We start from the raw sequence: 142,293 nt of genomic DNA on the forward strand, positions 1-142,293 counted from the left end.
TCTGTGCGCGTGGCGCTCCCGTACGCGCGCGCACGGGTGGCGCTTCCGCATCCAGTGCGTTCGCTGCCAACGGGAGCTCCTCCAATGGGGTGGGAGCTAGGTGGAGCCTTGGGGAGATGCTACATTTGTGCTACATGCTAGTTTTCCAAGATTGCCGACCCGAGCTTTAACTGAAGAAATATCCACCGCAATAGATAAGAAACAATTTTTTGTAAGTGTTTTTGTTGACCTCAAAATGGCTTTTGATACTGTTGATCATGCCATACTTCTTAAAAAACTGAGCAAATACGGTATTAGAGGGGTGGCCCATAAATGGATTTCAAGTTACTTAGACAGTAGAAAGCAGTTTGTGCAGATCTATAACTCAAAATCCAAATTGCAGTATATTATGTGCAGAGTTGGGGTCCATTACTCAAAAAAGTAAAGTTACCCGTTACTAGTTACTTTTGAAAAAAGTAATGCCTTACACTACTTGATTACTCCATAGAAATAGTAACGAAGTTACACTACTCGTCACTGCATAGTGCTCCGTGGAGCTGTGCTCCGGTATATCCCTCCGCGGAGCGCTGCCATGCGCAGGTCTGTGTGTATCAAAACGGTTTTTTTTTTAACGGATTGAAAAGAAAACACGTCTTTTAAAATGTTTTATAACCATTCGGATTTACTTCACGTGCTGACACGCCGTCCCCTGGACCACTGGAAGGAGGATTTTGTCCACTTTCGTAGTCCGGCTCTGATTGACCTCCAGCTAAGCTTCGAGCTAAGCTACTGCGATGCTAACAGCTGGGAACCAGAGACACAGGGATTTATGAGCTTGTCTAACTTTGTCAATGACAGGGAAAGAGTGTGGGTCCCTAATCTTCAGAGTTATTCATTTAAAAGGGGCATTTACATTAGGAGGGAGTGCAGTGTTGTCAGTGGGACACACATTTATATAAGGCAACCAATTTTACTTTGACGGTTCCATCAGCCCTGACCCGGAAGAGATAGCAGTCGTTGCTCGTATGGCCGCCGTTCCATCTACTGGTGGTAATAAAAAAACTCCGCTTAAATAATAACATTTTCTTTGCTTTATTTGCAGTCATTGTAAAAGTAACGATCGTAGCGTTTCATTTGTAACGCTAGTTTAACTACCAATCTAGAAGGAGTAGTGCCGTTACACTACTCGTTCCCATCAAAAGTAATTTAGCTACTTGTAACGCTCGTTACTTGTCGTTACATACCCAACTCTGATTATGTGTGGAGTACCTCAGGGATTGGTCCTTGGGCCTAAACTTTTCACTTTGTACATCAATGATTGTGTTTCTGTGTCCAAATTGCTCAAATGTTTTCTGTTTGCAGATGATACAACATTATTTCATTGTGGGGAAGATTTAACACAGGTGTTAAAGGTGCATTAAGGAGTTTTTCAACTTTAAAAATACTTATTTTCCACCATAAATGTGTTACACATTTTTAATGATGTGTACAATGTGCCCTGACATATTCATTACCAGTACCTCTAACAGTGCTACATTGTCACTTGAAAGTCACAGTGCCGGTCCGGCTCCAGCATTTTTTGGGGAGAATTTGAAAGGAATGACGTAATGCGCGCTCCGCCTGGCCTGATGGAGTTAGGTTTCATTTTGTCCACCATTACTCCGCCAGATGCTTAGTGAGCAACAACTGAGCAGGATCTTCCAGAAAGTCAGAACAGACTGGCTTCTAGCACTGCCACAGCTCCACACAGACTCCACCAGGCAGAAGAAACTTACATTTTACTCGAGCGCTACTAAAAGAGCGAGGAAGGAGTTCCTCTCTTCTGTGCACGCGAGCCACAGGGACGAGTGTTTCACTAAGCTGCATTACGCCCGAGGCCTGCAGGGGGCGCTGTTTCGCATAAAACATGCAAACTCAATAAGGCACCTTTAAATGTGGTTAAAGAAGAATTTAAAAGAATAAAAACATGGTTTGATGTAAATGAATTATCACTGAAACTTGAAAAAACAAACTTTATGATATTTAGTACCAGAGGGAGAAACACTGGCGCTTCAATTACCATAGATGGTATTAAAATCAATAGAGTAAGGGAAACCAAGTTTCTGGGTGTTATTCTGGATGAAAATTTGCGTTGGAAATCACATATCCAGTGTACAAAGGCAAAAATATTGAAATCAATAGCTATGCTACACAAAGTCAAAGATTCACTAGATAACAAAGCACTGTACAATTTATATAACACCATGATCGTTCCACATCTGACCTACTGCATTGAAGTATGGGGAAATGCCTGCAAAACATGTATTCAATCAGTTTTCACATTACAGAAAAGAACCATAAGAATAATCAGCAGAAAACGATATAGAGATCCAACTAATCCATTATTCCTTCAATTAAAATTGCTGAAATTCCAAGACTTAGTAGATTACAGTATTTTACAAATCGTGCTTGAAGCTCACACAAATACACTGCCAGTTGTGGCATGGAACGTTGTGTGTCTGTAAAAGGAATGAGTTTATGGAACAATCTGGAGAAAGAAATCAAAGAATCTAGGTCAAGCACCACCTTTAAAAGATTAATTAAATCCATTATGTTCAAGAAATATAATGAAACATACTAGTTACATTTGATTGTCATTCTTCTTTCTGTTATTGTTGTGAAAAGCACTAACTTCATTGTAATTGAAGAAATAATGGTACGTCACTGTGTTGGCCAGCAGCCATTTTATTTTATTGTATTTTTTGTGTGTGTGTGTGTGTGTGTGTGTGTGTGTGTGCGCGCGCGCATTTGTGTATGTATGTACGTATATATTTTCTTGTATCTTTGTTGTTGTTCTTAATTGTACTTTTTTGTAATTGATTTTGGGGATAATGGGGCAGACATCATACGACTTGTCTTCTGCTCCCTTTCGTTCTTGTTTGGTGACTGTCTGTATGAAACCTTTTTATTTTACAACTGAATGAAATAAAACAAACAAACAAACAAACAAACAAACAGACTGATGCAGCAGCATCCATGGCTGAGAGGTTGTTCTTACAGTGGATCTTACTGGTGCACTGACTGAGTTTGAGCTGACTGTAAAGAACAACGCCCAGCCTGTTAGCGAAGCCGTGGCCGGATGAATGAAGTGAGCCAGCCGCGCTGTCGTACTCATCTAAGAAGCTTTGTTCAGCAAATACAATCATCAGTGTTGTTTTTATTCATAGACAGAAAATTAATTTCCATCCAAGAATGAATGTCACTGAGACAGTAGGGCCTGAACAGAGGCTGGACGGTCTGTTTTTACTGACAGGCAGGGACGGCTGGTATCAATGGGTAGCAGGGCTGAGCCCTCCCAGCACAGAAAGACAGCTAACACAAAAAAGATGAGAAAATTATTTTTTAAATAACTTACAACAGATATTTTTAAGTTTAGATAAAACCAAAGGAAGCAGCAGCACCAATCAGTCAAAATGAAAAAGTAGAATCTCTCTAAATGGGCTGGTTTCTTACAGCCCAGCAGATACATTCATTTGGTTCTTGTCAGTGATTGACAGGTGTCATGTCCCGCCCCCCGTGGTTTACTGAGCATTTCGGGCTAGCTTCAGTTAGCCCACAGCCGCTGACTCTTGACCAACAGCAGAGAGTTAACGCAGCGGGGCTGCTGTTGGTGCCAGGGTTGGGAAGGAGGGAGAAAAACTTCAGCTATGGCGGCGTCAGCATGAACCAGGTGGACGATTTGCTCTGATTGATGCTCTTTGCCACGCTGTCTATCCAGACGGACTTCATCCAAAAGTTACCCAACTTCAACGACATGGTGATTAACCTGTTTGCATCCCAGAAAGGCGTCGATGTGAGCTTCTTTTCAGATAAGGTCGGTCCATGTCGACCTGTTAAAGGACTGAGGAGCCTTGTTTTTCCTGCGTGAAGCGCGTCTGGCTACATGTCACCAAGCAGCTGTAACAAGACAGCTGCAGCAGGCTGTCTGTGGCCAGTCGTTGAAGTTGGGTTGGAACACGTCTGTGGTGTGTAAATGTAAGAGAGAGAGAGAGAGAGAGAGAGAGAGAGAGAGAGAGAGAGAGAGAGAGACCGCACTAAAAAAGTATAGTGTACCTGTAATTGATGTACCGGTGTATCACAGGTGATGTTGCTTTTGCAGCTCTGTTCACTATTTAATCGCTATTATGTAAGCATTTGTTAGCCCTCCCAACAAATTTCACCACCAGCCGCCACTGCTGATAGGTATATCTGGACGTCATCTGCAAAGCAACAAAATGAAATATCAGGCATCTGGAATATGGACACAAGGCCCCCCACTGCTCAGAGGGGCCGTGGCCGAGCTGGATGGAAAAGCTCATGGTCATGGAGGTCAGCGCTGACCGACCGGCAGTGTGACCTGACCTACGGGCCGAGGAGGCCACTTCCTGGAGAACAGGCTCCCCTCAGGGTTCTGCAGGCTCCCTCCTGCTCGGAGGGAGGTTTTCCTCTGCTCAGTCTCTCGACCTGCTCATGAGGAGCTGCTGTGTTTGAGACGACAGAGTTGTTCTGTAGAACTGAAGAGAAATGAAGATGTGATGCTCAGTATAGCCACATGGTGGAAGCACTGTGTCACCCACAGAGAACCATGCAGGTGTGTGTGTGTGTGTGTGTGTGTGTGTGTGTGTGTGTGTGTGTGTGTGTGTGTGGTCACTGATGTCAGAGTGCAGAGGTAGGATCTGTTGGAGCAGTGAGGCCGTTTGAGTCGTTTAGCTCCAGAGCAGCAGAAAACACACACTTCCTGCTGTGTTGGTCGCCTTCTGAGTGTCAGTCCACACTCAGGACGCGGCTGCAGCGTGTGGAGGCCAATTCAGTACAAGCTGAAAGATGTGGAAGTGTTTGTTGATAGAGGGCTCAGTAAATACAGTCATTTCAAACACTATTATTGTAATCAGTCACTCAGTCCTTGTTCCATTTGTTACTGCTGCCGTTGTGCTAATCAGGACCCATTAGTCATGAATTAGCAGTGTGTGTGTGTGTGTGAGGGTGTGTGTTGTCTTCCTCTCTGTTCACAGCAGCATGCAGGCTCTCCTCTTATTGGCTGCGGCCGCTGTGTGTGTTTGAGACGTCGTCTCCCTGCACACACTCGGCCCTGCTGCTCTCTGCTCTGTGGCTGGCAGTGGATGCTGGTCATGTGATTTTCTAATACCCAGGGATTTTCTGGCAGGCAGGCAGGCTGTGTTCCGCCTCCCTCCTCAGTGCGAGCGCAGGCCGCCTCTCCTCGTCTGCCTCAGTCGGTGACTCTCCTGCAGGATCTATTGTTAGCAGACGCTGACGCTGGTCATGGCGTGTTAGAAGACGGCCCTGCCTCCGACGCTGGAATACCTGCTCCGTGAAGGACCACGTCTCCCCCGCTGTCCGGTAGGAAACGTCTCCATCGTCCACATGTTACTGCCAGCATGCTGACCAGGGCTGGTCCTCCACAATAAACAGAGGGGCGTGTGTGTGTGTGTGTGTGTGTGTGTGTGTGTGTGTGCTTCACCCCCTGCCCTCAGCTCTCCTCTCACTCTGCTTTTCTAATTCTTTAACTCAAACGTCAACAGTTCATCATCACTGCTGGAACAAAAAGATTTTAGGCATTTTTAATTTTTCTTCTTGAAAATGTCCAAAGTGATGAGTTTATTTTTGAAGAGCAGAGTCTCCATCAAAAGCACTGAACAGTGATGAAGATGAGCGGTGAACACAGTGACGAAGATGGTATCACCATTGATTATCAGCTGGCAGCTTCCAGTGTTACCATGGTAACCGCTGTAATGAACAGACAGATTAATCCAAAATGTCTCATTTTGAAGCTGAACCGATACTTATTGAAAAATGGCGGATGGCACACTACGACCACATGTGACCGTAAAACAACCCCGGACGACCACACTGCCAACACATCCTGTCCCTGCCTCAGGTCCAGCTGAGCCTCAGAGCCGGACCTGGCTTCTGGTGGATTCAGCAGTCTGAGCTGAGGAAGTTCTTCTCCTGGAAGGAGCGTGTGAGGAGATGACGAAGACGTTCACCTGAACTGAACTCATTCTGAGGTTGGATTGAATTGGCGAGATGATTCTAAAGGAGGCACCATGCTCAATATGTCCTTGGTCTCCTGGTCTGTCATGCTTAAGCATGGCGCTGTAATAAAATGCTCAGTGAGTTTATAAGAAGTTTGATCGTACCAGAGTCTGTTTTTAACGGCATTGATTGAAATGTACAGCGTCTCTTTATACGGGGGCTGTTAAACCAAACCCAGCCGCAGTAACGTTTTAGAAAGCCTGAAAATGTTTCATCTGAAGTAACTGCTGCCGCTGCTGCTGAGTTCTGTGTTTTTGTCAGAGTCAGGGAGGAAACACAGCAGGAAAGACTGCCGTATTGTGGCGTGTCATCAGCATACAGACACTGAGAACAATGAAAAACCTGCATGAATTCTTCACTGTCCACATGGAGAACCGTCATCAATGGATTAATGCTGAAACTGATCTTATTTTACTAGGTAGTGTTAGTCTTGCTTCATTTATTTATGTGGACCTGGATTAAAACGAGCCCGACACCTCGGTCAAATGTAAAATTATTAAAGACTCAGTTTGGTGAATTTTAACATGCAGTAGCTTATCATGTACTGAGGACCTGCAGAGGATCATGCAGGGGCGTGCAGGACCAAACACCAGTGAGAGCAGTGCCTGGGGTTGCCATTTGGCAGACTGCCGCTGAACGCCACATGGCAGCGTTAAGCTAATCCCAGTCAATTCCCGGCCAATCCTCCCTGAGAGCGGCAGAGCTGATCAGAGGTGAAGCGGGATGAGGAGGCTGCGATTCAGACTTCAGCTGCTCTCTGATCAGAGCCCGTCCCCGCTCGGCGTTTATGATGGTGTGACGATCCGCAAATACCGAGAAACACAAGAAGAAGAAGGAGAAACAAACATCTCTGGTCCTCGTGTTCAGTATGCTGCCGTCACGGCTCATCCTGCCTCATTATATGATGAGAAAATAGTGTGACAAAGAACACACACACACACACACACACACACACACACACACACACACACACACACACACACACACACACACACACCATTTGCAACCATGGCAACACCTATAATGACCGTCAGCCTCTGTGGGGAGAGTGTGGTGGAGAGGGGACAAAGGACAGTGTGGAGGAGGGGAGTGGAGACATGAAAGGAATTACAGCAGGAATACGGCAGACGGAGGACGTTGGCTGATCGTTTCCTGTTGTACATTCAGCGACTGTATCTCTGCATCATGACCCTGCGCTGAACTGTTGTCATGCAGGTTTTTTTGCTCTGCTGAATATCATACCACGACTCTGGTTCCGAGGGGATGGGGAGAAAACGACAGCTGCAGTCACTCACTGATTGTTCTGACAGTATTCGATGTTGATACAGTTCATATCTGCTGAGGATGGATACACTGTCATGCTGCACCGGGAGACCCTGCACTCCGGGACATTTTTTTAATTCCCCCAACACCAAGCACACCTTCTGTTACCTCCTTCAGACAGAACCCAGCTCTTCTTCTGCTGTCTCCTTCAGACAGAACCCAGCTCTTCTTCTGCTTTTCTTCAGACAGAACCCAGCTCTTCTTCTGCTGTCTCCTTCAGGCAGAACCCAGCTCTTCTTCTGCTTTTCTTCAGACAGAACCCAGCTCTTCTTCTGCTTTTCTTCAGACAGAACCCAGCTCTTCTTCTGCTGTCTCCTTCAGGCAGAACCCAGCTCTTCTTCTGCTTTTCTTCAGACAGAACCCAGCTCTTCTTCTGCTGTCTCCTTCAGACAGAACCCAGCTCTTCTTCTGCTTTTCTTCAGACAGAACCCAGCTCTTCTTCTGCTGTCTCCTTCAGGCAGAACCCAGCTCTTCTTCTGCTTTTCTTCAGACAGAACCCAGCTCTTCATCTGCTGTCCTTCAGACAGAACCCAGCTCTTCTTCTGCTGTCTCCTTCAGACAGAACCCAGCTCTTCATCTGCTGTCCTTCAGACAGAACCCAGCTCTTCTTCTGCTGTCCTTCAGACAGAACCCAGCTCTTCTTCTGCTGTCTCCTTCAGACAGAACCCAGCTCTTCTTCTGCTGTCCTTCAGACAGAACCCAGCTCTTCTTCTGCTGTCTCCTTCAGACAGAACCCAGCTCTTCATCTGCTGTCCTTCAGACAGAACCCAGCTCTTTTTCTGCTGTCTCCTTCAGACAGAACCCAGCTCTTCTTCTGCTGTCTCCTTCAGACAGAACCCAGCTCTTCTTCCAGAGTTTCCTTCAGGCAGAACCCAGCTCTTCTTCTGCTGTCTCCTTCAGACAGAACCCAGCTCTTCTTCTGCTGTCTCCTTCAGGCAGAATCCAGCTCTTCTTCTGCTGTCTCCTTCAGGCAGAATCCAGCTCTTCTTCTGCTGTCTCCTTCAGACAGAACCCAGCTCTTCTTCTGCTGTCTCCTTCAGACAGAACCCAGCTCTTCTTCTGCTGTCTCCTTCAGGCAGAATCCAGCTCTTCTTCTGCTGTCTCCTTCAGGCAGAATCCAGCTCTTCTTCTGCTGTCCTTCAGACAGAACCCAGCTATTCTTCCAGAATTCCTTCAGGCAGAACCCAGCTCTTCTTCTGCTGTCTCCTTCAGGCAGAATCCAGCTCTTCTTCTGCTGTCTCCTTCAGGCAGAATCCAGCTCTTCTTCTGCTGTCCTTCAGGCAGAACCAAGCTCTTCTTCCAGAGTTTCCTTCAGGCAGAACCCAGCTCTTCTTCTGCTGTCCTTCAGACAGAACCCAGCTCTTCTTCTGCTGTCTCCTTCAGGCAGAATCCAGCTCTTCTTCTGCTGTCCTTCAGACAGAACCCAGCTCTTCTTCCAGAATTCCTTCAGGCAGAACCCAGCTCTTCTTCTGCTGTCTCCTTCAGGCAGAATCCAGCTCTTCTTCTGCTGTCTCCTTCAGGCAGAATCCAGCTCTTCTTCTGCTGTCCTTCAGGCAGAACCAAGCTCTTCTTCCAGAGTTTCCTTCAGGCAGAACCCAGCTCTTCATCTGCTGTCCTTCAGGCAGAACCCAGCTCTTCTTCCAGAGTTTCCTTCAGGCAGAATCCAGCTCTTCTTCTGCTGTCCTTCAGACAGAACCCAGCTCTTCTTCTGCTGTCTCCTTCAGGCAGAATCCAGCTCTTCTTCTGCTGTCTCCTTCAGGCAGAATCCAGCTCTTCTTCTGCTGTCCTTCAGGCAGAACCCAGCTCTTCTTCCAGAATTCCTTCAGGCAGAACCAAGCTCTTCTTCCAGAGTTTCCTTCAGGCAGAACCCAGCTCTTCATCTGCTGTCCTTCAGGCAGAACCCAGCTCTTCTTCCAGAGTTTCCTTCAGGCAGAATCCAGCTCTTCTTCTGCTGTCCTTCAGACAGAACCCAGCTCTTCTTCTGCTGTCTCCTTCAGGCAGAATCCAGCTCTTCTTCTGCTGTCTCCTTCAGACAGAACCCAGCTCTTCTTCTGCTGTCCTTCAGGCAGAACCCAGCTCTTCATCTGCTGTCCTTCAGGCAGAACCCAGCTCTTCTTCCAGCAGGTCTCCACAGTAGCGCAGTACCAGCCTCCGTCCTGACACACTGATGGCAGCGCTCAGTCTTTCTGGCTTGTCTCTCTGCACTGTGATTGTTTCCAAAACATTTGACTTTCTCTTGGACCAAAAGCTGAGAAACCAAGCTGTTTCCAGCAGGTCGTTCTCCAGGATGACCTGTTCACACGGGATTAGAATTACCTGTGGACCTCTGGTAATTAGTGAATTACCCCCCGACGTCTGTGTGTCCTGCAGTGCGCTGGCCTGGGACGGGTGAACTCTGTGTGTTACTCAAAGTAATTGGCGTCACAGCCAGTTCTGATGTGAAGTCTGTGGACGTTTCACCGGTGGCATCCCAGGTAAACGGAGCCCTAAAAATGCTTCACAATAGTTTATAGCTTTTCTCCTTTTTGCCGTGATCACCAGTGATTTGGGACATGTCCACCTTGGATGTGTCCATTTCTTAAAGATGCATTTCAGGACAAGTTCTGTTCAAAATATTGTTGTATTACAATTTTTATTATACAGAAATGACTAATTTCTCCCCTCCATTTTATTTCCCCTGCCAGAGCAGAACGTTTACTTCTGTGTTTCTTGGTGATTTTGCACATTTCTGGTATAAAGGTCTAATACACGATTTTCTCGAAAAGACGAAGCCCCACGTCTGTTACTCACTTTTTGAACAACGCCATGCGCCAGACCATCCGCCCGGCTCTCCTGCTTCTCCCAGGAAACGCGGAAGTGTACGAGCGCGATCTCCTCTTCTCCGGCGTGCACGGCTCTGTTTACAGTTTCTGCGATCCCCCTCGCTCATAAATAAAGCTTTTTTTTCCGAAACAGCTACAGTTTCGTTATGTCAGACTCGCCGTCGGTCAGTACTAGCTCAGAAGCTCACCGTCTACATAAACACTCTGAATGCGCAAAAGGGAGAAGCTGATTGGGCGCAAGCACGTAGAACCGCCTTACGAAAGCAGCTCGTCAGAATGATTGACAAACAGACCCACCAATTATTTAGGTGATCCACCCGGAAATCAAAATTGTGTATTATACCTTTAAGGTTATGATACACATAAATGAAAAACGATCTGTGATGTCTCTTGGAAGACCACTCACTTGGTTACTAACTTGATTGTATGCATATGTGTGTGTATAGGTTACCTATTGTTTAAATATGATGCTCAACATTCCCCGGGGAAAACTCAGAAATAGAAAAACTACTCAAAATATACTCTAAAACTAAATGATAATGAAGCAACCATTATGTTTCTTTTTTCTGCATGTAATCTGTAATAAAAGAGCAGATAAATAGGTTGGGGAGTCAAAAAAAATGACGCAACAGTGCAGGAATTCTGCATTAGGAGGCTAAATATTAGACTTCCAAGATATAAGACAGACAGTTTTTGATTTACATGCATCATAACTCTGAACCAGAAATGAGCTCAGGCCACCTCTGTCTGTGGTCCAGTCACCCACAGCTGCAGTGCGTGAAGTGGAAAAGTATTTAATCGTGTCCTTTCAGGGCTTCTGTGGTGATGAGCCCAAAGACTCAACAATTCTGTACAATACTAATGTACAACACAACAATTTGACAGGATTTTGTCCTTTTACAAGTAGACGTGTCCATCTGGGATCTGGGATGTGTCCATTCGGGACTGAACCGCTGCCGGTTATGTACGTCTTCCACCTCTCTACCTGAAATAATTTCCACTGTATCCTCTGTTTTTCAGCCAGGAAACACGGAGGTAAAGACGTGCATTAAAAAACCCGACTAAAGCTCCCTCCGGTCACTGAGGCGCTGGTCTGGACAGTGTTTACACATCTTTACATCTCATCATGCCTGCTGTGTTGTCTGTCAGTGAGGATTTGAGGCTTTTGTTTGGGAACAGTCACAATATAAACATGTGTCTGAACATGTTCTGACCGACACACTGAAGTCATGTCAGCAGGCAGTGATCAGTCTGCAGTGTGTTCGCCGTTACTCATCAGACCTGCTGAGTCACTGCATCCACTCTGTGTGTGTGTGTGTGTGTGTGTGTGTCTGTGTGTGTGTGTGTGTGTGTGTGTGTGTGTGTGTGTGTTACATAAGGGCTGCTGTTTGATCCCGAGCCCGTCCTGGCCCATGGGGAGCAGTGTAATCCTCTGCAGCAGATATTAGTTTGTTGCTGCTCCTGATTTGCTGAAGTGAGCAGAGTTCCTGACACCACTCTCCTCATTCACCCAACCAGCAGCTCCTGGATGGTTTAAAGGAGCAGAGCTCCACTTTAGGCTCATCGGGGTTTTAGGTCAGCCGCTTTACTTCCATATGTCTAAAACTCAAGACTTTCTCTGTGGAGTTTGCATGTTCTCCCTGTGTTGATGGGTTTTTCCTCGAGACTGTGTCATCCCCATGCCTGCGGTGAGTCAGAGAGGTGATCAGAGCCCTCACACACACTTCAGATGGGTTGTATTCCTGCCGCTGCTTCACTGAATGGAGGTTGTGAATCACCCCGCTCCTGCTGGACGGCCCTGAGTCTCTGCTGTACGTCTTTATTCTCAGTCTTTCACTGTTCTTACTGTCATGGTTCTAATTCACTACACCTACAAAAGAACAGAAATATACATTCACTTCCAAAATGTGTGTTTTTTAAACCAAAGTACTCATGGGTTCCCCTCCACTGACTTCTCTAAGGAGAGGAGGCTTCCTGCTGTCTCCTGCTGTCTTCTGCTGTCTCCTGCTGTCCCCTGCTGCCTGCTGCTGTCCCCTGCTGTCCCCTGCTGTCTTCTGCTGTCTCCTGCTGTCCTCTGCTGTCCCCTGCTGTCTCCTGCTGTCTTCTGCTGTCTCCTGCTGTCCCCTGCTGCCTGCTGCTGTCCCCTGCTGTCCCCTGCTGTCTCCTGCTGTCCCCTGCTGCCCGCTGCTGTCCCCTGCTGTCCCCTGCTGTCCCCTCACTGTGAGACGCTCTCTGCTGGACTTCATTTCGTTAGCGTTGACGTGTTCCTGAACTTCACTGTGAAGCGATGGCAGTGAAGAGCAGTTGAGCAGCCATGAATCAGAACATGCGCGCTGAGAGGCTGGCACTGGATCCACTTCACTCTCATTAAATCCCCTGCAAAATAAATCCTGTGGCTTGGCTGCAGCCCGCCCGGGCTGGGGGTTAAATTTAGACGACCTCTGACCTTGTCACAGTTGATAGAAGTGTGGCGATGCAGATTTAGTCTGCAGCTTTTCACACTGCTCAAGGAAACAGTCAGTGGGGTGACTGGACAGAAGAATGATCTCTGGTTCATGTCTGTGCTTCAGGCGAAACGTGCTGAGTCCACCGACTGCGGCCCAGTAGATCCTCGCCGGGCGGCGAGCGGCTGAAACACGCTCTGCGCCGTCAGCGGTGCTGACTGCTCCTCCAGGGGGTCCGGGCTTCATTTACCTGCCGGAGAGGCAGGACGGCCAAACTGTCGAACAAAGTGAGGATGACAAACCTTCAGGGTGTTCCGCGGTTTGTAAACATGAATTTTCTGCTGATTTCCAACTTCAGTGAAACAAGTCTGTCTGGATGAAACAGGCTTCGTCCTTTGTCCTCAGTTTGCTCCACAAATCCCGTTCATGTCAGTGAGTAGCAGATTGAAATATTGCTGTTTTGTTTATGTGTTGTACTGAGAGCTCCCTGCTGCCAGCTGCTGAGAGGTGCTATAATCAGGCAGGTGAGGTTCACAGCTGGACAGATGGACGGCTGTGGGCCAGAGCTCAGAAGAGGGACATCTAGTGGTGGACATCAGTCCCACTCTGGAGCTGGAAAGTCCTCCGATCCGTCCAGAGAGACGATGATGGAGCGCAGTGATTACAGGGTGGAGGCTCAGGCTGCAGCTATTCCTGGGACTGAGACACACCCTCAACATATCAGCATGGGTCAACACACACACACACACACACACACACACACACACACACACACACGCACACACACCCTGCTGGGTGGTTGGAGGGACTGTGTCACTTTGCTAACATGGATTTCTCTATTGCCTTAAACTTAGTTCTGGGTTGATGGAGACTCATATCAATAACAACCTGTTGGAACCTGCTGTGATCCATAACAAACAAAGGTTTCCACGCTGAGTTACTCCAACTTGAACAGAGCTGGACCTGTAGCAGAGCTCCAGCCGTCTGATCTCTGAAATGACAGCAATACAAGGCCAGAAGTGAAGGAGGAGGAGGAGGAGGAGGATCAGTGTCTCCTCCACCCAGTGGACATGTCCAACACCCCCACTGTGACGCAGGGACGCGGAGCGGGTTCAGACGTTCTGCACAGCTGGGTTCTCACAGAATAGAATGGAGTAGAATAGAATAGAATACACTTTTTTTTATCTCATCATGGAGAAATTTACCATTACAGAGGCTGATAGAACACACATTAATAGTAGTAGTAGTAATAGCTAGTAATAGTAATAGATAAAGTAATAGTTAATAGAATAAGAATAAGTAATAGTGCAAATCTTAATAAAAATAATAGTAGAATAATTACAGTAATAACAGAAATCTAGACGAACGAAAGATCTAACTACAACATAAATCTAAAATGTAACAGAGGCTATAATATATATAAATATGTAGGCCTACATGTTTTAGTGCACAGAATGAGTGGTATATAAAGCGACCATGATTGATTATGGAGATTATAAAGTGACCATTATTACAGGATATTATACTGTCCAGGGTTATTGCAATATTCTACACTGTAGAATTGTCAGCTGAGCTGACAGCGGTGGACATGAAGGACCTGCTCTGTCCTGCATTGAGGACATCTCAGTCTGCTGAGCTCGTCTACCGTCCACTGCAGTGGCTCAGACCTGCTGTCCATCAAGGATGTGAGCTCAGCCAACATCCTCCTCTCAGCCACGTCCTCCACAGAGTCCAGAGGACAGCCCAGGACACAGCTGGTCCTCCTGACCAGAGGACAGCCCAGGACACAGCTGGTCCTCCTGACCAGAGGACAGCCCAGGACACAGCTGGTCCTCCTGACCAGAGGACAGCCCAGGACACAGCTGGTCCTCCTGACCAGAGGACAGCCCAGGACACAGCTGGTGCTCCTGTCCGTGTTGTGGGTGAAGTCCGAGGTGTAGGTGGTGAGAGGACGGTGTCCTGCGGCGCCCCCGTGCTGCAGACCACCACCTCTGACTCACAGCACCACCTGCTGTCGTCCCAGAGAGGAGCTCTGCAGGGAAGGACACCTTTCGCTCTGTCCCCTGTCCTCAGTGTGTCCCACCCCCAGGTGCTTTCAGCTCATCTGAAGTGGTTCTAGACTTCAGTTCTCCGAAGGACATGTGATATTCCCCTCCTCTTTCTCCTCACTCCTCCCTCTTTGATGAGATGTTCATCCAGCTGGGAGAGAGTGAGGAAAGGCCGCTGAGCCTGAGACGAGGAAACCGTCCTGCTACCTGGACAGCAGTCCAGTCTGGTCTTCACACCCCGCCCGGCTGGACGACAGCAGGAGGGAGGAAGGACTGTTCCTCTGCTTCTCGTGGTTTCAGGTTTCTCTTTGTTTTTCACTTCTCTGCTCACATGACTGAAAACGCTCCTTTCTCTCCCACTCCTTCATATTTCTGCAGCACCGAGAGACGTTCTGCTGGCCGCTCTGTCCTCCGGTCCAGCATGTGGAGACGAGCATTCTGCTAACAGGAAGAGAAAAGGTGAGCACTGTGTGTGTGTGTGTGTGTGTGTGTGTGTGTGTGTGTGTGTGTGTGTGTGTGTGTGTGTGTGTGTGTGTTCTGCTGTGACTTTAGTTTTTCTGTCTTGTCTTACGACTGATGGGAAACTGATGCTATGAATAACATGAAACAGGAAAGAAGTTTCTCTAGAATCTGCAGCCTTCATGATCAAAAGAGACGTTTAAATACACCTCAGACGTCTGAAAAACTCTGCCACTTTCACTAAAACTGTTGTTTTGTTGATTTGAAGACATTTGAGATCTTCAGCTGAGAACTGTTAGAAGCAGTTTCAGTTTCAGTTGTTGCTTCTTGAAGGAGGGAATCCCCGAACATGTTTCAACTGATTTCTCTTTATCATCACGTTGCTTTGTCCGAGGTCATTTCAGACGTGTCAGCCTTTCAGCAGCTCTATATTTTTCTTGACGTAGGTCTTCTCCAGAATCCTCATGTCCCCCAGTGACTCATCTGAGAACTCTGAGGCTCCGGTGGGGGGGGGGGGGGTGCTCTCGTGTCGTCCCCCAGCACCACCACACACTGTCTGACTGCAGGAGTCCTGCTTTTCAGAGCCTGCAGTCAAATGTCATAATGTAGAGAAATGATCCTTTCAGGTTGTTCTAGTTGTCACTGATGCATTTAGATTTAACTGCAGTTTTGTAGTGAGTAGATTCTGTCATGCTGGTTGATCATCAGCTCATATTTTGTCTTGGAATAAAGAGAAATGCAGTGATCCGAGTGCTGCCTGTGCATACTGTCCCATGCGCTGGATACTCTCTCTCTGTGGCAGCAGGGTCGCTTCAGTCCCCATGAAGTGTCTGAACTCTTCATATTTTTGAGGAATAACTGTCTACTCCTCCATGGTGAAGGATGCTGCTCCGCAGGGTTTGTGATTGGTCAGATGGTGCAAACTCCGCCTCTTTCATGTGAACACACATTGATCAAATTGTGAATCACTGAGTTGATAACCTGCTTCACAGAGCTGTGGGACGAGGAGTGTGAATGTGGGTTTGTGAATCCAGAAAACAGAGAGACGTCCCGGGTCTGTTCTTGGTAGTCCAGGCCTCTGCTGGGATCAGTTCTCATCTGAGGTTTAGCATAAAGCACGATGGAATCAAAGGACCAAACTGTGCTGCAGGATCCCAGGAAGAAGCTAGAAGTTTCTGAAAACTCCAGCTGAAACAGAATTGCCAGATTTGATTAAAAAAAATAAAAAAAATTTATTGGCTCCTTTTTGCATCACTTCTTTGCTTTTAACCCATCCCATTTTGAGGAGTGATGAGCGGAGCTTCAGGGAGTTGGTAAGGGGTCAAGGGTCAAGCTGAGTGACCCTGTGTGTTTACCCACCAGCGTTGGGATTCAAACGTGCAGTCATCTCATGGCTGGCATGTCGGTCATCTCAACCTGCAGCTCAGCTGATCGACGTTCACTTGTTTGCTGTTTGAATGTAAAAGTTTCTCAGCTTGTGACATTTTCTGAGTGTGATCACAGTGTGATTTCACTGATCTCAGTGTGATTTCACTGATCTCTGTGATTTCACTGTTCTCAGCATGATTTTGTGTGATCTCATGTAATTTTGCTGTGATTTCAGTGTGATTTCAATGTGATCTCAGTGTGATCTCATTAATCTCTGGGATTTCACTGGTCTCAATATGATCTCAGTGTGATCTCAGTGGGATTTTGCTAAGATTTCACTGATTTAAGAGTGATTTCACGGATCTCAGAGTGATCTCAGTGTGATCACAATGTAATTTCAGTGATCTCATGGGGGGTTTGCTGTGATCTCAGTGTGATCTCACTATTCTTTGTGTGATTTTACTGATCTCATTGGGATTTTAGTGTGATCTCAGTGTGATATTGGTGTGATCTCAGTGTGATTGTGGTGTGATCGCAGTGTGATTTCACTGTGATTTTAGTTTGATCTCTGTGATATCAGTATGATTGTGGTGTGATCTCAGTGTAATTTTGGTGTGATCTCAGTGTGATTGTGGTGTGATCTCAGTGTGATTTCACTGCGATTTTAGTGTGATCTCTGTGTGATTTTTGTGTGATCTCAGCGTGATTGTGGTGTGATGTCAGTGTGATTTTGGTATGAACTCAGAGTGATTTTGCTGTAATCACAGTGTGATTTTGGTGTGATCCCAGTGTGATTGTGATGTGATTTCAATGTGATTTTAGGGTGATCTCTGTGATATCAGTATGATTGTGGTGTGATCTCAGTGTGATTTTGGTGTGATCTCAGTATGATTGTGGTGTGATTTTGCTGTGATCTCAGTGTGATTGTGATGTGATCTCAGTGTGATTTCAGCGTGATTTTAGTGTGATCTCTATGATTTTTGTGTGATCTCAGTATGATTGTGGTGTCATGTCAGTGTGATTTCGGTGTGATCTCAGTGATTTTGCTGTAATTTGAGTGTGATTTTGGCGTGATCCCAGTGTGATTGTGGTGTGATTTCAGTGTGATTTCACTGTGATATTAGTGTGATCTCTGTGATCTCAGTGTGATTTTGGTGTGATCTCAGTGTGATTTCACTGTGATTTTGGTGTGATCCCAGTGTGATTTTGGTGTAATCTCAGGGTGATTTTGGTGTGATCTCAGTGTGATTGTGGTGTGATTTCATTGTGATTTCAATGTGATCTCTGTGTGATTTCACTGATCTCATTGGGATTTCAGTGTGATCTCAGTATGATTGTGGTGTGATCTCAGTATGATTGTGGTGTGATCTCAGTGTGATTGTGGTGTGATGTCAGAGTGATTTTGGTGTGAACTCAGAGTGATTTTGCTGTAATCTCAGTGTGATTTTGGTGTGATCTCAGTATGATTTTAGTGTGATTTCAGTGTGATTTCAATGTGATCTTTGTGTGATTTCACTGATCTCATTGGGAATTTAGTGTGATCTCTGTGTGATTTTGGTGTGATATCAGTGTGTTTTTGATGTGATCTCAGTATGATTGTGGTGTGATGTCAGTGTGATTTTGGTGTGAACTCAGAGTGATTTTGCTGTAATCTCAGTGTGACTTTGTTGTGATCCTAGTGTTATTGTGTTGCGATTTCAGTGTGATTTTGGTGTGATCCCAGTGTGATTGTGGTGTGATTTCAGTGTGATTTCGCTGTGATTTCAATGTGATCTTTGTGTGATTTCACTGATCTCATTGGGAATTTAGTGTGATCTCTGTGTGATTTTGGTGTGACATCAGTGTGATTTTGGTGTGATCTCAGTATGATTGTGGTGTGATCGCAGTGTGATTTTCGTGTGATCTCAGTGTGATTGTGGTGTGATCTCAGTATGATTGTGGTGTGATCTCTGTGTGATTTTGGTGTAATCTCAGTGTGATTTTGGTGTGACCTCAGTGTGATTGTGGTGTGATTTCATTGTGATTTCAATGTGATCTGTGTGTGGTTTCGCTGTGATTTTAGTGTGATTTCAATCTGATCTCAGTGTGATTTTGATGTGATCTCAGTATGATTGTGGTGTGAACTCAGAGTGATCTTGCTGTAATCTCAGTGTGATTTTGTTATGATCCCAGTGTGATTGTGGTGTGATTTCAGTGTGATTTCGCTGTGATTTCAATGTGATCTTTGTGTGATTTCACTGATCTCATTGGGAATTTAGTGTGATCTCTGTGTGATTTTGGTGTGTTATCAGTGTGATTTTGGTGTGATCTCAGTATGATTGTGGTGTGATCTCAGTGTGATTGTGGTGTGATCTCAGTGTGATTTCACTGTGATTTTAGTTTGATCTCTGTGTGTGATTGTGGTGTGGTCCCACTGTGATTGTAGTATGATTTCAATGTGATTTCGCTGTGATTTTAGTGTGATTTCAATGTGATCTCTGTGTGATTTCACTGATCTCATTGGGAATTTAGTGTGATCTCTGTGTGATTTTGGTGTTATATCAGTGTGATTTTGGTGTGATCTCAGTATGATTGTGGTGTGATCGCAGTGTGATTTTTGTGTGATCTCAGTGTGATTTTTGTGTGATTGTGGTGTGATCTCAGTGTGATTTCACTGTGATTTTAGTGTGATCTGTCTGTGTGATTGTGGTGTGATCTCAGTGTGATTTTGGTGTGGTCTCAGTATGATTTTGGTGTGATCTCAGTGTGATTTTGGTATGGTCTCAGTATGATTTTGGTGTGATCTCAGTGTGTTTTCGGTGTAGTCTCAGTATGATTGTGGTGTGATCTCAGTGTGACGTGTCTCTGACCTCACAGTTATATGCAGTTGTCACTGGTCATGATGACAACAGACAGGATAATGGTCAACTGCAGGAAGGATCCATGATGTTAATCATGTCAATACAATACAATACAATACAATAGAAATACTTCATTGATCCCAGAGGGAAGTTCCTGGAAAAGGTCAAGGTCAATATGACGTCACAGATCTTGACTTGATTTTAAAGTGTAGTGTTTAGTCTGAGAATAGTTGATTTCTGTGACCTGATATGTATTTTTTTTCAAGACTTTTTTGATTTCTACTCTGTTCTGAATGTACGTAGCTAAGTAACTAATTTATCTGTCCAGGAGCAGACTAACTGTAGCTTAAGTAATATCAGAACATGTGTACATTTGTTCCTTTGTTGTTGTTGAGTATGTTAAAATGGACTTATAGATAAAATTTGGAAATGTTGTTGATTTCGATGAGAATGAGAAAGTCTTTTAGAGTGCGTTTGTCCATAAGTGAGCTGAATGCTCTTCTGGTGTGTGACTGACAGCTTTTTAAATCGCTCCGGACACTCTCTGAAGTCCTATTGACAGAGCGCTCAGCAGTATGACTCCACACTGAGACTCGGTCTGATGCAGAAGTGGCGATCAGGCTGGGAGACGGATGGGACAGACAGATGGAGAGTGAGATATCCAGAGAGAGCCTCCACCCGTCAGGGCGAGGGGTAGAATACGCTGAGGGTTGCATTTCTCAGCAGGAAGGAGGGAGGGAGAGCGAAGGAGATAAAAAGAAAGAGGAGAGGGAGCATAAACCAGGTTAAACAGGCAGAGAGAAAGGCATGTCAGCACCGTGCAGCGCTCCTCACCCCCATCCCAGCAGCTTCAGCCCCCCGCCTTCATTCGTCCGTCCGATCGTCCGCTGGCTGCCGGTAAATGAGCGATCCGGTGGAGGATGCTGAAGTTCCGCGTGGACAGGAGAGTTAGGTAGGTGGAGAGCGGAGGAGGAAGTGACATGAGGGCTGGGTTACAGACGAGGACGGCGAGAGTAGGAGGAGGAGGAGGAGATTCTGATGGTGGCGTCGACTGCAGAAGCTTGGAGGTCAGAGATGACTGCAATGCAGTGCCAGCAGGAAGCTCAAGTCCTGCTGATCACTGTATGTTAGTGCGTTCTGGGTGTGTCACTGTGTGTGAGGGTTTACATCTGTTTACATGACTGTGCCATTGTGTGTGTGTGTGTGTGTGTGTGTGTGTGTGTGTGTGTGTGTGTGTGTGTGTGTGTGTGTGTGTGTGTGTGTGTGTTTGTGTGTGTGTGGACTGCCACTGTTCTCTGAATGGGAAACGATGCTGAGTCGATGATGTTTATCTGGGCTGTCGCCGCTCAGTGTGATGGATGCTGTAGCTCAGCGTTCCTTGAGGCTTCCTGCAGTCGCTGTGCTGCTGTGTTGTGGTAACATGTCTCTGTTGGCTGAATTTAGGCTCAGTGTGAAGCTTTATTGGATGGAACAGCTTATAAGGACTACGTAACTCCACTGGATTTTTGGTATTAAGATCATTAACTTTTCAAACTGGAAGTGCTGTGAAAAAGAGATTGAACGCGGGTCATCCACATTCATGAAACTATAACTGAAGGACGTGAAGCTGATGTGGATGTTTCTGTTAGACTGAAGTGTTATTGGAGTGTTGGTAAGTTTGACCACGATCACAAATCTACAACCTGTGACTCTACATCTTCTCTATAGTGACTCTACAGCTCCTCTACAGTGAGTTTACTGATCAAATTCTATCTGGATAAAGGGATGAATTAGCTTCTCAGTAATTGTGCAGCTGTGGCTCATTGGTAGAGTGGTCGTCTCTTAATTGGAAGATTGCAGGTTTGATTCCCATCTCCCCCTGCTCACGTATCAAAGTGTCCTTGAGCAAGACACTGAATGCTGAAGTGCTCCCGGTGGATTTATTGAGCCTCCTGCAGGTATGGAAGTGTTTGACAGTGTGGAGGGCTGTGGTGGAAATGTGCTGTATCGGTGAAATCTGTTTTCCGTTCATCTTACTTTTGTCAAACTGTGCGTTGTGGTTTGGAATTTTTAGTTTACAGTCCCACAGTTTAGTGAGCGAACCATGAATATTCCCAGATATAGAACAATTTCAGAGTAAAATAACTGATTTGACAAACTGACATGTTTCACTTCAAATATGTTGGCTAAGGGGAATGAAACAATTTAAAGTTCCACTAAAAAGTATCCTAAACAGCAAAAACCAACAAAGCAAAACACAGCTGGCCAAAGCACACAGAATGTACAGAAGGCTCGATGGTTCATGGTTTGGAGGCTCCAGTGTTTATTTTCTTGACCATTAGTAGTTTCTGACTGAAGGCTGTGAGTGACCACATATTGAACACACCCTGAGTGAACCATAAAGTGGGAACTAACTCAGCTCAGGTTTTATATTTGAGATTCCTCAATGTTTCCCCCTCTGGCTGCGTCGACAGCGCTGCAGCCCACCTGACACTGAGCCTCATCAGGTCGTCACCTCAAAGGTGCTTTACTAGCTTCTAATTTGTATTTTTAAAACAGTATACATCCAGAAACATAAAACAAAATCAGTCTGACACGATAAGCTGTTCTGAGTGTATCCTGTTATATGTTCCTCTGGTCATTTTGTCTCAGCTGTTGAATCTCATGTCTTCATCTTTGAAATACCGCTACTCCTTATTAAGGTTGCTGTTTGTTTTCCCACCGATGAGGCAAACCATGAAGTTTCTGTTGACGTCATCCTGTGAACCTGAGTCCTCCGTCGGTGTGCTCCGTCCTGAGCTGAAGAAGCCTCGGTCCAGATGGAGCTCACCTGATCAGTGTGTTCGTTCATGGTGAAGACAGAGACGAGAGAGAGCAGACAGCACTGCAGCAGATCAGGCTTCACGCCGATCAGGAGCTGCTGATGTTTTCACTGCAGCATTTCTTCAGTCCACTGGAACTCCTCCGAGACGCCAACTACGCCCAGATCACCGCTCTGAGCCTGGAAGGATGGAAGCTGCTTCCTCAAGCCTCTTTACTTATGTCCGTCTCTCTGTTTATCTATACAAACATGAACAAATATTAATCCATTTATTGATTCATCTGCCAAAATCAGTTTGGATCAGAAGTGGTTACTTCCTCTAATAAATACCGAGATGAGATTAAAATGCTATTATGAACTGTTTATTCAGATCAATATCTTTAATCAAGTCTGACTACTGGTTAAGAGTGTTTATTATTGTCGATAATTCCAGAGAGTTTTCTCTCATCATGATGTTGTGTGATAATGAATCCAAAGCCGTTTTAAACTGAGTCAGACAGTATAAAGTGTGGAAACAGGATGAACACAGACTCAGACTCTTGACAGAGTCCAGTGATAAAACCAGCTCAGCTTTCTATCTGAACTGAATAATGATGCATCTGTTTCTGAATATTTCAAATGATTTGTTGTCTTCTGACAGCTGCATGTGCGTCCTGGGTAGTGTCCAGAGTTGTCCTGGCCGGTTGGTTGTGCTGATTTCATGATGAAGGTACGAAGCAGCAGCAGCTCAGACCCCCTGCTGTGAGGTCCTGCTGACCAGCAGCATTCACACTGGAATAACTTACTGCGTTTCCTGCAAAGCTGCTGAAAACCCTCAGCTCTGTTACAGTAGAGTCACGGCTGTGTTGACCTTTGACTTCAGTCACGGAGGTTGAGTGCTTCAGTGTTCTTCTTTTAAATGTCACTTCTTAAAGTGTTGCTGAATGGTGTCGGTGGTTTTAGGTGGTGAAAGTCTCTGTCCTTCTCCCTGTTTACTGGCCTCTCAAACTCTATTATCTGTAATGGCGTTATTCTCGCAGGCTGTTTCAGGATTGTTTGAGCAGGTTTAGTGATGTGTGAAGGTTATTCGGGGGATTTTCAGTTCTTTTTGGTAGGATTACTTTATTAGAGAGACTGAAGCTTGAAGTTTAAAAACATTTCTTTACTAATGCTGATTTAAATTCCCTCCTTATCACAAACGTCAGCATGAAAACTCAAGATTCTGATCAGTGACGGTGACACAGTCACCATTTACCAGCCGGTTCCTGAACCTCTCAAACTGAAAACGTGTTCCTCTGTGGGCGCTGCTGGACTCGGCGGCGTGGTCTGGGCCCGCGGCCGGGACCAGGAGCCCTGCCAGTGGTCGGGGTGTATCTCCTGTGGTTACGACACTGTGCTGACGGCCGTTACATAAATCCACGTCCTCGTTGTCCTCTGGGTTTGTTTTCAGTCAACATGAAGCCGGCGGACCAGCAGGAGCAGCACTGAGCTCAGTCCAGCTGGAGGAGCCCGCACCAGCTCAGCCGTCCATCCAGTGAGTCCCAACACACACACACACACACTACACACACACACACACACACACACACACACACACACACACACACACACACACACACACTACACACACACACACACTACACACACTACACACACACACACACACACACACACACTACACACACCCACACACTACACACACTATACACCCACACACACACACACACTACACACACACACACTACACACACATCCACACACACCCACACACACACACACACACACACACACATCTACACACATTCACACACACACACTACACACACTACACACACACCCACACACACCCACACACACACACACACACACTACACACACACACACACCCACACACACACACACACACACACACTACACACACTACACACACACACACACTATACACACACACACACACTACACACACTACACACACACACACACTATACACACACATCTACACACATCCACACACATCTACACACATCCACACACACCCACACACACCCACACACATCCACACACATCCACACACATCTACACACATCTATACACATCTACACACATCCACACACACCCACACACACCCACACACATCCACACCACACACACATCCACACACATCCACACACACCCACACACACCCACACACATCTACACACATCCACACACATCCACACACATCCACACACATCCACACACATCTACACACATCCACACACATCCACACACATCTACACACCTCGACACACATTGACACACATGCATGTACGCACACATCCACACACATCTACACACATCGACACACATCTACACACATCCACACACACCCACACACATCTACACACCTCGACACACATTGACACACATGCATGTACGCACACATCCACACACATCTACACACATCCACACACATCTACACACATCCACACACACCCACACACATCTACACACCTCGACACACATTGACACACATGCATGTACGCACACATCCACACACATCTACACACATCGACACACATCCACACACATCCACACACATCCACACACACCCACACACACCCACACACACCCACACACATCCACACACATCTACACACATCTACACACATCTAGACACATCTACACACATCCACACACATCCACACACACCCACACACATCCACACACATCTACACACATCTACACACATCTAGACACATCTACACACATCCACACACATCCACACACACCCACACACATCTACACACATCTACACACATCTAGACACATCTACACACATCCACACACATCCACACACACCCACACACATCCACACACATCTACACACATCTACACACATCTAGACACATCTACACACATCCACACACATCCACACACACCCACACACATCCACACACATCTACACACATCTACACACATCTAGACACATCTACACACATCCACACACATCCACACACACCCACACACATCTACACACATCCACACACATCCACACACATCTACACACATCCACACACATCCACACACACCCACACACATCTACACACCTCAACACACATTGACACACATGCATGCACGCACACATCCACACACACGCAGCTGGAGCAGATCAACTGCAGTCCAGTTGTCAGTATCTGTGAATGATGCTCTCCATCCGTCTGCAGAATAAGTCTAAAGGTCTTGTTTTAGTTCTGAGAGCAAAAAGAACAGGAATGTGAGGTTATACGTGGCGAAAGGTTTAAAACTCTGAAGATCTTAAAATGTGCCAAAGTTCAGTTTGTCATGTAACGCTGTGGCAGCACATCCAGTGGCGTTTGTAGGGAAATGTTATAGGGGGTACGTTGTGTGATGTAACATGACTTACTGCATCTTTAAGAATCAAATCAAATCCTCTGGGGACCTCCAGTGTTTAGGATTAACTGGTCTTCCTCTTATCTGGCCACCGACTTCCTTCAGCGTCCAAACTTTCTGCTGCAGCAGATGTTGAGACCCTGCGCTGTAGCTGTAGCTGTCCTGGTGAACACCGCTTAACAACATGGAGTTACAGCAGAGTTCAGCTGAGAGCTGAGTCACAGCAGACACTCAGCTTACTGTAGAGTTACACTGGAGTCACAGTAGAGCTACAGTAGAGTTGTAATAGAGTTACTACAGTTAATTCCCCAAATGCCTCCACTGGGGTCCTGATATGTCGCTGGGGGGGCGGGGCTACAACCCCAATCGCCACTTACCAGGAGTCAGTGGACGGCCAGTCAGCACTGCACTGCAGCAGATCAGCCTGTCACCACTGTCTGTGTTCGAGCAGCTGGAAGTCGTGCAGCTGTTCAGGTGTTGGTCGATGTTACAGGTGGAAATGAAGACATAAATAACAACAACAACAAAAGAAGAACGCTTTCATCAAGGAAACGGTGGTGACAACAATCACTGCAAATTCATCAGAGCCATCGATCAGCAGAAGCTCACACACACACACACACACACACACACACACACACACACACACACACACACACACACACACACACACTCTAGAATATGTTCCCAAGATGCTGAGTCCTTCATAACTGACTTGAGTTTCACTGCCTAGAGATTGTAATCCTTATAATGCAGCTCCAAACCCTGTGCTGACGCCTCTCTGAAGTCTTTCCTCTGCTGTGCAGACGCTGCCACATAGATATGAATGGAAAAGTGAAAACTGCTGACGAGAAGAGCCTCAACTCCAAACGCACCACCATGGTTTCAGATCTGTCTCCAGCAGCACAGTCCTTCTCTCGGGTGAGCACACACACCCACACACACCCACACACACACACATACACACACGGTTGTGATGATGACTGTATGTGTCCCTGCAGACGTCTCGTACTCCCAGGAAGGCCGCCACGTTTGGGAAGCGCTCCAACTCCATGCGCAGGAATCCCAAAGCGGAGGTTGTGAAACAAGGATGGCTGCACAAGCAGGTAGGAGCTCCTCTCCGTGCAAACAGCGCAGCAGTGTGGACAACAGCAGAACAGCACCGACGGCAGCGCTCACACGGAGTGGCGGGCGGCCTGAGAGGACGGTCCGTAGAGGAGAAGACACCGAGAGAACTGTCCAAGGAGCAGGAGCTGAAGACACCTGCTCACAGCCTCACATTAGAGATGACATCCAGATTAAACCGGCAGCTTCACAGGATTAGCTCCGCTCTGTAGAGACTGAGGGACGTGGGGTGTTGTGAGGTGATTAATGGTGTGTGTGTGTGTGTGTGTGTGTGTGTGTGTGTGTGTGTGTGTGTGTGTGTGTGTGTGTGTGTGTGTGTGCGTGCAGGCCAGCAGTGGCGTGAAGCAGTGGAACAGGCGGTGGTTCGTCCTGGCTGACAGATGTCTCTTCTACTACAAAGGTTTGTTTCTTTCTGAATGTCAGTTTAAAGCGATACTTCAACATTTTGCCAAATTGGCCCATTTAGCGCAATTCCTTAGTCATTTCGAACAGCATACTTACTTTTTTTGTGAGGGCGAGCTGTTGTTTATCCAGAGGTGAGTCGGGGAAGGTTTTCGGGACGGACACAATGGAGGTGAATGGTATTTTTGTTCGCCCTCGTCAAACTCATCAAATACACAATCCAACAACCCCAAAACACTTTGGGGGACACGTTATAATCCACATATTCACTACGCTGTGAAACACCAACAAATAATAGTGTAGCGTTACGACACTGAAGCAAATACTGGGAACTTCTTTTTCTTTTGAAATCACTACGCCCAGACGCCATGTTTAGTAAGTAGTTCCGTCTTAGCAATCTTCACATAAACAACTCAATCTGGTAATTTTGCATTAATATTCCACAGCGTAGTGAATGTGTGGATTATAACGTGTCCACCAAAGTGTTTTGGGGTTGTTGGATTGTGTATTTGATGAGTTTGACGAGGGGGAACAAAAATACCATCCACTTCCATTGTGTCCGTCCCGAAAACCTTCCCCGACTCACCTCTGAATAAACAACAGCTCGCCTCACAGAAACAGTAAGTATGCTGTTCAAAATGACTAAGGAATTGCGCTAAATGGGCCAATTTGCCAAAATGTTGAAGTATCCCTTTAAGGAATGTTCTGGGTGAATGACAGTATTTGTATTTCTGTTAAACTTCATATAGCCTCGCTGTTTGAGGGCTCTGCAGTGCACCGGCTTCACGCCGCCTCTGATGGCAGCAGTTTCACAGATCAGTCCTCTGATCAGTCTGTTCTTCAGCTGGGGAAACATTTCCTATTGTTCCTTCAGTAGGATTTCTAGAGAACAAGGGTCTCGGTTCTCCTACTTAGAGATGTGGAACCAGCTCGGGCTGAGCGTTCAGTCTGATGGACTGTTGGCTTGTTGTGCTTTTTCAAGCCGTCCTCCTCCTCTTCCTCTTCCTCTTCCTCTTCCTCTTCCTCTTCCTCTTCCTCTTACTCCTTCTTCACCCCTGCATGCTACTGCGAGTGAGAGAGAGTCCTATCAGAGTCTGAACGATGTTCTGCTGTGTTCTGTAGTCAGTTTGATGAAGGTTCTTCCTCTGAGGGTCTCCAGGTGGCGCTGTGGTTCACAAACATTTTCACTGTAGAGTTCAGTGTCCTGAATGTCCTCATCACTGAGTCCAGCGGCTGGCCGCTTCCTAAATCTAAACAGCTACGTACATAAAAGGGGTGTGTGTGTGTGTGTGTGTGTGTGTGTGTGTGTGTGTGTGTGTGTGTGTGTGTGTGTGTGTGTGTGTGTGTGTGTGTGTGTAGCAGTGCTGCTGCCAGACACTTGTTTTTCTGGTGCTATGGGGGGATCTCCATCTTTCAGTGATGGTGTTAGAGAATTTATGGAGTTTATTTTCCACTGTAACACCAACATGTGTACACTGCACCGTGCATGTATAGCAACCGTGCACGTATAGCAACCGTGCACGTACAGTGAAAGCTCTGTGATTCAGCTGTAATGTCACATTAACAAACACTGCATAGAGATAATGAGAGGCAGTCTCCATTTAGATCCCAGCCACCTGATAGGAGATAAACACACACTTCCCCTTCGACGTCATCATGAAAACACATGAAGAGCGAAGGTAAAGAGAGAGTTAGAGTATTGAAAGAGTGGAGGTGAAGTTGCGCTGGTTTCACTGGCTTGAGGTTTGAAGCAGCGGCGTTGCCCTCCGTTTTCTCCGACCGTCACACAGGTGGTTCAGCACCACCACGAGTGGACAGCTCCCAAGTCTCACTCCGGGTGATTGGGGCTCAGGGTCAACATACTGGGTACTGTGGGGTACTGTGGGGTACTGTGGGGTACTGTGGGGTGCTATAGGGTGCTATGGGGCTATCGCAGGGCAGCTCCAGAACCCAGTCAGGTCATACAGTGACCAGCAGAGTCCACCGCTCACCTGTCAAGGAAAGGCAAAACAAAATCACAATTTTTTTTCACTGAAAACTCAGTTTGGGTTTGAGGGACTCCTCCTGGACCGATGCTCTTTCACTGCGCTGCGGTGTCTCACGCTCACCCTCTGATCAGGCAGCGTTTGGCCCGGCTGACCGTGACCCCTTGAGCCTGGTAGCACTCTCTGACAGGAAGGAGTTACGTACTGTGGCGACCTGGAATCCTGCAACCCAAAGATATGAGCGACAGAAGAGAGAGAGAGAGAGAGATAGAGAGAGAGAGAGAGTGTGTGTGTGTGTGTGTGTGTGTGTGTGTGTGTGTGTGTGTGTGAGTGTGCGTGTGTGTGTGCGTGCGTCTGTTGTGCTGTGGCGAGAAAAAAATTGATTTTCCAATTTTCCCTTTTTTGATATCTGGCTCAGTAAATAATCGGATTACAATTTGAAATGGATAATTGTGCAGCCCTACTCCGAAGTGAAAGAGCTGTCAGTGAAGGACCCGCAGTCCTCAGCAGTGTTGTTAATAACGGCTGCATTAATGGGTCACTGAGCTAAATCTGTCCAGCAGCCTAGTTGTGTTCTTACAACAGGATCTTCTCTCTGCCACCAGTCAGCCATCAGGGCACTTCTCAACACGGTCACTCTTTTTAACATACTTGGCTAAAATGCTATCCAACGGTATCTGGCATTTCTGAACTGCTGCTTTAGGCACCATGAGGACATATTTGACATTACCAGGCAGAGTAAAGTCCTTCATATATTGTTCATGTGCACACCGCTGTTACACTGTTGATAATAATAATAATGCATTGGTTTTATACAGCACTTTTCTGGACACTCAAAGATGCTTCACATTGCATTATTCATTCTCTCCATACTGGGTGGTGGTAAGCTGCTGCTGTAGCCACAGCTGTCCTGGGGGGGGGCAGACTGACGGAAGCGAGGCTGCCAGTCTGCACCAACCATTCACTCTCACAACTTTCATACTAGGCAAGGTGGGTGAAGTGTCTTGCCCAAGGACACAATGACAGTTTTACGCCTGCGGGAGCGGGGATCGAACCGCCAACCTTCCGGTTATAAGACGACCTGCTCTACCAACTGAGCTGCTGTCGCCCCAATAGATTCATTTTAGTTCCCAAACAGTTCACAGCATTTGGGAATAAAGAGGATTCCTCAGGTGCTGTGTTGATCCAGTTCCATCGGTTCAGTCCTGTGGAGGGATCTGTTGTGAGAGCATGTCGCTGAAAGGCATTTTATAGTGGCTAGGGGTGTGTGTGTGTGTGTGTGTGTGTGTGTGTGTGTGTGTGTGTGTGTGTGTGTGTGTGTGTGTGTTCTTGTATTTCTATCCTTGTCGGGGCCAAATGTCCCCACAAGGATAGCAAAACGTGGAGCGACGTGCCTTGTGGGGCCTTTTTCCGGTCCTAAGTAGGAGAAACAGTGTTTTCTTGACCATGTTGTTGTTAATGAAAAAAGTAAAAGGTCAAAACATTTCTTTAGGGTTAGGCTTTGTTGTGGTGTGGGTTAGGGTCAGGGTCAGGGTTAGGGGCTAGTAAATGCATTATGTCAATGAGTGTCCTCACAAGGATAGAAATACAAACCTGTGTGTGTGTGTGTGTGTGTGTGTGTGTGTGTGTGTGTGTGTGTGTGTGTGTGTGTGTGTGTGTGTGTGTGTGTGTGCCAGCTTTTGTGCACATGCAAAGCTCAGAAATGTGTGAGTTCAGGCACACAACTGTTCGGCTTGTCAATTGAAATACGGATCATGTAAAGCAGCTAAAGAGGAAAGAGGAAAATCAGCTGTGACAGTCGTTAATGTTCAGAGAGATGCTGGAGCTGAGCATGCTGGGTAAATAAGACAGGTTTATGAACATGTATCACTGTTTGACTGGCTTCATGACTGCCTGCTCAACTGAACTGTGTTATTTGGATCTAAATGTAAAGTGAGATTAACCAGCTGGGCCACTTCAGGTGTTTTTACAGTCAGTGGAGAAAAGCTGCTGAACAGCCATGTGTTCAGACCCAAAGATGAATCATCTTTATTTTAAATACGCCTCAAGTAGCAAAGAGGCTGGAAGGTCGTGATCGGCTCATTCAGTGACAGAAAACACCAACAAGTAAAGGTCACCTTCACCACAGGATCTGTGTGTCACGTCTTCAACTGATCCTTCAGTGAGTTTAACATCACCTCTCAGCTCTATTCTGCCATGAACTGTGCTGGTTTCCTGTCTGGCTGGTGTTTCCAGGTTTCAGACCGGATCAGGAGTTTTTCCTGGTGTTTCCAGGTTTCAGACCGGATCAGCGGTTTTATCTTGCTGGCTGTTGTTTCCAGGGCTCGGTGATCTGTGGCTGCTCTGTTTTCTTCACAGTCAGTGGAAACCTGGAAAACACATTTCTTCAGGATTAAGTGCAGCACTTTGTCTTGCCTTTGTGTGTGATTTCACACATCTCTGCACCTGTTGTGTTGCTGTCTGGTGAAGCCAGACTCCTGAGCCTGGCTCAGGTGGAGGGCTTCTGGACGCCACATCAGGAGCGTGTGAGCGCTCCACCTTGGCTCGTCTGTCCTGACTCTCTGACATGGTGTTTTCATTCTGGACACGTCTGTTTTGTTCCTCCCGTTCTGACTGGCCCAGCTGCGCTCGGGGAGAAAAGCCTGAGAAAGGGAGCTGAGGAAGGAGGAGGCATGCGGGGCGGTGAAATTTACCACCGCCACTGCAGAGCCAGAACGGATCAGGGCCCGAACATTGGCCCCTCTGTTATCTGCCCTGCGCCTCCAAACAGCAGCAGGACGTACAGTTACCAGTCAACAGCAGACAGGAACGAAACCAAAGGTCAGCGCAGCGTCTGCCCTGCATGGCAAACACACCGGTACATCACGGCCCTGGGCGGACAGGCTCTTCTGCTGGACACGCACGCACACACACACACACACACACACACACACACACACACACACACACACACACACACACACACACACACACACACGTACAAAAAAAAATATTTAAATGTTCATGTCCATTAGAGTGTTGGGAAAACATCAGAGAGTCACTTCAGAACAGCTGCAGGTCACAGACCAGGTTTAGTCCAGTTACAGACCAGGTTTAGTCCAGTTACAGACCAGGTTTAGTCCAGTTACAGACCAGGTTTAGTCCAGTTACAGACCAGGTTTAGTCCAGTTACAGACCAGGTTTAGTCCAGTTACAGACCAGGTTTAGTCGGGTCACAGACCAGGTTTAGTCCAGTTACAGACCAGGTTTAGTCCAGTTACAGACCTGATTTAGTCAGGTTATAGACCAGGCTTAGTGATGTTACCGACCTGGTTTAGTGAGGCTACAGACCAGGTTTAGTCCTGGATAATCCATCCTCTTGTTCCAGCCTATAAATACAGCACCTCAATAAATAATTCACAAGTGTAGTAGATTGGAGTGGGGGAGAGCCTGAAGTCCCTCTCTCTCTCTCTCTCTCGCCTTCTGTGTGTGTGTGTGTGTGTGTGTGTGTGTGTGTGTGTAGATGTTTGTCTGTGCGGTGCAGCAGGTACAGTTGGCCGGGCGCCAAGATTCCTGCTACACTGAGTCACATGGGCTGATTATTACCTTTTGTACACCGTGCACACACACACACACACACACACACACACACACACACACGCACGCACGCACACACGCACACACGCGCGCGCACACACACACACACGCACGCACGCACGCACACACGCGCACACACACACACACACAGACCCACAGATCCACAGATCTGTTTATTGTATGATTGGACAAGCCCTTCCCCCACCCTCAGAGACTCCCTCCCTCTCTCTCTCTCTCTCTCTCTCTCTCTCTCTCTCTCCCTCCCTCCCTCTCTCCCTCGTCCCTCCCTCCCTCTATCTTGAACACACACCCCATCAGAAGCAGTCAGTGTCAGGCAGCAGCTCAGAGTCGGTGCACAGATACTCTCGGCTCTGAGGTAAGAGGAGCACATCTTTTCCTGGGTTCCTCCATTATTTAGCCTGCTCAGCACAGAAGGCTGATGGACCTGTGTGTGTGTGTGTGTGTGTGTGTGTGTGTGTGTGTGTGTGTGTGTCAGGGAGCCATTCTTCCTCCCCTGTCAGGATGTATGGGGCAGTCATGAGGACGTCAGGGTGCTCCCTGGTCCTGGCGCTGCTTGTGATTTGTGGTGCTGACTCATTAGCAGGGGATGAATGGATGAATGGACTCCGGCTGGAACTGGAACAGAAACTGGAGCAAAGCTTCGCACCGTTCCGCCTCTGACTCCTGTCGGATGTTTTCCTTGCAGATGAGAAGGAGGACACTGTGTTAGGGAGCTTGCCCCTGCTCAGCTTCCGGATCGGAGGAGTCCAGGCTGCAGATAACATAACTCGCAAGTTTGCCTTTAAGGTCAGTAACATCCCGGCCACACACACACACACACACACACACACACACACACACACACGCACACACTGGGTGTGCAGTTCTTTCCTCAGCCGGGAGGATGCTGGCTGCTGCTGTGTTTTGTTATGTAACTGGGAGTCTTCTGGGGTGGGTGTGACTGCTAATTGGAATACTTGACTGATGTTTGGACATGTCTCGTGGCGGCTCTTCCAGGGTGCAGCTCTGCGTCCTCAGGGACAGTCAGAGACTTTCAGCTCACGGTGTTGGTTCCATGATGTCTTTCACCTGTGCCTGATCATGCAGGTTCTTCATGTTGACGTTGTGCAGACTGTGGAGTTCAGTCACATCGTGGACTTTAACTTCCAGTTTGTTGTCAGTTGGACTTCAGCTGTGAGACTGAATAAACAGGACCGAACATGCAAACAGAGCAGCTGACTAGAACTGGACAGAACTGAGCTGCGTCAGTGACTGACTGTGATGAGGAGGTGATGGTGCCGAGCCTGCCAGTGCTGGGCCTGACGGTGCCGGGCCTGCCGGTGCTGGGCCTGATGGTACTGAGCCTGCCGGTACCGAGCCTGCCGGTGCTGGGCCTGACGGTGCCGGGCCTGATGGTACTGAGCCTGCCGGTACCGAGCCTGCCGGTGCTGGGCCTGACGGTGCCGGGCCTGATGGTACTGAGCCTGCCGGTACCGAGCCTGCCGGTGCCGGGCCTGACGGTGCTGGGCCTGCCGGTGCTGAGCCTGATGGTGCCAGGCCTGACGGTGCTGAGCCTGCCGGTGCCGGGCCTGCCGGTACCGAGCCTGCCGGTGCTGGGCCTGCCGGTGCCGGGCCTGCCGGTACCGAGCCTGCCGGTGCTGGGCCTGCCGGTACCGAGCCTGCCGGTACCGAGCCTGCCGGTACCGAGCCTGCCGGTACCGAGCCTGCCGGTACCGAGCCTGCCGGTGCAGAGTGAAGCTTTATGTAAGAGGTAAAGTCCGCTCGGCGGCGGTGCCGCCGCTGCACCCACAGTTTGTCTTGATTTCTTCACTCGACAGGACGTCCAGTTCTCTGCTGTTGGTTTGCTTCTCTTGTCAAGATACACCGGTACAAAGTCCAGTTCACCGTCCACACACACACACACACACCTGCAGTGCTGACACACTGAACAAACACACCCAGCCTGTGTGTGTGTAATCGGTCATTGATATCACTGAGCCGAGGTAAAATGCTCTGAAGGTGCGTCAAATTTCAGAAGTCTTCATTCTTCACCTAAAGCAATCCGTCAGTTACTTGGAGGATTGCTTGTAGAAGAAATACACTGCATCCAGGCATCAGGTCACACCACTGTGTGAAAACAGATTCAAAACAAACAGCAGCCCAAGAGTCTGGCTTCAAATGAGTTTAGAGGTGGTTAGAAAACACTGATCTCCAGTACTGTGATAAATGATCTCTGGTGAAAGTTACTGGAGTTATTCTCTCATCAGTGTGTTCCCATATGAACTGATGGAGTCTTCTTTCCATCAGCAGAACGGCTTCGTCTCCTTCGCTGACGGCCTGCAGAGTCCCTGTTAGTCTGTTCTGAACCAAGCAGTCGGTTCTGATGCCTCTATTGAGATCAGCTCCTCTGTCTTCACACACATAAGGGGCTGAATACACAGCTGCGTCACACACACTCGGTGACTGACCAGGCCTGGGGTCACCAGTGTGTCCGCCAGTCAGAATCCAGAGTCAGGCTCTCCTCGGCCAGATGCAACACACTGCTGTAATCTGAGCTCCTCAAGACTCTGAAAACACACAAGTTCCTCATCAGCTGTTGTCCGCAGTCTCGCTGTGGTTATCTCAGGGTAGTAACGTTAAAGCTGTATCACAAATACACTCATGGCAGTCAGTAACAACACTGACCTTTAAAGAATGAAGACATTTGATCATTATGATGATTAAATAAAGATTAATGTTAAAGTGGATGTTTCACCGCTGATGCTTGTGAATGAAGCTCTGAGCGGAGAATGAGTCAGAGTGATGAATGAATGATGTCTGAGGAGCAGGCTGCTCTCATTTCCTTTCATTTCTCCAATCAAACGAATCGATCCGCAGCGTCACTCTCTGAACACGTTCACGCACAAACTGGAGGTAGAACAGTGAAGCTATAAATAGAACACATGAAGAGACACAGCGAGCCACTTCATCTCGTGCTGTGAGAGGTTCTAAAAGCAGCTGTGACGGATGTTTGAAATGTTCCGAGGTTCTCCTCTGGAGCTGCTGGGAGATCTGGAGAACCACGAGCTCTGCAGGGAACCCAGCTGCAGCTGCTCTGTTCGCTGAGAGCTCCGAGTGTCGGCTCATTGCTTCTGTCCGTGGTTCTGCCTGGTTCTGTGGGCTCTGCTGGATTCTGTGGGTTCTGCAGGTTCTGCCTCGTTCTGTGGGCTCTGCTGGATTCTGTGGGTTCTGCAGGTTCTGCCTGGTTCTGCAGGTTCTCCTGTTTTCTGTGGGTTCTGCTGGGTTCTGCAGGTTCTGCAGGTTCTGTGGGTCCTGCTGGATTCTGTGGGTCCTGCTGGGTTCTGCAGGTTCTGTGGGTTCTGCTGGATTCTCTGGGTCCTGCTGGATTCTGCTGGATTCTGCAGGTTCTGTGGGTCCTGCTGGGTTCTGCAGGTTCTGTGGGTTCTCCTGTTTTCTGTGGGTCCTGCTGGATTCTGCTGGATTCTGCAGGTTCTGTGGGTTCTGCTGGTTCATGTGGAGAGAGGCAGTCCTGTGATAACGGAGGCTCCTCACTGCTCTTCCTCTTCTCTTCATCCTCCTGGTCACACATCACCACTGGAACAAGGAGTGTCTTCTGAATGGAGAAGAAGAAGTTTGAGGGACGAGTCCAGAGACAGGTCAAGACGTAGGACACGTCCACAAACACAAAAAGAGCCACGGAGGGACAGTAGAGAGAGAACAGGAGGCACAGAGACCACCTGCCTCCAACACATGAGGGGGCCGAGGGGGGACGTGGAGGACAGGAGACAGATGAGCCACATCAGCCAGAGACAGGGACGGGGGACAGACAGGTGAGGAGGGACGAGTTAAACAGGAAATGACCAACAGAGGAAAATCCTTTTTCAATATTCACCCATCCTACATGTAGAATGTAATGACACACACACACACACACACACACACACACGCAGACGGTGGAGTGTGAGGCCTGCTGGAACCTGTCGGACCTGCTCAGGTGTGGCCGTGGCCTCAGGAGCTGTGAGTCTCTTCCTCTGAACTGCAGCAGAAGCAGACATGTCTGCTCTCGCTCTCTGGCCAGCTCTGACGCTCCTCGCAATTCTTTGGTCTTTCCTCGTCACACAGGAAGCATCTTCAGATGTAAACAAACCAACTGATCTGCTCGAACCTGTTTCTTCTGCTCACGTCACGGATTCTGTTTTATCTTGAGTTCAACAGGAAGGTGTGTTTATACTTGCTTATGTATTCACTGCAGGAACACTATTAAACCCTCCAGATGCTCCAGATGAGCTGAGTGTCTTCACACACAGGAGATGGCTTCTGGTGGATTTGCTGTTTTTGATCATCTTCCAGAGGGGGCCAGACCTGAGCTTTGCACCCCCCCCCCCCCCCCCCCCCCCCCCCCACACACACACACACACACACACACACACACACACACACACACACACACACACACACACACACACACACACGTTTTATATCGTGATCTTCGTTAGTAGAAAGTCAGAGACACCCAGACCTGCCAGCATCAGCCGGACCTTGTGGACTTTCAGCTGCAGATGTCTGGCTCATCTGGAGAGAGGCGCCCCATTGGCCCGTTGGGTCGTCTTCCTCTGCAGCTTGGTGTGGGGTGTTGGGTGAAGCTGTCCGCCTGTCTCGTCCTGCTAGTGGAAGGTTTGAGCAGAGGTTCATTCTGAGCTGAAGCGAACAGCTGGAGCTCCGTGGTGCTGAGAGCCGGCCGGCCCGACTCCATCCCCCTCACACTGCAAACCTCCACACACAGCTCAGCGTGTGGAGGTAATGCAGAGAGGGAGGAATAGTCAGTTTGATCAGTTTTTGCAAAAAGTCACAAATCGTGAGCCCAGATTATATCTAGCTGCTATTTATAACTCTGACGTCTGATGCAAAAATGCTATTTTTAGTGATGGGCCTTGTGTGTGTGTGTGTGTGTGTGTGTGTGTGTGTGTGTGTGTGTGTGTGTGTGTGTGTGTGCGTGCGTGCGTGCGTGCGTGCGTGCGTGCGTGCGTGCGTGCGTGCGTGTGTGTGTGTGTTCTCGTATTTCTATCCTTGTTGGGGCCAAATGTCCCCACAAGGATAGCAAAACGTGGAACGACGTGCCTTGTGGGACCTTTTTCCGGTCCTAAGTAGGAGAAACAGTGTTTTCTTGACCATGTTGTTGTTACTGAAAAAAGTAAAAGTGCAAAAACATTTCTTTAGGGTTAGGCTGTGTTGTGGTGTGGGTTAGGGTTAGGGGCTAGACATGAATGGGAGTCAATGGAAGGTCCCCACAAGGATAGAAATACGAGACTGTGTGTGTGTGTGTGTGTGTGTGTGTGTGTGTGTGTGTGTGTGTGTGTGTGTGTGTGTGTGTGTGTGTGTGTGCGTGCGCGCGTTGCCCTGTGATGGGCTGCTCGCTGGTCCTGGTGGCCCTGGAGCCTGGGTTCCCGTCCCGGCCCGCTCACCACGGCGTGGTTCTCTTCCAGCCTGCCGCCGCCACTCGGCCCAAGAAGCACTTTACTACCTGATGGCGTGAACAAAGGAAGGACAATGAAGGAGGGAGGCGCCACACACACACTTCCCTCTGTTGCTAGGTTACTGCTGCTCCTTGCCGTACAGTCGTGGCAGCCAATCAGAGGCCTGTGTTGCTGCTGGAGGCGGAGCCTCACAGGGCTCCACCGTGGAAGGAAATACTCCTGTTTTTCAGTGACATCATTTCCTGGGTATCATATTACGACGCTCTCCCTCGAGCCCTCCCTCACACACACACACACACACACACACACACACACACACACACACACACACACACACACACAGACAGGTCAAGGTTGAATGAAGAACTAGTGTGTTTTCACCTCACACACAGACAAGAAACAGTCTTTTACTGGAAAATCAAATCAAAATGTTACAAATCTGGAGTCAGCTGAATGTGTGTGTGTTTCATGTGAGAACAAAGTGCTGCAGTGTGTAACCTCGGCCCCTCTGCCTGTGGCTCCCTCTTGTGGTGAACTTCTGAAATTGCTGAGGTTTCTTCATGTATTGGAAAGAAAGTGTACTGATGCCCATGGAGCATTCCTTCTGTGCCCAACATTTTCATAGCTAAACTGGTACACATGCTGGGAGAAAGGTGTGTGTGTGTGTGTGTGTGTGTGTGTGTGTGTGTGTGTGTGTGTGTGTGTGTGTGTGTGTGTGTGTGGTCCATGATGGTGTTGAAGTTGTAGTGTCAGAAGAGACAGCCTCAGAGTGACCCTGTGTGACTGTCTCTCTGTCTGTCTGCCCCCCCCCCCCACCCCCCCCCCCCCTCTGAGGTCCACTGACCCCGGCCTCCTGCTGTGGATCCACTGCAGTAGGTACTGCTGATGATTGCTTTGGTGCTTGTTCTTGGCCCTCGTGCTGCACGCTGTCTGCTGCATGCTGTGGAGCCACGTCCACTGTCAGCCTCATAACTCTGAGCTGCATGCTTGTTGTTTAAGGTGTACTGTCCCAATGTAGTCATGTGTTTATGATCACCTGCTGATACCTGCTGCAGATGTTGAAGACTAGCTTTGTTTTTCTCCAACATCCATCACATGGATGTGAGCTCCAGCATGTGTGGAGCGTTTCTCATGTCTCATATGTTAGCTTCACTGATCACGGACACGAGGACTCTTCTGTCTGCTGGACCTCTCCAGAGCGGCGTGCTCACGATGTCTCTGTGTCGTCTCTCCTGCAGGCGTGGCTGGAGGAAGAGGAGGAGGAGGAGGAGGACGACGAGGACCTGAAGGCTCCGGTTGTGTTTTGCATGCAGGCGGAGCACGCCGGGACCAGGACCTACTACTTCAGCGCAGACAGCCATGAGGAGCAGGGGGAGTGGATCCGAGCCATGAACGGCGCTGCAGAGGTCCACGGTGACCGGCTCATACAGAGGTGCACACCACACACACACACACACACACACACACACACACACACACACACACACACACACACACACACACACACACACACACACCAGCACTGTCCCCAGTCTGCTTCATCTCCCGCCATAACCAGACTGAGCACAGCTGCAGGAGCCTTGCTGCCATCTAGTGGAACCAAAGGTGTACTGGAGTCAGTCTCACAGTGTGTCAACAGAGACACACCCCCCCCCCCCCCCCCATCATCAAGACCACTCACTAATGAGAACCTGTCTTCAGTCTCAGACTCTGTCTGTCCCTCCGTCTCCACAGAAATAACCAAGACCATCTCAACCCCGCCATGGTGACCAAGGAGCCGGACCCGCCGACGCACCAGTCCGTGTCCACCCAGAGCGAGAGCGACGGCGTGCCGCCCCCCCATCCCGACACCCGCAGCCTGGGAACGCCGCCAGCCTCCAGCCCCTGCTCCGACCCGCCGGGGACGCAGAGCGACGGACGGCGGGGACGCCAGCCCAAAGCGGCCGAGGTGCAGGACGAAGGGGGGCGGCCCGGACCCGACACCCACCAGCACCCCAACGGCTGGAGCGGCTACGACCCCCCCGACAGCAACGGCAAGGCGCCGCCGCCCCGGGGTCACGGCCACCATCCCTCCGCCGACAAACAGTCTCAGACCCACGACGGCAAGGACCCCCAGGAGCACGTGGTGCTGAGGCGGGGCTTCGTGCCGAGGACCGCCCCGGAGCGGGTGGCTCAGAGGAAGAGCTCCATGGCTCAGCTGCAGCAGTGGGTCAACCAGCGGCGGGGCGTCAACTTCCAGGACGACCTGAGCAGGTGCGGCAGAGGGCGCGACCTTTCACCCCGATGAGGGGCTCAGTGTTTCACTTTCAGGGCCAAGTGTTCGAAACACTGTGTATCAGTCCGCTCTGCCTGACCCGTCTGAGCAGACCAGACCCGGCAGGTCTCAGGTCTGTTTGTTCACCCTGCTGAGCTGCTCTCTGCTCTGTCTCCGCAGCCCGACTCACTACTTCCCCGTGAACAGGATGCTGTCCTCGGACTACTACTCCTACGCCGGCGGCTCCCAGTACCTGGACGAGTACCCGCTGTACCCCGTGGGGGTCCGGCCGGACAGCATCTGCTCCGTGTCGGCGGTGGGGGGGTACGACCGCCACTGGACGGTCAAGGAGAAGCGGCGCTCGCTGCGAGACGGGGGCCACCTGTACGGACCCCCCACGCCCCGGGACTCGTGGGGGCCGCAGTATTACGGCGGGATGGAGACGTCCATGAGGCGCCTGTCCATCCAGCCCCGCTCCAGGTCCGTCCCGCGGTCCCCCTCATCTTCGTCGGGGGGGCATTACTCCCCGGTGCCGCCTAACTTCGCCTCGCCGGCCCGATCGACGTCGACCCGCTTCGACCGGTTTCCAGGCAGGATGAGGGACGACCTGATCTACGCGGACCCGTCCGTTTACAGCCTGAGGAGGTCCCTGAGCTCCCCCAAGGTGTGTGTGTGTGTGTGTGTGTGTGTGTGTGTGTGTTCTACTTGCTCCGCTCTGCTCCTGACTTCTCTCCTGATGAACTATCCTTTTCCCTTCAGTATGATTTTCCTGGTGATAGGAGGTCCTTAAACCAGGGACTGTTCCAGCACAGCTACCCTGTTTCCCCCTCTATCCACAGTAAAATGGTACGTGCTCCAGCCGCTGTCACTCCGTGAAACTTTCCTGTTTTTCCTTTCCTCCGTTTACTGCGCTGCTGTTTCAAGCGGGGATGTCTGACTCTCTTTGTGGAAATCCTACGAGCTTCGACTGACTCGTTACTGGAAGTCCTACCCCCTACCAGCTTCTAAAGAGCTGGAGACACAGAGATGGACCGTTGACAGAACTGTCTTGCAGCTTTTTATTCATGGCCTCCACTGATCTGATGTGGAGAACAAGTTAAGTTATTTTTCAGGCAGGAAAAATGATTTGCAATCAAGATAATGAGTGAATGAGGAGACTGAAAAGGACATCAAGGTGACGATGTGGCAGGTTTCAGTTCACAACTCGCAGGGAAGGAGAGAGAGAGAGAGAGAGAGAGAGAGAGAGAGAGAGAGAGGGCAGCACTGACATCTAACAGGACCACAACAGAACAGAGACCAGTCCTTTGTTTGAGGCTATGAGAAGCTCATTAGTAACTTTGACTAGAGCTGTCTCCGGTCTACGATGAGCTCTGGAACCTGGTCTCTGGTCCATGATGAGCTCTAGAACCTGGTCTCTGGTCCATGATGAGCTCTAGAACCTGGTCTCTGGTCTACGATGAGCTCTGGAACCTGGTCTCTGGTCCATGATGAGCTCTAGAACCTGGTCTCTGGTCCATGATGAGCTCTAGAACCTGGTCTCTGGTCTACGATGAGCTCTGGAACCTGGTCTCTGGTCTACGATGAGCTCTGGAACCTGGTCTCTGGTCCATGATGAGCTCTAGAACCTGGTCTCTGGTCTACGATGAGCTCTGGAACCTGGTCTCTGGCCTACGATGAGCTCTAGAACCTGGTCTCTGGTCTACGATGAGCTCTGGAACCTGGTCTCTGGTCTACGATGAGCTCTGGAACCTGGTCTCTGGTCCATGATGAGCTCTAGAACCTGGTCTCCAGTCTACGATGAGCTCTAGAACCTGGTCTCTGGTCTACGATGAGCTCTAGAACCTGGTCTCTAGTCTACGATGAGCTCTGGAACCTGGTCTCTGGTCCATGATGAACACACACACTTCATTTATTTTTTTTTTTTGTGCCAAACTGATGCTTTGTCTGGATTGCTGATTGGTTCGTCTCCTGTTTTCTCTCCTGTTTTTCCACAGGTGCCTCCGTTCCATGATGTCTACAGTAGAGAACTACACCCAACTCTGAAACTCAACGAGATTGAAACCAGCGTAAGACTTTCTTGTCACTGATTATTTAATCATTACACCATTCTTCCTGCGGTCTCGATGCCATGGCCAGATGCTTCGGTCCTCTTGTGGATTCTGTTCTGCACTGTAACCGAAGACATACACGGTCCAGCTGTTTGTGGTGGTTTGATTTGTCTTTTCTGTTGATAAAAGACACGTTCTCATGTTTTCCTGTGTGATGCAGAAACTGTTGGGCCGGCTCTGTGAGCAGAACCGGATCCTGAGAGACCACGAGACTGTCGTACACAGGCTGAGAATGGATAAGGTACCAGCGTTGTTTTTCAGCCTGATGTGTCCTGCTAATGGAAAACTAGGACTGCGACTTTGAAAATCAGTCCTGCACAAAGAGCAAAACCTCTGTGATGGAAAAAGAATCATGACGCATGTTTAAACTCTGTGCAGCATCATCATGTTCGGTTATGTTTTTTCAGCTCATGCTGCTAACGTCATCACACACTGAACTTCTTCACCTGAAAAACACTTTGAGATCCAGCATGAACTGAAATGATCCTGAAAGCACTTGATTGTTCTCAGGACAGCCTGGAGGAGGCGCTAGTGGCCACTCACCAGGAGATGGAGTTCTACCAAAACCAGCCTTTAATCCTTGAAAAGCTGCAGCTGAAGAAGGAAGCCCACCAGAACCAGCTCATCAACATCAGAGGGGAGCTCTCCCAGGCCTCCAGCGTGAGTCCACCCCTCACTTCCTGTCTGTGACATGAGAGGTCTGCTGGTTACAGTCCCACTGCTAGCTGCTAGCAGCGCCATGGTCCTGGAGCACGACCTCCGACCTCTCCGAGCATGCACAGTTAAGGTTAACAGACAGTGACAACATCACACTAAATCCATCACCCACGGCGTCTCCAGCAGCTCCTTACAGATCGTCAGCAGCCCCTGAAGTTTGAACTTTTGAGACATTAACTGAGCAGTTTTATTGTTTTGAACCCATTCCAGGCTTTAACCACCACTCGTATGGAGTTCGAAGCTTTAGAGGACGAAGCAAACGCCATCCATGGAGATCTGTGGGAGCAGCTTAACGCAGGTGGACAGGTAGAGTTCACACTGCCGTCACCTCACTTCCTGCCCTGCATTTCTGGTTATTAATGCAATGATCCTCTGAACCTGAAGGTCACCTGAGAACTTTTCCCTGGTTTCATAGAAGGCTTTCAAAAATTGGAAAATGGTTCACTTGAAGTCTTCTGCATGACAGAAACTATTCAATTCAAGTTAATTCTATTTCATTTACTTCTTACAATGCAGTCATCTTGAGGCACATTTACGCTAAAAAAGAGGAGACTTTCTGTAGAACCAGACTCAGAGGAGACTTTCTGCCGTTCTGGTCAAGGTTAGTGGATCAACTAACCATTAACTTAAAATGAGAGATTTGAATTGTGAGGACAATGAAAACAGCTTTCTTCTCCTGAAGCTAAATCCTTTTGCACATCCTAAAAATGCTGCATCAATCTCCGAGATGATGTCAATCTTTTCTTCAAGCACCTCAACACTTCAACAGAAAAGAGTAAAGCAGTATATAACTGAGATTCTTTCAGGACGTTTGAAGTGTAAAGACGTTTTTGTTTTTTCACAGTTAAAAATTTAAACTTCAGTGTTTTGTTGTGATGGGTTGGACAATTCTACCTTTTTTTCAGAATAAGGGTTTCAAAGGATGCCTGACACACTTTGTATGAGCCATTTTTAGACATTAGTTCAGATGTCATTCTGTTTTAATTTGTCGTGTCCTTTTTTAGAATGAACTTGTTCGTCGACACATTCAAAAAGAGTTTTGGAGGGTCCAGGATGTGTTAGAGGGACTGCACAAGAACAACTCTTCCAGAGGCACGGACACTGCCAAGCACAGAGGTGACGCCCTACACAGCGACCAGCGCCACATCCCTGTCTGCCTGCCGTGTTTCTGGCTCGTTGCTGACTCCACTCCTGTCTTTCTCTGAACAGTGACCAGCGGTGCTTCAGGCTCCTTTAGCACTAATAGTTCAGCCAGTCCCCTGAGCTCTGTAAGCCTAACCAGTCCACTCAGTCCCTATTCCTCAATGCTGGGCTGCCAGGCCTCCCCCACCAAACAGTTTGGACCGGAGGTAAGCACCGGACTCTCCCAGTCGGGGGCTATCCCCAGTCCAAATGCTGGCTCTGAGTTTAGTCCCAGTCCTGAAGTGTGTAGGAGAGTGTTCTCTAAACCTCGTCCCATGTCGTGCCTCCTGCCTGCTGCCAGCGCTGACCCTAAGCCTAGGTGTAGACCCAGAAGTTACAGAGAACCTGAACCCGTCAACTATCTAGAACACACACACCATTATGGCTTTAAGCCACAGGAACACACACACTCTCAGCCCGCAGACAGCTTTCAGAACGTTCGGGAGTCCTTGAAGAGACTGAACACTGTGGTAGAGGAAACAGACCAGAACTTGACCTGTACAATTAGATCCAGTTCCAGCCGACCGATGAGCCCACATGAAGCAGAACAGGGCGAGAAGATCAGCTTCCTTCAGGCATGCCAGAGCTCCAGGTACAATCATGTGAAACCAGCCTTAGTCCAGACCCGCTGCGACATCCAGCACACCCGCTGGTTATCTGAAGACCAAAGCAGCACCGACGTTCGAGTGGGCCTTCGGAAAGACGTGTACCCAGACCCTCACCTGTCCAGCAGCCTCAGAGATCAGTCCACCAGCAGACGACTGTCGCTGCCCGAATCCAGGCTCCTCCAGTTCCAGGACTCTTACTGGACCGACGGCTTGTCGTTACACTACAGCCCAGATCTTTTCATACGCTCTCTTTCTAGTTTCCGAAGTCTCAGTCCAGACAGTCAGTGGTATCATCAGCTCAGCTCTCAGACCGGGACAGAAACCAGGCCTCTTACTCACCCTGACAACCAAGCAGAACTGGACCCTGAGGTGGTATCCAGGACCCAGCCTGGTTCGCAGAGTACCCGTTCAGGGAAAGTCTTCATGCAGACCCACCTTTAGAGAGAACAGTCCTCATCACAACAGTCTCCACCACTATCAATACAGGAACCATGTTTAGTTTTTAGAGGTTTTGACACTTCCTGCACCTTTTTGGATCTCTTACAGAAACACATTTTTAACATTTCTTCTTTCAATGATATTCAAATACCTCCGTAATCTGTAAATATGTTTTTCTTTGACTGCTTCACATGGACCCAATGAAAGTGAAACAATGTGCATGTTTTATTTCATGTCTCTGGACTCACTGACCTGAATCAGTTCAAAGCCCAACTCCATGAGGCACAGTGATCAGTTCTGCTTTATAATGGGATCACAGTCAGACATTATTTAAAAGTATGAGCTGACAGAAGCAACCAGGCTAAATCATTTCATAACTCCATGGCGTTTCATGCCTAACTCTTCAAAAACACCACCATCCAGAGTCCTGAGTCCCTTCTACTCTGCACTTGGCTTATTGTCGCTCCTCCTGATGTGCAGCCTTCTCTTTTACTCCTCTCCTTTCTCTGCTTCTTCCATACTCCTTCCTCTCCTCACAATGATCTAGGAAAGTGTCCCTCCCAGACCTCCACTCCCAAAGTCGTATTACCCTCTGGAGCCTTCCTCCACCTTTCCTCCCTCCATCCCTCCTCTGCCTTTTGACAGCACCGCTTGGCTCTGCAGCTTGGGCATTGATGGTTACCTTGATGGTGAAGATTCTCACATCAGAAAGGTATTTTAGCTGTTTTTGCTCTTTTCACTTCCCCTTTCCTGACTGCCAATCATAACCATCTTCACATGCTCATGACAACATTCTTCCACCTCACTTCTCCATTTCCGTTTTCATTCCTCTGCTTCCTATTTGTTCCATCACTCCACCCGTATGGATTTGGTATGAGACTAAGCTCACAAGCTTTTGTCTTGCCGTTAAGGACCAGGCTGCACAGGGTCATTAAAAGCTGAATTTAAATGTCCTGAACAAAGGCCCCTTACCTGGAAAATGTTTTGACCGTATTCTGGAACAAAGCAGTGAATAAGGTAGACATGAGATCCTGCTGAGAGTGAAAGAGGAGAGGAGGGCAGCGGTGCTTCAGCAGCAGCATTGAGTCTGGTTCTCCTGTTGTGGAGAGCTTAGCTGCAAGCTAGCTGGACAGCTGCTTCTGCTGGTGGAGGCTTTTCCAGGGAACCAGGATTCTCTTACTCTCCACACAGAGCAGTCGTCCTGGAGTTCAGGACTGATGTTTCACTGAAGCACCAGGCTACAGGTACAGTTTTATCCCTAATGGCAGCCGAGGGTTTTTATTCAGCTTTCCTGAATGAAAGTGACAGGGTGAACGAGCCAGTCCGATGCATACCTGAGGTCCCGACACACCTGCAGCTGAAACGTCTGAAACTCTCTCCTTCTCTTTGTTCCAAATGCTTGTCACTGACATGGTGCACAGCTGAAACAAGTGAAGCATTCACCCATATTTACTGGGAGGTTTTTATGAGAAGAGGTTTGTGCTGCTGTGGAAATAATAACTCTAAATGCTGAATGAAGGAGTAGCAGACCTTGGTCTTTCTTACAGTCACCAGGATGTGGCTCCAATTTCATGTTAGCTGCTTCCTGCTAGCTGCTTCCTGCTAGCTGCTTCCTGTTAGCTGCTTCCTGCTAGCTGCTTCCTTTTAGCTGCTTCCTGTTAGCTGCTTTCCATTAGCTGCTCCTTGTTAGTTGCTTTCTGTTAGCTTCTTCTCATTAGCTGCGTCCTTATTAGCTGCATCCTGCTAGCAGTTTCAAGTTGGCTGCTCACTGCTCGTAGTTTCCTGTTGGCTGGTATCAAGCTGAAGAGTCACTTTGAGGGTGAGACACACCTGACCTCACCTGGTCGAGCTCTGCACACAACGCTGGTCTGAAGGTGTTAGCGAGTCGGCGCTGCAGTGTTCGTTTCATGACAGATAGTGTGTCTGCGTTGCAGCCTGCATTTGGAGAGCTGAGCGCTACTGGTGACGTGCAGGATCAAGTCCACGACAGACTGTCCAGCACCAACAAAGGTACCAGCTAACCTGCCCTGTGATAACTCAACCAGTTAGCCTCCTCATGACTTTTCTAAATGACAGACTGAGGTGTAAAATGCAAGATACATTTCAGTCATTTTGAAAAGGTTTCCTTCGAGACCCCATACTTACTTGTGTTGTTCCTCTTTTTGTCCCTTCTGCCTTGCCAGTCGGCATTGTTCCCCCGAGAACAAAGTCGCCCACCGATGAATTACACAGGAGCTCTGCTGGACACAGCAGCAGATTACCCAATGGAGGTGGAAGGGTACGTCACTCCGACACAGCTGAGTCTCACCCAAGGCACTGCCTGAGTCTTCACTGTGTACCATGAACACACACTCACTCACACACACATGGCTGATGCGCGATTTCATCTTCTTCACAGTCTCCTGGTTGAAGGCAGTTCAGTAATCTGACTCTTCTAACCTCTGCAGCCACATGAGGCTCCATCAAGCTTTCACTCAGTTCTACGAAAATAAACTTGATCATCTGACTTTTGATTCCTCACATAGCAAACACTCTTTCAAGTATCTTAAGTTATGAGTCTTTAGTTAGAAAGTTAAATAGTTTGTGAACTAAACTCAGCAACAACTGCATGCTGCTTTTAACAGCAGCCGGTAAAGAAAACCTGAAATCAATATTCCCCGATGAAGGAAAGAAAACTTGATGGTTAGACTGATGTCCAGTTTAATTTGAGGGAAAGTTTAAAGATGTACTGTGTTGTTAGGTAGTTATGTGAATGTGTCTTGGACGGAATTGATTGATTTATGATAGCGGCATGATATCCTGCAATAACCACATCCGACAATATGAGGACTAGAAAAGCCAGGAGCTCCAGTATGATCCAGTAGAATCCAGTCCATCATGGCCTGAACCTGTCCCCACTCAGCTGGTCAAAGCCTGCCGCCCGTCTCTCCTCCTTCACTGCCCTCCGTTCATTCAGCTGAAGTCCTTTAAATCCATCTCTTCCTCCATCACCAGGTGTGCCCCAGGGCTCTGTGCTGGGGCCCCTCCTCTTCACTCATCCTCCACTCCCTCACTGATTGCACTGCTGAGACAAAAACCTGATTCAACTGAAGTTCTCCTCTTTGACACGTCCCAGCAGGTGTTCTGTCGACACTGACCAGTCCTCCGTCCTCCACAGAACTCTTTCAGCCTCACATCAGTAAAATCAGCCCAGACCCCAGGAAGAATAGCTCCTGAGATTTCAGCGGCTAATGGGGATCTTAAAAACCAAACTAAACCAAACTAAACTAAACTAAACTAAACCCATTCTGCCTGCTTCCATCGATGAAGCATCCATCGTCTCCACCCTCCCTCACCCCTCTTTCCTTCACCTTCCTCCCCCACAGCCTCATCACTTCCTGTCTGGATGACTGTAACGCAGTCCTCCTCAGCCTCCCTCACAGATCCCTCCACACACCCCATGGTCCACAATTCAGCAGCTGGTCACCCAGACCTCCACCCAGACCTCCTCCACCCAGACCTCCACCCAGACCTCCTCCACCCAGACCTCCTCCACCCACCACATCGCTGCCGTCCTCCAACAGCTCCACCGGCTCCTGGTTCAGTTCTGCATTCAACTCAGACTCTCCCAGTTAATACTGAGGGTCCATGACAACCTCCCCCTCCATGGTACCACTCCATCCCGTTCCCTCCGGTCCTCCTTCCCCTCCACCCGTCTGTCCACCGTGAGGATCTGCTCCCTGTCTCTGGAAGTCTTTACCACCCAAACCCAGAGACATCCATTCATTCAAAACGCATCTGATCAAACTGCTTAAAACTGTTTTACCGTCTCTCACGTAGTTTTGACTGTTTTTAATGTGCACTGAGTATTTCTGAAAATATTCTTCTAGCATCCTTCAGCACAGAGACAGGCACCTTGAAATTATATGTATTACTATTCTTAAAAAAACCAAACAAAGAAAACGCACAGACTGAAGAACAGCAGTCAGCTGGAAGCCCGGCGGTGTTCCTCTGAAGAGGCCAGCGCTGCTGCAGGAGCCTGAACGATAAGCCCTCCTCCTTACAGATGCTGTTCCTTCAGCTGGACGGAGACGAGTGTCCAGTTTAGATTTTCTGAGCAGTTTACTGTGAGTTCCAGTTCATGTCACAACAGCTGACATGCAGTCACGTTCATGTGAGACCTGAAACTCTTTTGGAAGGTCTTCACCCTCTGCAGAGGTTAAAAGCACAAAAAACAGTAGAGAACCTCCAATCAGGGACACCTGTCCTCAACTATCCGTGTCCCTGTCCCCAGCGGTTCCTGTCCTCACAGTGATGGATCTGGGGACAGAATGGCTGGAGGACATCCAGGATGGTGACCCAGAGCAGAGGAACCGGTCTGAGCGCTGAACTGAAGGCTCATCTCCTCGTGTTCCAGGAACGTCCAAAGAGCGCCGTGTTTCCAGCAGAGGTCAAGTCAAAGATGAGCATCGAAGAGCAGAACGAGCGAATCCGTCGCCATCAGAGCAGCTCCATGAGGGACAAGAGGAGGAGCCTCAACCTGTCCAGTGGTCAGTCTCCAGCCAACTACAGAGTGGTAAGACCAAGACGTCGCCTTCCGGGTGTGACAGCAGGATTTCCCAGCGAAATGACAGACTCCAGGCACTGGACATCAGGAAAACACTTCTCTCTCTCTCTCTCTCTCTCTCTCTCTGTGTGTGTGTGTGTGTGTGTGTGTGTGTGGACAGGTCCGGAGGCGGCTCACAGCTCATGAGATTGACATTAAAGACCTGGAGGTCGCTGTTCGAGGCCAAGGACACGAGTCTCCAGGAGAAGAGATCGCTCGCCTGCGGCGGCTGCACGTCGAGCCCGAAGCCAGCGACATGAAGGCGGAGGTGAGGCTTCAGGGCACGGCGGCAGAGAGGAGGCAGACATGCTTTCACTGTTCAGTGTGATTCAGGAGAACAGCTCATAAAGCTGTTCCTTCTGCTGCTCTGATGAGTTCAATGTGTTTGCGGCAGCTGGCGGATCATGAGGGGTTTGTGATCCCCGAGCGGTACCTGGACGTGGAGGACGATGCTCCCATGAGCCCCGAGGAGCAGAAGGAGAAGCAGAAGAAACTGGAGCGCATCAAAACTCTCATCGCCAAATCAAAGTACGGCTTTCGCTCCCTCTGACTGACCAATGAGAAACCACCGTGAGTGTTTCTGTAACCCCCCCCCCTCGTGTTCCTGCTGTGTGAGCAGCTTGCAGAACATGGTTCCCCTCCTGGACGGCCCGGCGGACGGGGCGGCGCCGCCCAGCTCCCAGCAGCAGCTGCAGGAGCAGGAGAAGCGGATCGAGATCTCCTGCGCTCTGGCGGCCGAGGCGTCCCGCCGCAGCCGCCTGCTCTCCGGTGAGGACCTCCCTGTCCCGGACCTGAGGAGTCCGGCGGGTCAGAACCTCATCAGGGTGACGTCTGAGTCAGGCTGATTGGTCTGGGTGAGGCGAGGCGTCAGCATGAGGGTAGACCGACTGCAGCCTCCGCTGAGGCATGATGGGAGATGGTGGGAGAGCTCCTGTGTTCCAGGCTGGGAGTTGGGTGTGTCGTGATGATTTCAGGCTTTACTCCTCACCTGCTGACCTCCCCCTCCTTCTCCCTTTCACTGCACCCGACCACCGCCCAGCCCAGTGCACCTCCAGCCCCACCACCCCCCCGTCCACCCTGGGTCCTCCCCCCTCCTCCGCTGACTTCCCCTCCTCCGCCGCCGCTCACACCATGAAGGTGTGACGTTCACAAGGTGAGTTTCTGGTGTGTCAAACATGTGGCCCGAGGGCTGAAACCCGACACCGGGTCCAGGTTGATTCAGGACTTTAGAAAGTCCTAGAATGATGGATATTGATCAGACGCCGAGATGTGCTGTCTCTGTTGGTTCAGCCGTGAAAGCAGCTTCAGGAAGAGCATGAGACGAGGTCAGAGGTCAGAGGTCAGAGGAGTCCATGCTGTAGGGTTGTCTCAGGACAGGAGCCCAGCTGCTGACGCTCGTTCTCGGCTCTTCCAGTTCAAGCCCTGGCTGCCGTGAAGTTCGAAGGAGCGTCTTTCTGAGGATCGGCTGGAGACGGACGGCTTTGTGCTCCCAGCAGCGGGACCGACGCTCCAGACGGTCTGAGGGACCAGAGGACCTGCAGAAACCCCGACGCCGCTTTAATCCATCCGCTCACTCTGGGTGCCGGGCTGGTCTAGCAGGTCCAGCAGGTCCAGCAGGTCCAGCCGGTCCAGCAGGTCCAGCAGGTCCAGCAGGTCCAGCCGGTCCAGCAGGTCCAGCAGGTCCAGCAGGTCCAGCAGGTCCAGCAGGTCCAGCCGGTCCAGCCGGTCCAGCAGGTCCAGCCGGTCCAGCAGGTCCAGCAGGTCCAGCCGGTCCAGCAGGTCCAGCAGGTCCAGCCGGTCCAGCTGGTCCAGCCGGTCCAGCCGGTCCAGCCGGTCCAGCCGGTCCAGCCGGTCCAGCAGGTCCAGCCGGTCCAGCAGGTCCAGCCGGTCCAGCCGGTCCAGCCGGTCCAGCCGGTCCAGCAGGTCCAGCAGGTCCAGCAGGTCCAGCCGGTCCTGACTCCTCTACAGGAGCCTCCTATTGATCCTCTCAGCACTGCAGACACTGACCGGCTCGCCCAAGACACTGGAACAAACACTCGGTACTGGAAGATAGAAATGGTGATCTGAGCTAAAAGAAATCAGAATCAGCCCCACATCCAGCTGATCTCAGGACCTGAAAGTCAACAGAGACCCACGGCCACAGGGAGGAGCACAGGGACTGAGAGGAGGCCCTGGTGGGACCTCAGGTCAGTCCTCACTCTGGGTGCATGCGTCTGATTTTCAGTTCTTTTAGAAGATCAACTGTGAGAGCGCCAAGAGGTGGAACCGCCCGTGACTGGTGAGACCCGCTGAGGCCTGGAGGGGGTCGGGGGGGTCGGGGGGGTCGGGGCCTCCTCACTCACTGTGACTGGGGTCAGCAGTAGAATCCCTGAGCGGGTTTTGCTTCAGCATCTTCCAGGTTGTGTAAATCTGTGGACCTGGTCAGAATCAGAGCGTCTGGCTGAAGGTGATCCAGGATGTGAGCTGATCTGCAAGTTAACATCCTATTGTAGAGAATACCTCAGTCATTTCTCACACACACACACACACACACACACACACACACACACACACACACACACACACACACACACACACACACACACACACGGTGTGATGATAAGCTTACAGATGATACAGCACCTGTTACTCTCCACATGTTCCCGTCAGGACTGGAGTCTGGAGGACCTGGACTCTCAGGCCTGGACAGTTGGAGGTGTGGTGAATGTGGGGCTGCACTCTTCTCCTCATGACAGAATGTCCATTCCTCCATAGTTTCAGACTGATCCAATGTTTACCTGTGCGGATGTGTTTAACACTTGCCTTTTATTGTACATACTGCTGAAACGCGACTGACCACTGTACAACATGTGCTACGAGGATTTCACCGTCTGTTTTTAATTTCCACAGCTGATCATGAAATTGACCCTTGTGAAAGTTTTAGAAAACCAACTAGAAACATGTTTTGCAGGTCAGGTGAAAACAGCTGTTTTGTCTGTTGGAGACATTCCAGTGGAAATAGAGGCGGTTACAGTAATCTGAAGCTTTTTACAGTTAGCAGAGTTTCACACTTGTGCCAAACCTTCAGTCACTTACTGCGTCTCCCGACCACACACACACACACACACACACACACACACACACACACACACACACACACACACACACACACACACACACACAAGCAGTCTTCCAAATTCCACGCTTCTCCAGACTTTCATCAACTCTCTCTTCACTGGATAAAAGTAATCAGTTATCTGGAAACTCACCTGAACCTCAGCCATTAATTACCTGTGTAGCTTCAACATTACCTCAGCCTCCACTTAGTCCCGTGTGTGTGTGTGTGTGTGTGTGTGTGTGTGTGTGTGTGTGTGTGTGTGTGTACATGCCTCCACTTTGTTCAGTGTAGTTTACGTCCATACAGAATAAGAGCTTTGCATACAGATTGAAATCTCACACATAAATAAAACGAGAGTTTCAGAGAATAATTCTTTTTTTTAAAGAAAGGAAATTATTTGGACAGAGGTTGTAATTAGTTTTCTAGACGTATGGATATGACAGATTCCAATTTCTACCCTGTAACACAGCATTTTTGCATTTTTCACGAACAAGACGCTGTTTTGTTGTATTGCTCTGGAGGGTTGTTTGAAGGATCAGAATATTCTATTTTTTTAATTAACTGGGGTTTGATGTGTAAAATGTGATAGCCAAACGGAGGCGTCCAGTATTTGATACTAGATGTAGCATTGTGACCGACGGAGAACAAAGACAATATAAATATATATACAGTATATATACATGATATACATCTGTCAGTATATATAATATTTCGGAGTGCAGTCACAGTTTATCCTGCTATTACATGTTACTGTTGTTATATTGGGAAAAAATTGTTTGAACTATGCAAATGATGAAAATGAGACAAAAACAATGTGCTTGCTTCCAGAAAAAAGAAAAAAAAAACATTGCAATAAAGTGAATGTATATAGCTGCTGTGTTTCTCTTAATGCTGATGAATTCTTCAGTGTTTTGAACAATAAACACCGTCTGATGAGGTTCACCACCAAATGCTGTAGAGAGCGCGCACACACACACACACACACACACACACACACACACACACACACAGACTCCCCTGGGTGTTCGCTGTGGCGCTGCACCCCGTGGTTTGGGGGACTGGGGCTGGAGAGGTGGCAGACCCCCTGCTGAGGACAGTCAGACTTTCCATTCCTTGAGCCGTTGGTCTAAACGAAGGAAGCGCTGAACGGGATCCAGACTGATTCCTGTCAGGTCAGCTCTCAGCTCTGCCATGGCGGTGGGAGGCTGCAGTCTGTCAGGAACATCCAGGGAAACACTTCAGTTATTATCTCGGTAAGTTCTCTTTGTGCAGCACATCAAACGCTGACACTGAAACAGCTTTTCAAAAAGACGGACTTCATTTCGTTCTGGTGTGAAGCCGCCGTGGCTCCAGCTGGTTGATGCAGCTCTGGTTTCACCACCATGAGTCAATACCGCCTCTCAACCCGTCACCTGTACGCCTGAGGATTAATTTTAACCTCAGAGTCAGTGATACTCAGACTTTACAGGATGGTGGACATCTCTTTCCCTTTTCAGCTGTTTTAGTAGCTGTTTTTTGTTGTTTCCTAATTCTTTTCCAGCAAAATCACTCAGTTTTGGTAACACAGAAGAGAAAGAAGAAGAGAACCGTATTAATCCCAGAGCAGGATTCCTTCAGGCATCGTTCCACACAGAATAAATGCAAAGAAAGTGGAATATCAAACAGTCAAACACTGACGAACATGAGCACAGAAAAGATGGAATCGATCAACCTCAAATGAACAGCTGTTACAGGGAGGAGTTAAAGAATGTTCTGAAAACAGGGGAGAAGGACTTCTACCTGCTCCTTTTTGAGCACACTTTAAATATCATTATTTGATGTATGGACAACTGCTGCTGTTGTTGCTGCTCAAATGAAGAGACTGACTGATTGATAAGGACGTGTTAGCTATATTAACCATTTGAACTTTTTCAATCCATTTTTAGCACTTTTCCCAGTTTCTGTTGTTCTGTCTGCATTCTCCCGTCCGTCTCAGGTAATGTAATGCTAATCAATGCTTTGGGAAGCTGATCACATCATTCAGGTGTCCGACCTTTGACCTGGGAAAGCTGGTTAATGTTTACATCACACAGGAACTCCATCAGGGCACAAAGGTCGAAGTGACGGAACGAAACCCCGACGCGTTGCTGACAGTCTGGAGGAACCGAGTCCAGGAGAGACGAGACCAGGCGGACCTGCTGGCCTGGACCATGGTGACCGTCACTGAAGTCCAGAGTGAGTACTGGAGCACCCCAACAGGTGTCAGAGGGAAGGACCCACGCACAGGCAGCCAGGTGGAGGTGAAAACTCATTTATTTCCAGGATCTCAGGTCACAGGAGTAACGGAACGCAGGAACATAGGAATGCAGGAATGCAGGAATGAGAGCTGAGGCAGGCCAGGACACTCGACAGACCACATGGACAGACCCTCAAGGAGCCGACAGGACACACAAGGGGAGCAGGACTTAAAAAGAGGGGAACACAGACAGGTGAGACAGGGCAAGCAGCAAGGACACAGCAGGCCACCAGCGCCCCCATATGGCCACAGGGGCACAGGGCGAGAGAGAGAGAGAGAGAGAGAGAGAGAGAGAGAGATGGACGGTGTTGGTCTCTCTGGACTGACCCTGTCCCTGTGCGTCCTGACCTTGCAGAGGTCGGTATTGGGCTGGTGGGATTCGGTCTCTTCTTCCTGCTGTTCGGGGTTCTGCTCTACTTTGACTCCGTCTTGTTGGCCTTCGGGAATGTGAGTAATCTGTACTTCTGTCACACCATTGCACAAATTCTTGTTAATTTGAAAAACTTGACATTTTGGTCAAATTTTGAAGAAAGCTTTGGTTCTAGAATTAGAAGCACTCTCTTCCAGGAGTGAGCGTCTTCCCTCCTCTCCCTGCAGGTCCTGTTCCTTGCTGGTTTCATGTTCATTATCGGCTTCAGGAGGGCGGCCAGTTTCTTCTTCCAGAGAGAAAAGTTCCGAGGTTCCTTTTTCTTCCTGGGAGGTGTGTCTCTGGTCCTGTGCCGATGGCCAGTCGTTGGGATGCTGGTGGAGAGTTACGGTTTTGTGCTTTTATTCAGGTAAATGTGGAAAGTCGTTCATTTTCAGTGGTATGATTTTTAATAATAATTTAGTTACCAGGATTGTGTGCTTCTATCTGTCTATCTATCTATCTATCTATCTATCTATCTATCTATCTATCTGTCTATCTCTCTATCTATCTCTCTATCTATCTATCTATCTCTCTATCTATCTATCTATCTATCTATCTGGAACCATGGGTTTACTGTGGAATCATACATGCAGAAGCCATCCGGTCATACAGACACAGCAGGGGACCTCAGATCTCAGATCTGGACTCCTCCTTTGAGGACGTCCTCTGGATGTGCAGAGAGAACGCCTTACAGACGTGGTCTGGACCACGTTTTGCTCAGAGGGACAGATTTCCACTGGCCGAATGTTTGCTCCTTGAGTTAAAGTAAAGATGGAGTGTTGTTTCTCTTCGCTCCACCAGCTGATCGGTTCTCAGAAGTCAGGCTGGTGCTCAGCTGACAGAACTATTGAACACATTAAGAGTGAAAGGAGAACCATGGCGAGGCCCAGCTGTGAAGAGAAACCCTCTTCAGGTGACCTGGTTTAGAGAAGGTCAAGGGTCAGCAGCACCGCCAACACAGCAGAGAGGGGAAACACTGAGGAATCTAAAGTATAAAAGTTATTTCACACGCTTTGTTTACTACACATGTCCATAAAGGTTCATTCATATTTCTGATGCCTTCAGTGAGAATCTAGTGTCAATAGTCATGGAAAAATATATGCTATATATTTACTGTTCGTATAGCAAGAAATGTCAGAATGACCGACTTGTTGCGTGTTTTTTCCATGATACCTTTGTTCCGTTGCAGGTCCCTGTTCCCTGCAGCCATCGGGTTTGTGCTGTCGTTCGTGGACATCCCTTTCCTCCGTGCAGTACGTTGCGTCTCCTGATAAGCTCGATACTCATTCCATTTGAGGTCTCTGGGTTTGACAGATTGTCTTGTCTCTCAGTTTTTGTCCAGCAGCTCCTCCATGGTCTGATCAGACAGACGCGGTCCAGCAGGGAAACAGGAGGCTCTCAGCATCCGTCCATCCATCTGCAGCACTCCGACGTACCTTTTACCCACACGTGCTTTCCTATGGACCGCAGGAGGAGACTCACGCATGAAGGACATGATGTCCCACCGTGGAAAGGCCCGATTCAAAAATTCCTGCTATGAGGCGAGAGTGCTGACCACAACGCCACCGGCAGCAGCTCGTGGTCTGACTAGCTGAATGAATGAGTAATGACCTGAATTCCTCCACACACCTCAACACGCCTTCACAATCATCCACCGTCGTTCTGAGTTCTGGCGGTTTACATACAGTAGGTACGGAATGTTTTCAGACCTCCTGAATAAAACCCACAAGCTGAAATCACAGGCGTGGAAAGCATGAACCGGGCTTCACGTCCAGTATAGACAGGTTCCTGCCTTTCCTGATCAAGTCCCATCAACTGAATTCAACACAGCGGGACTCAAATGAACCCGACGGCCGATCAGAAGAGACGAGCGTCTCAGAAAAAGCTCTGAACACAGCGGAGACGGAAACACTGAAGACAGTCTGACTTCATTCCATGCACGCTGTAGCTGGACGTCACAGAGAGCTGCAGGTCTCAGGTGTGGGACCAGCTGCTGCTGGATGTCCTCCTTTTTCCCCGTGCTGAATATTCACTGTTAGAAGCTGACCTGAACACAGTTTGTCTTGTTTTTTAATTGTTCCACATTCATGTGACACTGCTCTCGTATTTATTTTTACTTGCTTTAGTAATAAATTCACTGACTATCAGTCTGTTTCAGGACATCCCACAATGAGCCAAAACACTGACTGTCTCAAGCTGAATGTTTATTAAAACCTTTAACATGAGATGTTTTTCAGATATAAAATATGAAGATCAGAATAAAAGCCGAGGTGTGAGGGGGTCAGACTTCGTCCTGTGTCACTTTCCATAACGTAGACCGAAGGAGTTGACGTTGTACGTCGACACATCCTGACGTTTCCCAATGAACAGTGGAAAGATCAGCTTCCACCACGAGGCCTTGGAGAGGATCCCCCCGGCCGAGCGGAGCGCCCGGCGGGCCGACGGCGGCGCCGGCGCCTGCCTGCCGCCATCCAGGACTCTGAGGATGGAAGGATCTGGAGGAGAAACAAGACAGAGGTCTCCAAACAGTTTCAGCTGATGATTCCAGCAAAGAGAATTCTCACTGCAACCACAGCTTTTCTTCGGTGGGAGAAATTTAGGGCCTGTAATGGAAAAGTGTTGACATTCTAGCACAGTGGTTTAATGGCGTCTGTGTTATTTCCGCTCTTTCTGACTGAACTCCTGATTCTAGCTGCGTTGCTTTCTTGACGAGGCTTTAGGCTTCAGACGGTGAACGCTGGCTCTGCTGGGGGCAGCCCAGTTCTGCACCGCTCGATGAACACAGCTGAGAGTCAGATTAATACAGCGGGATGGAGGGGAAGATCCTGAGGGAGACGAGTGCACCAAGGTCTGAGCTGCCAGGCTGGACCTGACTCCAGGAGATCACACTATCTGCATTATTTCAACATGAAAATACCGTGAGCGTAGAGGGAGGTTCTCTGGCAGCTCCTGGTGTAGACTTCTGCCGACAAAGCCGCCACCATGAGAACCATGAGGAGTGAAGGCATCCTGACAGGCATCCTGGACGAGCTGCAGCTCTGGAAGAAGAACTCAGAAAAGATTCACAGGTAACAGCTCAGAGATCAGCTTACAGCAAACACTAAAACACTAAAACACCACAGTCAGACCCAAACACAGAGAGGGAGTCACTTCCTCCACGAGCACGCCCGAGGACAGAATCCATGCAGCTGATTGGACGAGAGCATTTCAGGACTAGACTGGTAACTCTGACTGGCGTGAGACGTTCTCACTGCTGCAGACAGGAGTGGAACACAACACTTCAGACACACACACACACACACACACACACACACACACACACACACACACACACACACATCAAATAATGATTATTTCTAGAGAAGGTTGCTTTCTTCTGATTTAATTTTTCTGGATTTCAATGATTGGCTCGACACGGCGCTCACACACCAGCAGAACATTTCACTGACACACACGAGAGATTTCCACTTTCCACACCACTCCACTGAACCCTGGGAACCACGCATGCACAGGAAGAACGTGCAGACTTCACACAGAAAGGCTCCGGGGCCTGGACCGGACTGGTGGTGGAGCTGTGGGAGCGTGACCACTGCTCTAACAGGACAACTTTAAAACCTGTAGACTGACACACACACACACACACACACACAGCACAGCTCCAGTGTTGTTGCTTAGCAGCGCATCAGTGAGACCACACCCCGTTTAAAGAAGCCCGGTTTCTGATCAATAATGCATGGCTGACGTGGGTTTGTCCGTCATCCTGATGCAGCAGGCATCTCTCTGCACTTTGATCTCAACTCAGCTGCTCAGCTGATTGATTCTTTTGGTTTATAAAGTGTTCAAACAGATCAGTAACCCAACCGACCGGCTTCCAAACGCCCGCTTCACGTCCTCACTACAGATATAAGTTAATACACTAATGGAAAATGACAGATAATAAGTCTTTCATTTGAATTCACTGCCATCCGTCGGTTGGAGGTGTTTTCCTGCTGTCCTCCTCTGAAGGTTCTTTATTTCTGCTGCTGAGATCCAGAGAAACAAAAATAGTCAAGCAGACACTCGGACTCTAAACCACTCTTCCAAACGGCAGTGTATGAAGGTAGCGGACCCTGTGAGGAGTGTGAGTGTGTGTGTGTGTGTGTGATGTGTGTGTGTGTCCTACCTGTGTGCCGGTGGGAGCAGGCGGCCGTCTGCCTCCGCCCAGGCTGCAGCAGCTTTATAGGCTCCCTCCTCCTCCTCCAGCTGCACCTCCTCCTCCCATACATGCACACTACTCTCATACGCTCCTTCAATTACTTTTTTACTGCCAAAAATACATTCACAATGATGTTACCAAGGAAACAAGAGAAATATCTCAACTACTTTGTCCCCAAACAAAAGAAATCTTATTGAGTGAAAGAATGACCAGAGCTTGACATGTGGCTTCCAGTGTCTGCTCTCACGCTGTACGACTGCTGGTTTGGCTTTTTCACTGCTTCTGTCTTTACGGGAGAAGTCTGGAATGAGTTTTGTGAGGGAGAGGTCATGGCAGAAGGCACTGTGAGGAGCTGAAGTGGGCTGAAGAATGGAAACTAAAAATACAGACACCTGCACTGCAGCTGAGAACAACACAAGGAAAACAGAAAGTTCACCTGATCCCAGCACGAGCAGGACAACAACACACTGGTCACAGCAGAGAAAAGAAGAAAGAAGGTGGTGGATGTTTGAACACTTGGTCGATTCCAGCTGTCAAAATAAAATGACGACTCAGCGAAAACTTCGTTTCTGTGTGTGAAGTTCACGTCCGACTGAGCTCCTGTCAGCGCTTCGGGTTCAGACTGCTGGAGCACTGGAGGAACTGCAGGCTGCCATCTGGGAGTTTTGGAGCTAGATAAAGAATTACAGGGGCGGGGCCAGAGAGCAACAGGGGGCGGGGCTGACAGAGCTGAGGGCTGCACCATGCTGAACCATGACGTGATCACCTGCTATACTCTGATTTCATGGTCCTCATGTCAGTCAGTGTTCATTCAGGTATTGTTACAGTGTTTATGTGTGACGGGGTGTTAACGGCCTCACGTCGTCCATGGACTGAGCCCCCACCAGGACTCAGGCCTTCAAGCTACACCGGGTATAGGACACATTTCACACAGCGGCCAGTCGAAGGAGGTTCAGAGCAGGACTCTTCCCTCTTGACTGCGGCGGAGGAAATCCTTCTGAGGTTCTCCTCTGATTAGTGACATGATTAAAGACATCGAGGGGAGCTGGGTGAACCACATCTCTGTCCAGAGGCTCAGGAGCTCTGGGGTTCCCGGGGGAGAACCTCTGGGTCTGGTTCTGCAGAGGTTCTCCTCCTCTTGTGACCCTACACTACCTGACCTTTACACCACTCAGAGCCTTTTCTTCTTGAGCTGCAGACTGCAAGAGCTGGGAGGAGGAAGAGGAAGAGGAGGAGGAAGAGGAGGAGGAGATCATTGATCAGCCGGTTGGACGGCGAACGGAAAGGTTGGAATGTTACTGTTGTTACGGGGCGACAGCAGCTCAGATGGTGGAGCGGGTTGTCTTATTAACCGGAAGGTTGGCGGTTTGATCCCCGCTCCTGCAGGCGTAAAACTGTTGTTGTGTCCTTGGGCAAGACACTTCACCCACCTTGCCTAAGTATGAAAGTTGTGAGAGTGAATGGTTGGTGGTGGGAGGGGCCGATGGCGTCAGTCTGCCCCCCCCAGGGCAGCTGTGGCTACAGCAGCAGCTTACCACCACCCAGTATGGAGACGATGAAGAATGCAATGTAAAGCGTCTTTGAGTGTCCAGAAAAGCGCTGTATAAAACCAATGCATTGTTATTATTATTACTCTGAATACTTTAAATCCATATTATTGTTGTCACGCTTATCCAGGACTGGAGCCAATCAAGTTCTCATGGATGAGGACAGGGTCCACCTGGACAGGTCTCCACCCCCACATCCGGGCAGTGTAGGGTCGCCAATGAACTTGACATGCATGATGTTTTTGGCCTGTGGCAGGAAGTCACGCACACATAGGGAGAACATGCAAACTCCCCACAGAGAGGCCCTGGGCGGTGTCTGAACTGGGACATTCTTGCTGCGGGTATGAGCGCTCATCACTGTTCCACCATGCAGGCAATGACAAAAAAAGAAATTCCTACAAAGAAATATTCAAACTGTACAGGAAAAAAAAAAAATCAGTTTCCAGGATTTTTCAATAATTTGAACAATACAAACGGAGATGCATATAAATCACTGAATTCCCACTTTAACGGCCTCTGTGGCTTTCTCCAGTCTGAAGTTAATGAAATTTAAGACAAACACATTTTCCTTGGATTAATGCCACATTTATTTGCAGATTTCAGCATAATAAGCGATCATCCAGCTGGCTGGACAGTATGGACACATTCTGGACTGAAACATTCAGGGACGGTTTGTCTCATTTATGGTTTTCCACAAAGAAAGACGGTGTGAGAACTTCGGATGTTCATGATGAGGCTTCCCATCAGGGTCAGGGTCAGCTCGACTCTAAATCTGAGTTCAGACTCAGCAGAAGACTGGAGGATGGTGTTCCACTGTGTCCCTCTAATGTGGGTACAATGTTTAGAGCATAATGAGAACGCTTCACAGTTACCAGCAGAACACAGATTAAAGATGAGAAGCCAGTCAGGCTTGGAATCACTTCTCCTGGGAAAAACAGCTGGATGAACCCGAGCAGCGCTCGCTGGAGGAGAGGAGCAGTTAGAAGATGAGGAGATCAGCGGAAAGCTTTACTCCACACCAGACCGACGCTTCCAATTCTCTGCAAATACAACGCGTCCAAAACCAGCTCAACTTGCTCCTAAACTACGTTTACTTTTGATATTCTTCATTTGTTTTCTTTGTATGGAGAAAGTCAGTGGTGGATCGTCCAGTCAGAAGTTGTTGTTCATATTATATGATCATCCAATCATCTGCACAGCCAAACAGGACCGCCTGAACAGCAGAGGTGATGAAGGGATTCTGGTTATCAGGAGAAACTAGAACCAAATCGGTTCAACTTCATGACTGAAAAGAAGCCCAGATGTGGCTGTTTCTCCCACCGGATGAGGAGCACCAGCCAGAGATGAAGTAAAGGACAGGATGTCTTCCTCTTGGAGGAACGTGTCAGGAGTCTCTCCACGTTTATCCACGGCTCTCTAAATGATGTGAAAATGTCAAATGAATTCCTGAAGAGCAAGAGCAGCGCCACACCAAAGCGTGCAGCTTGCTGTTTGTGCTGAACCGACTGGTTTCCCCCGCAGAGAACCTGCTCCGGCTCAGGGACAGAGTCCAGATGTTTTCCCCTGGACCAGGACGAGGGGGACGCCGGAGACGCCACACGGTTTGACTTTGGATGAAGTTCTGATCAGATCAAGCAGGTGATCCTGACCCTCAGTTTCTCCAAACGGCCGTTAATAAAAACTGCAAAACAAAACAAAAACAGTCAAACCCAAAGAATCATCGGCACTGATTATCACTAACAATATTTACTGAACTATTCCCTACTCAGCCCTGGACCACCTGGACCACCTGGACCACCTGGACCACCTGGACACATCCCTGGACCACCTGAGGACAGCCCTGGACCTGCTCCATCCTCTTTAGAGACTATGTGGCTCCGGCACACATGGACTGCTGACTTTTCTGAAATACCTGAATTCTTCTGACTTTCTAAATAATGAATTTCACTTTTTCAGGTATGCTCGTGCAGCTTTGATGTTTTGATGTTATGAATTTTGAAATAAGCAACAGTTGAAGAAAAGACGACTGCAGAGATAAATCCTTGTCAAACTGAGAGAAAGTCAAATAAATCAGGCGTCCTCCAGACCTGTGAGTCCCACTGGGAGGATTCATGTTGTTACCAGTGCCTCCCTCTGCCATCTGTAGAGGGCGCTGGCTCGTAGCCTGGCTGGAATTCACCATGTCACTGTCGTCAGCGAAGGGGTTTCCAAACAGACTGCCTTGGCTCTGTGGCAAACAGAGAGCGTCCTGTCCGTCAGAGAGAGGACGGTTCTGGTGGGACAGCCAGAGGGAACGGAGACGAAGCAAAACAACAAGACAGAAAGACGAGAGCGCCTTCTCCCATCCTGATATCAGCCAAACACAGCGACCTCCTCCTGATCCGGCACTGCCGTGGTTCAGAGAACCATCCAGGCTGCAGCAGGACTTCCAGGGCAGCGGGTCACTTCCTGATTCCTTTAACATATCTGTGAGAATCTGAAGGAATCATCAGCTGCAGGGTCGTGTTCGTGTTTTGCACTTGTTGAAAGGACTCAAGAAGAATGAATTTGGTTGCAAAAAGATCAGTATTGTATAAAATCACTGCTGCCCGGACATAAAGGACTGGCTTTAACACAGATGAGCTGCAGCCTGATGATTTACTTCAATCTGAATGTTATAGTTTCAAATACTGTAGACAAACACAAAGACTTCTTCTGCCTCTCCCGAGGTAAAGCTGGCCTTGTGGAGGCGCTGCTGGTCCATAAGAAGAACGATTCTGCAGTAGAAGAAGAGTGTCTGCTCTCACCCTCAGGATGACCTCCTCTCTGCGGTCCAGCTCGTCCTCGGTGATCAGGTCTCCAGAGATGGTCCGGTGGAGCTCCGGAGCCGCCTCCTCCTCGATGTTTCTCAGCCCGGCCTGGCAGACACCAGGGAGGAGTCAGTACCTGCTTCAAGTTCACTCAACCGTCTGATGAAAGGATTATATTTGAACCACTGCAGTAGTGCTTCATTTGTCTTCGTCCAGTCGGCTTTCCTAAAGCACTTCAACTGAAAGCTTTTCCTCAGCTGTCATTTACAAGCTCCAGCTGTACAGCTAGCTTATCGCTAACAATCGCAGTATTTCTGCTGATTCAGCAAAAAAGCTTAACGTTTACGGCCAGCCAGCGGATATCTCTACGGAATCAAGAGTGAGCTGTTTTTTTCCCTCCATATTTCTTTGTTATTAAGCGTTATGGTTTGGTGGATGATTGGCCTCTGTACTCAGCAAACTTCAGAAAGGGTCACCTGTATTTCATGGGTGTCGGATTTCTTGGTGGGACGGTAGCCATAGTACTCTTCCTGCCTCTTCTTCAACTTCCTGAAGTAATCCTGGATGAGGAACGTGGCGTAGAACTTCCCAACCGTCACCTCGTCGTCTGTGAGAAGCAAACACACGTCAAGTCCGTCCAAAGCAGGAAGGCCTCCAGCTCTGACTCGTCTGAAGTGAGGGGGAACGTTTCCTGAACCGTTCATCTCATCGGGATGTCGAGACGGCTGAAGGAAAACTGAACGGCTGCTTCTCATTTCTTCATGTTGAGCCGTGGGGTAAAGACTCTGCTGAAAGCTAAAAGCTAACCGGAAAACGGTCGTTAGTGATACGGTGGCTTGTTTATTATTCATACCTCCTGAACTTTTCATTCCCTTTAGTCCGTTCATTGCTTTTCACCTGCTGTCCCCCCCTTCGAGGGGGAGTCTTCTCCAGTTTCAGTTGCTGACTCCACTATTACGAAGGCCTATGAACAAGCTCCGTCCGGACCGGGAGGACACCCCTGTCGGTCCTGCCCGTGGACTGGCTTCGGTTCTACTGCTGGGATCCGTGGTTCTTGTGCTGGACCGTCCAACGAACTGTCCTCAACATTGTCCTAGGCTTTACTTCTTATTGTCTCATGCTAGCTGTTGCCAAAGCTGTCCGTCCCTGGGAGAGGGATCCCTCCATACTGTGGTTCTCCCCAAGATTTCTTCTTTTCCCACTGGGTTTTTGGAGTTTTTTCTTGCCGGATGTGAGGGTCGAAGGCGGTGGTTGCTTCGTTCTGTCTCGTTACTGTAAATATTGACATATTACCATTATGCTTATTCACTGTTTTTACTTTTACCGACAAATGTAACATCTTGAAGCCCTCTGAGGCAACTGTTGTTGTGATACTGGGCTGTACAAAAATAAATTGATTGATTGATTGATTGAACTTTTGCACATTTTGTAAGTCATTAGTTTGATTTGATGTACTGGACCAAGACAACTTGATCCCCATTAATGAAACTGGAAGACTGTGGTCTGAGTCTCTTTCATTGCTTCTTCATTTCCCACTGAGTGGACTTCTGTCTGTCCCCTAAAAGTCAGGGTCTGAGTCCCTCCCACAGTCTTTCTGTCTGTCCTATCCCTTCACCCCTTCCATCCAATAACATCAACGAGAGCGGAGAGCGTGTTCACTCCATCACACAGCTATCACCCAGAGACTCATGCACTGTGGAAGCAAAGCGGTGCATGCTGGGAACAGCCATGCACGCACAGGGCTGGCCTGTGCTGCTGTGTTTCCTGGCCATGACGCTGTGCGTGGTTACCTCCGATGGGCGGGATGACTTGATCCAGCAGCTTCATGCTGGTGCGCTTCCAGATCTTCTTGATGATCCCCCTCAGCTCCTCATTGGCTCGTTCAAAATTCCCTGAGGGACGGAAGAGGAACACAGAAGGAGGCAGCTTCAGATAAAGTCTCCCAGGGAACTCCAGCCGGACCAGACGGTCCGGTTTATCATGGAGTAACGGCTGTTTCACTGTAAGGGACGAGACTCTGCCGCTTTCACCGCTCAGTCGAAAGTGAGTGTAAAGGCATTCATTAATGAGCGATGTGTTTCCAGCGTCTCTTCACTGAAACCCATCAGGGTTTTCACTGACAGGGGAAAACAAACCTTCAGTCTTGATCTTCAGAGCCGTTCTGACCAGAGCGAACAGCGTGGCGTTGAAGGTGACGGTTCCATCACTGTTGAGGGGCATGTTCATGGACACCAGCCGCTGTGGAAACACACACGTTAGCAGGGCTGTGTGTGTGCTGTGATAAATACACAGAGTCCAACCCTGAAGGGTCAGCCCGGAGGAAGGCCGCAGGGCACAGCTCTGCAGCCGTCATGATTTCCCACCAAACCCTGCTCTCCACACCGGATCCCCGGCAGGCAGACAGCTGAGGGGCTCTTGCCAGGATTTTCATTGGAGACACGTCGAGTTGTGTTTCATGTTATTTTTGCAGCAGTCTATTTTTATCTGGGGTAAATCTGACGACTGCTGAGCTCAGAGAAGACACCGTCCTGCTGACATTCAGCAGAATTCTCCTCTTTTCCTTCTCCAGTGCTCCGATCTCCTCCAGACGTTTACAGACAGTTTCTAGTTGAAGAAAGCAGCTCATCGTTATTCCAAAAGTTATATAATCTACATGTGCGTGTGATTACGTATGTGTCTATAGTCTGATGATCTATCTCATCCTGTCTTCACTCCTCCCCTCCCTCCCAGGTCAGAGTCCACCTGGTGGATGGCTCGAGGGGCAAAGCAGCTCTGATCACAGCAGAGCAGCATTTCAAGTGATTCAGACAGTGATTTTAAAACCTTTTCACAATCACATCTGCTCGAACTCAGTGGTCTCACAGTGAGAATCCATTCAGGCTCTCCGGAGGCGGGACTCCAGCTGACAGCCGGACACATCGACCCCAGTCGCTGACGGCTGACACTAAAACATTCACCCCTGCTCTCCTGTTCAGTTTCTCATTCAGGCCCATGCCTGAGCTGACCCTTCCTGCACCGTGAATAAGACTTGCTGATGGGGTTGAGTCATGAATAAGACTGGCTAACGGACACTAGAGGGGGCTATAGAGCTGTCAGACAGCAGTCCTCTTCCCTGTGGCTGTAAACCGCTGACAGACGCAGCTCCACCTGGTTTTGCCACCCCTGTTACGTACATGCTCAGTGTTCATTTAGATGGGTTAGGGTTAGGGTCAGAGGTCAGGGCTAGTGTGTTAGTCTCACTGTGGCAGTGGGTCCCTGGAGTGACGAGTTTAGTAACAGGTGACGGTTATTCCACACCCTCAGCCTGCTGTTCTACGGTTCACTCATTCTCATCGGCTGAGGACTCTTGGTTTGTCACTGCTGTTCAGCAAACTGCGGAGTTATATTATATCGCCCTGAGCTCAGGATTAATGATCACCTGGAAGACCGAAGACGAAGCCTGTCTGACCAGGCCGCTCTCTCATAGACCACCCTATAGCAGACCGCTCTACAGCAGACTCTGTTATATCAGCATGTCTGCAGCACGCCCGTCTGTCACAGTGTCATTCAATACCGTCTTAAAATAGCAGCAAATGTTCAGTGACACAGTTAGATTCAGTGTGTGACTTGTGATCTAATAATATGCGTCAGTAGGTCTTAACACTGTATCTTTGGCAAGCGCATTCGAAAAGAAGACACCTCAACACACTTCAGCCACTTTGAGAATCTTCTTTGTTGTTGCTGCTCTGCCCAGCACTCCCTTTGGCTGTTACCGCTGCAGCTGATGGCGAGCCACTGCTGACGAGCTAGACTGAAAGCAAAAATATGTCATGAAGAATGTCTGGTGGGACTTCCTCCATCGGGAAGCACACCAGGTGATCTATCTCCGTTCAACTGGAAAAATCAATGCGTTAACATTCACAAAAAATACAAAAACACTGCTGCAGTGAAGAACCTACAATTAGAAAACGTATGTCTTCCATGGTGAAGTATGCCGCTTTGCCGGCGTTTTCCATAACGGTGTGGAACATGGTTGACAAGGTTAAATGGAAATGCACAGAAATACTTAAAGTAATGTAGCTGAAGTCCAGCCTCGCTGTATTTTTATCTTGACTGAGCATCAAGTGAACCAAGTTCATGACCAGCAAGTTAATCCTGCTTCAGATTACAGGCCTCACACAGTTTGAGTTTCTACCATTTACAGTGGTTTTGTAAATGGAGATGGCCTCTGAACTTTTCTACATTACATCTACAGATGTAAACGTATTTCAGTGGAATTTTACATGATTTACCAACGCATCGCACTGTGCTGAGAAGAAAAATCATGGTTCCAATCTGGTTTTAAATCACATCATAGCACTGAAACTGCACTTTTAAAAATGTATGCAATCCTGTGTTGGAGTGAAAGGCACAGTCCTAAAATGGTTTAGGTCCTACCTCACCAGAAGGCACTTCTCAGTGAGCCTCGCCTCATTTTCGTCAGCTAAAGCCCCCCTAACATGTGGAGTCCCCCAGGGCTCTGTCCTTGGCCCCACTCTATTTTCCATCGATATGTTGCCTCTTGGGTCAATTTTTGGCAAATATCAGCTTTCTTTTCATTGTTTTGCTGACGATGTACAAATTTATTTGCCACTGCAGGCTGAAAGTGCACGTTCATCTTTACAGCAGTGCCGCCAGGAGGTAAAGGATTGGCTGAATTTGAAGTTTTTAAGTTTAAATGAAAACAAAACAGAAATGATTCTCTTTGGTAAACCTGGGCCTACTATTGATTGTGGATTTTCCTGCAGCCCTCTTGTAAAAAACCTCGGGGTTACTATTGACAGCTCCCTCAGCTTGGAACAGATCAGCTCAGTGATTAAAACAAGCTTTTTCCAGCTACGACTGATATCTAAAGTTAAACCTTACTTGTCTTCGGACCAGTTGGAAAGACTAATCCACGTGTTTATTACATCACGTTTGGATGATTGTAACTGGCTGTATATTGGTCTGGCTGCCTGTCGGTTACAGCCGGTACAGAACGCCGCCGTCGCCTGCTGACAGTGGCGAGGCGTGTTGATCATATCACTCCTGTGCTGCAGTCTCTCCACTGGCTCCCTGTCTGTGTCAGAGTCCAATTTAAAATCTTGTTGCTTGTTTTTAAGTCTCTAAATGGCTTAGCGCCCTCGTATTTGGCAGAAATGTTGTCTTTGCATACACCTGCCAGAGCCCTGAGGTCGTGTGACCAGCGACTTCTAGTATGTCCTCGCTCCAGGTGTAAGAGCAGAGGCGACAGAGCCTTTGCAGTTGCGGGACCACAGCTTTGGAACCGTCTCCCTCTAAACATCAGATCTGCTTCCTCTACTGAAATTTTTAAATCACAGCTTAAAACTCATCTGTTCGCATCGGCCTTCAACACAACCTGAACCAGACAGCGTGCCTTATATTTTTAAATAGTTTTCTTTTTTCTTTCTTTCTTTCTTTTTTGTATGTTACATTTTAATGCTTGTTTAAAATTTGTGCAGCACTTTGGGCAGTGGCTACTGTGTTTTAAATGTGCTATATAAATAAATTTGACCTTTGACCTTTGACCTTTGTTTTCTGGTGTGAAATAGTATCCATACTCCTCGAGTCAATTCGTCATAGAGTCACCTTTAAAGCTCGTGTCCGGAGTTTTGAAAGAGAGAGTTTTTTTTTTAATCCAAAGTCTCAGGTTCCCCCTCCCTCTGCTTTCATGAGCGACCAAGCCACGCCCCCTTAATTGTGCACGCTATTATCCGTTGGGTGAAAATGAGAGCCTCCGAGTCCTACAGCATCCTCCATGTTGAGCTGTTTCCGGTGGATGTTCAGCAGACGGTGGATATATCTGCTGCAGAGCTAACTCTCCTCTGCTGGGCGAGCGGCCGTGCTCTCTGGCTGCTCCACACTTTGACTGACAGCAGGACAAGGCGGAAGCTCGAAGTCTATTGGCTGACGCTGACCGGCGCTTTTTCGGATAACATGGGGGTCTATGAGACGAAGGCGGGGCTCATAAATAAATTTTTATATTGTTTTATGCTAATATTATAGTATGGAACCAGACTGACACATTGAAGCTCTGTTGAAAAATGATTCATACGTTGGAAACGAACGGAAACTCCGGACACCAGCTTTAATGCAGTCACAGTGTGAGTCTTAGTTCTGTCTCCTCAAGCAAAACTCAGCCAAACCACATTCTAAGCTGTGGCCCCACTGTCGAGAGACGATGTTTTGAATACGATTTAAGAATTCAAAGAGCACAACTTTGCTAGGTGTCCAGGTCATTATCGAAAATAAGAACAAGTTCTCAGCTAGGGTTACAAAATAAATAACAAATCCTAAATAAATCTCAGCATTGCTTGTAGTGGCAGACACAACCTGAGACTCAGTTGGACGACTGAAATGCAGAATGGACGGGTCAGACAGTTTCGATCAGTCAAACGTTCTTAAGGTAACCGGGCCGGGAAACAGCTGATGGGGCTTTAAACAAGGTGAACTCCTGCGGCCAACCAGACCGCAGCTAACAGCAGAACTAGCCGCAGAGCTAGCCGCAGCTAACAGCAGAACTAGTCGCAGCTACCAGCAGAGCTAGCCACTGCTAACAGCAGAGCTAGCCGCAGAGCTAGCCGCAGCTAACAGCAGAACTAGTCGCAGCTACCAGCAGAGCTAGCCACTGCTAACAGCAGAGCTAGCCGCAGCTACCAGCAGAGCTAGCCGCAGCTAACAGCAGAGCTAGCCGCAGCTACCAGCAGAGCTAGCCACTGCTAACAGCAGAGTTAGCCGCAGAGCTAGCCGCAGCTAACAGCAGAACTAGCCGCAGCTACCAGCAGAGCTAGCCACTGCTAACAGCAGAGCTAGCCGCAGAGCTAGCCGCAGCTAACAGCAGAGCTGGCCGCAGAGCTTCCTAGGACAGCAGATAAACCATGTTGAGGTTAGCGAGGCTGCACTCAGCACTTCTGGCAGCTCAGCTCAGTCAGACACCTTCAGCACTTCACTCTGAAATACCCACAGCGTGCGATCCTCTGACAGGGCAGGAGGCCGAGCACCCCGATGAAAAGACTCAACAGTTGATTTAAACGACCAGGAAGAGTCTCAGGAACCACTCAGTGCTTTCAGCAGCGCTTCTACCAATCTGGAAGGATGAATTCCAACAGGCTGGACGTTTCTCACCTTACAGGCAATACGATGAGGACAGAATTCACCAAAACCCAGAGGTGGAGGGATTCTGCGCAGGAGTGTCACCACATCAAGATGTTTTATACGGCCTCTATATGGAAAGATACAAAGATCCACGTTTGAGTCACACAAACATTTTTCAGTGTAATGCTACAGATGTCTTGGAGAAGCTCTGGAGGGTCTTGGTCTACAGAGGACAACGTCACTAATAACTCTTCCATCCTCAGCTACTCAGGAGAAAAAAACGCAACTAGAAACAGAAAAAACTTACGTGGCCTCAGGATCATACTCTGCCCAAATTTTTTTGAACTCATCCAGGTGTTGGGGGCCGAGAATGGACCAATCCCGTGTCAGGTAGTCAAAGTTATCCATGATGACAGCAACAAATAGGTTTATAATCTGTGAAGGACGAGGACATCATGTTGGACACACAAAGCTCGAATGTTTAGGTTGTAGACATTATGGAGGACATTAAACTGAGAACCTGGCAGCGGACTTTGACTTTAGCACTGTCAATCAATCAACAATCGTGAGAAGAAACATGGTTTCACAAGTTTCCACCATGCTACAGGCGGTAAACATTTCAGTTTACTCATATTAACGTTTGGACACTTTAACAAGGGGAAGTTTTCCCTTCTGAGCTGTGAAAGCTGTGAGGACAAGAAGACCTGGACAGGTCAACAGTCCATCACAGGGTTAACAAGGAGACACACACACACACACACACACACACACACACACACACACACACACACACACACACACACACACACACACACACACACACAAACCTTGTGGAAGACACCCAGCCAATGAAAAAAAACAAAGATTAAAACCATTTCTTGGAAATGTTCCGTTTGGAGATGGTTCTGATTCCGTTCTGGGAGATCTGCTCAGGCTCTACTATATTTTACTGATATTTTTCTGTCGGCTTAGAGATGCATGTTGCTTTACTTTTCAGTCGCACTGAGGCAGATATCATCACCATACCAGAAAAGCACAGAGCATGTAGAAACTCATGAAGTAGATGATGGCGAAGTTGGATCCACAGGTGTACTCCTCCCCGGGCAGGTAGTCTGATTTGGGGTCGCACTTCTTTCCATACATGGACGCTAACATGACTTCATGCCACGCCTCCCCTGTGGCACACCTGTGGACAGAGTCGGTCAGCAGGACCCGTCACACACTGAGAAAACTCTTTTAAAGACAACGGAAATGTCCTCTGAGCCGTGGACCTGCAGGCTCGATACTGTCCTGACGCCAAAACACAAACCAGCCACCAACCTGAATAACAGCAGCACGGCCTGAGGAAAGGTCTGGAAGTTGTTGTTTCTGTTGATATAAGTGCCGTCAACAAGAGCAATTTTCCCAAAAATCTGAAAGAAAGGTTCAGCTTTAGCACGGCGTGGCAGAAGCTGTCCGTCCGGCGCCAGCTGATGATCAGAGCGTTCTCACCTGCATTCCCACCACAGCGTATATGAAGAACAGCATGAGAATGAGCAAGGCCACGTAGGGCAGAGCCTGCAACGCCAGAAACAGAGACTTCAGGAGGAATCCCGCGTGCTGCAGACCAGCGGCCGGCTTCCTGGACTGACCTGCAGGGCTTTGATGAAAGTCCACAGCAGATTGCGGATCCCCTCGGAGCGATTCAGGAGTTTCACCAAGCGCATGACACGAAACAGTCTGAAGAACGTGATGGACACACTCATGTTCTCCAAGGACTTTATCAGGAGGAGAAGACAAATTAAAGAGGAAAAGCTTTCAACAGCAGAGAGTCACTGAGCTCAAGGCAAATGTGAAAACTCACCGCTATTTCCTGCATGGGATCCACCGCCTGCAGAAACACATCAGCTCATATCAGAAGCTTCAGATGGAGTTTCACGCCTCGCTGCAAACTTTGTGGTCAACACTGACACATGAAACTGACAGATTCCTGAATTCAGCATTCCATAAGAAAAGCTACATGCAGTTAAGAGAAACTCAATCGATAAGAGAAATAAGAAAGACACAAATGCACACTTTAACCTAAATGACCAGCCGTTTCTGAGAGTCTGAACACTGCAGGGCAGCCGGCCCATTATAACACAGCAGGATTACTCACAGCAGCATCCTGGACCTGATACGGTCCTCCAGAGGACGCCAGAGCCGCCTGTCGGAGGTACACAAGTTCAGAACTCTACACCAAAACCAGGAGTCTCCTCTTCTGAACTGGTTTTAAATAAAGGTGAAAGCGTCTCGTCAAGCAGAAAGAGTGTGTCGTCCTGAAGTGACTCCTTTACTGTCCTGTGTTCATGTCAGTGTCTCAACAGCAGTGGAGTTTTTATGAAGTCAGGACAAATCCACCACTGAGGTCTTCGGTTCTTGGTTCAAGTTGTGATTGAAAATGTAATAAAATATATGGTTTGACATGATGTTGACCCAGCAATTCACTGTCTCATTCTGACCACTGGGTGGTGCTGTTCCTTCCTGACTGCTTTTCCAAAATGTTCATCTTCATCACTGCTGAGTCCAGTGATGAAAAGGAGGAGAAGTTTCCGGATGAAGAGCTCTCAAGTCATTAAAGGGACATCTTCTCCTCATAGCTCTGTGACAAAAGTTGTTTGTTATAGTTCAGTCTTCGTTTGTACTTTAACACATTCATTCATTTTCAGCTTCTTTCTTCTTTTAGTAACCATCAAATCCACCTGGTGTCTTGTTAACTGTACCAGCACGGTGTGTGTGTGTGTGTGTGTGTGTGTGTGTGTGTCTCACATTGATTTCACTCAGCATCACGTCCACAACACTTCCGATCACGATGACAAAGTCGAACACATTCCACGGGTCTCCAAAGTAACCCTGAGAAGGAACACACCGTGAGCCTGGTGGGTCGCAGCAGGGATTCAAACCACCGCCTGTTTAAGAGGCCAGGTGCTCATGTTAGGGTTTAATGCTCTTCTTCTGCTGCTGCTTGCTTGTCATGTGAGTCTCACAGCGCTGGGCTGTTGATAAACTGTCCATGGTTTACTGGAGATGATTGGAGGACTCGTCCCTGTGAGGCTAACTGGAGAGAAGGTTTTACACTCTGCCTCATCAACATGAGTACTGGAGTCATGTGGTCTTAAATCAAACGCTGCTTCAGAAGATGAGACCGTCGACACATGGCTCCCTCTCCCCCGCCCCTCACAGCTCCGAGCAGCTGATCGACACTCTGACTGGAAGTGTTGACTCACTTTGGCTTTGAAGGCCATCAGCTTCAGGATCATCTCCACGGTGAAAAGCACAGTGAATATCACGTTCAGCATGTCCGACAGGTGCTTGACGTGGTCCGACTGGTTGCAGTGCTGCAGATCCAAACAGGCAAAGGTTGGCAACAGCGAACACATGGATCGGAGCGGTGGTATGGCTGCTAAATGTCAGAGCTACACACTGGAAGCCCCATTTCTCTGACGCATCACTACTGTACTGCCTGTCACAAACTCATACAGTGGAAATCCAACAAGCAGCTTCTCAAAAATCAAACATCGTGTGTGTGTGTGAGTGTGTGTACCTGCATTCCGAGGCACATGGTGTTGAGCATGATGAGAAGGAACATGAGGTACTCGAAGTAGCAGGAGGTGACGATGTACCACACCTGGTACTGGTAGGGGTTTTTGGGAATGTAGCAGCGCAGCGGTCGGGCCTTCAGAGCGTACTGAACACACTGCCGCTGAGAACACACACACAACAGGAAGTTGGACGACATGCAGGAAGTCACAGAGAACATAGAGCGCATGAGTTAATACTGATGGCGGCGCTGCTGTGCCCGGCTCTCGGAGCAGTTTGGGCTCCAGTATCTGCCACAGCTGTTTCTACTGCTAATGCCGACACACTGAGAACCAGAAGGTAACAGGCTGGCCCTGCTGGTCTCCACCATGGTGATGCAGTGGGTCTGTTTCAGGGTGGAGACTTCACCTTTCTGCTGGTGTTCAGAGAGCTGCTGGAGAGGTTCCATGGAGGGAGGCGTGTGAAGACGCCGGACGCCGGCTGAGCGCCTTCCCAGCATCCACTGACCTGGTTTTTGTCCAGCTCACAGTTCTGGAACTCCTGTTCTCCCTGCTCCTGGAAGGTGACGATGACGAAGCCCACGAAGATGTTCATCATGAAGAAGGCGATGAGGATCAGGTAGATGATGAAGAAGATGGAGATGGCCACTCGGTTGTTGTACACTGGACCCGTATCCTCCAGGTTCGAATCAATGGCCTTGTACAGTATTCTGGACAGAGACAGACAGGTGACAGGTCATCTGTAGGTACTGGACACTCATGGATCTGGTGCCTCAGGTTTCTGTCTGTGAGGTCCCTCCTGGTCTCAGCTTCCCTTCCTCTCTCTTCTCCCCTGACCAGAGTGTGATCGGAGCTGCTGATCGGCTCGACTCACTTGGGCCACCCTTCGAAGGTGGAGATGGTGAAGAGCGTCAGCATGCCGTTCAGGATGTTGTCGAAGTTGAGCTCTGAGTTGATCCATTTCCTCTCGCGGATTTCCATTTCATGAAGAGCCCCCTCCTGGTACTTGATGTACCAGCCCCTGACCACCGCAACATTTCAAAATACAATCTCTTTGCAGTAAATGATTTTTTCACATTCATTTTGAGAAGAAAGACATAAAATAATGTCATGATCCTGTAAATGATACCAGAGCCGCCTGTCTTGTTTTCACACTAGGCGTTGCAGTGTTTACAGGAAGTGAGTTCTTTCAGGTGTTTCTGAGGTGGAGACAAACGCCTTACCTGCATGCTTCCTCAGTCATTTTGTCTGAATCGGTGCAGGCATAGAACTTCCCCTGAAAATCCAACAAAAAGCCCCATTACCATGAGATGCACGGTCACAAGCATGGCCAGGCTAACTGGGTAAACAATGGAATTACTTTTTATCTTTTTATCTTTATGAGATTTTCACCAAACCCTGATCAGTCCTGAAGGTGGTGGTTTGAGTCTTATTGGGGTCAGCAGGAGCACAGAGCTCCAATCAATACCTGCAGCGAACTGACTGTGCTTGAGTTTGATATTTTCACTCATGAAGTGACGTGTTTTTTCGTCACTGCTGATATTTTGATGTTGTAAATGATATTTCTGTCGTCTTTCTTTCAAAACGGACAAGCAGCAGATCATAACAGTCAAGACGCTCATCAGTCAAGACAACATGGAGGACAAGAGGGAGGGAGCTGAGTGGACCTCTGGAGATGTTTCAGATATGAGCTTGAATCTGTTGGTATGTGTTTGAACCACTGAGGCTTCGTCCTCTTTTCTCCCCAGCAGGCCGTGTTCGAGACCGCATCCATGAGACCAAGTTCTACACGTCTGGCCTTGGAGATGCTGGACTTGAAAATGTCCTGCAGAGATGAGGGCACCCTCCACTGTTGCTTCATGAAATCTGTCCGATAATGAAGCAGGTTTGTAATGTTTACTCCAATAATCTTGTTCTGCACGTCTGCCAGCGATCATCAGAGAAACGCCAGTCCTCGTCCCTCACAGTATCACCTCCATGCCATTATGTTTTCTTTACTGTTTTCAGATCTTTGTACATTCATGAAGAAAAAGAAGCCCTCTCTCCAAATCCCAGTTTGACTCTGACTCATAACTCTCCGGTAAGAGCTGTAAGGTAATCAGTCAATGCAGGCGTTATTGCAGATGTTCTTACTTTGAAAAGTTGAACTCCAATGCAGGCAAACATGAAGTCCAGCAGCATTGTGACCAGGACGATGTTCCCAATCGTCTTGACCGCTACAAACACACACTGAACCACATGCTGAAAGACAGAGAGGATCAGTCAGCTGCTCCACAGCGACCGAGGCCGGCGTCTGTTCAGACTCACCTTCAGGCCCTTGGCTCTGTTGATGGCCCTCAGGGGCCGCAGGACCCTCAGCACCCGGAGGATCTTCACCACTGAGATGGCACTGGACCTGTCGAAAGCAAGAGAACCAACCGGGTCTGTTCAGTGATTCCACAGGAGCGAAGAACAGCCGAGAGCTGAGAGCTGCACTGACTCCATGCCCATGGACAGCAGGGACACGCCCACCACCAGCAGGTCCAGGATGTTGAAGGAGTTCCGGCAGAAGGAGCCTTTGTGAAGAATCGCTCCGTACGTCGTCATCTGTAAAAAGAAGGAATGCAAAAACTGGTGAAAAGCAACTTTCAGCTGCAGATTGTATTTAACATCAGAGATGAAGAAAGGCCAAAATATTGCTTCCAAGCGAGGATCGGGCTAAAACACAGTGCAACTATATCGCACCCCTGTCATCTCCTCACCACTTAATTCTCACCTTGAGAACGATTTCTGCCGTGAACACTGAGGTGAAGACGATATCAGCAGAGGCCAACACCTGAAAGGGTCCAGTGACAAAAAGAACTTCAAAATGACTCGTTCCATTAAAACAATTCCTGAAAGTCTTCTCATTTCCTCTGACGCTTTAAAAACAGGAGGTGAAAGGTCACCTGGTTCCTGAAAGACATAGGGTCAATGGGATCCTCCGCGGCCAGCGAAATGGACGAGAGCAGGATGAACAGCAGGATGATGTTGGTGAACGTGGTTGCGTTGATAATGCGATGGCAAAGCTTCCGGAACCTGGAATGTTGAGGAAAAGATGCTGGTCTTGATATTTTGATACCAAAATATAACACACAATATCTGACCTAACGTAGGAAGAAATAAAAACAGACAGGAGAAATGGACGACAGGCAGAGCGACAAACCGAACGGAGCGCAAACTGTCTCCTGCAGTGACGTTAAATAACCTCCAGGAGTTTCTACTCCAGATGGATTCTGAAACCTAGCTTAATACTCTCTTATCCATGGCCATTTAAATACAAATATCAAATAACAAAGCTATTCTACAGATTACCCAACAACAATAATAATGGAAAGCGTAAAATAATCTTTTAACCAAAGGTATATTTCTGTTTCGTACATGTAATAATGTAAGACACTTAGACGTCAAGATCCACTGCAGAGTCAGCGCTACACACAGCGTGAAGCAGTGAGGATGAACCGCACATTACAGGAAACACTTCACGGCTACCATCGTACTTGTTCTGAGGGCCAAAGATGAAAAAGGAGCTAGCGTCCGGCATGGGCACGGCTTCCTCCTTCAGCTGGAGATCTGCCATGGGACGAGGCCGGGGGCTCTCCGGGATCTCAGGGTCCTCCTCCTCATCGTCACCTAAGCCACCGGGAAGAGAGAGACTTTAGAAGCCTTGTAGACCATCCTGATGTGGCAGCAAGGCATCAGGGAAGGCTGGATTCACCAGGGAAGTCCGCGGGAGGGAACGGGTCCTTCACTTTGTTCACATCTGACTCAAACTCATCGATTTTGTGCTGCAGAGTCAAAGACAGAAACACGAGGAATTGGACAGAAACAGGGACAGGGATGGCTTTGGGTCCTCAGGTCACGCCGGTGGACACGTCACCTTGGCGGTTGTAGAGACGCCCTCCACGCCCTTGGCTCGCTGCTCAGCCAGCTTCTTTGCCAGATTGGCCTTCTCCTCCGTGGCTTTATCAGGCATGTTGGCTCTGTCAGTCACCACAACATCTCGCTTTACAAGGGGCATGATGGGTGAACACAGCTTCAAATAAAGCCCTACAGAGCATTCGACTACTCCATCATTAATGACTACTAAACACCACATATTTCATAACCCTCAAGTGTTTGGCAGTGAAGCTTAATCATGCGAACCTCTGTTTCTATACCATTTTATCCAGTTTAGGGTAGCAGGTACGGCGGTTCATGTGCCGGTCAGTTAATTCTGATCATTTGGGGTGCACAGTTTAAATACAGAACACCAGAGTCCAGGTTTACTGTGAATAAAGTAGATTCTAACCTGTAGCGTGCATCAAAACACATCTGCCATTCTTTACATTGGGTCAGAAAAGGGTTTCCGTCAATATTCAACAGTGGACCCGACCTGAGCGCTGACTCAAGGCTTGATTTGTGTCAGTCCGTCTTACGCCACACATCAACCGCTCGGAGACGCACCTGAGGGCTTTCTTACGTTTCTTCTCCTCAGCCTTCTCCTTCTGGGCTAAAGTCAGCGACTCCGCCTCCGCCAGGTTGTCCACAGCGATGGCCAGGAAGACATTCAGGAGGATGACTGCAGGGAACTCAGGTCAAGGAGCATTCTCACAGGAAATTCATCACTCTCACACACACACACACACACAGCATTGTGGATACAGTTCCCGCAGACGAACAGGATGATGAAGTACAGGCTGACGAGGATCCCGGGCATGCTGGGTCCCTCATGAGCCATGATGCCGTCGTACATCACGGTGTTCCAGTCCTCACCTGTCAAGATCTGAAACACGTTCAGACATTTATCATCATCTCCAACCCAAAATGGAAACTAAACCAAGGAAATGACATCTGATTGCTTCTCATGTGAACTCAGTCCATTTCGTGTGTTTTCTCTGTTTCTTCTGGTCACAGAGGAATCGGTCCTTACCTGGAACACGGTGATGAGCGCCTGAGGGAAGCTGTCGAACGTGCTGCGGGGTTTCGCTCGGTTGGGGAAGTTAAACTTCCCTCCAAACACCTGCATACCCAGCAGGGAGAAGATGACGATGAAGAGGAAAAGCAGCAGCAGCAGGCAGGCGATGGAGCGCACGGAGTTCAGGAGCGAGGCCACCAGGTTACTGAGCGATGTCCAGTACCTGGAAACACAACGCCTAACACTTCAGACGGCTGACGTTTCCTGGAAATAACCAAAAAAACACTAACAGTAATCTGGTAGTTCAGTTTTTTTTTTTTTTTTTTTTTTTTTTTTTGTTCTGAAATCGAGAGAGTCTTAAATGAAGTTGTGAAATTGTCATCAGGTAAAGGGATGATTAGAGACTCTCCTAATGTAAAACCTAAACAAAGCTCAATCAGTTTAGTTTATGGAGAGTATATAGCTAGTTTTAGCTGGTGACTTGTTATCAAGGTCTGTAGATAAACCAGATGATCCATGTGATCCAGATGATCCATGTGATCCAGGGGACCCAGGTGTGCAGGCCAGCCACGTAAGGTCAGACTCACCTGGTGACCTTGAGCAGGCGGAGCAGGCGGATGCAGCGCAGCACGGAGATGCCCATGACCGACATGACGCCCATGTGCACCAGGATGATCTCCAGGACGCCGGTGGACACCACGAAGCAGTCGAAGCGATTGAAGAGGGACATGAAGTAGGACGGCAGGCCCAGAGCGTACATCTTCATGAACATCTCCAGGGCAAACATGGACAGCAGCAGCTTGTTGGCGTTGTCTGAAGACGTTTGCCACGGCGCCGACATGGAGGAGACAGAGACAAAACCCCGAGGGCTGCTGACGCCTCCGTCATGACAGCAATGATTCATTAGGAAGTGGCGGAAAGGCACCAGCGCCATTTCTGAATCAAGAAAACAAACTTCTGACCAGATACTAGGACCGGCGTTGGTAGGAACAGAACACTGAGTGAACCAGGAAATAACAGGCTCTCAGGCAGCCACGCCAGGACCAGCCAAACACACACATCAGTGTCTGTGTGTGTGTGTGAGTGTGTGTTCTCACCTTGCCAGTTTGTGAGTCTCTCGGACTGGTTGTGGTGCTCTGTTGCAATGGCCAGCGTGTTGAAGAACACCAGCATGATGACCCACCAGTAGAACAGCCTGGACTTCACATAGACTCTGCATCGACAGCGCAGCCAGCGATTCCACTTCCGGGCCAACTTACTGCAGAAGGACAGACGGCGTCACGCGGCCGGCGTCATCGCAAATCATTTCTGAAAGACTTCCACCCGATCCAGGGCTTCTGAAGGGCAGTTCATTAATAGACATCTTTTCAAATAAGTGAGCAAATCTGATCTTTTAGAGGTGAAGAGACTGGTGGAGGGAAACTCTGCAACTTATTAACAAAGCTATATTAGCATCATGTTAAAAAAAACACCTTAAAATTCAGTCTTGGGTTAAATTAAACATTGAATTTTTGCTGTTTTTCACTAAAAAAGTCAGATGAGAATGATCATTTATTTTAATTCCAGTTTCATTTAATTCAATGATTGAACACACTTTTGGAATATAGATTAAAATAAATGGTAACACTTTACTTGAAGCTCCCGGTATAACGCATTATAAGTAGTTATAAACAGTCATAAATGATTACAATGCTTTATAACCCACTATACAGCATAGGGTTAGGGTTAGGGTTAGGGTTAGGTCCTGGCCTTGTGATCATTTATGAGTGTTTATAACTTTAGCTACACGTGTTATAAGTCAAGTCAAGTCACTTTTATTTATATAGCACATTTATAGATGGTTTAGCCGTGCCAAAGTGCTTCACAAAGTGCAAACAATAAAAGCAATCAAAATGAATAAACAATCGTTAAAACACATCTCGAAATAAATGGCAATGGCAAAATAATGCTTTATAAATGTACTTATAATGTGTTATTCCAGGTGCTTCAAGTAAAGTGTTACCAGATAAATTCCTCAGTCTTTCCAGAACATGTGAAACCATAAAGAGGCCAAAGTTACTGACTAGTAATAGATGATCCGCTGCATGGTGTCCATTTTCCCCACACTGCCAGTGTCTGATCCATCGTTTTCTAAAGGCAGCAGACCTGAGGTATGACCCCACACACACACACACACACACACACACACACACACACACACACACACACACACACACACACACACAGACACACACACACACACACACACACACACACACACACACTCCTTCATCCAGACTTCACTGGTATTACAACCCAAACAGGAATCAGCTGTTTCACCGCTGTCAGCTCTGGCCGGTCAGATGTCCTCCTGAGTGTGTGAACCGTGGCTTACCCTGTCTGTCCAGGTCTTGATCCAGAACCTCAGCCTGAGTGATCCACTCCATGTAGCCTTTGAGGTCCTCGTCGAGCTGCTGGGTTTCCCGTAACTTCTGGAACTCTCCCCGGGATTTGGCCTTCTCTCGCTCCTTGGTGAACTCGCTGACGGGAAATGACACAAAGCATGACGCACAACTTAGAACGCAGAAGACAAACACAAGAAGAGAAGGCTGACACACATCAGGACCGTCTCACAGTCTGCTTAATCTTCTGGTTTTGGTTTAAATTCCACTTTGGAGCAAACTTGGTTTTCAAAACAATTAAAGAGGAGTGGGCGAGATTCGGCCTGAGTACCTTAAGTCTCTGGATGTGCAGGGACTGTCTTGGTTGACACGTCTCTGCAACATCGCGTGGCGGTCGGGGACGGTGCCTCTGGATTGGCAGACTGGGGTGGTGGTCCCCCTGTTTAAAAAGGGGGACCGGAGGGTGTGCTCCAACTATAGGGGGATTACACTCCTCAGCCTCCCCGGGAAAGTCTATTCCAGGGTACTGGAGAGGAGGATCCGACCAATAGCCGAACCTCGGATCCAGGAGGAACAATGCGGTTTTCGTCCTGGTCGTGGAACAGTGGACCAGCTCTATACCCTCCATAGGGTGCTCGAGGGTTCGTGGGAGTTTGCCCAACCAGTCCACATGTGTTTTGTGGATTTGGAGAAGGCATTCGACCGTGTCCCTCGTGGTGTCTTGTGGGGGGTGCTCCGGGAATACGGAGTCCGGGGCCCCTTGTTAAGGGCCGTCCGGTCTTTGTATGACCGGAGTAGGAGTCTGGTCCGCATTGCCGGCAGTAAGTCGGACCTGTTCCCGGTGCATGTTGGACTCCGGCAGGGCTGCCCTTTGTCACCGGTTCTGTTCATAATCTTCATGGACAGAATTTCTAGGTGCAGCCGGGGGCCGGAGGGGGTCCGGTTCGGGAACCACAGGATTTCATCTCTGCTTTTTGCAGATGATGTTGTCCTGTTGGCTTCATCGAACCCGGACCTACAGCATGCACTGGGGCGGTTCGCAGCCGAGTGTGAAGCGGCAGGGATGAGGATCAGCACCTTCAAATCCGAGGCCATGGTCCTCGACCGGAGGAAGGTGGCTTGCCCCCTCCAGGTTGGTGGAGAGACCCTAGCCCAAGTGGAGGAGTTCAAGTATCTTGGGGTCTTGTTCACGAGTGGGGGACGGATGGAGGTGAGATTGACAGGCGGATCGGTGCAGCAGCTGCAGTGATGCAGTCGTTGTATCGGTCCGTCGTGGTGAAGAAGGAGCTGAGCCGAAAGGCGAAGCTCTCGATTTACCGGTCAATCTACGTTCCCACCCTCACCTATGGTCATGAGCTTTGGGTCATGACCGAAAGGACAAGATCCCGGATACAAGCGGCCGAAATGAGCTTCCTCCGTAGGGTGGCTGGGCGCTCCCTTAGAGATAGAGTGAGGAGCTCAGTCACCAGGGAGGAGCTCGGAGTAGAGCCGCTACTCCTCCACATCGAGAGGAACCAGCTGAGGTGGCTCGGACATCTGTTTAGGATGCCTCCTGGACGCCTCCCTAGGGAGGTGTTCCGGGCATGTCCCACTGGGAGGAGACCCCGGGGAAGACCCAGGACACGCTGGAGAAACTATGTCTCTCGGCTGGCCTGGGAACGCCTTGGGATCCTCCCAGAGGAGCTGGAGGAAGTGTCTGGGGACAGGGAAGTCTGGGCATCCCTGCTGAGACTGCTGCCCCCGCGACCCGGCCCCGGATAAGCGGAAGAAAATGGATGGATGGATGGATGGATGGATTAAAGAGGAGTGGCTGTATTTCCATCAGCTGTGTTTGAACTCAAACTAACTCTTTCCTTCAGTGACTTCAGTCTTTTGCGTCACTGAAGTGTGACTGACTTGCGTTTTAAATAGTGAAAATTTGATTAAAAAGATCTCTCCTGAGATATAGGTTCTAAATGTGGACCTGGATGGTGCTTCAGTGTAGAAGGCCTGAGCCGTCACATCTCACACCTGGCTGCAGCAGCATGAACCTTTAGCTGCTGGACCACACCGAGGGCCGGTACGAGTACTTATTTAACGCCTTAAAGCCTGATTCCTAGTCTATAAGCAAATGATTTAGCATGACCCGCTCTGTGTTGAGCTTGCTTTGAGCTGCCACTCGCTCCCGCTCACCGTTCAGTAATATGTCAGTCACATTTTAATATGTAGCATGTAGCATCGCTGGAGTGTGAGCCCTGAAGCTCTTTAGCATGTAGCATGTAGCACAGGGTTACATACTGAGCACCATGCTAACTCTGCTGCTGGTCGTATCGATCAGTATTTCTGATCCTGATTCGGGAATCTGAGCATGTTTGCGTCCATGATATTGGAGGTTCAGGGAGTGACACAGCTGTTCTCGGGGAAGACAGCCATTGACCTGCATGATGCACGTAGCGGGACATTATGACTGCGCCAGTCACCATGTCACCATCAGACTGATGTTTACAACGCCACTCCTCGTGTGTGGATGAGTCATTTGACCTACTTCCCAGAGCTGATCGCTGGACTGGATTCAATGGAGGATTCTTTATGGCCGTATAGATAAACAGGCATGTCAGCCGGTCTGGGAGCAGATAAGGTAGTGAGGCCTGCAGAGCTACAGAGCACCGGCTCAGCTCAACAGGATGACCGCTTCTGCTGCTCATGCTGCTCATACTGCTGATGCTCCTCATGCTCCTCATGCTCCTCATGCACAGCAGCCTCCTCATGCTCCTCATGCTCCTCATGCACAGCAGCCTCCTCCTTATGGAGGCAAACAGCTGGCGATCCAGTACCTGGGTTCCACCCTCCCTGCTCTGAGTCACTGTCTCTCTGGTTACTGCTCCACACTCAAAGCAGCGAATGACGAGACTATTAGAAAGCAGAGTCCGGGTCAGACCTACCCACTGAGTACACCAAGAACCAGGTTGAGCACAAAGAACGAGCCGACCAGGATGAGCGTGGTGAAGTAGAGCCAGGGCCACTCCATCCCCACGGCGTCGTTCACCTGTGGAGGCGTCACAGGGAGCAACTCACGTCAGCCGAGCCCAGCAGAGACATGGAGGCCTGGGTTTGACTGGGACGGTTTGAAGAAGCACCGGTCTGTATAACTAAATATAACCAAGATTTAAAACATGAAAATAGCATTCTGAAATCCAAAAGCTGGAGCTTTTCAAAGATTTGTTGCGGCTACTAAATTCAGTATGAACCGATATTTCCCACTAAAATGATTGAATGTCTCAAGATCAACTTGATATTGTGTTTATGCTCTAGAACAGTGGCTGGTAAGTGGCGACCGGATTGGATTCCAGTGCATGCACCCACCAGGCCTGCAACCGCACGGACGCAGCCAGACACACGGCGCGCCACAGAGAACGGAAAATAAACCGTCTGAATTCAGTGAAGCATCCACTGCTGGGACAGATGTGGACTGCAGTGCTGTGTGTTGTGATGTTATTACAATGTTTTTGTTTAGTTTTTTTCTTTACATTTCAAACGCACAAAAATACAAAGCATTGAAGTATTTTAGTACAAAATGTGAAGGAAGTTTGATCATCTCAGTCGAATACAACATGCAAAATAATATACTGTATTTAAAAATATGTGTTCTAAATATGTTGATTATAAATAAATTCCACCCCTGAGGGTTGTGCTCGTCCCGTCCTCCGCCAAGGAGCAGGCTGCCCATTCCGAGCTGCTTGACGTGATCAGCTAGCATGAAAACACCGGGAGACGTAAACCACCGTCCACTGACCGTTAACCAGAAAACTCCACCAAACTGCTCCAATGTGAGGTTTTCTCTCCTCTCTGGACTGAAAAACCTCAAACGTTCCAGTGTTTGCTCATTATAAACCCATCCCAGGCTTTCCTGGTCTCCAGTGGATCCCAGAGACCGGCTGATCCCACAGACCACACACTTGTCTGACAGTGCAGCGGAGTGGAAATACCGAAACATCTGTCAAAGTCCATCTGTGGCCTGCAGAGCAGACTGTCCCACTTCACATCATTTATCACTCCCTGAAACAGTTTTTTGAGTATATTTCCTGTAAATTGAAGCTAATTTACCGGATGATCCACTGTGTGTGTTAGTGAAGGAGGCCAGGCTGTCCTCTCACCCAGTAGAGGACGTCGGTCCACCCCTGTGTGGTGATGCACTGGTAGACCGTCAGCATGGAGAAGCCCAGGTTGTCGAAGTGGGTGATTCCGTTGTTGGGGCCGGGCCAGCCGGAGCGGCACTCCGTGCCGTTGATGGCACAGCGCCGGCCGTTCCCCGCCTGGGCGCACGGAGCTGGCTTCTCATTCTCCACTGTGGCAATGATATCTGGAGGCAGGGAGAGAGGACAGTCATCTCCACAGCCTCAGGACAGACAGAAACACGCCAGATGACTGTGCTGCAGCCAGGACGCCGGGTTACGTCCAGATCAGTCTCACTTCACTGAGCTTTCATGTGTATCTGGTTCCCATTTGGTCATCAGTCACGCCCATTTGTGTTGTTTAGAACTTCATGCCGTTCTAGAACAATGGGGTCAGTCTCGGTACAGGAGGTAACTCCATCCAGCGGCATACTTTACTTGTGCCAGTGTAGTAGCAGGTCTTGTGCATTTTGCACTTGAAGAGCTCCAGTCCCATGATGGAGTAGATGGTGACCATGAAGAGGACCAGCAGGGTGATGTGGAACAGCGGCAGCATGGACTTCAGGATGGAGTTCATCACCACCTGCAGGCCTGAAGAACAACGTCTGTCCTCATTTCACTCATTATCAGCAGAGGTGGTTCTTTCTCTTCTGATAAGGTGGAATCTGACCAGCAGCTCCATGAAGACACGCTGATGGCTAACTCAACCTGCTACTCACTCGGCACTCCAGACACCAGCCGGAGGGGGCGGAGGACTCGGAACGCCCTCAGAGCTTTCATGTCAAAGCCTCCACCCTTCTCCCCGACGGGAGCCTCCACTCCGCTGATGTGGTTGATGGCGTCCACCGCCACGGTGAACAGTCTGCAAAGACACACGGCGTTTTCTGAGATGCTGAAGAAATGAATCACGCTTCATTTGTTGTTGCGTCCTGGCAGGTCTGGAGTTAAACAGTCCAGATCAGTCCAGATTGCTGTCCAGTCGGTCTAAAACCATACGAGATGGGACACAGTCATAGGAAAATCAATACTGTCTAATCTGTTCATGGCAGATGGCTGCCTAGTCTGAAGTGAGACCAGCCACCCGGACATTGACACTGCTTCACTCTGCAGCCGCCGTCGTCTGGGTCAGTCCGCCTGGAATTTCATCCTAAAACACTCAATCCGTCCACTGTCCACAATGACAGACTTAAACCAGACTGGACCGAACTGTAGGAGAACAGAACGCCATCTCTACGTGATGGACCACATCCCTCCTCCACCTCTGGACTGCAGCACACACACCAGCACTGTGGGAACACCAGAAACCGCTTCTCGTACACCTCCACGCCGTCATTACTGCAGCCGGCGGCGGTCCGCAGACTTGGGAGACGCCCTTCTACTCACCCAACAGACACACAGACGAAGTCCAGAATGTTCCAGCAGTTTCTTAGATATGCGTCTGCGTGAAAAAGAAATCCATAGGCCACGATCTTCAGGAAGCACTCTATGGAGAAGATGATGAGGAAGATGTACTCCAGGCTCTCCTGCAATGAAACAGCAGCTGCTCAGCCTGGATGTGTCTCACTGATTGGTTTCCCTCCAACCAGACACTCACTGCATTTCTTTATCTAAATGTCTTGACCACCTCTTAAGACAACTCTGGAAGGTGAGTTTGGGCTGAGTTGAGACATGACAGCCCCGTCCCTGTCTTCACAGTCCATGAGGGTGTCATGTAGCACAATAATCCTGTCTATTCATATCACCCAGCTTACCGCCTCACACACCTCCGGAATGCTTTCTGCACTCTCCTATTTCAACAGAGGCATGCCGGCAAAGACTTTCTGAAGCCGCCGCCCGTAGGACTTCACGGCTCCTAAACTGGACTCACATTGTCCTTGGCTCCATGTCCTATAGATAATCATAAATAGTGCGCTGACACAGTTCTGCTGCTCAGAAATTGTCCAGAACTCGTGGGGATTTCCAGGGTCGGTCACATACTTCCTGTGAGGGTTCAGACTCACTGCAGACAGCAGCATTGCTCGGCGTGGGGACTGACCAGGTTGCTGTTGGTGTTGTTGCTGTCCTCCTCGGGCATGGGCAGGTACACCGCCAGAGCCACGCAGTTCGCAAAGATGGCCAGCAGGATGATGATCTCAAACGGCCTGAGAGGGTCATAGGAGGCTTACCGAGCAAGTGCTGGACTCCATACTTCATGCTTCATATACACAATTAAAGGAAACAGCACACACACACACACACACACACACACACACACACACACACACACACACACACACGTGGTGGTCAGGATACTTCCACTCCACGATGCTGATGCAGGCCTTGCGGAAGGGGTTCTTCAGGCTGAGGACGAGGAGGGAGCGAGCCGGTCGCGGGTTTCCTCCAGTCGCCATCAGCTTCTTCAGCTTCTCCTTCTGTTTTCGTTTGAGCGTCTCCTCGTCCATGATGTAGGACGACAGCGGGGGGCTGCTGCTGTCGGCCATGGCGCTCCGTGTTCGCCGGGTCTTCCTGGATGTTGGAGCTGTCTCCCGTGGCGGTCCGGGTCTCTGGGTCTTCCTGGATGTTGGAGCTGTCTCCCGTGGCGGTCCGGGTCTCTGGGTCTTCCTGGATGTTGGAGCGGTCTCCCGTGGCGGTCCGGGTCTCTGGGTCTTCCTGGATGTTGGAGCGGTCTCCCGTGGCGGTCCGGGTCTCTGGGTCTTCCTGGATGTTGGAGCTGTCTCCCGTGGCGGTCCGGGTCTCTGGGTCTTCCTGGATGTTGGAGCTGTCTCCCGTGGCGGTCCGGGTCTCTGGGTCTTCCTGGATGTTGGAGCTGTCTCCCGTGGCGGTCCGGGTCTCTGGGTCTTCCTGGATGTTGGAGCGGTCTCCCGTGGCGGTCCGGGTCTCTGGGTCTTCCTGGATGTTGGAGCGGTCTCCCGTGGCGGTCCGGGTCTCTGGCTGGTGGATCATCACCCTCACAGCCTGACTGCCGCTCCGCCGTCCGGCCTCTATCTGAGGAATGACAGCTGCCCCCCCGGCTGGGATTGGCTTACTGAACAGCTGTGTGGACAACAGAACAAATATAGACAATGACAATGTCTCCAGATGACGAAACTGACGCAGCGCTTTTCTTTTTCTGTTAGAAACCAGGATGTCTCTCAGTCCCAAAGAAGACAAAGGTCATGAAAACACTTGATCTTTCACAGTCAAAACAAGATTTCCTTTGTGTTGCACCTTGGTTACATTTCAGAGCTTTTCCAGAGCCGACGCTGAGCGACAGACACGATCAGAGCTAGAGTCAGCTTATCTAATCTTCTAGTTCAACAACTTATTCATAACAAACAGTTTAACACAGAATCACATGCAGTAAAGCTTGTTTTCAAACTGAGACGACAGTGAAGAGAATGAGAATAAACACTAAAAACACACAAGAAATGAGCATGTTTTACAGTTCTGCTGTAAACCATGTTCAATGAAGGACTGGGTTCAGACTGAAAGGATCTTTATTCTAACTGTTTCTATGGGAAAGAACTGGAGCTTTGAAACATGAGAGAACAGTTCTGGAGAGAGAAGAGCTTCAGTAGGTCAGCTGTGGAGCTGAGCTGAGCTGTGAGACTGTTTCACCAAACGATCTTACAGTTCTGAGAATGTACATAATTTCTGTTTCAAGAAACAAGTCAAACCAGTGGAGAAACACTGTATTATGGAGGAAACCAGAGAACCTACAGGCTGAATGCCACACACACACACACACACACACACACACACACACACACACACACACACACACACACACACACACACACACACAGGTTTGTGTTGGCAGAGTGATTAAACATTACAGTAAACCGTGTGCTTTTCTCCTCTCACCTTTCGAACAGTGAGGACACGCCTGTCCTCGTCCAGTCCACTGGACAGAGACACTCCAGGTGTGTGTTTCCTGCCTTCAGTGGGTTTGCAGCAGGGTTTCAGCTTTTACTTTACTTTGATGGTGATTTTTGTTTCAGAAATGTTTCACTTTCACTTCACCAAAGACAGACTGTACCCGCTGTGGTCCGCTGTTCAGTTGAAGCTCGGTTAATAATACACACCGGTGTCTCTGATCAGCCTCGGCCTTTGTATGTCTGTACTGTGATCATGAGATCCCGGCTGAAGCAGAGCGAGTATCGGGAGAAAAATGTAGAACCTGTTCCAGAGTCCTGAAGCAGCTGGAACTGAAGCTTTACTGAACAGAAAGGTCTTAAAGATGAGTCGGTGATACTGGGAAGACAAACACTGAAACCTGTAGTGTTTGTGTCGTTTTAGTGTTGGTTGGTTTGAAATTCACCAGGAAGACAGTCTGTTGTCCGAGTTTGACATGTTGTCCTCTCATTCACGCTGTGCTCCTTCACAGACTGCATCCTGGACACCTGTCCACATGGCCCACAGCGTCCACCGCCGCTCCGCTCTGGGTGACTGATGGACTGTTTCTCTGAACTGGAGGGACAGGCGAACTTCCCTCTGGACAACAGGTCTGACACATTTCCTCAGCTTCAAACCAAACCGAAGCTCCCTGAATCACATTTCTACCATAAGTCGAGCATTTCCTACAGGAGAAACAACCCACAGTCTGAAAGAAGAAAAAGAGCCAAACTCTCGATGAGACCTGTTTCAAATCCAAACTCTGAACAGCCAGACTCCTGCTTCGTGTCTGGTTTTAGTCATCGCTGAGGTTCTCCAGTGTTCTTTAAGGAACGGTCTATGAACTCTAGATATAGGTGAATTCACCTGGAGTGAGCCAAAGACTGCATTGTTCTACAGCCACAGTCTCCCCCTTGTGGGACCGGTGTGGTACTGCAGAAGCTGCTTTGTCACAGTTGTTCTGGCATTGATTCGTCGGAGTGAGTTCTGGAATTACATATTTTCAGGGCCGGCTCTAGGCATAGGCGAACTAGGCGGCTGCCTAGGGCGCCACGTCCCGGAGGACGGGGGGGGGGGGGGGGGGGGGGGGGGGGGGGGTGCCGCGGTCGTACAAGGGGCGCCACGACGCTCTGTGTTCCGTGTGCCCCGCTGTGCAGCGGTCCGACGCACTGAGCTCCTCGGCACTGATCAGTATCGTTCGGAATCGCTCCTTAGCACCCCTCCACCCCGCTGAACAACTCTCCAGGCCGCTCAAAAAACACGCTCCCAAGGGGCGCTCGTCTCGGGCTCGCCTAGGGCGCCTCCGAAGCCCGGGCCGGCCCTGCATATTTTATTTGTTTTCCAAACAATATGGAAGAAATGCTCAGGGTCAGGGCTGGACTGGGCAGATTTCAGGAGCTCTGACCTGACGGGTGTTTCCCACAAGGCAGACCGGCAGGCATCATGGCTGATACCAAATATAAAGAGCATGTTGTGGAGAGCCCAGAGCCATCTCTTCAGCTGCTGCTCCACCATGCCGGTCCAGGGCTGCGGAGTAAAGGTCTGGTCTCCCAGCTGGACCTCAAGGTTCTCCACCAGCTGGTTCTCAACTCCAGGCCTCCTGGAAGTTTCCATCCGTGTCCTTCACTCGTCACAGACCTCGGCTGATGAAGCTGACCTCCTCCCTCCTGCTGTCACACTGAGTCACCTGGATTAAACCACATTCTGCGTCTCATCCTGGATGAGGCTGAAGACAGAAGCTCTTTTGTCAGTGTCTCTTTTGTTAAAGTCCCACTTTTAAAAACACTTATACTTGTGAAAAGAAGAACAAGACGAAAACCCCAAAGAACAAAGGGAAAACACACTCCACAAACCACATCAGCTCCACCCACATTCATCTGAGTTACTGACTGAACTGCATCAGTTCTTCAGCGCTCCACTGGCTGAAGCAGAGGTCAACGTCCACCAGCGTCCCGGAGCTGCAGTCAGTCATTACTGAGCTGATAAGGCTTGATAATGAGTGTAGAGCAGCTCTCACCCGGTCTCCAGCCAGACCCCGCCGCTGTCCGCCCAGCACAGTGACTGAGAGCGTAAAATAATAAGAAAATAAAATATATAAATAATAAAAGTGTAAAGACCTGTGATAAACTCTGCTTCTGCCCGAACGCAGCTGAAAGCCCTGATTTACCAGCGGGATTAAAGAGTATGGATGATCGTTCCGCTGGAAAAAAAAGTTGAAAGGAATGTAATCTAAAACAGATTACAACATTTTCTCATAGAAAAGTCTATTGTTGTTGTTTCACTCATGTCTTGATGTGGAACTGGTTTGATAAAGTGAACTGCTGTGAACTCAAAGCGAGGTTGTTGCAACATTACAGGAGAACAATGGCAGCCGGAGTGTTTGCTCAATGATGGCGAGTTGAGATTGCTGCAGTAAAACTTTACCCCTCCTTTATCCTCAGGTATTTATCTTCCTGGCACCCGGCACCAGGTTTCCAGTAAATTACGTGCTGCGCACACATTTTGGGAAGTTGCCAAATATACCTGTTAGACAGGTATTCTGAGCTGGTGGAGGGAAAGCAGAGCTACTGTCACTTCAGTCAGGAGTCTGGTTCCTTCTTTAATACAAATTAAAGCTTCAGAGCGGGCAGGGGTCCCACATGCACTGCAGACACCAAACGTCAGGCTACAAGTAGGTTAATGTGAGGATGTGCATGTGTGTGTGTGCGTGTGTGTGTGTGTGTGTGTGTGTGTGTGTGTGTGAGTGTGTCTCTGCCATCGGACTTAATGATGGGTGAGTAATAACCATAATGCACAGTCATCCAAACAGCTGCAGCGCTGACGGACCTGAGAGAAGAGACGAGCTGAGCGGTTTCAGTCCGTCCTCCAGAGCCGAGCCTCAGCACCGCTCAGGGGAAAGATAGATGCCTTTTCAATTATTGCAGTACCAATAATGTCCTGATCAGGCCACTGAAACTGTGACAAGGCTCGTGACTTCTTGGAATCAATAAACACGACCATAAACCCACGTCAGCCCGGCGTGAGCGAGGCGGCCCTTCCTCCAGGTCTCCACAGATGAGCTTCCCTCGACCTGCTGACGAAGAGCCCTCAGCGCCTGGTCCCTGCTGGTCCCTGCTGGTCCCTGCTGGTCCCTGCTCTGCTGGTCTAGCCTTCAGGGTCTCCAGGTGATGTTCTCCCTCTGGCAGTAAAAGCCTGCTTTGACAGTTTAACAGTTTTAGCTCATTTCAGTTGTATTTTAAAACTCACCATATTCACCAAAAGCCCACAAGAAAAACGGTTCACTGCCAACTAATGACTTCTGAAATGAGAATAACAGTCTGAAGGTCTTCCAGTCAGGCTTTAAAGGTTCACACAGCTCAGAATCAGCGCCTGTAAAGGCTTTCAATGCCAGTATTCCAGAGACCGACTGCTGACTGTGCTGTCTTGGTGCTGTGATTTAAATTCTGCACTTGACACAGAGGACCAGGCACCCTGACCTCTGACCTCTGACCTGCAGCAGAGGGTGCTGGACTCCTTCAGTTCTGACTCAGAGGATGAAAAGTCGAGTGTGTTCCCCGTGACTGTATGTCTGCCACCTCGTTCTCTCCAGTGGAGTTCCACAGGGTTCAGTTTGGGGTCCTCCCACATTCTCCGTCAGTGCTTTGCTCTTGGAGCCATGCTGCGTTTAATTACTGACCCATGCTCGTCCTGATGATTTTAAGACCTTCATGGTGGAGTTAGTGGGAATTCTGCTGAACGTCTTTAAACGGGAAAATGCTAGCATTAGCACATTTCTCTGGCTTTCTTGTTTATTTTGAAATCCACTTCAAGATGATTTGATTTGCTTTTAAAACCCTCCACTGTGGTGCCTCCTCTCCGAACTGCCCTCACCGCCAGATGAGTTCTCGGTAAATCCCAGGAGTTGTGAAGTATTTTCTAATCTGTGTCACTTGTTTGCTGCAGTTTATCAGTAGACTAAACAGATCGGTGAAAAATGCTAGCAGCACTAATCATAAAGGAAGAGCTTTCGCCAGGTCGTTCCTACTTATAGTTGAGACGTCTCATGAAATAATATCTTTATTTGACAAACAGATATGTGTGAAAAGAGAATTTAATTTATATTTTACAGCCATTGAGAGCCTCTTCTGTCAGCCACAGCTCAGTTCTTCATGCTTCTTGTAAACCACTACAATAATACAGTTGTAACCGAGATACAAATTGCTTTTATACACAGGATTACAAAAAAAAAGAAAAGTAGTAAAAGACTGAAGGGATCACAGATCATGGAGGCAAGAACACAGGAACCATTTACAAAAATATAAAAACAGAGAAAAATCATTAAGCACACATGGACATCATGTTTCCTTGACAGAGGAATGGTCTTCATCAGAGGACGAAGACACTTTTGACACGTCAGCTAAACCACACTAACAGTAAAAGTCCATCCTTTAAGTTTCATTAGCACTCTAATGTTGTTGGTTGGAGGAACTCAAGCATCCAAAACGATGTACATTTCACTTACTGTACACAACAATGACAAATATGGTTTACAAAACCTACAAAAGCCAAAAACAGTGGCTTACATTTTCTGCAATACCTTCCTTTGGAAAAAGGAAGTGTGAGTGAGACAGGCCAGACCAGCTCCCGTCCCCCATCCCCGTCCTCCCCTCAGAGTCCTCCACCGGCTTGGTGGCTCAGGACTGGCATGCCGATCTCTTCCATCTTCCAACCGCTGGAGTTTTTTCCAAATTTATAAACAAGTCTGCGACCGTCCACTCGCTCCAGAATGTCCCTTTTATAGTAATACCTGCAAGACAGAAGGTTCAGATTGACCGAGGCTGATGAGTGCCGGCTGCTGTCCCAGGGTTCTCTAGGCTGGAACGGTAGATCTGGGACTGATCACATGAGACCAACTTCCGTCCAAATACAGACGGCGACGGAGCTGAACTCACAGGAAGTGTGTCAAAGAAAACACTGAACCCACCTCATGGCACGGCTGAGCTTCTCATACGTCATGCTGCTGTTTCTCTTCTTCTGGCCCCACATCTGAGCCACGGCCTCAGACTTGAGGAACTTGAAGACGCCTTCGTGACGATCCTCCCACTTCATCAAGCCCTGGTTCTTCTCTGGATGGATCAGAATGTCCCTGATGAACTCCCACAGGTGGGTGCCTCGGGGCGCTGTGGAAACCACAGATCTCTTACTGACATGCCTTTATTTTGGCAGGATCCATGATTCTCATTTAAATGAACTGAAAACCTGGAACTGATCAGCTGTTTCACATGATCACATCTCAGCAATATTTTTTTACCACCAGAAAAACAAGAAATTACTCTCACACGCTGAACAGCCAGACGTAGGGCTGTCAGAGTCCGTGGTATAAATTGTGAATTATTAATGTGGGGATGATTAAAGATTTTTTTTTTTAATGGCGATTAATCACATAATTAGGCTTAGGGTTTCTTTTCATATTAAAAACCGTATTTTTCGTCTATTTTTTTTTTTTTTTTTTACAGTTTTTTATATTGTATTAAGTGGTCTACATGGCACTTTATTTTAAAAGAAAATCCAACAAGGTCACAAAGGAAATTCTTTCTCTGTGTTTGATTCTGGTGGTTTGGACTGATGAATGCTTTACGTTTTGGGCTGAAAACGGAATTCAAATGCAAAACAATAGAATTTAATGAAAACAATGAATCTTTTGACAGCCCTAGTTTTCATGCTTTAAATGTCTTTACAAATGAACTGACCAGGTTCTCTTTCTGAACTTAGATCTTGGTAGATCAAGTGCTCGAATAGTAGAAAATGAATGTGGCTTGTTGAAGGTGGAGATGCAACTTGACTAATGTCATGACATGAGCTTGAAGGTTTGCTCATGTAGAGGCGTGTTGGACTGTCTGGAGGACAGAGCTGCTGTGGCAGGAGAGAACTCAGAGAACAGTGGGTGGGAGGCGGTTCTCCAGCCTCACCATGCTTGGTCTTCTTGGGAGTGTTGTAGATGCTGCTGCGCTCCTGGTTGCCCTTGGGGGGGCGCCCCCGCGGCCGCTTCAGCTGGGTCTCCTCCTTCTCCAGCTTGATTTGAACCTCTGTCGGCACATAAGAACATCGTCAGACGTGCTTCCCTGGACCGAGAGGAGAACGCCGATCCGTTTACTCACTGGAGATGAGGTGGCAGGACAGCTCAGGCTCGGACTCGTTGCTGGCCGACTCTGAGGAGTTGAAGAGAGAAGCGGCACAGTGAGCACGGTAGCTTCATGCTATATTTGCCAAACATTTTGTGAAAGTGAGATGTAAAACATGCCATCTGAGCTTGTTGATTTTATCATAGAGGTGCAAAATGCATTTTAAAGGACGGGGTTTGCAGCTGGAGCTGAAGCCCTCACCGTTGGAGGAGGACATGTAATCCCCATCTGAAAAGTACTCTGGTGCCATGGGCTCCAGGGCCAGGCTCAGGTCGTAGTCGTCCTGGTAGTCGAACTCTCTCTTGCTGACGGCGTCCTCCACTGCTAACAGAACAGAATCCCCGTCAGCCTGAGCTCAACTCGCCACGCTTCCACTCATCCTGCAGTGGCAGGGTTCGCCTGACCTACCAGCGCCGAACCGCAGGGTGCTGAGCAGAGGGAAGCTCAGGTTGTCCAGGAAGTTGTCCAGGAGCTGGCAGGTCTCGTTCAGCTCTGGTTCAGGAAGGTTCTGTAGCTCTGCACAGCGAACAGACGCAGGAAGAACAGGATCAGATTCATGAACCAAACCACAGCTGAGCAAGCATCGATTTTTCAGACATGGCTGCAGTTTTCAGTCACCATGTTTGGACTTGTGGTCCTGAAGACTCTGATGGAGCTGAGGACCCAGCTGTGGCCCGAAGACTCCGATCATCTGGTCCGTCTTCATCTGGCAGAGGGTGGATCCATTCACGGCGCAGCAGGCCAGACTCAGGAAGTTGGCATCGAACTTGGCGTTCTCCACCTGGTCACCGATCCACTCCAGAACCTGGTCTTCGCTCCAGCAGTGAGGGCTGCTGTGCCTGTAGGACTGAGCTGCAGAGTCACACCAGGCCTCCATTAGATCCCTTTACACAGCAGCTGCCATGTTTGAGCACAGACTGAAAGACGGGCTGCTTGCTAGAATCCTATTTTTGTTGTTTTTAATGTGCAATGGAGCAGAAGGATTAATCGTTTGTTTCCTTCTTATATTCATAAAATGTCCTGGACCAATTTGACAGAGCAGATAAATGCAGTGCGATTGGCTTCCTGACTCACAACTCTTCAGAAAGTGATCTTATTCTGTCAGCTTGCGGCTCACAGCTCTTCAGAGGGTGAACTTGTTCCTTTTCATGACTAAATGAGTGAGTGCAGATGGTCAGTGAGCCCAGTGTTTTCCTCTGGTTACCAGAGTATCCATGGTGCCAGTATCGGTCAGAACCTGGTTCTAGCTGAGTTTAGAGTGAGAACGTCACTTCCAGGGTGCTCAGCAGAGATCCTTAACTCGCAGGCTCGTGCCGACAGGAGATGGGAGATAAGGAGATGGAGGTGTGACTTCTTGTAAGAGGCATAGCTGTTATCGTTTGACTGATACCACCCTGACCTGTTTTTCATTTTGTCTCAAAGGTCAGCGAAAAAGACAAACAGAGCTGATGTGACGATGACGACACCGCATTTCTCTGTCATGCTGTGCTGCTGGTTAAACATTGGCCTCTGGTTAATCATTGAGCACGGAGTGTCTGAATCAGGTCACAGCAAAGAGCCCCACTGAAAAGCCAAGATCAACATTGACCGTGGGATTAGTCTTTACCTGAAACTACCACCTCTCCCTGCCCGGGTGCTCATCTCGCTCAGCCCAGGTGCTCAGCCCAGGTGCTCAGCCCAGGTGCTCAGCCCAGGTGCTCAGCCCAGGTGCTCAGCCCAGGTGCTCAGCCCAGGTGCTCAGCCCAGGTGCTCAGCCCAGGTGCTCAGCCCAGGTGCTCAGCCCAGGTGCTCAGCCCAGGTGCTCAGCCCAGGTGCTCAGCCCAGGTGCTCAGCCCAGGTGCTGGTCTGAACCGTGCTGTGACTGCAGACGTCCTTACCGCTGGCCTTGGAGCAGTGTGACGGGGCGCTGAGCTGCAGGGTGGGGGGCTGGTGGAGCAGCATGTCGGTCGGACCGGTCGGGTACATGGTGAGGTTGGCGTGGGTCAGGACGCTGCTGAGACACGGCGATGACATGGAGACACTGGGAACAGGACACGTCCACATCCAGATGAGACCAAACCCTCAGAGCTACGTGCCTGAGCACCATGATATACATTATTATAAACTCATGTGTCACAGCCTCACAGCTCTTCTGGAAATAGAGATAATTAGCTTTTTCTTTTACCTGGTTACAGCAGGAGCCACAACACGAAGCAACGGACTGATGGTCGGGTTAAATCCAGATCGTGAACGTGTGGTAATAAAATCCCTCCGGAGTGTGTCTGAACTGGCCGTCCTGGAGGCAAGCAGACACCTGTTACTCTATTCAGCCGCCCGCTGAGCTTTATTGTGCTGCAGCCAGCGGGGGACGGACTGCGAAATCAGGGGAATTCCACCTGAGACTGGCCACACCTCTCTCCTCCTCCACCTTCCACAGAACCCGACAAACTAAACAAACCTGTCCTGCTCTGTGTTTTTTCTCTCTGTGTTTTTTCTTGGCCTGAGCCTTTCCCAGACTGTTAGCATCAGGTCCAGTCAGGTTCTTTTTCTGTTTAACAGCCTGACGCCATCGTTATGCAAAACAACTGCTTTGATACAAAGACTTCACTCATCAGTGAGGTTAATGACAAGAAGATTTCAGTATGTTACTTGATCTTTGTTTAACTGTGATCACATCAATCTTTTAGGCCAACTGTAACTAAAATGTTGAATTTCAATTTTAATCCAAATATATAAGCAAACGTAGTTAATCAAATTGATGTCTTAAGGAAAGAAATGTGTCTCTTTTATATATGTTAATTCTGACTCTTATAACCTTTACAACAAAAAAACTTGTTTCAGAGTGTGTGATCCTCTCACACAAACCCTGATGGATCGGGGTTGTGACTCTTCTCTCTTTTCCAGCCAAACGTCTGGAGAGTTTTAATGGAAATAAACTCTTCATCAATCTGTTATGGGTCCTGTTATGTGCATCGACGGGACGGTCTCACTTCTCTGTTGCTCGAACAGAATCCAGTAAAATAAAACAGAACTATTTTAGCCATCTGCTCAGCAGCTCAAGCACACACACACACACACACACACACACACACACACACACACACACACACACACACACACAGACACACACACACATCTCTGTGGCAATTTAACAACCTAATATTCAATATTCTCTCATCAGGCTGTAGTAAACAGAAGCTACTGGATGTTCAATTAACACCAAACTGAAAACCTCCAGATTCATCTGAAGACCTGCAGCTGTCTGCCCATCATCCGGGTCAGGTCCCAGGACTCCAGACCTGGTGCCAGGTCTCAGATCTGATCTCAGGTCCCAGGTCTCAGGATCTGGTCCCAGCTCACAGTTAGAGACCGCTTCTAACTGAACAGGTGAGCAGTGCAGAGAGAGTCCACACACACACACACACACACACACACGCTCAGTCTTGTATTTCTATCCTTGTGGGGACCGTCCATTGACTCCCATTCATGTCTAGCCCCTAACCCTAACCCTAACCCTAACCCTAACCCACACCACAACAAAGCCTAACCCTAAAGAAATGTTTTTGCACTTTTACTTTTTTCAGTAACAACAACATGGTCAAGAAAACACTGTTTCTCCTACTTAGGACCGGAAAAAGGTCCCCACAAGGCACACCGTTTCACGTTTTGCTATCCTTGCGGGGACATTTGGCCCCAACAAGGATAGAAATATGAGAACGCACACACACACACACACGCACACGCAGGCAGTGCTTTTTTTTCCCTGGCAGCCATGGAGCTGCTGTTAGTGACTGCTGTGTTGTTCCGCTGCTGCTCCTCTCCTGATCTCTGAGTCTAATATCTAAAGGAGAACCATGCAACTTTTGCTCTCGCGCTCCCCCTACTGCTCTCCTGTGAAAGCTCACTGCCGTAAACGTCCTCCACAGCGTCCCACTCCCATTTCCTTTTTTTTCGCTCGTCAGACAAAAGTTTTTTCTGTCTTTTTGGTTCTGCCATCCTTGGCACCTCAGGGTGGCGTTGCTAACGCTAGCAAGGGTTTCATGTTTGTTTTACGTGCTTTTATCCTTATCCTCCCGTATGAGCGCCGTAAAGCGTGTTTGTTCTCGCCAGATGTAGTCGGTCCGATCCTCTGAAAGTTGCAAGCACTGTTTTCAGGACACAGACCCCGGGGGGAGGGGAGGGACCGGCAAATCACTGCCAAGTCTTTGTTTACCCCCACAGGGATTCTGAAAAGCATTTATTGAAGTAAAAACGTTGCATAGTTCTGCTTTAAATCTACAGAAACTTTACATGTAGCCTACTAAGACTCCCATTTCTTTGACACGTTTCATGGAAGACTGGTTCAAAGTGATTTCAACAGGCAGCATGAAAAACAGCTGTAGTAAAGATAAGATAAGATAATAAAACCTTTATTAGTCCCTCGGTCGGGAAATGGGTTCGCCACAACAGCAGAAGAGCAGTAAAAGTCAGCAGACATGAAAGCAGTACAGCCTGCGTTCTGCAGGGTGGAAGTTTACGAAGGAAGGGAAGCAGTTTGCTGCATAAAAACAATTACTGCACATTATTGGTATACACTGATGAGACACTGATCAGGTGAGAGGGGAGCCGTTCATAGAGGTTCTGACAGAGCTGTGTTGTCTCTCCTTCAGTCTATCACTGGGGGCTCTCATGGTCCAGCAGAGACCCCTCTGACACCCACCTCACTGGGTCCAGAGGACAGCCCAGGACAGCTGGACCTCTTCAGGACCTCATCCAGAGTCATCATGTATCAGTTCTACTGATCCTGACTGACCCCCTGACCTCTCAACCCCATGGCCTTTTGGACAAAAGAGCAGAGGTGGTCAGTAACAAAGTAAATTTACTTAAGTACTGTACTTAAAGGTGCTGTAGGCAGGATTCAGCATCTCCGCCATCTTGCTTAGGGTTACCTAAGCAAGATGGCGGTTTGACCCATCTAAGATGGCGATTTGAAACCCAGCACAGCCAATCCTGTCCTGTTTTCTCTGACATCATGCCCTTACGCAAGTTAAGCCCCTCCCACAAGAACGTGCGACGAACGCCCCTCGACCAATCAAGGTTAGAGCCTCAGGGGCTCTTCTGATTGGTCAAAGATACCTGGAGCTGTCGAGATTCCTTTTCAGCTCAGAACAGAGACAGATGGAAACGCTGCGCCCTCACGGTAGAGCAGTGATGCTACACTCCTAAAGGATTATCAATGGATACTCTAACATTTAATCCAAAGAAAACACAGAAAAATTAGCATTGACTAGCTAAATCCTGCCTACAGCAGCTTTAAGTAAATCTTTTAAGGATCTGTACTTTACTTGAGTATAATTTTTTTCTGAGTACTTTTTACTTTTACTCCACTACATTTGGCAAAGAAATGTCATACTTTCTACTCTACTATATTTAAAAAAAGGCTCTCGTTACTCGTTACTTTGTTTTTTTCTATTTAAAAATCAACCACAAAGATGTGTTACTCAAACTCCAGACCAGTAGGTGGCACTGAAACATGGATTGTCAACAGGAAGTGCACCCGATGACGACACATTGTTTTGGTGGTGCCTTTTGGTGAATTGTTTTATTTACTGGTGTAGAAGACCCTTCCCTGGCTTTATTTGTCTTTATAGAGAGAGAGAGAGAGAGAGACTATACATGCACCTGCCTGATCTTCTCTGCTTTCAGCCCTGCAAATTCTGTGAATATCACCCCTCTCCTCCCTCGGGGTGGCCAGTGTCACCCCGTACATCACTCATTTACAAGAGGCAGTCACTTTATGCAGGCAGCTGCCAAAAAGTGACTGCGCCCTGTAACTGAAGGATGTGTGTTGATATAATGGCTTGTGTTTGTAATTTATCAAAAATAGGGCTGTCAAATGATTAAAATTTTTAATCAGATTAATCACACCTTACAAATTAATTAATCATGATTAATCACAAATAATCGCAATTTCCAACTATGTCTGAAATATACCCTTTTTTCCTGTATTGCATTAACCAAAAAACGACAGAACATGATTATATATATTTAACACGTGATGTGTTTTATATTTAAGGCTCCAAATAAAATAAATATTCAAAAAACTAAAACATGCACACCATAACATAACGTCTGTGTGTGCAGCGCTCCCTCTGCAGTCCCTCTAAAGTTGGCTTTTGGCAGGAGTTACATTTTCAGGTCTGTAACAAATGTAGTATCACAAGAAAAGTAAAACTAAGAGATACCACACTTTATTCTTGACAATTAAACAGGGCATTCTTAGCCAGTGTTCCTTTTTGTGTGGAGAACAGAAAACTGCTTCAACATTTTTTTAATCAAACAAGTAGAATCCATGGGGCCAGCAGCTTCTCTCCATCCATATTGCTTTCTTCTTCTGTTCTGATAAATGAGTTGACGCCAGGCCTCCTCTGCCTCCTGTCTGCTGCCCGTCCAGCTTCACATGTCCACGTGGGTGTGCGCTGCGCGTTGGTCCGCGTGACGTAAAAACCGTCATGAATTCCTGTCTGCTAGGGTGCACGCGGACCGATCCGCGGACGTCCGCGCAGCAGCCAGATTTTGAGACCGCGTTGCGATCGCGGCAGTCTACGCATGCGCCAGAGCGGCACAGCAGACAAAACAAGACGGTAAAGTGAAAGTAGACGGAGCTCCAGCCTGATGGCTCCACTGAAAGACACCGAAAGAGTGAAAAACTCGTGGAAAGAGAGAGAGACTCTGTCTGGAGGGAGGAGAAGGTCCGCAGACAGAAGAATCGCTCCGGCGCCGCCCCCGCGATTCAGAAACAGAAAAAAAGGCTAAATAAACTTTAATACTTAATGATAATGTACTGACTGTGTATGTGCTTAATTTCCTCTAAATAATCCGTAATAAAGGAACAAATAAACAGTCTGTAGAGCCGGAAAAGCTTCTCGATCAGCCGAGGCTGAGGTGAGGCTTCTTCTTCTTCTTCGGTTGCTGGCAGCTTGCAGGCAGCTTGCATTCCACGCGGGTGCACTACCGCCACCCGCTGGTAGAGGTGAGGCTTGTCATGATGCGCATGCGTTAAACTGCGTTAAAAATGTTAACGAGATTGATTACATAAATTAATTAACACAATTAACGCATTATATTTGACAGCCCTAATAAAAAAATACTATTAGAATATTCATAAAGAATACTTTTTGAAACATTCGCACAGCGTATGCCAGCAGTGGAGACATAAGACATAAGTCATTTTTCGGCACAACACCGGTGTTCTGTCCTTTTTGGAGGACACAGCAGTGGAGCGACAAACAAACGGAAACACGTTGTGTGGGAGCAGGTGACCACAAACGTGAACGTGGTCAGAGCCATCGGGCCACTACTGCTGAAGTGAAAAAAAAAAGTGGTCCGACTTGAAGGTGAGTTGTCATAATTCATAGTGTCTCAACATCGCAGAAACACCTTAAAAAAAAAAAAAAAAAAACTTAACATAAAAATGCAGTGTAAATTGGTTGCACAATATTGTGCGTCCAGGCATTATCAGAACAGTTTTGCGTCTTGAGTCAACAGGGTTGAACGCGCTGTAGCACATAGAGGCTGTGAGATATGGCCATGGCAAAATATCAAACATTTTTTGTGTCAATTTGCCATTTAATTGAGAACAATTTGAAGTGTGTATCATGAGAAAAATTATCATGTCATTACAAGTGACAGTTGTAAGTGCAGAGACAAAGACATTGTAGTGTTTTTATGACATGATGTGTCTGATTGCTCCCTTTAAACTATTTGTTATGTGTTTATTGTAGAAGATGTAGAAAGGTGAGGGTTCAGGATGAAAACATTCCAAAGCGCACTGAACGTGACTTCCTCAGAGTGTCTCCTCGTTGTTTCCTTCTCCTTTCTCGTCTCCATGTAGTTTTTCTGAATTGTGCGGTCCGTGTACGGCAGCTACTTTGTTGGCGGTGAGGACTGCAAAGTCACATGCATTTGTTCTCTGTGGTAGATTTTTATAAGTACCAGCTTTGGCGCAGAGGAGCCGAGCTTCATAGGTAAGGCCCCAGGTCACTGAGTGAAGGTGGCACAGGCTCCATTCTCCCTTTTAACTTGAAGGTGTTTGTGTCAATAATGTCCAGTGAAGCTTCACGTTATGTCTGGGATTTCATGAGGGCGCTCATCACACCCAGTTGTGTCTGAGGAATGCAGCTCCGTCGGTTTTTCTGTTCATGGGACAAACAGCTCAACAGTTCCAGAACTTGTAATTTTACCCCTCATCTTTTCTCCACCCATCATGATTTCTTCATCTGGAGCTTTTAAAGAAACAAACCTGAGAAGTGACGTTCCAGAGCGGTGTTGAGAAAGACACCTGCAAACCGCCATATTAACGCTGACAAGAGAAAAGACGGAATCAAACAAAAGAAAAACTCTTCTTCTGATCTTCTTTTTAACTACAGGGTGTTCTGTAATGAAAATAATATTTTTAATATAATCCTCTTAACTTGAACTGTGCACATTTACTGACAGAGGCAGAAGCTATGAAGTCTAAACCTGAAGCAGCAGGTATCAGTGCTGCGCTCTGTTTCACACACTTGGAAAACACTTGGAATGAGGAGGTCAAATGGAAAGTGTCCAAACAGCTGGTCCGTCCTCGGTTTCCCAGGATTCAGCTCCTGCCTGTTCCACAGCCAGACCGGGACAGCATGACACACTGGACCGCTGTCTCAAAACTCTCCACTCATATTCCACTTCAGTAAAAGGAGAAAGTAGTTCAGTAGAGGTTTACTCTGGGTAAAATTTACATCCTGGAGAAGGTTCTCAACCTGCAGCTGAAAACCCGCCTGGACAGTCCTCACATCCTGGAGGTCTTCCAATCTGGGTTTAAAGCTATAGTGCGTAACTTCGGTCGCCCTCTAGCGGAATTCTGCGTTCTTACAACAATAAAGCCGGCGCTTCCACATGACGTACGCCCAGGGGCCCCCGGTGCCCCCCCTCCCCCTCTCCCCACGGTGATTCGCGTTTCCACAGCGCGCATCACCGCTGGAAACGGTTTTTATTCTGTGTGAATAAGGACAGCTGCTGAAAAAAAGATGGACTCTTCCGAAGAGGTAATTATTGTTTTCTTGTTTTTTTTGCCACAGAAACACAAATAGCTTATTACAGACGAGACAAGGTGCCTGCTAGTCTGTAACTGACAGGTTAGAGGATGAACAGACCCAGTGGTCGTCAGCGGAAATCATTTGTTGTCCGTCGGTCTCCAGAAGCTGCTTCTTGATGAAAAAGTGTTGCACACAAAGTAGGAAAAGCACCATGCCAGTCCAATCAATCAATTCAATCAATTTATTTTTTGTATAGCCCAGTATCACAACAACAGTTGCCTCAGAGGGCTTCAAGATGTTACATTGGTCGGCAAAAGTAAAAACAGTGAATAAGCATAATGGTAATATGTCAATATTTACAGTAACGAGACAGAACGAAGCAACCACCGCCTTCGACCCTCACATCCGGCAAGAAAAAACTCCAAAAACCCAGTGGGAAAAGAAGAAATCTTGGGGAGTCCCTCTAATTATAGTGGTGGAGGAAGTACTGAAGCTCAGTACTTAAGTAAAAGTAGAAGTATTACATTACAATCCTACTTGAGTAAAAGTAAAGAAGTACTTACTTTTAAATGTACTTTAAGTATTAAAAGTAAAAGTACTCATGCGATGGGCTGTCACTTAATGTCCAGGTCTATATAGCAATCAATAACTAGTATGGGGCTGTGTTGCCCTGGAGGGTAAAACATTATCAACAATATTAAAAAGTAGAGCGTGAAATGTATCACAGAGTACATGCATAAGTATGCTAACCTTTACAATAAACAAAAGTTGTTGCTGGTAAATATTACTAATGGCATCTGCAGAGGTATAAGAATTATTAGTAGTGACATCTGAATTTTTTAATATTGTTAGGCAAAACCAATAGAGAAAATGGTTATTTTCTTCAATCATTCATTTTATTGTGATTCCATTCAAAGTAAAACACTGGACTCTGTTGGCTGCATTACAGAAAAAAAAATGTATCCAGAGTTGACATGCCAAAAACTAGGCTAGTAAATGACTATGGCATTAATCAATGACAATGTTTGTACTGGTAACTGGTTTGCAAATTAGTTTCTGACATTTTAAGAACATTACTTCAATTAAATTATTCCTCATTAACAATTAACTAAAGATCTTAGTGCAATAAGAAAACAAAGAATTTGAGGACAAAATCTCAAGATTTAGAAAAGACAGATCATGTCACATTTTTCAGTCGTTTATCTAATCAAATGGGCAAACTTATCAGCAGATTAACAAACTGTGAAAAATGAAAACTTCAGTTGCCCTTTTTTAAACCTCTCTTTTCTTTCGCTTCTGACATGTTGCGAACATGAGAATTCAATAATGCTTCAAAGCGAGGTTCAGACATAAACACTGTCCTCTTTTCTCTCTGCACAGCGGTTTTAACATGGCAGTTTCACTGCCATTTGCATTTACCAGAACTTTTTGTTCAATTTCAACAAGAGTTGGTTTTTTGAGCCTAGTCTGCCTCTTTTTGAAGAAAAAATCTGCCCGGCTGTGCTAAAAGTCTTTCACATGCAGCGGAGGCAGGCAGCGGACTGTTGAGCTTGAGAGACAAGTTGAGGACACTGGGCGCTGACTTGAGGACATTCATGGAGGTTGCTGACCTGGCCAGATAGGTGTCCAGCTGTCTTGTGGCTTCTTGAACGTTTCCCTTCATGACACCAAAGAAGTCGTCCTCCTCTTGCCCTGAATAGCTGCCTGGTGATGGAACTGGGTCCAGACGGCAGCAGCAACAAGTTCAGGGTCAGAAAGCATGTGTCCAAATCGTTGCTGTATTCCTTCCTGAAGGGCAGCGATCAGTGGCTGGCAGAACTTTGATGAGTTTTTCAGGCGGTCCAGCTTCACGTTTAGAAGGGTTATAGTTGGCACTAGCCATCCCATGTGGACACCCTCCTCTGCCTGCAATATGCTGAGTGCCTTGGAGATTGGGCCCATGACTGCAGCATATTCAGCTGAACCTGTAACACAGAGACAAAACACCAGAATGTAGAATGTCAATAAAAGATCAAAATAGTTGAAAAAGTCTGTATATTAGAACATTCTCTATTTGATATTGCTGAAATTGTGATTTGGCATTTGTAATATCAGAATCAATCAGTCCTTCAATCATCTATATTGAACATTTCAATGTGTAATCGAGGGCTGTCACGATATCAGATTTTCTCTTCACGATTATCATGGGCAAAAAATATCACGATAACGATATTATCACGATATCAGCAAAAATTTAACTAATAATGTTACAAACATTCAGACTCATCTTTAATTTTATTTTTGTTTGTTTTCTCTCTTTTCCCAGATGAATTACAGTCAGAATACCTGTCAAATGAGGTGTTGAAACAATATGAGAAAAGTAACTGTACAACTGCATACCAAAAGTGTAGTTACATTCAACAAATTCAAATCTGATGAGCTGATTAACAGAGGATCCACAGCAGAGGCGTAATTCACGTAGGGTTGGTGGTTTATGAAAACCCACGGCCCTGTTGGGGTGAAATCCTGTCCCACCACCACACTGCCCAGGATTTTTGTTTGTTTGTTTAAATCGGAGGCGGAATGAGCAGCAGCTGCTTCTCTCCGGCCAGAGGCGCCGTTACTGGCTAGGGCCCCGAGCTGAAGGGGGCCCCGAGGGACGACTGACATCAGTCAATTTCAATGACAAATTTAAGGCGCTACGCTAGACGCTGCAACGACAACGTGTCGAAAATCCCCCTCATGGGGCTCTTTTCCGAGTACTCCCCGGTTAGTTGCTAGAAGGGGGCCGGCGGAGAAGACGGCGGATATCAGCGACACAACTTGAAACCCCCCGTACACATTACAATGACACGTCTGGAACCTACCTAATGGGGCCCCACTACTACCCGGCTAGCATCAACGTGCAGTCAGTGTTGCTAAACACACTTTTTTCGGGTGAGGATAGAGCGTCTCGCTGTCGTTGTCGGCCACCGCCGACATGTTTAGTTCACTCGGGACGCTCGCTAACTGGGAGCCCCGCTAGCTAGGAGCCGTGCCGCTACCGCTGCTCTGCTGTGTTTACATGTGAGGGGAGGGGGAGAGGCTGGGGGGCTGCAGGAGGGAGACGAAGCACGGCGGAAGAACAGGAGCGGATTTTGAAAATACACTTCAACACGTTTCAAGTGGCACCAGATCCTCTTTACGATATTATCATAGGCGCATTTTGAACACGATATTGAAATTTCATTTTTTAATACCACGATTATCGTCAATACCGGTTTACCGCGACAGCCCTAGTGTAATCTATAAGCATAAATCTGAAAACAACTTTAATTTCACCAATCATGTTTTTACAAGATTATGTACTTGGCTGTGCAAAATACTTAAATCATGAAATGTAAGTATCTCAAATTAAGATCTCATTCTAGAAACATGAAACAGGTGGTTGATAAGATAATGTTCCAAATGATCTAAATGCAGTTAATAGCACCCCTGTAACTAGGGGTGGATGGTAAGTTCACCACAACATCACTATACCCATACATGTACATATGCTCCCAGCCACACTTACATTGGGATTTTAAGAGCAGTGGTCACTGCTCTGATGGCTCCTTCTCCTCTCTCTCTAATTATTGGCAGTATCCGTTCAACAGAAACAAAAAGAGAGTTCCATCTTGTGTCAATTGGGCGAAGGAGTTGCAGTTTGCACTCCCTCTCAAAGACTTCTGCAGCTGTAGAGGAGCGAGAGGTCCTATTCCAAAGGGATGAGCATTTTGCAAAAGCTGCACGACTTATTTTCTTGTAGATGTCATTGGAGTTGGCATTTTGGGCATCAGTTGTTGAGATCAAGTTAAGGAGATGGCGCGCACAACATGCTTTGGAAGCTGATATTCGGCACACTCATCATCTTCTTCATTCATGAAAGATTCCTCTTCGACAGCCTGTGTCTCCACTTCAGGATCTTCTTCGGGAGCTTCTTCTTCCTTCTCACCGTCATTCACATCTGCACAACCCCCTTCAGCAGGACTTTCTTCATCACATCCATAAACCCTGAAGGCCTTGATGAAATTGGAGGCATTGTCAGTTGTAGTTCTGACAATCTTTTCCCGAATATTGTATTCAGTGTGGATGTCATTCAGGGCTTCACAAGCACGTCATAGGTATGTGATCCTTTCAGTCTTCGACACGCCAGGGCAGCAGAACATCTCTCCAGGCTTTCTGGCTCAATCCAGTGGGCAGTAACACCTATGAAGCTTTGACGATGGGCCGTCCAACAGTCTGTGGTTGTTGAGATGTGTTTAATGTTCTGCATTGCATTCTTGACTTTTGCTTTCATTTGTACTGTATTTTTTTCTATCCTTTCTCTTAGAGTTGTCCGTGACATCTCTGTGTAATTTGGCTGAATATGCTGCATTAAAGATATGAATCCAGGCTGCTCCACTACTCCAAAAGGGTGCAAACCCTGGACAACAAACTTCATGACAGCCACATCTGTGCTCTTCTGAGAAGCTTTCGTGTCTGCCACCGCCAGTTTCTGCTGCTTACTCGTTGAAGGACCTTCGTGGACAGACAAGCTTCCCTTCCTTTTAGTAATCGTTGCTGTCAGGTCCTTGTATTGCTGGAGACGTGATCCGTGCCTTCTCTGAAAATAAATCAACAACAACAGTATTAATTAATTGATCTTAATTCTAGGGGTGGGCGATATTACCTAAAACTTATATCATTGTGTAAGTTTTTGTGGTAATGGTATCATGGTACTACAAGAATACTACACTGAAAATATGATCCTGCCTCTTTTCACTCCATCAACAATACAGTAGAATATATCCTAACAAACACAAATTAAAAACAAAAAGATACAGATTTCCCAGATTCAATATAAACGCTCTCCACCACATAATTTTTGAAGCTGTGCATCTCATTCTCACAAGTGCACGTCAGTGAACAGCTGGCGTTCTGTACAGCTGTCCGTTAGACAGTCGACTGCACTGTGGCTTTCAGTCTGTCTGAAAAGCCAACGAAGGAGCTGAGTGGTGCTAAAAGTTGTGGGCTCAAACTGTCCACAACTTTCTCTGCTAAAGAGCTCACTAGAAAATGCACAGCAGAGTTTTGCATTAATTGATTGGACAGTGCTGATCCACAAACTCCCGTCCTGATGCATATTAAACATGAACGTTGTAATGGGCCATTTTCACAGCTTCACTACTTCCTGAAAATAGCTGTGCACATTCATTTCCTGTCTTGCATTATTGGCCAAACTGATTAATCCAGGTGTGTCTGGTTTAGACTGCTGCAACAAGACACACCTGGATTTATCATTTTGGCCAATAATGCAAGACAGGAAATGAATGTGCACAGTTAATTTCAGGAAGTAGTAGAGCTGTGAAAATGGCCCATTGAGAGACCAATTTTCACCTACTCTATCGAGGCATTGAGCTGCTGCAAACGTGCACAGTAATACAAATTTCATAACATAGAAAAGCTAGACCCTGTATTAAATTGTAAATTACGTCAAGCTAGCAAGCTAATTTACCTCACATTCCCATGGAAGTTAGCTAAACTATGAAAACACCGTTGTACTCATTTCTGGCTATTTCTGTATATTAATATGTACTTTGCTAGATTATAGCATTTACAACATGAGGTCAGTAAATAAAATTAATATAACTGTGGCTAACGTGTATAATCCCTTGAAAATAACTTTGCATTTCAACAGTTCTGCTTACCTCAATGTGCTTCTTAAGATTCGAAGGTGAAGTTTTGAAAGCCAGCAATTCCTTCCTTTGCGGCAGACAGCTGAGGCATTGGAATATCCACGAGTCCTTCTTGGAACTGACATATCTAAACAAGTCCTTCAAATAAGGCCAAGGGCGGCTGGAATCAGTCTCAGTCCATGTTCGCACTGCCGCTTCCAAATACCCGCTCTGCAGTGCTGCCACCAGGCCGGAGGGATAACAGAATGTGATTGGTTCAAACTTCAGAGGCGGAGACCATAGTCTATGAATGCATCCAATTATAAAACTAATCAATTATGAAATGTAGTAGAAAATGTAGTGAAGTAGAAAATATAGATAATAGCTGAAAAATGTAGTGGAGTAAAAGTCAAAGTATACTCTATATTTTTTACTTAAGTAAAGTAAAGTTACATGAAAAATGTACTTAAGTACAGTAACGAAGTATTTGTACTCCGTTACATTCCACCGCTGGTGTCAGTGCTTGTGCTGCACCATTTACTGCACCGTGATATGGTGTAGAAAAACCAGCAGGACTGATAAACACACACACACAAGCTATTGAAGAAATCACCATTACATGCACGCACATGAACTCTCGCTCTCTCTTTATTTTTTAGAATGCAAAATATAGCCACAACTGTGTCTTACCTTTGGATAATCTGATGAGCACTACATTTCCTGAGTAAAAATATGTGACTTCTTTGTTTCTTTGGATTCTCTTCCATGTGGCTTCCTCGGTCTGCCTAGCTCTGCCTGTTGCTATGAGACCCGCCTGTCCTCCCCCTCCCTTCTTGTTGTGATGTAAAATGCGTAATCTCCTGTGCGCCAGCGCGGGAATGTCGCCGGTCGACACGCAAAGCAAGAATTATATGTATTGAAAAATTCGGCGACATGTTAGAGGAGCCGATCGGCTTAATCTGCATTTTGTCATCTCCACCAGTATGGCTTGGCTAAAACGGACATTCATAGACATTTAAAGTTACGCACTATAGCTTTAAACCCCTGCACAGCACCGAGTCAGCTCTACTCAGGGTTTTTAATGACATCCTCCTGGTAAATGACTCTGGTGACTATGTGGTTCTAGTTCTGCTGGACCTGACTGCTGCATTTGACACCGTGGATCACAACACCTTACTATCCCGACTGCAGCACCTGGTCGGCCTCAGTGGTCCTGTACTGCAGTGGTTCAGGTCCTACCTGACAGACAGAGCTATGTGTGTCTGTCTGGCCAGCTCTAAATCCTCCTCTATTCCTCTGTCTTATGGGGTTCCACAGGGCTCAGTCTTGGGACCACTGCTTTTCTGTCTGTATTTACTACCACTGGGCTCCATCCTGAGAAGGCATGGCATCAATCGCCTTTCATTGTTATACAGATGACAGCCAGTTATATGTCCCATTTAAAAAGAACGAAGCCTTCTCGTTAACGTCTCTATTACGGCGCCTGGAGGCCATTAAAGCCTGGACGGCTCTAAACTTTCTGAAGTTTAATGAGGAAAAGACAGAAGCGATGGTGTTTGGTCCCAGTGACTCCTATGAACCTCCACCTGAAGACTTTGATCCTTGACTCCACACGTGAAGGCGGCTGTGTTAAATCTGGGTTTTAAAATGGACAGTGGTTTTAAACTAGATTCACAGATAAGCGCAGTGGTTCAGTCCAGCTTCTTCCACCTCAGGAAGCTGGCCAGAGTGAAATCCATTCTTACACGTGAGCACTTTGAGACAGTAATCCATGCCTTTATTACATCTGGGCTGGATTACTGTAATGTACTAATGTTTTTTAATCCCTGAAGGGTCTCGCCCCGCCTTGCCTCTCTGAGCTGCTTCACCCCTACACTGTTGCTCTGCCTCAGATCAGCTGATCAGCTGCTCCTGGAGGTGCCGAGGTCCAGGCGGAAGCTCAGAGGGGACAGAGCTTTTTCAGCTGTGGCCCCCAAGCTGTGGACTGAGCTGCCACTGCCCCCCCCACCCCCCCACCCACCTCTTCACTGGCTTTTAACTCAGCCTGAGACTCTGTTCTTGGTTTTTTAATGTTTATTTAAATGTTTGTTTTTTGTTGTTGTTTGTTTTTGTTTTCTTTGTTCTTACTGCATTTTATTCTTGCACTTTATATATTTGTGTCTTTGTACAGCACTTTGTACCAGCTTAGTTGTTTTTAAACTGCTATATAAATAGAGTTGAGTTGAGTTGAGGTCACTGCTCCTCGTATGAAAAATGACAGGGAGTCATCAATCCAACCTTACAGTCTTGACTCTGCATCATAATTGGGAGCTTTCAGGAGGTAGAAGGTGCAAACTTAGTTCATATCATACAAGAAGACATTTTCAAGAAGTTCTGAATTTTATGATCCATCTGTCTCCTTCATCCCAAATACAACAAACCAAGAACACTGGAAAGAAAACAAGAGAAAATGTGATTGTTCAGCACTCTCACGTTGCTGTACAATTCCTCCATGGCAAACTGTTTCTATAGAAACATAAACATAAACTCATTGGCCCTCATTTATCAAAGGGTCATACGGCGGTATGTGGGCGTATGGCCGTCGTACGTCCATATGAAAGACATTTATCTTGTCTTATCTTGACATTTATCAACATGATCGTGATCGTACGGAAAGATGAAATGTCACAACAGCTCTGACATCGTGTACGCAAGTTTCAATCAGTGCAGATTTGCGGTGCAGCACAGAAAAACCTGAAGGAGCGTGAAAATAATTATAAAGCAAACCTCAAACATGTCATAAAGCACAAACAGCACATATTCAGTACAAACTGAAAGAATAAAAATAAAAATAAAAATAATGCTCTCACAGAATATCCTATAAAATCCCCCTTTATGGGATTAATAAGGGAATTTTAACTTTCAATAACTCCGCTGGTCCATCCTGCCACGGAGAGGACGCAGTTTTAACAGTGAGAAAAGATGCACACGCTGCTGCAGAGCAGCTTCAGACCAGCAGGGGGCGCTGCTGTTCAGCCCCGAAAAGATGTGACTTTATTTTGGCCTGTGCAGATTTACACAATATTGCTCTGGCCGATAGAGTTACGTGATACTCCGGCGCCACGAGAGGACCCGGTGTGGAAACCAGCATGATGGACGGAGGAGACAGGACCTGAAGAACCACTGAAATGTAAATAAACTCTGAAGTTTAGCAAATGATTTATTTAATCAGTGAAGTGAAGCCAGAAGCCTGGAAAATAACATATTAGATAAAGGGAGATTAAATACAGACAGAGGATGTTTAGTCAAACATTTTATTAAGACTTCTATAAATCGTCTTTAATTTAAGCAGCACCGGCAGCGGGGGGCACGCGCCGCCCTCGTGGACTAAGTCCAGGGTCCTGCTCGGTCCGGGGTCCTGCTCGTTCCGGGGTCCTGCTCAGCACTGGGTCCAGTACTGGGTGTGTCTCGGTGGGACCGTCCCCGCTGTGGGGAGGAGACCTGGCGGTGGTGCCGCTGCTGTCTGACTCTGAGACATAATTAAAGGAAACAATAAAAATCTGAGCTGTTTAACGTGAATCAGCCTCATTCTTTGTAATGTCAGGGTTAAATTAACGGACTATAATCTGTTCAGACCTCAGCTGGTGTCTGTTCATCCAGGCGACGCTGTTCATCGCGGCTATGATCGTCCTCCAGACACCATTTTTATATTCTCCTTTAATTCCAGTTTTTATTCTTCCAAAGAGCTCCTCCTGATTTACCTCCACCTCAGACCTGACAGGATCCATTTCCGACTTGGAAATGTTTCTTTTTTTGCCAAAATTGCTCCTTTTCCGTGTTTGACCTCAGTGGGCGGGGCTTCAGAATTGTGAATATTTCAGGGCGTAACATGTTAATGACGATCAGATTCAGCTGCGGCATTTATCAACACCCGATCACTCAAACGCTGAGACCGGCGAGGTACGGGAGTTTCTGTAATGCCGCGCGAGCCCCGTCGTACGATGAGCTCACCGCTCAGATATACACCCATTTGAAAGATCGTTTGATGAATGAGGGCCAATGTCTTTAGCCTACCGAAGAATGATGGCACTGACAGATGATATCAAAATGAGATCAAATGTCCTGCAACACCAAATCCTCCAGCATGAGGCTGTTCAGCTCTGGAGTAGATTTTGTCAGATTGTAGAGCTGATCAGAGACTCACTGTGGACAACAGACCAGCAGAGCTGCCTTTTCGCTCCATTTAATGTTTTACACAGCAACAGCAGGGATGTCCAATGTGTGGTAAAATGACTTATTTCACAAACTACTTTCTAATTACAAACAGCTATATAAAGAAAAGCCCAGGTAAATGACAGTAATGTAATTACTGGTAGTGTGGCTGTATCTGCTGCAGGGAAAACGTTCTGGTTTGGATGATGTTTCACTTTCAGTTGCTTATCTCTCTGCAGGGATTCTGTCACCTGATGGTTTGAAGGTACAGACCAGGCTCTGCAAGCGTTATGACCAAAAGAACCATTTTACAGTCTTTCAGCCAAGTCAAGTAGTTCTGGAGCCTTAAAGAACATTTAACTTTTACAATGAGACGAATGCAGCTCAGGAACTTTAAGATGTAGTTTTGATACACAAAAGTATATCTTATGATGCATTGATGAAGTTAGGGTTCAGAATAGTGAACATTTTATTAAATTTAACCTATATTTGTACTTGATTTTTGCTCCTGTTTTCAAGCATTTTTTGTTGACAATTTTAGCAGTTTTAACCTCTTTACCTCCTTTTAAGCAGTTTTCATGCTTTTTTCCAACCGTATTTATGTTCTTCTTTTAGAAATTCTAGACATTTCACATTTTTCCCAATTTTACTTGAACCTTTTTTTAATCCGTTTTGAACTTAGAGTGACCAATCATTTTGAACAGAACTATAATAAAAATAACATTTCATATTGTGAAGGCTTCATGGAGCCGCTACAGAGGAACTGATGAGCCACATGTGGCTCCAGAGCCGCAGGTTGAACACCCCTGGTACAGAGGAACGCTGTTCAGGAGACCTATGATAATAGACGGCTCAGCCATCACCTGAATAACTGCAGAATATTGATAAGAACTCCTGAGTGTGGTCAGGATTCCATCCTACACCGCAGTGCCCTGCATGCTCAAAGCGCATGGACATAGCGCCACCTGATGGCTGCAGAGGGCGAGCACCTTGAGCAGGACCGTCGGCCTGTCAGCCTGAACTCAGGGACCTAATACCCTTTCTTCACAGACAGGAATCTGTTTGAAGGTAGAAGTGTAGAAAAAGTCAGGTGTTAAAAAGCAGCGGGTTGAGATACAGACTGATAACGCTGCTGCTGCAGTAATACCCCCATCCTGCTGCACCGCAGTACGGTGTTTATCCTCTGCTGAGGTGTTTGCTAAAGGAAATGCGCATGCACACGGACGACTGCTACTCCTGGAACTAAATAACCTACATTGTGTTTACATGGGACTTTGTATTTCGGAATAAATCTGAGTAAAGCTCTAAAACGACCATGTGAACGGTGTGTGAGGAATCGAGCTTAAATCCGAATAGTTCAGCCGGTTTATAATAATAATAATAATAATAAATTTTATTTATAATGCACTTTACATTTCAATGAAATCTCAAAGTGCTACAGCAGTAACAAGGTTAAAAACAATAACAACAAATAACAGAGTTTAAAATGCAATAGAGCTAGTCTCTGTCCGAGGACCGGGTCGCCGGGCACCCTGCCGTCGGCTGCCATCCAGTCCACACTGCACCCGGCCCCTACGGTTCCCTCGGTGGGTGGTGAGCCCACCGGAGGTCAGGCCCACGTCGTCCCTTCGGGCTGAGCCCGGCCGGGCCCCGTGGGCAAAGGCCCGGCCACCAGGCGCTCGCTTACGAGCCCCGACCCCAGGCCTGGCTCCAGGGTGGGGCCCCGGCTGCGCCATGCCGGGCGACGTCACGACCTTTGTTGTTTTCCTTCTCTAAGGGCCTTCACCCTGCTCTCAGAGGAGGCTCGGGCATCTGGTCAGGATGCCTCCTGGACGCCTCCCTGGGGAGGTGTTCCGGGCATGTCCCACTTGGGAGGAGACCCCGGGGAAGACCCAGGACACGCTGGAGAGACTATGTCTCACGGCTGGCCTGGGAATGCCTTGGGATCCTCCCAGAGGAGCTGGAGGAAGTGTCTGGGGACAGGAAGTCTGGGCATCCCTGCTGAGACTGCTGCCCCCGTGACCCGGCCCCAGATAAGCAGTAGAAAATGGATGGATGGATGGATAAAATACAGTACAAAAATCAAAACAATGTCCTTGAAAGGCCTTTTTGAATAAGAAGGTCTTATGATCCTTTTTTAAAGACCTCCACACTTTGTGGAGCCCTCAGGGTCTCTGGGAGGGCATTCCAGAGCCGAGGGGCGACTGCCTGAAAGGTCCTGTCTCCCATGGCGGAGAGTTTAGTCCTTGGTTGGTGGAGGCAGTCGGTGGAAGAGGAGGAGCGCAGGCTTCGCGTGGCGGTGTGGATGGTGAGTAATTTTCTGAGGTAGGCAGGGGCAGTTCCATGGATGCACTGATGGATGAGGAGGCGGAGTTTATATTGTATAAGGTCCAAATGTTTCCGTCCTGCAGATACGGCCTCCAGTTCTTCTGCGTGTCGCTGTACAGCAGCCGGTACTTGCTAGTCCAGTCGGAGCTGCTGTAGCGACCCTGCGTCGCCATGGCAACCACCTGCTTCCTGGAGCCCAGGTCGGCCTGTAGCCACTGGTACCGGTCCGTGTCCAGGGAGGACCAGCCTCCAGAACATAGCTTCCTGTTGAGTTTGGCGTAGCGAGCACCATATCCTCGGCCGTGGATGGACGAACTGGTGAGGGAGCTGTAGGGCAGCGGGGTGGCCAGGCTGTCCTCACACTTTAGGGACACTGAGGCTGCAGCTCTGGAGGGGCTGATGGAGGCAGTATAACCAGTGAAGGGACTTGAGGACAGGAGTGATGTGATCGTATTTGCGCCTCCTCGTCAGGATCCGGGCAGTACAGTTCTGAATATACTGGAGTTTTTGGAGGCTCTGGCCAGGGATCCCGACGAGGAGGGCATTGCAGTAGTCCAACCTGGAGGAGACAAAGGCATGGACCAACCTCTCAGCATCCGGTTTGGAGAGGGAGGGACGGAGTTTGGAGATGTTTTTGAGATGGAAGAAAGAGACCTTGCAGAGGTGGCAGATGTGGGTGTCAAATGAAAGATGAGAGTCCAATCTAATTCCTAGGTTTGTATACCCCTTTCACACTGGCCAAAAAACCCGTTTACACCCGCTAACAATCAGCTCCTCATGGCAGTGTGAAGCGTTCACTCGGCTTTAGACCCGGGTTTTTCAACCCTGCCATCGACCCGGGTTTTTAGCGGGTCGCTGCTATCGGCTGTTAGTGGGAGGGGCGAAAGGGAGTGTGAAAGGCAGACGCGAGTCGTCGCAGCGCGGCTATGTTAGCGCGCTAGTTGTTGTTTCTGGACACAGCGTGAGATTTCCTTCGTCAAGATGACCCAGCATTGGCAGGACAGCGAGGCCAGAGAGCTGCTCTGGATCCGTGGGGAAGAGGAGATTCATCTACAGGAAACGGGGACTGAGCTCTAGTCCGTTGTTTACTTTCGCTTTGCTCCGTCGCGCTGATGATGTCATCAACGCGGGACACTATCGGTGCAGGAAAACACAGCGACTCGGCTCGCCAGCAGGCGGGTCTGCAGGCAGTGTGAAAGGACTCAAAAGGCGATTATTAGCGGGTGGAGAACACGGGTCGACCCGCTAGTTGCAGTGTGAAGGGGGTATAACAGAGGTGGACAGGGGAATGTTGTGATAAAAAATGGGGATGCTGTTGAGGGAGAGAGACTGGGTCTGGTGCGGAGTGCCTATTATGATGGCTTCAGTTTTATTGCTGTCGAGTTGGAGAAAGTTGGTTGCCATCCATTCCTTCATCTCCTCCAGGCAGGTTTATTGTCCTTTGGGAACAGAATTACATATAAATGCAACACAACTTTTGTTTGTTTAGAGTTTTTTCAAGTTCTTAATCCTCTCATCGACATGGCAGTGGACAAATATGCTGTTTTATGTAAATGCATGTTTCCTGTTCTTGCTACAATCCAGATCAAGATCAAATCCTGTCCAGAATAATCTCCACAGAACCTCGGACATTCTGCAGGCTCAGAACGGGCTGGAGGGACATTTTGACCAGATAGAACATCGTTTAAAAATAATCTGACCATGTAGCGTCCAATCAACGTTTGTGACTTAAAGCAGACAGTTGGTAAATGTGGTCCTGTGGTTATTCATGTTTCGATTGGCTTGTGTTCAGTAAGAAAATGGAAATGATCAAAGAAGCAAAAACTCTTATTGACTATCCTCATCTAAACTCATTATCTGTAACGTGTACATGCTGTTCAGTAAAATGGCAGCAAACACGACACCTAAGAAGAGCGAGCAGGGCTATCAGCCGGGGTAAAGGCCTCCTGCAGCATCTGGAAGTCCGTTTCCAGACTGACTCTCAGTCACATACGGGAACTAGTCTGGGCTAGAGAATGATCGATGGAGGGTTTAAGTCTGACATTTTCTGCTGGCCTGCTGTTTGTACACGACCTTGGAGCACTAGCGCTAGATATTCACGTCAGGAGAAGGTGGGTGTCTTCCCTCCACAGGATGAGCAGCCTGAAAGCTGCTCTTCTTCCTGGAGAAGCTGGTTGAGGAGCAGACGTTACAGAACAGGTGGAGCTGGTTCTGGATGTGCTTCTGCCAGAGCCAGACGAGGGAACTTTATCGATTAATTATGTAACAAATGTGCCATTTGGTATTATTCCTGCTGTCAGTCTTTACCTCCTGGTTAGTGTATTCTTACCTGCATCATGTCCTTTTCTTCACCTCCTGACTGGAAACAGTCCGTGCTCTGTTTCCCTCGACAGCCGCAGAAATGTGGACTTCAGGTATGCTAACTAGCTAAAACCTAAAACACAGTTTGTACTTAACGATGCATGTCTGGACATTGTTTATAACAGCCTCTCAGAGTGGATTTCTTAGCTTATCAATTTCTGATGAGCTGTAACTTTTGTTTGGGGGGGGGGGGGGGGGGGTCTTCTGAGTAAATATTTCAAAGTAATCTCACATTTTGTATGTGTTCACCTCGCCTGCTGGAGTTTCAGTGATCAGAACTGGTTTTTATGAGAGTAATACAAGGATCTGGACTGTTATGTCCTATAAAATCCTCCCTCTTTACCAATATTCTGTCTGACAGAAGTAAACCAGCCTGATGCAAACACTCCTCTGTCACTGTGTTCACACACACTCACACACCAGTGGAGGCGCTCAGTCCGTCCAGCAGCAGCAGTTCGGTGTTCAGTGTCTTGCTCAAGGACACTTCGACCTGTGGACTCTGGAAGTGGAGCTGTTCCAATTTGTTTTGTGAGTCATTAAAAAAAAGAAGATATTTTAATGTAACTTTAATTAAAATAAAATCAGATGATCTGTTGTGGAGTCTGGTTAGATGGGGGATTGTTCTCCTTTCTCCTCATCTTTTAACCAGCTCTCTGCTTCCTCATGAGCCGTGGAGGACGTCACTCAGAAACACATTGAAGGTCTCCGTTTGGGTCAGGTTCTGGTTCTGGTTCTGGTCCTGGCACCACCATGTTTCTGCTCCTCTGCTCAAACATCTATAACGGTGCCTTTCAGTGAGAATGACGAGTGTTTTTAAAGCTGGAGCCGCGTTATTGGCTGCTGAAGTTAGATAATTTGTTCAGAAAGATGTGCTGAACTGTTTCTGCAATATTTCACCACAACACGTCCTCCTGAACGTCCACATGAGGACAGAGCAGGTGGATTGTTCTTCAGGCAAAATAAAGGCAGAAACAACACTGTAAACCCGAATGTTCAAAATAATTAAATAGATTAAGTAGAGTATACTCAAAGTTTTAGAAAAAGTTGTTCTGACTTAATTATATTAAGTTGGTATAACATGTTCTTGCTTTTGAGTGTCTCTAACTGATAACCTTAGAGTTAATTGAACTATACTTATATATAAGTACGCATAACTCAAAAACATCGCTTAAGGTCAACTTAAAAAAAGTAATTTAATTACATGCTATAAAATCCTGTTATTTATATTGTTTCAAATACGGATAATTAAAGAAAAAACATTGTCTTTGTCATATAAGTAATTTAACATTCCAAATCAATTACGAAAAAGTGTCATATGCATAGATGATAGAATTTTGTCATTATTTAATCTTTATTATTGTTTCTGATAATTGAAGTGGCCAGACACATTTAGAAGGCTGAACAAGGAATTTGGAATGTTAAGTTAGTTGAAGTTGTTACTTAAGTTGGGTAACACTGTGGCCGCATGGTGTAGTGGTTAGCGCTCTTGCCTCCCAGCAAGAAGGTCCTGGGTTCAAATACCGCCTGGAACTTGGGGCCTTTCTGTGTGGAGTTTGCATGTTCTCCCTGTGTGTGTGGGGGTTCTCACTGGGTACTCTGGCTTCCTCCTCACAGTCCAAAAACAGGCATGTCTGGTTAATTGGTCACCCTGAATTGCTCCGTGTGAGTGAATGGTTGTCTGTCTGTAAATGTCAGCTGGTGACCCCGCCTTCGACCACAGCACCTGGGATCAGCTCCAGCCACCTGCAACCCCGAAAGGGAAGAAGTGGCAGAAATGACTGAAGTTAATTAAAGTCCATTTTTGGAGAGGCATGCATTTTTAGGAAACAAACGCAGTGATGTGATCATGATCTGTGTACTTAAAACATTGATAACACAAACAAATAAATTTTGAGTTAGAGGAACATGTAATGATTTGGTTTTGTACTTATTTTTCTGAGTTCTGTGAATTTATTTAATCCAGTTTTTGGAGAACTTAAAACTTGAAGTCAAAATAACTGACAAGAATTGAGTTACCTTAACGCAAAAAATGTAAGTCCTACTAACTGCAAGTCTTTGAGTTGAGATGAATGTTTTGTTTGAGTTAACTGTAATCAAACAGTACAAGTACAAGTCAATAACCCTTTTAAGTTAAGAGAAATTTTGACTTTTAAGTAAATGCAACTCAAAAAAATTGAGGGAATCATTTGCCTCAATTTTTTTGAGTTCTGGAAACTGATTCGGGTTTACAGTGAATCACGACACGACATTTAGAAATGATTCTGTGTTCTAAATGTTCTCAGTCAGCATGAGTGAACTTCTACCATGTGTTTTACTATAATTAGAAACGACTCATTTCAACCACAGAAGCTGAGCAGGATGGATCATAAACGCTGGCTGATGAAGATGACCACAGAGGTCAGTTAAAGCTCCACACAGGAGAGAAGACATTAGAGATGCTCATATTCTGTAGTTTACTGAGTTTTGAAGACTGGAGTGTCCTCTGCCTCCTGACAGGGGACAGGCCGAACCCTCTGGTTCTGTCCTCCTCTTCCTCCTCTGCTCCACAGCTTCTCCGTCTTCTGGAACACAAGCTGATGTTAGTGTTGGAAACAAAGCAGCTGAAACGTGGAGCTGATGGAACCGTCGGCGGTCTCACCGGAGCTGCTGTCCCTCCCGTCGTCACCATGGCTGATCTTCCTCTTTCCCTGCACTCTTAGAAGAGATGTGTTAAAAAATTACACAAAAAATGTGTTGTTACATGTTTAACACATTTTGTGTGAATTTCAACACAAGATGTGAACAAAAATGCACAGAAACTTAACACAATTAAATGTGTTAGACAGTTTAACACAATGGGTGTCATTCATGAAACACGAGCAGCACGAATGTGTGTAAACCGTGTGCAGTGGAAATTTACGTGGATTTCCACATTCATCGGTCTTTAAGTAGCGCTGATGTTTTCAAATACTGCTTGTCACTGTTGGAAATTACAATTTCAGTACTGCTCTCTGTTATGTAAACAATATGCAGATGCCTCTGAAACACGCAATTTAAACATGACAAGCGATTATAAATATAGCCTAACACTTTTAGCTACAATATTCAACTTATCAGCTTGTCATCAAGCTCACGCTGGAGTCTGATAACGGCTCATTCATTTGAATCTGAGTGGCAGCAACATCTTGACACAGTGGGTGTGTTACTTTAATTGTCGGGAAGGGGCGCGGTCACAGCCACAGTCTGGCAGAGGGGCTGTGTTCGAAACCGCATACTTACCTACTACTCATACTAACTTATTGAGTATGCAGTGCGTTTACACTGGCAGTATGCGATTTTGAGTATGCGAGAAGTTCCCAGATGCATACTGCATTCGCCAGAAATGTTGGCTGTGTTCGAAACCGCATACTGCCTACTACATCCTTCCATACTCATACTATCCATCCCACATCCTGCTTACTCAGTCCATCACACAGTATGCAAAGTGTTTACACTACAGGGGGCGACAGTAGCTCAGATGGTAGAGCAGGTCGTCTTATAACCGGAAGGTTGGCGGTTCGATCCCCGCCCCCACAGGCGTAAAACTGTCGTTGTGTCCTTGGGCAAGACACTTCACCCACGTTGCCTAGTATGGAAGTTGTGAGAGTGAATGGTTGGTTGGTGGTGGGAGGGGCCGATGGCGCGGATTGGCAGCCTCACTTCCGTCAGTTTGCCCCAGGCCACCACCCAGTATGGAGAGAATGAATAATGCAATGTAAAGCGTCTTTGAGTGTCCTGAGAAGCGCTATATAAAACCAATGCATTGTTATTATTTACAGCAATTTTCCTCCCTGAGCAGAAATGGACCTGCTGAAGCTGATTTTACTTTAGCGCTCTTCAAATGTATAACTTTATCAAGACTTTTTTGTAAATTAGGCCACAAAGTGGTGGTTTAGAGGCTGAATGTGTCGTTTATTTGTCTGAATATCAGCCGTTTATGATTTTGTTCGTACGAATTCGGTGAAATGTGAGCCAGCCGCAGTGAGCAACGCACTTCCAGTTATTTTCACCAAAATAAACCACCCCTTTCCCTTTCTCATGCAAAAAAACCTCAGTGATAAATCTGTGCTTTTACTTTGAAAACAGGAAGCCAATCTTTCAGCAATATATCTCGCTTAACATCACCGTTTGTCCCGTTAACGGACCAGTTATGACGCCAATTATGATGCTTTACTGACGGAGAGTTTTTTTGGATCTTCAACAAAGATCGGCTCGCCGTCTTCGGTGCATCATGGTCGCTTTCAGCATGGACTTGTTGTCAGATGTAAGTGTTTTTTTGCTTTTTTTTTTAATAAATGTAAATCCAATCAGAAATCTCGTAACATAACATACCTACCAGCACAAAAATTGGAGGGAAAATTATATCTAGAACCATACTCAGCTTGCTAAATGTACATCATGAAGAAACAGTCATTTTTGTGAACTGAATAAAGTTTATTCAAATGTCCGTCGCGTTGCATCTTGGCCAATTTCAGTATGAGTAGTGAACTCACGATGTATACTCAACATTTCTGGCGAATGCAGTATGCATCCGGGAACTTCTCGCATACTGCCAGTGTAAACACACTGCATACTCAATAAGTTAGTATGAGTAGTACGTAAGTATGTGGTGTCGAACACAGCCGTTGAGTAGACATCGTGTGTTCACTACTCATACTGAAATTACCCAAGATGCAACGCGATGGACAGAGCTTGCGCCGCCTGGCGGGCGGTAGGTGTGGTGGGGGGGCGGCTCGGGTAGGGGGGCGGGGCCCTGGCCACGATCTGGGTCCGGCCCCGGAGGGTGTGAGAAACTCTGCGCTCGCCGGCGGGCCCGCCGCTGGGGTGGCGCGCCGCACCGGGGGCACCGGGGGCCCCGGGGGCCCCGGGGGCCCGTCACCGGACCTCCGGAACCATCTCAGTGCGACGCCCGGGTGGGCCCGCTCCGTAGGACCGCTGGGTGAGACCGCACATCTCGGTCCCACTGCCGAGCGGGTCGGCGGGGAGCCGGTTGGAGAGGCGGGGGCGGCCGGCGGCGTGATCCGCGGTCGCCCGCCGCCAAAGCCCGACCGGGCCTGAAGGCTGGGCCGCCGGGTCGGGGGAACCGACTGCCACGGCCACGGCGCCGAGCGCCGTGCCGGGCGGGGGGCCCCCGTGGTGGGTCCAGGGTTCCTGTGTGCTCTGCTTCTCTCCTGCTTCTCTGCTTCTCTGACTCCTCCTGCTGGAGCCGCTCACCGCGGCTGGCTCACATTTCGCCGAATTCGTCCGAACAGAATCATAAACGGCTGGTATTTGGACAAACAAACGACACACTCGGGCTCTAAACCACCACTTTGTCGCCTAATTTAAAAAAAAAGTCTCGATGAAGTTGTACATCTGAAGAGTTTAGAGCTGATGGACTGAGTAAGCAGGATGCAGGATGGATAGAGTATGAGTATGGAAGGATGTAGTAGGCAGTATGCAGTTTCGAACACAGCCATGCAGTCTGCGTTGTGGGTACCAGATCCGTCCCGGAAACCTGATTTGTACTGCGCATGTGCAGAAGTGCGTCACTTCCGCTACTCGAACTACGAAGCATTTTACCCCCCAAAAAAGCCAAGCTATAAACGAAAGCTACTGTAGCGTATCTGGTTGCTTTTCATAAGGGCTGAAGCAACTTCATCTTAATTTTTACTCGTTTCCAAAGAACGGAGAAGTCAGACAAAAGTGGGTTCAGGCGATTAGGCGGGATCAGGAACCCACTTTAGTTCTTAACGAGGGGAGCAGCACGTCTGCAGCTGACATGTCACTCCGGCGGACTACGTCCAGGAGCTAAGTGTTAGCCGCCGTAAAACTGATGCTGTTCCAAGTCTCTTCAGCTGGAATGAGTTCACACCACTTCCTACCAGGAGTCCGTGTCGGCCGCTGCTCCACACGGCCGTCTGAGGAGCGTCTGTCCAGGAACCGGAGAGCAAGCAGAGAGAAACTGCAGCCCCGCCTCCTGCAGGTAAGAAACTCCATCTGTTGTAGACAACGGATTACATACACATTTTTTATTGTTCTTATATATGTGTGTGTGTGTGTGTGTGTGTGTGTGTGTGTGTGTGTCAACAGGGTCTATTATTTTAATAAATTGTATGAAGACCAGAATGAATCTTTCTTCTGAATCACCACAGGTGTTCTCGAGGAGGTGGCAGGTTACATCACATACTTGGAAGCCAAACCGGAGAGTGTTTCCCTGCCGTCCCCGGCCGTCTTCAGTCAGTATTGTGTGTCTGATGCTCAGATAAGGTTCTACACTAAATTTACATCTGAGTGTGTGTTTAAGATCTTCTGGGCACATTGCACCATCTGCTCCATTGTTTTCTATGAAAATGTATGTATAAATAAAGTTTGATTTCCATAACATTTACGTAACACATTCTTTTGTTACTGTTCCTTTGTGGGGAGAGGATTTGAATTTAGCCACACAACCACATCTGAAAAAGTGAAATCACACACACTGCAACAAGCACAATTAATTCAACTGAGGCTTAAGATATTTTATCAATAAGCAATCCATTCATTTGATTTAAACACATATACAGTACAATACAGGCCCAGGCCATGTTCTGAACAATTTATTTAGTGAATGACATATAAAATGAGCTGTGTAATTAATCACCATGTGTGCATTTATAAGTATGTATAATGTTAGATCACTATGCAAAACTAAAATAACCAATGTGATAAAATATCAACACAAAAAAAATCATGTTACAGCAGTGCAGCAAATATTTACAACTTAAGTATAAGTTAGAGAGGGAATCCTGAGACCAAGGAGGAGGAAGAACTGGGAGTTCAGGAGCCGAGTGGTGCTGGATCAGATCACTGGATGTTTCAGGTGGACAAAGGTATGATATGGGGCATCCACGTGGGACAGGGACATGGAACCTGCTCTATTTCAGACAAGCCATCCAACACAGGAGCACTGAGGGGCCGGGGTTGTTCCTCATGCAGCCTGGTCCAGCCGCCATCAAGTCAGGGTCGGAAACAGGCCTGCAAAAAAAAGATACATAAAGCCTCTACTTATTTGTGCTTCTATTTTGGGAAAATGTAGTTACAGTAGTTACATCTGGCCATCATTACACAAAGGCATTAGCATGTAGCTGTCACAAAAGTGAAATGTTGAATATTATTACCTGTATATGCCTGGTACAGTGTGGACTGAAGACCGCTCTCACCAGCTGCTGTTGGCTTTCACACCACATCACTCACAGGTTCTGGATGAATTCCCTGAAACCAATGGTGAAATATGTTCATTTTTACAGAGAATTGTAGTAATACAGTCTGTGTGTGTGTGTGTGTGTGTGTGTGTGTGTGTGTGTGTGTGTGTGTTTTATTAATTTCATGACACAAACAAAAAAGACAACATAAACACAAGCACTTAATGAAAACAGAGTAAATAAACGACCTTATTAAACCACCTGAGTCCTCGCTCTGTGCCACTGCTGTAGCTCATGCAGGCCAGAGATGGAGGACAGTCTGCAGGCCATACTGTGAGTAATGCGCTGTCTGATGAAGCAGGGCCACAGGGTGGTTGCAAAACCCTTTTCCTGCTGGACAGCTACAGGAAAACGCCATCAGACATCCACTGTCAACAGCAAGCGTCATCTGTACAGAAATGGATCAGAATGATGAACAAGACATCGTGGAGATACGTCACTGTCAGTGGTCAGAGATGGTAACAGCTGATGGTAAGGGGACTCTGTAGTGCACCACCACCTTTTTATGTCCAAAACAAGTAACCTTTACAATATGACATTTTTACACACACACACACACACACACACACACACACACACACACACACACACCTTTATTTAGTACAACAGAAATACACCACAAAAAGCTGGTTTGGTTGACTGGTGGAAGGGGATCAGGGCCGTTTCAAGGAATTTGGGGGCCCCAGGCAAGATGCCCCCACCCCGCACCCAAAAAAAAAAAAAAAAAAAAAAAAAAAAAATAGGGTTATGGTTTCAGTTCAGTCACACTTTATAACAAAAATAACTTCAACAGCCTAACATTTGCACCACCATCATAACAACAATAACATCAACAGTAACCAGTAACTATAAAATTCCAGTAAGTACAGTAGTATAGTAACTATATATTTTTGATTCAAAACCAAGCTTATTAGAGTTATTGCAATTTCATGTCACTGAATGCGATAAACAGAGATTCTAGAACAGATCTGCGTCTTTCTTATGCTGTTAATAAATACATGTAGCCATACTCAACTCGTTGGAAAAAAAAAAGTTGCACATGCTACAAACTGTTGTAGTTCGTTTAGCACTGGACAAAGTTACCTGCAGCAACTTATTACACCAAGCCCCCTTACTAATGTGATTTATCAGCTACCGCTATCTTGTCTTTTTATTTTAATCTTCCTCCTCTTTTCTCTTCTTTCTTTTCTGGCTGCCGGATAGATAAATTCACTGCATCCTTGGATGCCTTTTATATTTTGCCGGCTGCAGGGCTCATGTCACCGGCTGGCTGCTGCTACTGTCAGCTACTACTGAGAGGGGCCGCTTTGAGGGGGGATCCCGACTCCCGATAACAGTGTCATTGCACCTTGGCTGCCAAGGGGCGCTCACACGGTTTGTCGTTGCATTTTATTCATAACAGTTGTTGTCTTGGGGCCCCAGGCCAGCAGGGGGCCCCAGGCAATTGCCTGGTTTGCCTGCCTTACCGCGACGGCCCCTTAGGGGATGCACTCTTCTGGCCACAGATCTACTATTGCAGAAACAGATAACACAGTAGAGACTTATAACCTATGGAATGAGGTGAAATAAGAATGAGGTGAAATAAAAGGACAAATAAAAAGAGCGGAGTCGAGGCTCCTGTACAAGATAAGGCTGGGATGGACAGGACGTCAGCAGAGAGCTGCAGCAGCAGCTGCAACGGCAGGAACTTCTGCTCTCTGTGGTCAAACCTCTGCGACCGGCAGCACCTTGCCCTCACTGTCACCTGGCCATTTAATGCCTTTGATACTACGAGGACGATGAGACACGCACAAAAACACGTTAGCAGAGAGCTAACGCTGTTAGCTGTTGGGCTAATCAATGAGAGCATTTGTCTAATACAATATCTGAAAGACGTTCACTTAAACGGACATAAAGAGAACAAACGGTTGTCGTCATGCTGCAAATGAAACTTAAATGTTTGGATACGTTATCAGGATCTACACATGAAAAAGTATGTCTAAGTACAGTCCCTAGGGTTCAGTAGCACTTAGGCTAACATGCTAACTCTCTACTTTCCTTCGTATTTTTCTATGAAATTTTCGTGGAAAATCTTGGATCCTTTCTTCAATCTTTGACTTTTTCGTCACTGACTTCTCTTCCACCATCCTCTCCACATCAGCGAAGGAAATGCTGGGGAAATGTTGGAGACGTACTGAAAACGCTGAACTGAGCTGAGCTGCTGAGCTGTCGCAAAGTTGGCTAGTAGCGGAAGTGACGCACTTTGCGCACATGCGCAGTACAAATCAGGTTTCCGGGACGGTATGTATGTATATGTACACACACACACACATATATATGCATGTATTATATGCATTATATGTTGCGTGTTTGTCAATAATTTTTTTTTTTATACTGTGTTTGAGAAAGTTATTTTTCTTTAATTTTACAGCAATGAGCCTGAGCCTGTTGATCAGCCATCACCTCCAGCAGATGCTACATCACCCGCTATAACTCCAGCTAAAGAGGCAACCACTTCACACCTGGGCCCAGCACCCCCCCCCCCCCCCCCCCCCCCCCCCCCCCCCCCCCCCCCCCCCACACACTCCTGAAAGATCACAGCGCAGTTGTGCAAGGGGCAGAGGGAGCGCGAGGGCCAGATCAAGGACCACACAGCCGGACCAGGGAAGATCGCCACGTCCTGGACCTTCAGTAGACAGACTGGCTGGAGAACTTGTGTGGATGAAGACACTGCCCCACCCCCAAAAAGATTTGTTCCCAAAAGGGATCCCGGTCCCCAACTGGATATGATGTCAAATTACACCCCATTGGATCTCTTCTCACTCTTCATAGACAGAACTGCTTTTTCACACCTTTGCAGCAACATCAACAAGCAGGCTGCCAAGAACATTGCTAAAGGGAAAAAGTATCCATGGACAATGCTGGAAGAGACTGAATTCCATCATTTCCTGGGACTTGTGTTTTATTTTTGTCTTGTGAAACTGAAACACATCATAGACTACTGGAGAAGGGACACATTTTTCTCAATTCCATTTCCACCAACAGTGATGACACGGGACAGATACAGGACAATTTCTTGGAACATACACATGAGTGACCCAGACACAGATGTTGAAAATGATCGTAAACGTGGAACAGAAGAGCACGACAAGCTCTTTCGCCTAAGGCCCCTCTTGGACACCCTCACGGCAGCATGCAAATCCCACTACCACCCCAAGCAGAACCTCTCCACCGATGAGCGGATGGGGTCCACCAAAGCCCACACTGGCATGACCAGGTACATGAAAAACAAACCCACAAAGTGGGGATTCAAGCTGTTTGTGCTGGCGGACAGCAGTAATGGCTACACGGTTGACTTCAAAATCTACACAGGGAAGTGTAAGTTCACCAGGGGGCGTGGACTGTCATATGACACGGTGATGTCACTGATGGATCAGAATTACCTGGGAGGAGGCTACAATTTGTATGTGGACAGTTTTTACACCAGCCCGTGTTTATTCAAAGACTTGCTGAAAATAAATGTTGGAGCATGTGGCACCTACAGAGACCAGGAAGGAATGCCCCCACACACAGGAAAATGCCATCTCCAAGAAGGACCCAAGGGGCACAATCAGGTGGATCCGGGATGGCCCCATTGTTTTTGTCAAATGGATGGACACACGTGAGGTTTCAGTTTGTTCAACAATCCACCCCGCTTACACTGGTGACAAAGTAAGTCGTCGCACCAAAGACCAGGCAGGCAGATGGGGGACAAAGCATACTCCTCGCCCAAACCCCATCATTGACTACAACAAACACATGGGAGGAGTCGATCTGTCAGACCAGCTGGTGCAATATTACACAGCTCATCGCAAAACCATGCGCTGGTACCGGACTCTCTTTTATCATTTTTTGGACATCGCCGGCACCAACGCTTTCATCCTTCACCAAGAAATAAGTGAGAAAAGGGGACAGAAGGTCTTGACACATAAGCAGTTCATTGAAGAGCTGACAGCCCAGTTGCTTGGAACCCCCATAAAGAGCCCCCCTGCCCCAGCGCCTGCAGAACACCTACCTGTTGCAATCTCCAACCAAGAAGACCCAGATCGGCGTGCCTCCTACGGAAGGAGAAGCTGTGCCTACTGCAGGCAGACTGAGAACAAGAAGATGAGCACTCCATGGAAATGCCAGAAGTGCGATGTTCCACTTTGCATGATCCTTGACCGAAACTGCTTTTTGAAATACCACTCAGTCCCAGGCAACAGGTTGGACTCAGACTTGGCCACAAAGGCCTAAAGACTCATTTTCAAGAGCAATTTTTCTTATTCGGTGTCATTGAGTGTGGTTTTTTTGAATGAAATGTGAGATTTAAATTTTCGCCTAATTTTTTGCATTGTATTTCTGGTTATAATGCTCTCACTACATGCATATGAGCCTTATTCACATAGCAGTTTATGATAGTTCCACTCAAGACAAAAAAAACAAGGTCTAAATTATTATGGGGTATTGAAAGGTGGTCTATTAGCAGCACTTAAGAAAAAAAAAGTCAGGCGAGGATTTTTTCTCCAAAAGGTTGGTGCCAAAGCAACTGAGTTAACATTAATGCTGCCCCCCCCCAAAAAAAAATAACACTGCCATTTCGCTGTGGGGGACTGTTAGAACTTCTGCCACGAACCGGTACGTAGAAAAAAAGAAACTTGTTCATGTTTCCCCATTAAATTACATTTGCAAACTTAAATTTCATTTTGTAAATGTCATCTCGGGTTTCTGTCGGTGTGTTTAATGGTTAGACAGACGTGTTGTGCACGGGGCGTTTCTGTGGGGAGAGTCACGGTATTTTAACGGATTGAAAAGAAAACACATCTTTTAAAATGTTTTAGAACCATTCAGATTTACTTCCCGTGCTAATACGCCGTCCCCTGGACCACTGGAAGACTTTCGTCAGTCCGGCTCTGTTTCCTCTTCACTTCCTGCAGCTGAGCTAAGCTAACTACGATGCTAACAGCTGGGAACCAGCCGCTGGACGCACAGACACAACAAAGGTATTTATGAATTTATCTCACTGTGTAAATGATCGGGATAGGGCGTGGGTCCAAAAAGAGTGCTCGAGCTCTTATTGCTCAAAGTCTAGCTCAGCATACTGGCTGTGTGCTTGATAGATTATTGAAATACAGCAATGATTTCATGGAATATATAGATGTAGACAGCAATGTGGACGTGAAGGACTTCGATAGATTTCAGGTTGTCCTCTCAGCCAGAGGGTGCCATGGCCACAAGGAGACCAGTGAAGTTCAGGTACAGTTTGCATTGCTTTTGTTTGCAATGATTAAATTGTTATCACAATGCTTAAGCAACCCACACAGTATGGTGTTTTATACAATTAACCACATACTTCATGCAAAATGTAGAACATTTACTCCGGTTGCAACTGTTAACAATTGATTGTTAAAACCATATTTTAATACGTCACACTGTTGTTGTCACATTATTCTTGAATATACAATCATAACCATAACCCTGTCTTGATGAACCCTGGTAAGATGAAGTGTCTCTTTTTTCTCTGCACGGTCAATCACTAACACGAAAGAGCATGATCCAGTCAACACTGACAAACTACGGTCACTACTTCAGAAGAAGGCCCCACAAACTCTTAGAGAGGATGAAACGACAGGTGTTCTATCAGTGCCTTCAAGGAAACTCCTGGTGAAGACCTGTGTTAGAGATCTGGTGGAGAGATGTGGTTTGTAAGTAACCTTATCACACTTTAAAACCATCATGAACATTAATATTTACTGTAACCTTTTTCTTTAAGTGCACTGAAACAATTAGAAGTGGCTGTGTTTTTCTCCTTTTTCCAGTTACCCTCTATGGTGCAGAGAAGCTTGCTTTGGCAAAACACAACATCACCACCTTCCCATCCCTGAGTGTTAAAGTTGCAGGAAAAGGAGAAGGATTTGTAAGTAAACCAGTCTGTTACTGTATAAGCTTCTCCTCTTTAATCTTACTTTTGTATAAAAGTGTAGACAAGCTTTTAGCACAATGACCGGTGAGCCACACCAGAGAGAAAACCACTCAGCTGACCGACAGATGTTGTTATATGATTGACTGAGGCTCAAACAGGTGTCTTTTAACAAACTATATGCTACGCTCACATTTACTTTGATTTTAGTATCATTACACTGGTTCCCACTTTGTTTTGGAATTGATTTCAAATAATTTCAATTATTGTAGAAATGCATTGCTCCATTTACTGTCCCTCATGATCTTGAACTCATCAGAGCTGTACAGTATCCTCGGTGAGTGGGGGCAGTAACTAAGTACATTTACTCACCAACTGTACTTAAGAACATAGTTAAGGTAACCCAGAACACTAGAAGTCATATTTAAAGGTGCATTAAGGAGTTTTCACATTGTATTTGAAACAGCGCCCCCTGCAGGCCTTGGGCGTAGCTGCAGATTAGTGAAACACTCGTGCATGTGGCTTGTGTCCATGTATGTGCATGGAAGAGGGGAACTCCTTCCTCGCTCTTTAAAGGTGCATTAAGGAGTTTTTCAACTTTAAAAATACTTATTTTCCACCATAAATATGTTACACATTTTTAGTGATGTGTACAATGTGCCCTGACATATTCATTACTAGTACCGCTAACAGCGCTAAATTGTCACTTGAAGTTGCAGTGCCGGTCCGGCTCCAGCACTTTTTTGGGGAGAATTTGAAAGGAATGACATAATGCGCGCTCCGGCTGGATAGGTTTCATTTTGTCCGCCATTACTCCGCCAGATGCTTAGTGAGCAACAACTGAGCAGGATCTTCCAGAAAGTCAGAACAGACTGGCTTCTAGCACTGCCACAGCTCCACACAGACTCCACCAGGGAGAAGACACTTACATTTTACTTGAGCGCTACTAAAAGAGCGAAGACAGAGTTCCTCTCTTCCGTGCACGCGAGCCACAGGGACGAGTTTTTCACTAAGCTGCATTACGCCCAAGGCCTGCAGGGGGCACTGTTTTGCATAAAACGTGTAAACTCCTTAAGGCACCTTTAAGTAGTGCTGGAGTAAGATTTAAGTTTCTTCTGATGTTTTAGAAATGTTCAGTGATGCTACAGATGTAGAATCAGAGTCAAGAAAACATGCTGATCTTAATGATTGTGCAGCCTCATTTGTGGCACCAATGTATGCATCATCAAATGTGACTTTAACAGATGTGACAAGAAGTGTAAACTGTACGAAGGAGTTGCTTGCGAGAACTGTAGACAGTTTGAAACAGTCCACGGCTTCTTTGTTGAGTAGTATGGATGTACCACATGACTGTGAGAAGGTTCAAGCATTAAAGCTAGGGTTAGCGATCTTGGAAAACTAGCATGTAGCACGAATCTCCCCAAGGCTCCGCCCAGCTCCCACCCCATTGGAGGAGCTCTCGTTGGGAGCGAACGCACTGGATGCAGAAGCGGAGTTTGTGATCGCCTCCAGTGTTATGAACCTTTCTGACTGCTGCACACAACGCTCATAGGAGCGCAGCGCGCCCGCTCTTCTTCCTTCTATTTTTCACGCGAGGCGCGAGCGGCGAGAGCGCCTTGGCAACGCGCTCTGAACCAGGGCCAGTGCACGCCATTGAAATGTACCCGCAAGGGGCTGGTAGAACGGCGAAGGGATTTGATTGGTCTCTTAAGAGCGGTCCACGCCTTTCGATTGGTCGGAGTTTTTACTGTCCTTTGGCCGCTACAGTTGTCAGATTTTTTCCGCACTTTTTTCCGTCCACATAATGCATTGACTTCTCCCAGGGGGCAGGGAGCATTTCACTCAGTATGACAAAAAGTGCTTTTGGACAACATCGTCTACCCGAGCTTTAATGAAGGAGTATGAGAGCGCTAAAGACATATTTGAAAACGTGGACACACAATACAAAATGCATAAATACCCAAGTGAGAAGTTTTCCCCTGTTAAACCACGTGACATTTTCTTGAGTCATAGGTCTGATACTGCAAGACAAGATGGTCTAATGAAACAGATTTTGGCAGCAGATACATGTCAGTACAAATCTGTCATTGAAACTTTAAAGTTTCTGTTCCAACATGAGGAAATGCAAGACTTGTTTCTTCAGAATAGGAAGAGCACTGATAACAAAGTGCATGATTACTGTGACAGGTCTCACTTCTCTTCACACCAGTTGTATAAAAAGTACCCTGATGCTCTTCAAATACAACTTTACTTTGACGACTTCGAAACGACAAACCCTCTGGGTTCAAAGATAAAAAAAAAAAAAAAACACAAGCTTGGAGCTATCTACTTTACCTTGAAGAATTTTCCACCACAGTGCAACTCCTCTCTTGCAAATATTCATCTTTGTCTCCTGTTTAACTCAGTTGACAGAGAGGTATATGGATTTGTCAAGATTTTGCAACCACTTCTGGATAACTTAAGATTTCTTGAAAAATCTGGCCTAACAGTAGAGTTAAAAGGTCAAAGCCGACTCCTGTATGGCACAGTTTGTCTGCTAACAGCAGTTCATTTGGCTATGCATTCATTTGTGGATACCTTGAAAGTTTTTCTGCAAACAGATTCTGTCCGTTTTGTATGATTGACAAAACAAATGCACAGTTCATATATGATGATGAAGAAGTTGAGTTGCGTACAAATGACAATTACAAGCAACATGTCTGTCTAAAATGATCCAAGCAAAACTTGTGAAAGGGGACTCTTGTCTGAATCACCTTCAGTATTTCCATGTAACAGAAAACATAACTGTTGATGTCATGCACGATGTGCTGGAGCGGGTAGCCCCGCTTGAGATCAAATTAATGTTGCGCCATTTCATTTATGAGGGGAGGCTGATGAGTTTGGAACAACTGAATGACCGGATTTCAGGTTTTCACTATGGATATAGTGATGTAAAGAATAAGCCAAGTGTCATTATGAAGTTGAGGTCTAGTGAAAGTGCAGTAAAACAGACAGTGTCTCAAATGTGGTGCCTCTCATTGGTCTTGCCCTTTTTAATAGGAGATCTTGTTGACAGAAAAAGTAAGCATTGGCATTTGTTTATTTTACTGAGAGAAATATGCAACTTAATCTTTGCACCAGTTGTAACAAATGGGCTTGCTGTATTTCTAAAAGAGCTAATAATAGAGCGCCATACTCTCTACAGACAGCTCTGTGACACAAATCTCATCCCGAAGCATCGTTTTATGATACATTACCCGAGGATGATGGTTTTGTTTGGTCCTCTGTCTAAACTCTGGTGTGCGTTTTGAAGCTAAGAACAACCCGCTAAAAGGACTAGCACATGCTGTTTGTAACTTCAAAAATGTGTCAAAGACATTGGCTTTTAAACATCAAGTTCAACAGATGTATCACTATAAGCATATTGACAGTTTGTCTACGAAAATTGATGTGACCAATGCCTGTCTCGTGCCTGCAGATGTCTTGTTGGCCAAGTCGAGGTTAACCCTTGAAACTAACCTTGCTTTGACTAGTACTTTATTTGTGTCTCACAGTGTTGATGTGTATGGCCAGACTTACAGAACTGGATCCATACTGCCACTGAAACCTGGCTACAGACAACAACCTTTGTTTGGGGAAGTGATTCATATATTGCCACAGGCAGGAAACGAGTTGATTCTGTTTTTTGTGAGAATCCTCAAGGTCAAATACTTTGATCAGCATTTTTATGCCTTTGCAATAGAAAAGTCAAAAGACTATCAAGTGGTAACATTGGCTGAAACTTCTGATTTCCGCCCATTAAATATTGTGACAAGTTTTAACAGTGACCTGTACGTAAACCCGAGGTATGCAGTTGTATAGCTGTACTGGATCTTGTTTATCTACACACATCAGTGTGGTTTTGGATTGCAGACCAACACATACATGCAACCACACACGCGCACCAAGTGACATTAATCTCTGTCTCGTGTATTTTTGAATGTTGGCAGTCAGCCATAACGGTTTTGTGATTTTAATTGTCACATGTTCTGTTTGAAGGGGAAGTTTATGTGGGTATGTGTGTGAGGCCCTGTCCACACGGAGCCAGCGTCTCAGGGCTCTGAAAACCACAAAGTCTGAAGCCGGGTCCCAGAGTGGAAAAATCTGAAGACGCGCCTGAGACGTCTCCGCTGTGACGCCTTTGCCGCACATATTTATTGAGACGATTGCATCATCGCCCCGCCTCTACAACAGGACGCAGCGCGGGAGTCCGACAGAACCACAACAACAATGGCGTTTCAAAATGTCTTTTAAATATCTGTGCAAAATAGTAATTGTACCTCGTCGTCCGTCCACACCAAACTTTCCTTAACTTTCGCTCCGGAGGTCGCCGTCTTTGCGTTTGTTTGCAATACAACGTGAATACAACGCGTTTTCATATGCATGCGCACTACCCAACTATTACTGCACTGCAGCGCCGCCACTGAGCGTGGTTATGTATTACAGCGTTTACATGCGTCTTCAGTTCACTAATGTGGACGCTTTTTTTTTGTTTTTGCTGACTCCGTCTTTATGCGATTCGTTTTGTAAAATATGAGCGTTTTGGCTCCGTGTGGACAGGGCCTGAGAGAGAGGGGGGCGGTGTTGGCAGTTATCCATATAAACTGTTTTGTGATTTTAATTGTTACACATTCTGTTTTAAAGGGTCAGTTTACCCAGCACAAAAAATGTGCACGAAAATCCACCACTTAGATGGTTTTGGGGTTGAGAATTTTGGGGAAAGGAAAAAGTAATGTTTTTATTTTTTGGTTCTGTGATATCTTTTGTTGAGCTGGAGTTATGAACTTAATGATTGAATGTGATGAATTGAAATTTAATGTAATAAATTTATATGAACAAATTCACTTTTTTCTGCCTTTTTTCCACAAGTGCAAATTGCTTATACAGCATGTTTTAATCATAATTTCCCTTTTGGGGAGGAATAAAGTTTTCTATTTTATTCTTCTGTTAAATCTGACTAGAATATTAAGATCCTTCCTTTCAAAAGGAGTCCATCATATCTTCAAGAGCTGTTCCTCCCAGACTGTCCCAGGAGAAGGCTTGGTTCTCAGAGAGCTGGTCTGCTGGAGGTTCTGGGTTCTCTAACAGGAGAACAGCAGCAGAGCTTCCAGCCAGCAGGCTGCTGCAGGAGGAACCAGGGAGGGAGGGGACTCAGGCTCTGCTTTCAGGCTTCAGTCAGAGCTGCTTCAGGACTCTGGGACATGTTCTAATGAAGCTGCTGGAGGTCAAGGCTGCTGGGGAACCCACACTGAGCTTCTCTCCTGCACTACTTATTATGGTTTTGTCACTTTCCTGCAGTCTGTGCTCTCCTCTGGGTCTGGTTCTGCAGAAAGTCTCCTCTGGGTCTGGTTCTGCTGGGTTCTTCCTGTTGAGCCCTTCCCATCATGTGGTCTTCCTGTTCATGTGAACTTGTTGGTTCTCTCTGTCAAGGTTCAGGCAGACGACTGATGGATTTCATACTTCTGACATGAAACTGATTGAATTAAAGCTGAACTTTGCAGCCGTCGGCGCTCTGCGGAGAAACAGCGTCCCCCAGGTGGGTTTGGTGACATTGATTGTATTTTTGGGTTCGTGTCCTGCTTTCCAGACTATTTTAAACCCTGCAGATTGAGATACCTGTCAGGCAGACTCTGCTGATGCTTGACTTTAATCAGCTTCAAAGCAGTAACTACCTGTAACCTGTGGTCCAGTCTGCTGGGAGTTCCACCGTATTAACACATTAAAGTAAAACTCAGAACACACACACACACACACACACACACACACACACACACACACACACACACACACACACAGCTGTCTGTGCTGTGGGCCCCTGGCCTCCCTCACCCCTGGAGCCTTTAAATAGCCATGCTGGGTGTGTGTTGTGCAGCTGCCTGAGTGTGTCTCCCTGGCTGGACTGAGACGTACCCTGAAAGGACAGAGCTCTGGCAGATAATTATAGACGGAGCGTCTGACGGGTTTTATGGAAGACTTTTAACGATAAGAGATATTTCAATTCATTCACTTCACCACTCTGACCACTATTAAAATATAACCATGTTTTATTCACAACACACTGGAAAAGAAATCAGTGATGTGTGTAACACTGAAATCAAGCTAATGAAAAACTTTGATTTTTCTTTTCAAACCTACTTTGGTCCCTTGTGTTTTGTGCAGACACACACACAGACAGACACACACACACACACACACACACACACACACACACACACACACACACACACTCTCTCTCTCCAGGAGCCTCCCCCTCCCTCAGTGCACTGCCCTGCTGCTGTTTGCCATTTGGGTTTTTCCTCGGCTCACTCCGCCGCCTCCTTCCAGCCGCTGACTGACCTGTTGAAGTTTTGAACTCAGAGCTCAGAAGGATATTTCCTCAACATGGCTGAGAAAAACTTTTCCATGAAACGAAGGGAAAGGAAGGAGAGAGAAGCCGCCGAGATGAATAAGGACGTAAAAGAACTGAAGAAAGAAGAGGAGAAGGGAGCGGACGGTGCAGAGGCATCGGGCGACGGCGACGGCGCCGCGGAGCAGAATGGAGACTTTCAGGTTGAACCGATGGAACTACCGCCTTTTGAAATAATCGCAGGGTAGGTCCCCCTCACTGAGGTTTATCATTTGGACTGACTGGACATTCAGCTGACGTCCAGAGGGTGTTTGCTCCTGGTACCCTGTCAGGGGTAGTAACCTGCAGTAACCAGGCCATCCACTGCTCCACCGCTCCGCCGGCCCAGGACTGGCAGCAGGGCCACGCAGAGGAGGGGGTAACATTAGCCACGGAGATCTGAACAAACTGCTCATTGATGAAATGGTCACTACTGAGCTACAAAACAAACTTGGACAAAGCTAAAAGAAACATGTCACTGTGACAATTAAACATACCTCCAGACTCCAGAGAGGACATTAGGGTGTCTCTTCCTCTGAGTAAATCCATTTCTCTACATCTAACCAAACAGCTGATGTAGCTTCCAGCTCTTTGCTAAAGCTTTTTGCTGCTATTACATTATTTGTCTATATGTTTGAGTTGTGGAGAAATAAATCTCATTGACGCTTTCTATAATTTTAAAGGTATCTGAGTGTTAAAGTGGCTTGTTCTGCCACTTTACTGTTTATTGTTATTAACTTTTAGGCTTTTATTCATCTGAGAAGCACTCTTGTTTTTATTATCTGATTTCTGTATCTTTAGAAACACGTTAAAGGTTCTGATGGTTTGGTTGAAGAAGATTCATATTCAAGGGTCTCTTTAACAGTCTTGTATTTTCAGCCACTGATTTTCATTTTTTTATAATTTTTTGGTGTGATGCACCACTGAGATGTTTGCTGAGGGTTCTCTGTGACCCCTGGTTTGGTGGTGACGTTTGATTCTCAGTGACCTTCACTGTGCATCATGAGGCCGCCTGTAGAGACCACTGAACCACGTTCATCTGCTGCCTTCAGGGATAAAGCGATAGAGTACCTATGGAATTTAAGAAAAGATGGACTCATATGGGTCTGTTCCATGGCTGCAAGAAGAGCCTCATCCAGGCAAACTGGCCACTGAAGAAAGCATGGCAGAATTTGATGAGTCCTTCACAGACCTAAGCTCACCCGCATAGGACTTGGATTCCTTTTCAACATTTTACAATTTATAAGCACAGCTGTGCCAGTTACACAGGTTCCAACCTGTAACTGGAGGTAGTGGAGCAAAAGGTCATAAATGTCTACAGAAGCCCACCTCCATGCCACGGGCAGGACCGTGATCAGGCTTTCACTCAACATCTCAACTCAGTAGCATCAAATCTACAGGGCAGATGCCATCTTGGACGATGGCTTCCACGGTGCTCAGCACACTTTGGTAAAGACAGGAGGTGTAAAGAAGACGGGCAGATACAGGCCAACCTGCTCTGTGCCTCCCAGCAGCTGCAGCACAGGGTCAGTATTCATACTCTTTGGACATTTGGACATTTTGTGGAAGTTCACAGGTGTAAATGCGTTTTGTTGGACTTTTATGTGATGGACCAAAACAATACACCCCATAATTGTGAAGTGGAAGGCGAATAATATATGTTTTTCAATTTAAAAAAAAAAAAATACCGAAAATGTGGTGTGCAAAAGTATTATGTCCAACCAAGAACCTACAGAAGTCAGCTAGTTAGTAAACAGAGTCCAGATGTCCAGTTTAATCTCATTTTAAATCCAGCTGTTGCGTGAAGGCCTCAAATGTTCATTAAGAGGAAACCTTTGAACAACTGGCAACATGAAGACCGAGGAACCCGGCAGACAGGTCAGGGAGGAGCGGCAGGGTTAAGTTACAGCGTCGAATGTCTCATGGATCACTGAGCAATCCATCATCTTGAAATGGAAAGAGTGTCCTAAGGCAGGTGTCCTGAGGCGAGCTCAGGGAGGACAGAAACCTCCTGTAGAGCAGAAGGGCAAAAGCTGGCTTCATCTTGATTTTCAGTATGAATGCAGACCGTGAAAGCGGGGCCTCGCCATCCTTCTGACTTTTTGGGTTTTAGGCAGGAGGTGTCAGAAAAGTTCCCACAGGGAGAACTGGCTCGTGGCGGCCAAGCATTCATAGCGACGTTGCATTTTGATCCTTCAGTGTCGGCTCTTCCTGTCATTGTGAAGCAGAATTCACCAAGCATTGGATTGTTCTCCACTAATAGGGAACGGGGGTGGGTTTAGACCATCCTCCTCTTTAAGTTACAGCGTTGAATGTCTCATGGAGCACCGAGCAGTCCATCATCTTGAAATGGAAAGAGTCTGCCACCACTGCAACTCTGCCAGGACACGGACGTCCATCCAAACTGAAGGCGAAAAGCATGAGACAAGAAGCCGAGAGGATTATGGGAACTCTGGAGAAGCTGCAGAGATCCTCACTTTGTCCACAGGAACATTATCAGTCTGCGCTCTGTCCAGGAAATATGCAGACGTCAGAGAAGCTGCGGCTCATAAAAGGCCTCAGACAAGCCCAAACACATGGAGCATAAATTCAGCCAGCAGGGGGCGTCCTACCATAACACAGAGCTGATAAACCTAGGGAGAGTGCCTCAAAGAAAAGAGTGCAAATCAAAAGGCTGGAGAAATAAAGGTGTGAGTGGCCGGTACAGGCGGAGTGAGGGGAGATG

At 47.5% G+C, this 142,293-nt stretch overlaps 5 protein-coding genes across 17 annotated transcripts in view; 3 read left to right on the top strand and 2 right to left on the bottom strand.

The window, feature by feature from the left end:
• The first annotated feature begins 14,863 nt into the window (after positions 1 to 14,863).
• Positions 14,864 to 51,697, top strand: plekha6 (pleckstrin homology domain containing, family A member 6). 11 transcript variants are annotated; one of them, XM_030092140.1, is made up of 27 exons: positions 14,864 to 15,147; positions 22,064 to 22,376; positions 22,817 to 22,864; positions 23,585 to 23,668; positions 26,334 to 26,448; positions 26,529 to 26,633; positions 26,980 to 27,052; positions 33,322 to 33,422; positions 39,328 to 39,521; positions 39,824 to 40,342; positions 40,524 to 41,007; positions 41,103 to 41,189; positions 42,338 to 42,409; positions 42,612 to 42,692; positions 42,962 to 43,111; positions 43,379 to 43,474; positions 44,173 to 44,284; positions 44,378 to 44,517; positions 45,944 to 46,108; positions 47,331 to 47,406; positions 47,580 to 47,674; positions 49,793 to 49,951; positions 50,103 to 50,249; positions 50,376 to 50,509; positions 50,601 to 50,749; positions 51,021 to 51,134; positions 51,396 to 51,697. In XM_030092140.1, exons 5-26 carry the CDS (start codon positions 26,350 to 26,352, stop codon positions 51,122 to 51,124), a joined length of 3,342 nt encoding a protein of 1,113 aa, XP_029948000.1. In that variant the 5' UTR covers positions 14,864 to 15,147; positions 22,064 to 22,376; positions 22,817 to 22,864; positions 23,585 to 23,668; positions 26,334 to 26,349; the 3' UTR covers positions 51,125 to 51,134; positions 51,396 to 51,697. The 11 variants fall into 11 exon arrangements, with proteins under 11 accessions (XP_029948000.1, XP_029948002.1, XP_029947996.1 ...); XM_030092142.1 differs by lacking the exons at positions 22,064 to 22,376; positions 22,817 to 22,864; XM_030092136.1 differs by lacking the exons at positions 14,864 to 15,147; positions 22,064 to 22,376; positions 22,817 to 22,864 and adding an exon at positions 20,261 to 20,307.
• Positions 51,698 to 55,267: 3,570 nt separating this feature from the next.
• Positions 55,268 to 57,176, top strand: golt1a (golgi transport 1A). The gene is made up of 5 exons (XM_030092158.1): positions 55,268 to 55,292; positions 55,709 to 55,800; positions 55,951 to 56,129; positions 56,952 to 57,015; positions 57,094 to 57,176. The coding sequence occupies exons 1-5, from the start codon at positions 55,268 to 55,270 to the stop codon at positions 57,121 to 57,123; spliced, it is 390 nt and encodes a 129-aa protein (XP_029948018.1). The 3' UTR covers positions 57,124 to 57,176.
• A 4,961-nt stretch (positions 57,177 to 62,137) lies between these two features.
• On the bottom strand, positions 62,138 to 89,339 carry cacna1sa (calcium channel, voltage-dependent, L type, alpha 1S subunit, a). Its single transcript, XM_030092159.1, has 42 exons — positions 88,703 to 89,339; positions 88,446 to 88,551; positions 87,794 to 87,933; positions 87,130 to 87,272; positions 86,849 to 87,001; positions 86,393 to 86,598; positions 85,181 to 85,284; positions 82,253 to 82,398; positions 81,942 to 82,023; positions 80,976 to 81,136; positions 80,466 to 80,691; positions 79,894 to 80,101; positions 79,626 to 79,746; positions 79,428 to 79,542; positions 78,862 to 78,964; positions 78,700 to 78,769; positions 78,482 to 78,614; positions 77,891 to 78,020; positions 77,719 to 77,778; positions 77,443 to 77,549; positions 77,271 to 77,358; positions 77,097 to 77,204; positions 76,187 to 76,239; positions 75,838 to 75,984; positions 75,472 to 75,673; positions 74,969 to 75,127; positions 74,652 to 74,762; positions 74,194 to 74,277; positions 73,544 to 73,591; positions 73,250 to 73,276; positions 73,038 to 73,163; positions 72,898 to 72,963; positions 72,727 to 72,818; positions 72,433 to 72,592; positions 71,714 to 71,841; positions 71,437 to 71,533; positions 66,429 to 66,531; positions 66,084 to 66,185; positions 64,770 to 64,900; positions 64,291 to 64,401; positions 63,592 to 63,731; positions 62,138 to 63,185 (listed from the first exon to the last, which is right to left on the bottom strand). The coding sequence occupies exons 1-42, from the start codon at positions 88,888 to 88,890 to the stop codon at positions 63,176 to 63,178; spliced, it is 4,995 nt and encodes a 1,664-aa protein (XP_029948019.1). The 5' UTR covers positions 88,891 to 89,339; the 3' UTR covers positions 62,138 to 63,175.
• Positions 89,340 to 94,323: 4,984 nt separating this feature from the next.
• Positions 94,324 to 98,770, bottom strand: elf3 (E74-like factor 3 (ets domain transcription factor, epithelial-specific)). Of its 3 annotated transcripts, none has more exons than XM_030091900.1 (9): positions 98,609 to 98,770; positions 98,322 to 98,464; positions 97,063 to 97,296; positions 96,853 to 96,960; positions 96,646 to 96,765; positions 96,421 to 96,471; positions 96,232 to 96,348; positions 95,247 to 95,442; positions 94,324 to 95,069 (listed from the first exon to the last, which is right to left on the bottom strand). In XM_030091900.1, exons 2-9 carry the CDS (start codon positions 98,455 to 98,457, stop codon positions 94,931 to 94,933), a joined length of 1,101 nt encoding a protein of 366 aa, XP_029947760.1. In that variant the 5' UTR covers positions 98,458 to 98,464; positions 98,609 to 98,770; the 3' UTR covers positions 94,324 to 94,930. The 3 variants fall into 3 exon arrangements, with proteins under 3 accessions (XP_029947760.1, XP_029947759.1, XP_029947761.1); XM_030091899.1 differs by having other exon boundaries at positions 96,646 to 96,768; XM_030091901.1 differs by having other exon boundaries at positions 96,646 to 96,768; positions 98,322 to 98,434; positions 98,609 to 98,752.
• A 40,768-nt stretch (positions 98,771 to 139,538) lies between these two features.
• Positions 139,539 to 142,293, top strand: part of apobec2a (apolipoprotein B mRNA editing enzyme, catalytic polypeptide-like 2a) — an 8,481-nt gene continuing 5,726 nt past the window's right edge. Inside the window, exon 1 of the mRNA XM_030092171.1 lies at positions 139,539 to 139,773. Coding sequence (XP_029948031.1) covers positions 139,565 to 139,773 — 209 coding nt within the window. The 5' untranslated portion in view covers positions 139,539 to 139,564. The remainder of the gene's footprint in view (positions 139,774 to 142,293) is intronic.

This window comes from Salarias fasciatus, chromosome 5 (genome assembly GCF_902148845.1).
Source record: "Salarias fasciatus chromosome 5, fSalaFa1.1, whole genome shotgun sequence".
In the NCBI taxonomy this organism is placed as follows: Eukaryota; Metazoa; Chordata; class Actinopteri; order Blenniiformes; family Blenniidae; genus Salarias; species Salarias fasciatus.

What these genes read in the sequence shown, in the direction of transcription:
- golt1a (XM_030092158.1), top strand. Translation starts at nt 55,268, where the DNA reads ATGGTGACCGTCACTGAAGTCCAGA. An exon ending in TCTTGTTGGCCTTCGGGAAT is followed by an intron (nt 55,801 to 55,950) that starts GTGAGTAATCTG and finishes CTCTCCCTGCAG; the next exon opens with GTCCTGTTCCTTGCTGGTTT. An exon ending in GGTTTTGTGCTTTTATTCAG is followed by an intron (nt 56,130 to 56,951) that starts GTAAATGTGGAA and finishes GTTCCGTTGCAG; the next exon opens with GTCCCTGTTCCCTGCAGCCA.
- cacna1sa (XM_030092159.1), bottom strand. Translation starts at nt 88,890, where the DNA reads ATGGCCGACAGCAGCAGCCCCCCGCTGTCGTCCTACATCATGGACGAG. An exon ending in GCTGGTGTCTGGAGTGCCGA is followed by an intron (nt 87,002 to 87,129) that starts GTGAGTAGCAGG and finishes GTTGTTCTTCAG; the next exon opens with GCCTGCAGGTGGTGATGAAC. An exon ending in GAGAGGAGGTCATCCTGAGG is followed by an intron (nt 63,732 to 64,290) that starts GTGAGAGCAGAC and finishes TGTTTGCCACAG; the next exon opens with AGCCAAGGCAGTCTGTTTGG.
- plekha6 (XM_030092136.1), top strand. Translation starts at nt 20,276, where the DNA reads ATGCTGAAGTTCCGCGTGGACAGGAGAGTTAG. An exon ending in CGCGTGGACAGGAGAGTTAG is followed by an intron (nt 20,308 to 23,584) that starts GTAGGTGGAGAG and finishes GTTTGTTTTCAG; the next exon opens with TCAACATGAAGCCGGCGGAC. An exon ending in GGTGACCGGCTCATACAGAG is followed by an intron (nt 39,522 to 39,823) that starts GTGCACACCACA and finishes CCGTCTCCACAG; the next exon opens with AAATAACCAAGACCATCTCA.
- elf3 (XM_030091899.1), bottom strand. Translation starts at nt 98,457, where the DNA reads ATGTCATCGCCGTGTCTCAGCAGCGTCCTGACCCACGCCAACCTCACC. An exon ending in GTCCTGCCACCTCATCTCCA is followed by an intron (nt 96,349 to 96,420) that starts GTGAGTAAACGG and finishes ATGTGCCGACAG; the next exon opens with AGGTTCAAATCAAGCTGGAG. An exon ending in AAGCTCAGCCGTGCCATGAG is followed by an intron (nt 95,070 to 95,246) that starts GTGGGTTCAGTG and finishes TCTGTCTTGCAG; the next exon opens with GTATTACTATAAAAGGGACA.